At 43.9% G+C, this 115,678-nt stretch overlaps 1 protein-coding gene across 1 annotated transcript; it reads left to right on the plus strand.

Annotated features, from left to right (window-relative positions):
- The first annotated feature begins 14,345 nt into the window (after positions 1 to 14,345).
- Positions 14,346 to 67,099, plus strand: LOC138663807 (zinc finger protein 420-like). The gene is made up of 13 exons (XM_069750147.1): positions 14,346 to 14,396; positions 19,014 to 19,163; positions 19,293 to 19,472; positions 19,554 to 19,677; positions 19,761 to 19,858; positions 19,989 to 20,079; positions 44,205 to 44,341; positions 46,298 to 46,432; positions 46,562 to 46,738; positions 46,822 to 46,945; positions 47,026 to 47,123; positions 47,322 to 47,412; positions 63,118 to 67,099. The coding sequence occupies exons 1-13, from the start codon at positions 14,370 to 14,372 to the stop codon at positions 65,307 to 65,309; spliced, it is 3,624 nt and encodes a 1,207-aa protein (XP_069606248.1). The 5' UTR covers positions 14,346 to 14,369; the 3' UTR covers positions 65,310 to 67,099.
- Positions 67,100 to 115,678: the final 48,579 nt, after the last annotated feature.

Raw genomic sequence — 115,678 nt, forward strand, 5'->3', positions numbered from 1 at the left:
AAAAAAGCCACCTTCTGCCTCACTAAGGCTGCATTCTGGCTACCTAGGCATTCCTAGGAATACCAAACATAAGAGCCACCTTCACAGAATGCAGCCTTAGTGCTGCTGAAGGTGGCTCTTTTACCTTAATAGGCTCTGGGGGAAGTGACATGTTCCCTTTAAGCACTACAGACTGAATCTATCCTTCTCTGCTGACTTATCCTTTGGTACAAGAGTGCTGCAAGCTGTGGCCCCTCCCTAAGATGTTTCAATTCTCCAAAAGTCTCTCAGGTGTGCTGTCATGGGTGAAGGGAAAACACCAAGGTTACTTACCGGTAGCCAGTTTTTCCAGAACCCATGACAGCACCCGTATATTCCCCCTCCTTTCTCACCATATGGGTATGCACTACAGTTTGGGTGTTTTACAATGTGGTATTGCTTATGTGTGTAAATTTACCTGGAGGTCCCTGTTTGTTAGGGAATTTCCACATGTTTTCAGGCTGTCCAGAAGCCGTAAATCATGCAGCTGAGGCAATGAAAACTAAATCTCTGAGCATATCAAAATACTCGGAGATCACCTGAGCGACAATGCTACTCGCTACTTCACTTCCTCAGATGTGCAGCACTCATACAGTGGCGGGAAAGGTTCTCATTAATGCTGGCCTTTGTATCTCCAAACTTTCCGATGGAAGATCTGGTTCTGAAAGACCAGAAGTCCTCAGAGAGGGATGTGTCAGCCATGTCACATCTCCTTAGTAGTAAACAGATTTCCCCTGGCTTCCAGTTGTAACTGAGGAAGTCAGAGCTTATCCAAGTTCTGCTGATAAGGCAGAATCTTGATAATCAGGGTGGAGAATTCCCAATAACAAGCCCTTATAGCTATTTGGGCTGACATTGAAAAGCTTACAGCTAGGACTGATACTAATGTGGGGATCACTAGTTCTCTTGCTGAAAGGTGTCTCCAGACTGGAGGAAGACATTTCCTTGTCTCAGACCCTTTTACAATCTCTTAAGGTACCGTCACACTGAACGATATCGCTAGCAATCCTGGCTAGCGATATCGTTCAGTTTGACAGGCAGCAGCGATCAGGATCCTGCTGTGATGTCGTTGGTCGCTGCAGAAAGTCCAGCACTTTATTTCGTCGCTGACTCCCGCAGACATCGCTGAATTGGCGTGTGTGACGCCGATTCAGCGATGTCATCACTGGTAACCAGGGTAAACATCGGGTTACTAAGCGCAGGGCCGTGCTTAGTAACCCGATGTTTACCCTGGTTACCAGCGTAAAAGTTAAAAAAACAAACACTACATACTTACCTTCCGCTGTCTGTCCCCGGCGCTGTGCTTCTCTGCACTGGCTGTGAGCGCCGGCCAGCCGGAAAGCACAGCGGTGACGTCACCGCTCTGCTTTCCGGCCGTTGTGCTCACAGTCAGTTCAGGAAAGCACAGCGCCGGGGACAGACAGCGGAAAGTAAGTATGTAGTGTTTGTTTTTTTTACTTTTACGATGGTAACCAGGGTAAACATCGGGTTACTAATCGCGGCCCTGCGCTTAGTAACCCGATGTTTACCCTGGTTACCGGCATCGTTGGTCGCTGGAGAGCTGTCTGTGTGACAGCTCTCCAGCGACCAAACATCGTTGTCGGTATCGCTGCAGCGTCGCTGAGTGTGAAGATACCTTAACTCTACTGGTTAATGACCTAGAAAACATAGGTAGACAACATATTTGTTTAAAGGGGATCTGCAAGATAACATATCAAATGGTGATCTCTTTATTCAGCACAGTGTCTCAAAGACCACTTAATCCTACTTTTGTTATTGATAGAGTACATTAGGTGGCCCATATGGGTCCCCTAGATGTATTTAACCCATGTGATGTTTTATGAAAGTTGCACATTTTAACTGAAAAGGAGGCTATCACCCGGTAGGCCTGGTCTAATGGACCCATGATGATTGAGAAGATGGAAATATGTTTATTCCTTATATTTCTACATGAGATGATTGCTTCAGCCATTTCTACTTAAAGGAAACCTGTCAGGTCCCCTGTGCCACCATGACGACCAGCAGTTGCATCTGCATATTTGTATACTCTGCCTTTATGTATATTACATTACATACATAAACAGATCTTTAGAAAAATTATTTCTAAAGTCTGGTTATGGTATGTAAATGAGGGCTTAGAAAAGTCAAGGGGGCATTAGTGTTCCCCTTAGCATGTTATCACGCCCCTGTGGGCATTATAACATAACTTGCAAGCTCGGCTTCTTCCCCTAGTCATTGATCCTCTGAAGGACCCTGGTTTCAGAGAGGCGCACTACGCATGACCTGAACTGCAGAGACTTGGGTCAGGGTGACCAAACATGTTCTATTAAAGATTAAAGGCATTTGTGCTTCATGTTGTTGGGTACAACTTAACATCTGATTGTAAAATGGGACAATGCATTCTTTTATTTGAGAACAATCAGAGGATCTGCATGGTCTGTTTTTGGGGATAGCACCTTTACACATCCCTACTGTAAAGGTACCTTCACACTAAACAATTTCACAACGATAACGATAGCGATCCGTGACGTTGCAGCGTCCTGGATAGCGATATCGTTCAGTTTGACACGCAGCAGCGATCAGGATCCTGCTGTGATGTCGTTGGTCGGAGCTAGAAGGCCAGAACTTTATTTCGTCGCTGGACTCCCTGCAGACATCGCTGAATCGGCATGTGTGTGACACCGATTCAGCGATGTCTTCACTGGTAACCAGGGTAAACATCGGGTTACTAAGCGCAGGGCCGCGCTTAGTAACCCGATGTTTACCCTGGTTACCATCGTAAAAGTAAAAAAAACAAACACTACATACTTACCTTCCGCTGTCTGTCCCCGGCGCTGTGCTTCTCTGCACTCCTCCTGCATCCTGTGTCAGCGCCGGTCAGCCGGAAAGCAGAGCGGTGACGTCACCGCTCTGCTTTCCGGCCGCTGTGCTCACAGTCAGTGCGAGAAGCAGAGCGCCGGGGACAGACAGCTGAAGGTAAGTATGTAGTGTTTGTTTTTTTTACTTTTATGATGGTAACCAGGGTAAACATCGGGTTACTAAGCGCGGCCCTGCGCTTAGTAACCCGATGTTTACCCTGGTTACCGGGGACCTCGGCATCGTTGTTCGCTGGAGAGCTGTCTGTGTGACAGCTCTCCAGCGACCAAACAGCGACGCTGCAGCGATCGACATCGTTGTCGGTATCGCTGCAGCGTCGCTTAGTGTGAAGGTACCTTAAGAGAAGAAAGCATATCTTAATCACATCTCACCTACCAATAATCTTGCTTGTTTCAACCTAGCAACCAGGCAGCCCCCCACATGTACTTATGCTGGCTAACAGATGTAAATAATTCAGCTGCGGCGAGAAAAACTAAATCTCCGAGCACAAAAAAATACTCGGAGGACCCTTGAGCATGCTCGAGAAATCTCGAGTAACGAATATATTCGCTCATCACTAGTCATTTTGAGACAAATGCACACTCAACAGTTCTTCGTGCCATGGTCAGTCTGTAATTAAAAATCCTTTTTGTGTGGTTCAAGTACCGGACTGGAGTATGGTTTCAGGAAGTTTCCACACATCTGAAAGGCCTCATCCCCAACCACAAGAAATGGCATTGGCGGACCTTGAGTGTTGGGAAGAGATTGTGGCAGGGGGAAATTAAAATGATTCCCATACAACCATTGGCTCATGTCCAAGTTTTTAAATGTCTGGGAGTCATTACCAAGGCCAAAAGATCCAATGTCCACGGTGACAAACCTACAGTCTGCAGCTGCAATCTCCATGAGCACTATGGAAAAATATTTTTTATAATTAAAGTACTCGGATCCAGTTCCAGCCGGTTTGTTAATCCTGATATGTTTTCCATCCACTGCTCCCAAACAGTTGGGGAAATCACAGACTTTAAAAAATTGGTCTGCAGTTTGCTGCCAGATTTCCGTGGTGGGTAGGGGAATAAATTCCGCATGGAGAACATCCCACAAAGACCGGCAGGTGTCTGTGATAATCCCAGAGAGTGTGGAAATTCCTATCTGGAACTGGAAATGGAGCGATGATAGGCTCTCTCCGGTAGCCAGGAATCTGCCAAAAAGAGAAAGAAAAATATAAATCAGAACAATAATTTTTATGACTTGGGGTTTTGCAAAAAAAATAAAGAAAGAAAAAAGAGAAAGAACATGGCTTTTAGAACAGTAATATTTAGGACAGTATTTAAGCTAAACTAAAAAGCAGGAAAATATTAAGTACATTGCAGAACAATAATAATTATGACATGCATTAATGTTTAAATATTACGTACCTTAGTGTCACCAGCAGACGTTCCTCAGCAGGAATTGCTCTACGGAGCTGGGTGTACTGCCTCTTGATGGCTCCTTGTACACGGTCCAGCAATTCCATAAAGCTGTCTTGAGACATCCTCGTGTACTCAAAATATTTCTTTGGGTTTTCACGGAGCTCACTGAATAAGGAGTGGTAGGCTCCCCGACTCTCTTGTAGTTCAAGAATTGGGTGCTGCTAAAAGTGCCGATGCCGTCTTCTCTGTTTTTCTCTTTTCTGTTCTTGCTCACAAGCAAATACAAAGGAAGGAAACAAGTTGACATCAAAATCCCGATAGAAACTCTCCATGCGAAGATCCATCTTGACACAGGATACAGGAGCAAAATCTGAGGATTCCATCTGTACAAGGGTTTATAGAGAGAAATTCCAGGAGCCATGCCCATTTGGCATGGCTTGTTTCAAGGAAATTCATCTTGAAACAATTTTTCCTATCAAACGCATGTGCATAAAAAACAAACGCATGCAAAAACGCATGCAACATTTTTATCCGTCATGCATAAGTTGATGCGGAAAAAAAAGCAGCGTTATCATGCCTTTGCATTGCGTTTGCGGACGAGACGCTGCGGGCTCAACCGCAAATGTGAACTTAGCCTTAGGTAGGTAGTGACAGCTGGGGAGAAGGACTGGAGGAAATGTGAGGGAACAGAATCACTTGTGCAGGTTGTATGGCGAAAAAGAACAAGGATCCCGGTCACTTCTTCTGTGACAGGCTCCAAAATGGAAAGTGAGCTTGAGGTGCGGTAGGGAAGGGAATCCAGGCTCTGAGGGAATTGTGCAAAAATGTCCCGACTGATTTGAAAATATTGCACATGTGCCACAGAAAACATGCTCTCCCTCAGCCAAATCTGAAAATATCGGAAGTGTCTGCTGGGATGTAGGACCAATTTATCTTGTGGAATAATTGGCAAGGTACTATTGTGGAATAAGCAATTGGCAAGGTACTACAGCAGACATTACTATTAGTGATGAGCGAATATACTCATTACTCGAGATTTCCCGAGCACGCTCGAGTGTCCTCCAAGTATTTTTTAGTGCTCAGAGATTTCGTTTTTTTTCGCCGCAGCTGGATGATTTACAGCTACTAGCCAGCTTGATTACATGTGGGCAGAGGCGTAGCTAGGGTTTTGGTCCAGGGGGGGCGAACCTCAGCAGATGACCGCACTGTTACTGAAGATAATCTCTATATAACGACCAACATGGATATTACCGCCATATGGTCAGTGGTAAATACCAGCCCTACAGAGCATATAAGAGATCACAGCACAGTTATTGATAATGTCTTACCATTGACGTTCTTTATGATGGAATCGTCACTTTTCCCGTCTTTTCCATCTAGCCCAGACCGACATGACAGCTTCTTCCAGCTACAACTTGTCTGCAGAGAAAACAACAAAGACACGTTTCACTTCTCACATTCCAGCCATCACCATCTATTCTCAACCTGCACAAACCCCTAATCCTGCTGATACCCTAATACTGAGCCACTGCTGCCATATATTTCCCTATTACTACACCTGATACCCCAATACTGAGCCGCTGCTGCCCTATGTGTCCCTATTACTGCCCGATACCCCAATACTGAGGCAGCACCATATGTGTCCCTATTACTGCACCTGATACCCCAATACTGAGCCGCTGCTGCCGTATGTGTCCCTATTACTGCCCCTGATATCCCAATACTGAGCCGCTGCTGCCGTATGTGTCCCTATTACTGCCCCTGATACCCCAATACTGAGCCGCTGCTGCCGAATGTGTCCCTATTACTGCCCCTGATACCCCAATACTGAGCCGCTGCTGCCGTATGTGTCCCTATTACTACCCCTGATACCCCAATACTGAGCCGCTGCTGCCGTATGTTCCCCTATTACTGCACCTGATACCCCAATACTGAGCCGCTGCTGCCATATGTGACCCTACTATTACTGCACCTACTCTGTGGTTCTCTGTACCCTCTAAATTCTAAAGCACCCCTCTATAATATAGTAATGCTGGGTGCAAGTGCCCTAGAAAAGAGCCCACATTTTGCCCCTAGAAAGTAATAATGCCCTCTGTGTGCCCCTTTGATAGTCACAGTAACCTGAGTTCCCCTATTTCAATAAGTGCCCACTTTACATTTAATAATGTCCCGAGTCTCCCCCCCGTACAGCTCCCCTATACACAGTATAATGCCCCCTAACTGTATAGTACCACCCACACAGTATACTGACCCCTTAGTAGCCTTCAAACTGTTTGATGGCTCCAACACTGTAATCCCCATACTGTATGATGGCCCCATAGATAAACGCCATATAGTATAATGTGCCAGATAGTCCTCAATATAGCACAAGGCAGCACCCCTATAGGCAGACCCTGTAGTATAAGGCAGCACCCCCCCATAGACAGATCCTATTAATAAGGCAGCACCCCCCCCGATAGACAGATCCTATTAATAAGGCAGCACCCCCCCCCCCCAAATAGACAGATCCTATTAATAAGGCAGCACCCCCCCCCAAATAGACAGATCCTATTAATAAGGCAGCACCCCCCCCCCCATAGACAGATCCTATTAATAAGGCAGCACCCCCCCCCGATAGACAGATCCTATTAATAAGGCAGCACCCCCCCCAAATAGACAGATCCTATTAATAAGGCAGCACCCCCCCCCATAGACAGATCCTATTAATAAGGCAGCACCCCCCCCCCAATAGACAGATCCTATTAATAAGGCAGCACCCCCCCCCCCCAATAGACAGATCCTATTAATAAATACTCACCTCTCTTCCTCCTTGTTCTTCCAGCGGCGCTCCCTGCTCCCGCTCACATCTACACTGACTGCGGGCGCCGGACAGTGACGTCATCGCGCCCGCTGTCAGTGTGGGGGATGATAGGAGAAGGAGCGCAGCGCAGCGCTCCTTCCCTCATCACTGCGGTGAGCTGTACAGCTCACATTGCGATAGTGGGCGGGGGGCCCACTGCTGGCACCGGGCCCCCCCGCCTGCTCAGGGGCCCTATAGCGGCAGAGCAGGGAGATCAATTCTCCCTGCCCTGTTACAGAATGTAACTGCATCGGCGCGCTGCACGCGCCGATGCAGTTGCATTAGCGTAGCTCCGGGTGGGCCCCCTCAGAGAACGGGGCCCGGGGCGATGGCCCCCTCTGCCCCCCCGGTAGCTACGCTACTGCATGTGGGGATTCCCTAGCAACCAGGCAACCCCCACATGTACTTAGCCTGGATAACAGCTGTAAATCATTCAGCTGAGGCGATGAAAACTAAATCTCCGAGCACTAAAAAATACTCGGAGGACACCCGAGCGTCCTCGGGAAATCTCGAGTAATGAGTATATTCGCTCATCACTAATTACTATGCAAGATACACTAACACCCATACTGGGAAGAAAAAGACCATAAAACATAAAGTGAAAGAGAAAAACTTTGAAAATTTAGAAGCAAAGACAGGAACAATTAGTGCATAACAAACCTGAAATGTTGTGAAAGCAAGAGATGTTCACACTTGAGAGATGCAACATAAGCAGAATAGTGAATAATACCTGCTGGTCACTTTTGGGACATTTCTGGTATATTTCTAATGTGCACGTGATAGATGCACTCCAAGGTGGTTCTAATAATAGAGATAATATAGACCGTTCTGATTTGGGTACAACTTGTCGCAGTGGGATTTTTTTTTTTTTTTTATAAAATTAAAAACAATGTTTACTAAGTACCCTATGTTATTTCTAGGCACTATTACTTACAGCAGGGTATTTAATGGCCAGTGTGAACATGCTGCTACACGTTGCATGTATGCCAAATCATACTCCAGTTCATTTTTTCTTGTTTTGCTTATTGACCTAACGAACATAAGTGTCTCCATTAATACTAAGTTGTAGTCTCTGCATGTGACTCGTGTACACAGCGAGTACATTGTGTGCGTGACATTAGTACTTATGGAAGCAGGTGAACGGATGCAGTAACGCAGGGAAAGCAAAACAAGGTTTAACAGTGCAGGGAGATCACAGGTAATTAACAGTAGAATTACAGTATAAGGCCGGCTTCACACTTGCGAGTTTTACGGACGTAAGAGCGCAGAAACTACGTCCGTAAAACTCGCAAAACATACAACACAATTATTCTCTATGCCCCTGCTCCTATCTGCCGTATTAAACTGATCAGTATTATACAGCTTTCTACGGCCGTAGAAAATCGCAGCATGCTGCGTTTGTCACCGTATTGCGCAAATAAAACGTCAATGAAAGTCTATGGAAGCCCCAAAAATACGGATCACACACGGACCAGCAGTGTGACTTGCGAGAAATACGCAGCGGTGTTAGCGAGAAAAGCCGGTAATTCATTGCGGTGCACAGTAAAATCACACTGACAGCTGACATTAGAATAGGTAGAATAAATGTGTACACATAGAATAGGTATATATATATATATATATATATATATATGTCAGTGAGACACATATATATATATATATATATATATATACAGTGGGGCAAAAAAGTATTTAGTCAGTCAGCAATAGTGCAAGTTCCACCACTTAAAAAGATGAGAGGCGTCTGTAATTTACATCATAGGTAGACCTCAACTATGGGAGACAAACTGAGAAAAAAAATCCAGCAAATCACATTGTCTGTTTTTTATCATTTTTTTTTTGCATATTATGGTGGAAAATAAGTATTTGGTCAGAAACAAGCAATCAAGATTTCTGGCTCTCACAGACCTGTAACTTCTTCTTTAAGAGTCTCCTCTTTCGTCCACTCATTACCTGTAGTAATGGCACCTGTTTAAACTTGTTATCAGTATAAAAAGACACCTGTGCACACCCTCAAACAGTCTGACTCCAAACTCCACTATGGTAAAGACCAAAGAGCTGTCAAAGGACACCAGAAACAAAATTGTAGCCCTGCACCAGGCTGGGAAGACTGAATCTGCAATAGCGAACCAGCTTGGAGTGAAGAAATCAACAGTGGGAGCAATAATTAGAAAATAGAAGACATACAAGACCACTGATAATCTCCCTCGATCTGGGGCTCCACGCAAAATCCCACCCCGTGGGGTCAGAATGATCACAAGAACGGTGAGCAAAAATCCCAGAACCACGCGAGGGGACCTAGTGAATGAACTGCAGAGAGCTGCGACCAATGTAACAAGCCCTACCATAAGTAACACACTACGCCACCATGGACTCAGATCCTGCAGTGCCAGACGTGTCCCACTGCTTAAGCCAGTACATGTCCGGGCCCATCTGAAGTTTGCTAGAGAGCATTTGGATGATCCAGAGGAGTTTTGGGAGAATGTCCTATGGTCTGATGAAACCAAACTGGAACTGTTTGGTAGAAACACAACTTGCCGTGTTTGGAGGAAAAAGAATACTGAGTTGCATCCATCAAACACCATACCTACTGTAAAGCATGGTGGTGGAAACATCATGCTTTGGGGCTGTTTCTCTGCAAAGGGGCCAGGACAACTGATCCGGGTACATGAAAGAATGAATGGGGCCATGTATCGTGAGATTTTGAGTGCAAACCTCCTTCCATCAGCAAGGGCATTGAAGATGAAACGTGGCTGGGTCTTTCAACATGACAATGATCCAAAGCACACCACCAGGGCAACGAAGGAGTGGCTTCGTAAGAAGCATTTCAAGGTCCTGGAGTGGCCTAGCCAGTCTCCAGATCTCAACCCTATAGAAAACCTTTGGAGGGAGTTGAAAGTCCGTGTTGCCAAGCGAAAAGCCAAAAACATCACTGCTCTAGAGGAGATCTGCATGGAGGAATGGGCCAACATACCAACAACAGTGTGTGGCAACCTTGTGAAGACTTACAGAAAACGTTTGACCTCTGTCATTGTCAACAAAGGATATATTACAAAGTATTGAGATGAAATTTTGTTTCTGACCAAATACTTATTTTCCACCATAATATGCAAATAAAATGTTAAAAAAACAGAAAATGTGATTTTCTGGATTTTTTTTTCTCAGTTTGTCTCCCATAGTTGAGGTCTACCTATGATGTAAATTACAGACGCCTCTCATCTTTTTAAGTGGTGGAACTTGCACTATTGCTGACTGACTAAATACTTTTTTTCCCCACTGTATATATATATATATATATATATATATTAATATTTCTTCCAGCGCTAGACAGCTTTAAAGCCGGTAATTCAATTACCGGCTTTTGCTTTCTCCTTCCTAAACCCGTCATGATATGAGACCTGGTTTACATACAGTAAACCATCTCATATCACCATTTTTTTGCATATTCCACACTACTAATGTTAGTAGTGTGTTTATGCAAAATTTGGCCGTTCTAGCTAGTAAATTAAGGGGTTAAATGGTGGAAAAAATTGGCGTGGGCTCTCAATGACCTATATTTACCTTCATTTGCGGTGAGGCGCCCTCTGCTGGTTGTCCTCATATGAACTCGAGCCTAGGAGCTTTCTAGGAAAGTTCCCACGATCTAGGGACAACCAGCAGAGGGCGCCTCACCGCAAATGCAGGTAAATATAGGTCAATGACCTACTTTACCTACATTCTCCGGGGCTTTGCAGACATCAGCAACGTTGCATTAGCAAAGCTCGTGGCTGCAAAATATTTTAACCCCTTCAGATGGATTTACATCGTTGGACTTTACAGATCTGCGGAAGGTAAGGATATTGTTGGTTTATTATGTTTTTTTTGTTACAGAACGAGGGTCTTCAGTGATTGGATTGGGCGTTCAATAAAATATTACAACAACCTTTGTTTTTATTTCATTAAAATTATTTTTAATAATGTGTTTGTGTGTTTTTTAACCCTTTACTAGTATTGGATTAATAATGGATAGGTGTCATAATTGACGCCTCTCCATTATTAATCTGGCTTAATGTCACCTTACAATAGCAAGGTGGCATTAACCCTTCATTACCCCATATCCCACCGCTACACGGGAGTGGGAAGAGAGTGGCCAAGTGCCAGAATAGGCGCATCTTCCAGATGTGCCTTTTCTGGGGTGGCTGGGGGCAGGTGTTTTTAGCCAGGGGGGAAGGGGCAATAACCATGGACCCTCTCCAGGCTATTAATATCTGCCCTCAGTCACTGGCTTTACCACTCTGGCGGAGAAAATTGTGCGGGAGCCCACGCCAATTTTTTCCGCCATTTAACCCCTTAATTTACTAGCTAGAACGGCCAAATTTTGCATAGACACACTACTAACATTAGTAGTGTGGAATATGCAAAAAAATGGTGATATGAGATGGTTTACTGTATGTAATCCAGGTCTCATATCATGTCGGGTTTAGGAAGGAGAAAGCAAAAGCCGGTAATTGAATTACCGGCTTTCTGCTATATCGTGCTGGATGAAATATTTATATATATATACATATATGTGTCTACTGAAATATATATATATATATATATATATAGACAGTATATATGTTTTTTTTTTTTTTTTTACACATGGATCCCTTGTATAGCCGTATGTCGGTTTGGCAAGCCTGCGATAAAAACACGCAGTACGGATGCCATATGGATTACATACGGAGGATGCCATGCGCAAAAAACGCTGAAACACCCTGCCTACGGAGGAGCTACGGACCACTATTTTCGGGACTTTTCAGCGTATTACGGCCGTAATATACGGACCGTATTTTCATACGCTGAGTGTGAAGCCGGCCTAACACAACAGTCTTGTGACCGCTTGCAGTCCAATGGGAGTTGGAATACCAGCAGTGGACGGCACGGCATCTTCAGGCGCAGCCTGCCAACTAACGGTCCAGCTTCTGGCGGCAACAGACGGTCACTGGTTTTACCCATTGAGCCCCTAGTCCATCAATCTTTAACATCAGGGTGGAAAGTGCAGTAGATGTCTCTGCCCGGTACGTGCTCCACTGCACACTTGCTAAGGACGGGGAACACACCTCACGATCCGGCACCCGCTTCTCAATGCGAGCACCGCACACTGGTTGGCTGAGTGCCCGACACTCTGCACGCTCACTGACTCTTGGGGGCCCTCACGTAACCTGTGCCGGGGAGCAGCTCCGCTCTCTCTTTCGCTGCGGAGCGCGGTACACCACTGCTTCCTCTCTCTGCCAGCGGGAAACTCTGCTCTTTTCCCAGCATTGCAGTTCCTCCTTAGGCCGGGTTCACATTGCGTTAACAGCAGCCCATTCAACACATACGTTAACGGGCTGCTGTTAACGTAAGTGCCGGTATGGCAGCGCGCTAGCGCAGATAGAGCATCTGCTAGCTCTATCTGCGCTGTGACGGACCCAGAAACGCTGCAGCCCGCGTCTCAGGGTCCGTCACTCAATGACGGCACATCGCTAGCGCACTCCCATTGGATTCAATGGCAGCGTTAATGGACTGTGTTAAACTGCGTTAACACAATGTGAACCCAGCCTTATACTTAGGCCGGAGTAACACTACAGCGAGATACGGCAGAGTCTCGCTGGTTAAAAACAAGCTCTGGCACCGGCACTCCAGAGCGGAGCGTGCAGCTCCATGTATTGCTATGCGGCTGCACGCTCCGCTCCTGAGTGCCGGTGCCAGATCTTGTTTTTAACCAGCGAGACTCGGCCGTATCTCGCTGTGTGTGATCCCGGCCTCAAAGCACTTTCTGTAACTGGTGGCAGCATTGAGTGTCTTGGGTGTGTAGGCTGGTTAAAGGCATGTTCTCTGTGTAGCCTGAGGGACGGGAGAGTGTGAGATTAAAAGCTGTAGAATGCTCTGGACCCCAAACAGTAAGGCCGGCGTCACACTAGCAGTATGTGGTCAGTATTTTACATCAGTATTTGTAAGCCAAAACCAGGAGTGGAACAATTAGAGGAAAAGTGTAATAGAAACATATGCACCACTTCTGCATTTATCACCCACTCCTGGTGTTGGCTGAGAAATACTGATGTAAAATACTGAATGTGTGACGGCAGCCTTAACCTCACGTCATGGGTCTGAGTGGGTGAGGACCTGACTGTGACAAATTAGTACTCCCTACACACACAGCTCCACTTAGTACACCTCGTACACACGCGGCCCCACTCCGTACACCTCGTACACACACGGCCCCACTCCGTACACCTCGTACACATGCGGCTCCACTCCGTACACCTTGTACACATGCGGCTCCGCTCCGTACACACGCGGCTCCGCTCATCTCATACACACTGCTCTGCTCCGTACACCTTGTACACACGCGGCTCCGCTCCGTACACCTCATACACATGCGGCTCTGCTACGCACACCTCATACACACACGGCTCCGCTCCGTACACCTCATACACACACGGCTCCACTCTGTACACACACGGCTCTGCTCTGTACACCTCATACACACACGGCTCTGCTCCGTACACCTCGCACACACATGGCTCCGCTCCGTACACATGCGGCTCCGCTCCGTGCACACAAGGCTCCGCTCCGTACACCTCGTACACACGCGGCTCCGCTCCGTACACCTCGTACACACGCGGCTCCGCTCCGTACACACGCGGCTCCGCTCATCTCATACACACTGCTCTGCTCCGTACACCTTGTACACACGCGGCTCCGCTCCGTACACCTCATACACATGCGGCTCTGCTACGCACACCTCATACACACACGGCTCCGCTCCGTACACCTCATACACACACGGCTCCACTCCGTACACACAGGCTCCTCTCCGTACACCTCGTACACACACGGCTCTGCTCTGTACACCTCATACACACACGGCTCTGCTCCGTACACCTGGCACACACATGGCTCCGCTCCGTACACATGCGGCTCCGCTCCGTGCACACGAGGCTCCGCTCCGTACACCTCGTACACACACGGCTCCGCTCCGTACACCTCGTACACACGCGGCTCTGCTCCGTACACCTCGTACACACACGGCTCCCCTCCTTACACCCCGTACACACACGGCTCTGCTACATCCACCCTGTAAACCCCTCCTGACCCCACACATAATCTTCCCCTCATCCAGCACCATGACAACCAGCACAGCAGAGTCCTGCATACACTGAGGCCCCTGATCATGTGACCCCTGACTCCTCCCCTCCTGTGACCTCATCACAGGTCCTGTGCGCACAGAGCAGCCATATATGTGGTGTGCGGCTCTGCAGGTGGAGGTAGGTGCTGGAGATTCCCCATTACTGGGCACAGGGGGCAGTAACCCCTTCAGTGCTGACACCACTGTGCCCTCTGCCTCCCTTATCTCTAGTGCTGGGACCTTTCTCCCATTTCTCTGTATGGCCTCTTTCACATTTCCGTCGTTTGGCAAACGTCGCAATGCGTCGTTTTGGAGAAAAAACGCATCCTGCAAAGTTGCCCACAGGATGCATTTTTCCTCCATTGACTTGCATTAGCGACGCATTGCGACACGTCGCATCCGTCGTTCAACGGATGCGTCGTGATTTTGCAGCCCGTCGTGACGAAAAAAACGTTCAATGTAACGTTTTTTCATCCATCAGAACCGCCATTTCCAACTGCGCATGCGCGGCCGCAACTCCGCCCCCTCCTCCTCGGAACTTATAATGGGTAGCGGATGCATCTGAAAACTGCATCCGCTGCCCACGTTGTGCACTATTTGCACAACGTCCGTCGGGCCGACTGTTTGCGACGGCCCCGTACCGACTGAAATGTGAAAGAGGCCTATTTTGTCGCCATTTTCGGCTCCATATAATGTAACTGATTGGCTTCTCTTCATATATTTGGTGAGCAGGGGACAGACGGCCGCTCCTCTATTATCTCAGTGTTAAATGTACAATTACTTTTGTAACAATTATTATTATTGTTTAGCGGCCTTCAGCTCGATCTGGAGCCTTGATGACTTGTTGGATGAACGATATGTAGGAAGAGGAGAGGGGGATATTGAGCTCACCGCACCTTGCAGTCCATTGCTGGACGTTGAAATCTGTGTGGAAAGTGCCGTTCCGTTGGTGAAGTTCAGCCAAGTAATGAAAGTGTGCGGAGGAAAGAAATCTGCACATCAATCCAACAATAGACAATATATCAAAAGTTTAGTGTGAAATCTTTAAAAACATGGATTCCAAAGATATAAAAAAAAAGACCTGGATGACCTGTGATTGTCATACCGCTCAATCAGGGCCAGGGCGTGCGGGGTTTCCTCTACCCTGTTCAGAGTGATTACTTGCCTATTTAGCTGGCTCTCTGCCTCCAATTACAACCAGTTGTAGTTTATGCTCCGTGGAGTCTGCTTGCCCTGTGTTCCTTTGCTTAGTCTTAGTTATATTGTTACTAGTGATGAGCGAATATACTCGTTACTCGAGATTTGTCGAGCCCGCTCGGGGGTCCTCCGAGTATTTAGTTTTTCTTGCCGCAGCTGAATGATTTACATCTGTTAGCCAGCATAAGTACATGTGGGGGTTGCCTGGTTGCTAGGGAAAATACTCGGAGGACCCCCGAGCATGCTCGACAAATCTCGAATAACGAGTATATTCGCTCATCACTAAGGCTAGGGTCACATTGCGTTAGCAGCAGCCCGTTCAGCACATACGTTAACGGGCTGCTGCTAACGCAAGTTCCGGCGCTACATCACGCTAGCGCAGATGGAGCTTCTGCTAGCTCCATCTGCGCTCTAGCAGTGACGGACACCGAAACGTGCAGCCAGCGTCTCGGGTCCGTCACTCAATGACGGCGCATCACTAGCGCACGCCCATTGTGGGCGTGCGCTAGGCGATGCGTCCGGCATTGCATTCAATGGCGGTGTTAACGGAGTACATTACACCGCGTTATGCCGCGGTGTAACGTACTCCGTTTAACGTTGCCCCTGAACGCAATGTGAACCAAGCCTAATTGTTACCCTACCTGGGACCTTGCTTCTGACCATATGTTTGTCTAGCCCCTCTGTCTTCATTCTCTATCTTCCTGAAATCCTGACCGTGACCTGACTACGCCTTTGTCTTGCCCCTTTGTTTATGACGAGCTTTATTAGTATCTAATCCCGAACCTCTCAACCATCTAGCCTCCAAGCCTTGCCTGTGAGCAGTGACTAGCTGCATGCATATGTAATATATTTATTATAGCTTTCCACGTACAGTAGGGCAGCCTAATGTCCAGCTGTTGAAATGAGAAATGCAGAAAAAAACTGAGTAAACCATTGCACTACTTAACCCATCGCGCTGCACTAAAAAAATGTAGATGGACACGTTAGGTCCAGCTTTCAAACCGATAATGGCTAGAGTAACGATGGCTACATCTGGGCAACCAACTTTAAGCTTTCCATTACTATTTTATGAATGTAGATTATAAAATATAGAGAGCACGGCTAAATTATTCTGTAGCATTGATGTAACCTTCAGTTATACATAGAATTTGTTGAAGGCTTGCTTGTTTAGATGATGGTTTATAGTCCGGCTGCAACCTGAACTAACAGAAGTAGGCTCATCATCATTGCCGTCAGTCTTTTTATATGAGATGAAATTTGGCTCATCATTTTCAAAATTGTATCCACTGCTGTCTTCTTGGCCTCTCCTAAAATAGAAAAGAATTCTGTAATGCCTCTATCATCGAATTAAATCAAATTACTCAATTTCTTTACATCAGCCCACTTTCAACGACTGACTCCTCATCTTCAGCAGGAGACGATTGTGTGCTGTTATCACTCATTCTTCGTCTCTTCCTGTGTTATCATGCACCGACGCACGCTGCTCTACTTTACACAACCTAATTAGGTGGTATGTCCCGTCTTCATAGCTCCTCCCCTTGGCTACTCCTGTCTGGCGCTACTAATGAGATTGCCTCTGGCTCCCTGCACATACTTCCAGCCTGTGAAGAACAGTGTCTGCTCACTCAGGGAATATTATAAGGAATATTCGTTCTACGAATTTCCAACAAAAATATCACATTACTTGGGAAGAAATATCACTTTTATGACATCAATCTCAAAGTACCAGAACATTTGTAGAGTCTGTAAGGGAAACCACCAGGGTGGATTTGATTTAAATCTAACTGATTTAAATCACGATTTAAATCACGATTTAAATCACTAGTCAGTAAGGCTTGATTTAAATTAGTGATTTAAATCAAAGTTTCTACCTAACTGAATTTGACTCCGCAGAGGTCCCAGCCTCTTCTTCACGGCAAAAATGTTACAACATGAACAGAGTTGAGAAAAAGACCTTAATCCTATTGTTCTACAAACCTATGAATACAGAATCAACCCCTTCAGTGCCAAGTCCAAGAAGTTAGACAATATGTTTCTGATTGTTTGGAGTGGAATAGATCTGCACAACACAAGAAGAATGTGAATCTAAGTGTGAGGAGGAGGAAGGGCAAGCAGACAAGAAAATGAAAGTGAAACTTTGAGCACAATACTGCAGCATAGTCACAGACAGACAAGTCTGGATCTGTTTGTGTGTACGATCTGAGGTTTATTACATTCTTTCCTTATAATGGCAGCAGGCCGTAAAAGACCCAGTTTGGGAATATTTTAATTAAGCTGGGTCTCTTTTACGGCCTGCTGCCATTATAAGGAAAGAATGTAATAAACCTCAGATCGTACACACAAACAGATCCAGACTTGTCTGTCTGTGGCTATGCTGCAGTATTGTGCTCAAAGTTTCACTTTCATTTTCTTGTCTGCTTGCCCTTCCTCCTCCTCCTCACACTTAGATTCACATTCTTCTTGTGTTGTGCAGATCTATTCCACTCCAAACAATCAGAAACATATTGTCTAACTTCTTGGACTTGGCACTGAAGGGGTTGATTCTGTATTCATAGGTTTGTAGAACAATAGGATTAAGGTCTTTTTCTCAACTCTGTTCATGTTGTAACATTTTTGCCGTGAAGAAGAGGCTGGGACCTCTGCGGAGTCAAATTCAGTTTTGAGAACTGCTTAAGTAAAGCGAGCGTCTGTGATAATATAGGAGAGAAACTGCCCACTAATCCTTCAGAAACCTCTGGAAGAGCATGGCATTGTGAATGTTACACATATACAGCCTTTATTCTACTGAGTTAAACAACTCAGCTTTATCTCATGATGGAAGAACCTTTGGATGGTAAAATATTTTCCTCAAAAAGCAGTTTATTGAAAAAAATCCGATTTTAAATAAAAAAAATCTTATTTTTTTTATTTAAAAAAAAAAAACATTGATTTTTATCCACCCTGGAAACCACCGACTCCGTCTCTGACTCCTCAATTTCCCTGACTTCCAGCTCCGACTCCATAACTTCGACTCCGACTTCATAGCACTGCCTCACAAGTGAGCATGTACATAAAGTGCAGCACAGATTCATGTCAACTAAAATCCGAGATCCTTAGATCAGGAATAGAACATACATTTATAGGACATTTTATAGGATATTTTAGTTTATTGAACTACTGAACCCAATTTATTCTATATTTTTGGAGTCGGTCCATTTGATTCTGACTCCCACAAAATGAACACTAACTTCACGATTCTGACTTCACCTCAGACTCAACAGTGCTGCCATGGTAGTTAGCAGGAATCCGCACCCTGTAATCACCTAGGTGAGACGGTCGCTATTGAACACAGTATTGTAGGACTTAAACAACCCGTGCAATTAGTATTATGTAATAGAATGTGACAGTGAGAAAACTGCCTCTGCATCGTGATGTACAGTAACAGTAAAGTGATTTTCCAACCAATCGTAAATACAACATTTTCACTATATCTCTTTTTATTTTTTCCTTATTAGTTTCAGTAATTGTATTATTGCACAGGATTCTTTATGATGCTACATCGGCTCATCTTCTCATTCAGATTCCTACAATATTGGATCCTCTCAGTGGAGATCTTCTACATAAAAGAATTTTTCTGATTTACCAATCAAGGATGGATAGGGACAGGGACAAGATGGCGGAGAAGATATTACACCTCACCCTAGAGATCCTCTTCCGGCTTACTGGAGAGGTGAGAGATTCTGATGACCTCACATTACATTATTCTTATCTATGGGAATAACAGATGGACAGAACTGGAGAGGTGAGGACTCTGGAAATGTCTGTAGTGAGATTTATTAATGTGTCTCTCCATTACCAGGATTATACAGTAGTGAAGAAGACCTCTAGTGAGAGCTGTCAGGAACCTGTGTCTGAGGGATGGGGAAGACCCCTGAGCCCAATTATGGGTCCTCCACCTCACCCCCAGATCCATGAGGACATCAATAACCAGCAGTTCCTAAAACTCACTTACAAGATGATTGAGCTGCTGACTGGAGAGGTGACACTGCTGGGAATGCTGGGACATTATACAGTAATGTTATGAAGGGATCGGGGATGACAGTATCATTTTATGTGTCAGGTTCCTGTAAGGTGTCAGGATGTCACTGTCTATTTCTCCATGGAGGAGTTTGAGTATTTAGAAGGACACAAAGATCTGTACAAGGACGTCATGATGGAGGTTCCCCAGCCCTTCACATCATCAGGTAATAGACAGGACTAAATACACACAGCCTATAATTATCTGTATGTAAAGAATGAATTCAGTCCCTGTATGTGTTTCCTCCAGTTTTATCTATTAAGAGGACAACACCAGAGAGATGTCTCCGTCCTCTTCTTCCACAGGACTGTAAAAAAGAAAATCCAGCTGTTCCTCAGGATCATCAGGTAGATGGAGAGAAGGGTCATGAGATCTCCCCTATGATGTGTGGACGGCTGTAAAAGTCTTGTACTAAGTTTTTTATTTTATCCACCAGTTTTTTTTCTCTATCAGTGACTTTTACAATTTTTGTTTCAGGATGAAGAAATTGCAAATATTAATAATACAGATCCATATGTGAGGTGTGATAAACAGTGTAAAGAGGAGATTCCTACATACGACTACCCAGGTGAGTAGTAACCACTAAATGCAGAGAACTCACAGATACTTTTCAGTCAATGGCTGTTATGATACTGGTGGAGCACGGCTGCAATCCAATGGCCGGAGAAGCATGAGTGGGGAACAGCAAGTGGTAGTGGAAGTTCTTGGAATTAGCACTAGGAATTGTAGGAGCAGGATAGTAAAGAAGTGTTGAAAGTCTGGGTAAGACATTTATCAGCAGCAGGAGACTGGAAATTAGACTAAAGGCTAGACACATTATTCAAGCAAAGAGTGTAAGCTCCATGTAGCTATAAGTAAGCCCACAAAGGAAGCAAGATGGTTTCCATAGGTCTAACATCGGCTTAGTTAGTAAAGGGAGATGATAGAACCACAATAGACGCCTCTATTTCTGAGGAGTGGAAAAGCAGCTCAATAATGAAAGTGAATAATAACAGCCACTAAGGGTCAATTTGCAGTAAGGGAACAGAATCCTGACATTGGCTGTGTCTCCTTTATCAGCGGTATAACCGGCCATATCCCAATCAAGTCATGACCATTCTGCCTCCAGACTACAACATTCTTACTCACCCAAAACTCTTCAAATTACTTTGGGCATTAAACCCCCTTCCATAGAGTTTACAATCTGGAGGATCCTCCTTCCGCCTAGAATCAGATGATCCTGACCCTTACCTGCCCAGATCTGTAAACTACAAAGCCAAATCACAGCGCACATGGAATGTGGCCAAAAGTTAGAAAATCTGTTGAAGGAAAATATTATTCGTATGGTGGACCTCTAACAGAAATCAAACAGTAGTGATGCTGTTACCTTCTTAGAAAACTGGCATCATATAGGATGAATCTTCCTTCCCTCCCCCTTGTGCTTCTGAGTGTGCTCACATGGTCCCTAAAAGACCAGGTACAGTCTTTCTGGCCAAACTTTACTTTTATGATCAACAATTAAATATACAGTTAGAACCAAGTGTAAATTTCTGTACAATAACAACAGAGTTTCCCTGTATACCAACTTTTCAGTTTCTATTAAAAATGTATAACTTCAAAGAGAATTGCAATAAACTACCCAAAAAACATTACACTTGTGTCATGACATAGTTCTAAGCTGTGCCTGACTGCTGGCTCTGACATACATTTGCTCACATCTGCAGGAGATGTGTTGACATGGCTCGAGCCCTGGTTTCATGGCATCATATTTTTAATTCGACTAATTCAGATTACTGCACCATCATTCCTGAAATGGGAAGCACTAATAGTTTCTCTATGTCATGGCTTTGGGATTTGGGATTCGATCCAATGACCTTTTGCTGCCTGGTTGGTTTCCTTTTCTGCTGGGCTACAGTCCTTTTTGGCTCTGTCCAAATGCTGATGGTTTTTTTTTTGCTTTTTTTTATTGGTTGGTTTCTCTCCAGATGTTTTCCATTTTACCTTTTGGCTATGTCCTATCACATTTGGAATGGGCTATATATGTTCACCTTTCACTTACCTCACTTGCTGACTATACTTCTATGTAGACTCGTGTTTGGAGATCCAGCTCCACTGCTGGGTGTTTTCTTTGTCAGGTAAGCCCCAGTTATTTTTCCTGCTGCAAATCTGTGAGTCTTCCTCCCCAGCTCCTTTCCCTTCTTCTCTATGTTTGGAGGTCTGGAAGGTTTCATTTATTCCGTTTGTTTGTTTTTATGTTCTCCTTATTTATCCCTTCCTATCCCTTGTGGACGTGTTGATAGTTTCTTACCCTGGGTTGTCGTATCTCCCTGCATGATTTCCTCTACGTTTGTTGTATTTGTTTGCGGCCTCCCCTTGTGTTCATCAGGAGGTACAGGAGACCCATCGATGGTCTTTTAGGGAGCCCGGTCTGAGGAGGTGTATTTAGTTATGCGACTAGGGCCTTTCTTAGCCTGCACAGGGACTACTTGGGTACAGATGCAGTTTCTATGGTAGTCGGTAGTTCTTTCCCTCTTTTGTTACGTGTGTGTGTGTGTGTGTGATCAAACACTCTACAAATCCGGTTTAGTGTTAGAACTCTTCCCCCTAAACATATGTTCTGGATGGTGATGTATCTTTTTTTGTCCAATGTTTTTTTTTTTTTTTTTTCACAGATTCATTCTTTATTTGATTGTGGTAGGATTTCCCTACCCCACACTTATGATTCTGGAACTCCTTGATAGTCTTTAAAAAAGGTCGTCCTTGCCTATACCAGATGCCCAACATCTAAATTTAAGACACCTCAGCTCTATTTTAGTATGTTCTCTTTAAATTTCTAATATTTCTTCAAGAGAAACTCACCTGACAAAAATATTACTACAAGGATAGTTTGGAGTACCAAATCGCATTACTCCAGAGATGGTTCTCTACTATTTTTTTTACTTATGAAAACTGTGGAGTTTGATCATGTCAGTAGATCTTTTATTGTCTATAGCAACTTTTTTTTTAATACTGTAGTTAGTTCCCAAAAATGCTCTGATTTAATCACTTCCAGCAGCCAGTTTTATGTTCCTCCATTTTCATATCTGACGCGTCACTTTGTGGTGATAACTTTGGATGCTTCTTCTGATTGCAATGATTCTGAAATACTTTTTCCGTGACACATTGTACAATAATATTTACAGAACTATTTTTTAACCCTTTCACCCCAAGGCCTATTTTCATCTTCCTGACCAGCCCAATATTTACAGTTCTGACCACTATCAGTTTACGAGGTCATAACTCTGGAACGATTAAATGGATCCCACTGATTCATGTTTGGAGAGCCCCTGATGTGCCTAAACAGTAGAAACCCGCTAACAAGTGACACCATTTTGGAAACTAGACCCCTTTGGGAACTTACCTAGATGTGTATTGAACACCTTGAACCCCCAGGTGTTTCAAAGAAGTTTATAATGTAGAACTGTGAAAATGAAAAAAAAAATCAAATTTTTCCCTCAAAGATCTCTTTTAGCTCCAAATTTTGTATTTTCATAAGGGTAAAACAAGAAATTGCTCCATACAATTTGTTGTGCAATTTATCCTTTTTTTTTTTTTTTTTTTTTTTTTTTTTTATCAATTAGTGTTTATTGAAGATTTCCAAAACAATACAGTGCAGTCAAACAGTAATAACAGTAACAGAGGTCAACTAAAAATGACCAGAAATAAGTAAGGAGAAAAACCAAACCAATCAGAAAGGAAGAAGTAGGGGAGAGAGGCGGGGGGAGGGATAGGTACGGTAGGGGGAATAGGAAGGGAGGAAAGGAGTATAGGCATTCACAAGACATTATTTAGCAATTCAGTTATAGACAAGGGGTCCTGGCAAACTATGGCAGAATAAGAATATTACAAACACAAAAACAGACATGTCAATTATGCTTACTTATTCCCACTCAAGTAAACGATCAAACAAGGTGGTGCGGGTCAATAGAGGAATGACCACTATGTAACCAAGGGTGCCAAATATTTTGTCTTTTGGTTTTGGCAGTCATGGAGTGAGCCAAAGCGAGTTCATATTGGCAGTGGACATTAAGTTTATTAATTAATTCACTAATATTGGGAGGATTAGTGTCTTTCCATCTTGAGGCGACCTCGAAGTATGTGTGGAGTGTCCTCCAGGCCGATGTGAAGAATGGCCTGCCTAGGTGACAGTCAGCTGGATCCCCAACACCTGTGCAATTAAAAGGTCCGTATCTCTCCACCAGGGCTGAAGAGCTGAAGAATTGGACACGACCACCAGGTGTGTTCCAGAGTTCCCCTGTGATCGCACCCCCTCCAGCATTTGTCCGACCCGGCAGGGTCATAGTGAGCCACCTGAACCGGATATTGATACCATCTAAGGTGTACTTTTTTCAATTGTTCGAGATGATTGACGCAAGCAGATACCCGTAATACTTCACCCAGTCCCTCCTCCCAATCTATCGGGTCCGATAGGAAGTCCAGATCCTGTTCCCACTTGATCATATATGGCAGTTTAACATCTTCTGCTGGGTCGTTTAAGGCTTTATATAATATTGAAATTCCCTTCGGGCCAGAGTCAGGCAACAAGAAATAACCATTAACCCTGTTATTTAAATGGGAGTTGAAGAAAGGCGAGTTTGGGAAATTATGAAGTAGATGACGTATCTGCAAATATTGATAGAAATATCTCCGGACATTCGGGAAGTTGGAGGCCAAGCGGTCAAAGGGGACAAGGCCAGCGGCATCCAATATCTGCCCTAATGTTACAATTCCAGCATCAACCCAAGGCTGGAGATTAATAAATGGGATGTGTGTCTCAAGGGCTTTTAAGGATAGGGAGTCATGAGATAATTTAATCAAGGAGGGGACCAGTGTCCTCCAATAGTGGAGCTCGATTTTTATGGTTGGTAAAGGAGGGGAATAATCAGTGATTGCAATAGATTCAGCCTCAAGAATCGTGCGGGTAGATCTAGTTTTGGCATAGTAGTTTTCTATTTGGAGCCATCTATGGTCTTTGTCCGCCTGCCACCAGTCTCTAAGTCCAGTTAGTATGGCCGCTCTATGGTACAGCATGAGGTTCGGCATTCCCAGCCGTGCAATTTATCCTGAGTGTGCAGATACCCAATATGTGGAGGAAAACAACTGTTTTAGTGCACGACAGGGCTTGGAAGGGAAGGAGCAGCATTTGACTTTTTGAATGTAAAATTTCCTGGAATAATTAGAGGTTGCCATGTCAGGTATGGAGAGCCCCTGATGTGCCTAAACAGTGGAATCCACCAACAAGTGACAACGTTTTGGAAACTAGACCCCTTTGGGAACTTATCTAGATGTGTGGTGAACACCTTGAACCCCCAGGTGCTTCACAGAAGTTAAGCTGTGAAAATAAAAAAAAAAAAATTTCCTGCCCATTTTTTAGCTCCAAATTTTGTATTTTCACAACTGTAATAGGAGAAAATGGACTCCAAAAAATTGTTTTGCAATTTCTCCTGAGTTCACCGAGACCCCATATGTGGTCAAAAACTACTTTTGAGGCTCAGTGCAAAGCTCAGAAGGGAAGTGCCATATTAGAGTGCAGATTTTGCTGCACTGGTTTAAGGGTACCATGTCACATTGGCAGAACCCCTGAGGTGCCAGAACAGCAGAAACCCCCCATAAGTGACCCCGTTTTACAAACTAAACCTCTCAATTAATTAATCAAGGGTTGCAGAGATTATTTTGACACCAAAGGTGTGTCACAGGATTTTATACCATTGGGCAGTGAAGAAAAAATAATTTACATGCTTACCACCAAAATTGTGTTACCCCCCAAATTTTACATTTTCATACTGGGAGAACGGTAAAAATGTCACCAAAATTTGTCCCATAATTTCTGCTGAATGCAGAAATACCCCATATGTGGCTATACAATACTGTTTAGCCATACGGAAAGACTCGCAAAGGATTGAAAGCTATTTTCCTCCTGGAGCGCAGATTTTCCTAGAATAGTTTGCAGACTCCATGTACAGAGTTCGTAAGTACTAGAAAAGCAGACTCCCCCCCCTCAAGTGACCACTGTCATACCGGCCTCCTCTGACGCTGCGGCCGCTTCTCCTATCAGTCCCACTCTCTCCATTTTCTTCAGTCCTCTTCCTGCTGCTCGGGGATTTCGGTGTGGGGTGCGCGCTCCTCTTCCCTCCCGTCCTGTACCTGCTCCACACATGCGCCTTAGGACGCGGGCGTGCACTTCTTCCTCCAGTTAACCATTTCGGACCCTCCCTGCTCCTGTCTCCTCCAATCAGGTACTTCTTTGGGCTATATCAGGCCTCGCCTCCATAATGGAGGTGCCTGATTGTTCTGTGCAGTTTGTACCTTCGTTTGGCCCTGTCTGGTTCAGATCCTTTTCTGCTCCAGTCTGGTCCGTTTGCTCAGGCTCATTCTCCTCCTGTCTTCCCTCCGTTTTCCCAGCCTGTCTCCCTTGGTTCGTCCCTTCCTCCCCTCTCCCTTTTACTTTCATTCCCAGGATTTCTCCTCCACTTCCGTCCTTCCCTTCTGTCCTTTCCAGAGCCGTCCCTCTTGGTGCCAGCTGTTGCGGTATTGTTCCCCTCGGGCCTGCTCCCCAACTATCCCTGTATAGGGGTTGTCATCTCGGGTTCGCTCGCCCTTGGGTGTATCAGTACCGTGACCCAGAGGGTCCACTCTCTGTCCGAGTCTTCCGTCCTCACGGTCACTATAGGACTGCGCTCAGATTTCATCAGAGTGCAGTCAGATTGTCTCAGTCTTCCGTCCTCACGGTCACTATTGGACTGCGCTCAGATTACATCAGAGTGCAGTCAGATTGTCACAACCACATTTTGAAATTTTTACCACTTTGGGAACTTATCTACAGATGTAGTGATGATTTTGATTCCAAGGTGTTTTCCATAAACAAGTAGCAGTGGATGTTGCTGAGTGGAAATTGGAAACTGTCGTTGTAGTGACCAGTACGTTGCAGTCACCAGTACATTATGCCCAGCCTGTGCTTCTGGAGGCATTCACCTGTAAGTTAGGTGGGCTGTCATCACTACAGAAATGCCGAACATGTGGGCGCTAAATGTGGTGTAGGCACACGGGGGCTCAGAAGGGAGGAGGGCATTTGGATTTGGGAGCGAAGAATTTACTGAATTTCTTTTGGCGAGCGAGGAGCCATTTTGCTTTTCCAGAGCCTTTGTGCTACCAGTAACGTGGAAGCCCCTATATTTCCGTTAACAGATGACAGGTCTGAGTGGGGGCTTGCTTTTTTGTGGATTGCGTTGAAGTTTTTATTGGGAACATTGTCCGTAACATTTATCTGGCGCTCTACGCTGAGCAATTATATTGGGGTTTCCATCTAAATCTCTTGTGTGGCGTGACAGCAGATGAAACCCCAATGGATCCATTCACTATAATGAGACAACAGACTTACTCTGGAATCCATCTGGCCTCTGTTCAGCGGTGTGCCAACGACACATTTGTGCAACCCTTAAAAGACGGACACCGCCGGATCACAGGTCACACGGCGTCCACAATGCTTCCAGAGTCATGTGAGGTCTTGTTTTTAGCGGGACGAGCTGATGTTTTTATTGGTACCATTTTGGGGCACATGACATATTTTGATCGCATTCTATTCCGATTTTTGTGAGACAGAATGAACAAAAACCAGCAATTCAGGAATTGCTTTTTTTATTTATTTATTTTTTATACAGATCCGCTTGTGGTAAAATTGGTAAGACAGCTTTATTCTTTGGGTAATAGTTTTAGCGCTTTTTCACAATAAAAGCTATTTTATAGAAAAAAATAATTATTTTTGCATTGCTAATCTGGTATGCCCTTAATCTGGTAGACTGGGACAATATCCTCAGAACCTACTAAAAGAACCACAGTCAAAAAGTCCATGTGGGGGACTGTTATGTACTCCACTATACTAGTTTTGCTAATATCCTCAGAAATAAGAATACAGATATTAAATGGAAAATGTTTAAGAACATTCTAAATAGGCACTGTAAGCGGTTTATACCTTGTGGGAATAAAAGGACTAGAAATAGGAAAAACCCAATGTGGCTAAACAAAGAAGTAAGACAGGCAGTTAACAGTAAAAAGAAAGCATTTGCACTACTAAAGCAGGATGGCACCATTGAAGCTCTAAAAAACTATAGGGAGAAAAATACTTTATCTAAAAAACTAATTAAAGCTGCCAAAAAGGAAACAGAGAAGCACATTGCTAAGGAGAGTAAAACTAATCCCAAACTGTTCTTCAACTGTATCAATAGTAAAAGAATAAAAACTGAAAATGTAGGCCCCTTAAAAAATAGTGAGGAAAGAATGGTTGTAGATGACGAGGAAAAAGCTAACATATAAAACACCTTCTTCTCCACGGTATTCACGGTGGAAAATGAAATGCTAGGTGAAATCCCAAGAAACAATGAAAACCCTATATTAAGGGTCACCAATCTAACCCAAGAAGAGGTGCGAAACCGGCTAAATAAGATTAAAATAGATAAATCTCCGGGTCCGGATGGCATACACCCACGAGTACTAAGAGAACTAAGTAATGTAATAGATAAACCATTATTTCTTATTTTTAGGGACTCTATAGCGACGGGGTCTGTTCCACAGGACTGGCGCATAGCAAATGTGGTGCCAATATTCAAAAAGGGCTCTAAAAGTGAACCTGGAAATTATAGGCCAGTAAGTCTAACCTCTATTGTTGGTAAAATATTTGAAGGGTTTCTGAGGGATGTTATTCTGGATTATCTCAATGAGAATAACTGTTTAACTCCATATCAGCATGGGTTTATGAGGATTTGCTCCTGTCAAACCAATCTAATCAGTTTTTATGAAGAGGTAAGCTATAGGCTGGACCACGGTGAGTCATTGGACGTGGTATATCTCGATTTTTCCAAAGCGTTTGATACCGTGCCGCACAAGAGGTTGGTACACAAAATGAGAATGCTTGGTCTGGGGGAAAATGTGTGTAAATGGGTTAGTAACTGGCTTAGTGATAGAAAGCAGAGGGTGGTTATAAATGGTATAGTCTCTAACTGGGTCTCTGTGACCAGTGGGGTACCGCAGGGTCGGTATTGGGACCTGTTTTCTTCAACATATTCATTAATGATCTGGTAGAAGGTTTACACAGTAAAATATCGATATTTGCAGATAATACAAAACTATGTAAAGCAGTTAATACAAGAGAAGATAGTATTCTGCTACAGGTGGATCTGGATAGGTTGGAATCTTGGGCTGAAAGGTGGCAGATGAGGTTTAACAATGATAAATGTAAGGTTATACACATGGGAAGAAGGAATCAATATCACCATTACACACTGAACGGGAAACCACTGGGTAAATCTGACAGGGAGAAGGACTTGGGGATCCTAGTTAATGATAAACTTACCTGGAGCAGCCAGTGCCAGGCAGCAGCTGCCAAGGCAAACAGGATCATGGGGTGCATTAAAAGAGGTCTGGATACACATGATGAGAGCATTATACTGCCTCTGCACAAATCCCTAGTTAGACCGCACATGGAGTACTGTGTCCAGTTTTGGGCACCGGTGCTCAGGAAGGATATAATGGAACTAGAGAGAGTACAAAGGAGGGCAACAAAATTAATAAAGGGGATGGGAGAACTACAATACCTAGATAGATTAGCGAAATTAGGATTATTTAGTCTAGAAAAAAGACGACTGAGGGGCGATCTAATAACCATGTATAAGTATATAAGGGGACAATACAAATATCTCGCTGAGGATTTGTTTATACCAAGGAAGGTGATGGGCACAAGGGGGCATTCTTTGCGTCTGGAGGAGAAAAGGTTTTTCCACCAACATAGAAGAGGATTCTTTACTGTTAGGGCAGTGAGAATCTGGAATTGCTTGCCTGAGGAGGTGGTGATGGCAAACTCAGTCGAGGGGTTCAAGAGAGGCCTGGATGTCTTCCTGGAGCAGAACAATATTGTATCATACAATTATTAGGTTCTGTAGAAGGACATAAATCTGGGGATTTATTATGATGGAATATAGGCTGAACTGGATGGACAAATGTCTTTTTTCGGCCTTACTATCTTATTCTGAGAGCTATAACTTTTTTTTTCTCTGCTGATGGAGCTGTATGATGGCTTGTTTTTTGCGGGATAAGATGACGTTTTCAGCTGTACCATTTTTAGTTGCATTTGTCTTTTTTGATCGCGTTTTATTGCACTTTTTGTTCGGCGGTATGACGATAAAGCATTGTTTTTTGCCTCGTTTTTAAATTTTTTTTACGGTGTTTACTGAAAGGGTTAACTAGATGGACCGTTTTATAGAGCTGGTTGTTACGGACGCGGCGATACAAAATATGTGTACTTTTTATTGTTTTTATTTATTTATATAAATGTATTTATTGGAAGAATTTTTTTTCTTTATTTGAGGATTTTGTAAAAAATATTTTAACACTTTTTAAAAAAATTTTTTTTACATTATCCCATCCTTGGACATCACTGTATTACAACAGATCTGTGATCTAATGTTCTGCCATGCATCTGCACTGCAGAACATCGGAGCAGCGACTGACAGTCAGAGGGAGGAGGTGCCTCAGGTCCTGCCGTCTGCAAGCACAGGGAAGCCACCTTCCCTGCAGGACTTGGAAGGACCCTGTGGCCATTGTGGGGCTGGGGCGTCTCCATGGAGAACATCAGGACAACGCGATCGCATCAAGTTGTCCTGATGGAAGCGCACAGGGAGTGGGCTCATCTATGCTGTCACTACTGACAGCGACATCAGATGGGTTAAATGCCCGCGATCGGTGCTTGGACTGATTGTGGGCGTTGCTGCGGGGTGTCAGCTCCCACACAGAGCTGACACCCGCATACGATCGCCGCGGCGCTCAGCATGAGGCTGTGCGATTGTGCCGCCGTACATGTACTGCTCTTTACAGCTCCCGCAGAACAGTACATGTACTGCACATGTCGGGAAGGGGTTAAAGTAAGAAACTACTTTTGAAAATACTTTGAGGGGCTAAGATTTTAGAATACTGCACTCTTCATAGTATCAAAAACCACATTGAGAAATTAACACAAAGTGGAATGCAAAATATTTTTTTTTTCACATAAATGTTGATTTAGCCCCAATTGTTTCATTTTCACAAAGGATAATAGGAAACAATTATACCTTACTAATTATTTTCCAATTTTTTAATATGGCAATACTCTGTATACGGTTATACACTACTGTCCGGGCACCTGTCAGGGCACATGGCATTTAGCTTTTGGAAGTCAGTTATTCCTGGAATAAATTTCAGGCCCAATATAACGGGGGCAACTCAAAAAATGGCTACCAAAAACAGGCATGGTGCTAGCAACTTTATTTTACAGTTCTCAGGGATTGTCCCGCTTGTCACCTTTTAACCCCTGTAACCCCTATACATAGAACTGAACTAATACTGGTACCCGTAAGCTGGGGCCATGGTGTTAGCTGCTGTTCTGTGGTGCGAGATGGCAAGGAGAAAAGTCAGGTAGTTGGGTCAGGATTAGGAGGGCAGACAAAAAACAAAATCAGCTGTGCAGTCGGAATCATGGAGTCGTCATCGACTTTGGTGGAGTTGGTATAAATTGAACTGACTCCTAAAATATATAATAAATTGGGTACAGTAGTTCAATGCAGGATGTGACGTACTTTTTTTTATAATAATTTGGGAAAGTTCTGAGATGTCCTATAAATGTCTGTTACTGATTTAGGCTTTTAGTTGGTATGAATTTGTTCTGCACTTTATGTATTTGCTCCGTTGTCGAGTTGGAGTCAGGGAAATTGAGGACTCTGAGTCGGAGGTTTGTCTTATTGATTCCACAGCCTTGTTGCACACACTCATACTGCCAGACTGGATGATATTACAGGTCCCTGCGACGTCTATCTTTTGTCTCAAAGGACTGCTATTCTTGCCCTTACTCTCTTTTTTTTCAAACCCATGAAGATGTTACATCTGTGAAGCTATAAAATATATCCATGGATCTGGAATCGCCAAACCTTCCTCAGTTTTGTCCCTTTTGAAGTGACGCCAATTTTATCCTTGCATTTCACTTGCATCATATCATTTCACTGAACAATGACTGCACCTTCCGGAATATGGGAGGAGGGATCCAACATGGGGAATTGTGAAGAGAATACAACAATTGTGACATCAAAATCACTTTAATGAGATTCTCCCGACCTATTACAGACAGAGGCAATTTGCACCACGCGTTTTTTTTTTTAAATCTCAATCTAGTAAAGGGTTAATGTTCAACGCTGTATAGTCTTTAATATTTGAACCGACTACCACACCTAGATATTTAACCTCTTAGTGACCACCAATATGTCTTTTTTAATGACCTGAGATATGAGGCTAGCATTCCCCAATGGGTGACAATCCAGCAGCTGTTGGCTGTCCACTATAGTTGACAACGTGCTGCATCAGCCACGATCAGTGTTGATACCAACTATAGTAGTCAGAGGCGTAGCTAGGGTTTTGGTCCAGGGGGGGCGAAGCTTCTGAGTGGGCCCTTAACCAGGTAACCTTGATTACAACTCGGTGACGCGCCCTAATACTGGAGGAGAACCTCAGCAGATGACCGCACTGTTACTGAAGATAATCTCTATATAAACATCAATATGGATATTACTGCCATATGGTCATTGGTAGATACCAGTCCTACAGAACATAGATCACAGCACAGTTATAGATAATGTCTTACTGCTGACGTCCTTTCTGATGGAATTGTTCATTTTTCTCGTCTTTTCCATCTAGCCCAGACCGACATGACAACTTCTTCCAGCCAGGACTCGTCTGCAGAGAATACAACAAAGACACGTTTCACTTCTCATATTCCAGCCCTATCAACATTTATTACCAACCTGCACAAACTCCTCATCCTACTGATAAGCCCAATACTGAGCCGCTGTAGGTGTCCCTATTACTGCACCTGATACCCCAATACTGAGCCGCTGCTGCCGTATGTGTCCCTATTACTGCACCTGCTGTGTGGTTCTCTGTGCCTTCTAAATTCTAAAGCACCCCTCTACAATATAGTAATGCCAGGTGCAAGTGCCCTAGAAAACAGTGCCCATATTTTGTCCCAAGAAAGTAATAATGCCCTGTGTGCCCCTTTGATGGCCACAGTAACTTGAGTTCCCCTATAACAATAAGTGCCCACTTTACATTTAATAAAGTCCCGAGTCTCCCCCTGTACAGCTCCCCTATACACAGTATGATGCTCTCTTATACACAGTATACTGACCCCTTAGTAGCCCCCAAACTTTTTGATGGCTCCAACAATGTATAATAATAATAATAATAATAATTTTATTTATATAGCGCCAACATATTCCGCAGCGCTTTACAAATTATAGAGGGGACTTGTACAGACAATAGACATTACAGCATAACAGAAATACAGTTCAAAACAGATACCAGGAGGAGTGAGGGCCCTGCTCGCAAGCTTACAAACTATGGGGAAAAGGGGAGACACGAGAGGTGGATGGTAACAATTGCTTTAGTTATTCGGACCAGCTATAGTGTAAGGCTCAGGTGTTCATGTAAAGCTGCATGAACCAGTTACCTGCCTAAGTATGTAGCAGTACAGACACAGAGGGCTAATACTGCATAAAGTGTATGAGAACATGATGCGAGGAACCTTTTTCTTTTTTTTTTTTTTTTAATAGGCCACACAGGGATCGTTAGGTTAATGCATTGAGGCGGTAGGCCAGTCTGAACAAATGAGTTTTTAGGGCACGCTTAAAACTGTGGGGATTGGGGATTAATCGTATTAACCTAGGTAGTGCATTCCAAAGAATCGGCGCAGCACGTGTAAAGTCTTGGAGACGGGAGTGGGAGGTTCTGATTATTGAGGATGCTAACCTGAGGTCATTAGCGGAGCGGAGGGCACGGGTAGGGTGGTAGACTGATACCAGGGAGGAGATGTAGGGTGGTGCTGAGCCATGGAGTGCTTTGTGGATGAGGGTAGTAGTTTTCTACTGGATTCTGGAGTGGATGGGTAGCCAGTGTAATGACTGGCACAGGGTAGAGGCATCGGTGTAACGGTTGGTGAGGAATATGATCCTGGCTGCAGCATTCAGGACAGATTGGAGCGGGGAGAGTTTTGCAAGAGGGAGACCGATTAGTAGAGAGTTACAATAGTCCAGACGAGAATGAATAAGTGAAACAGTCAGAGTTTTTGCAGAGTCGAAATTAAGAAAAGGGCGAATTCTAGAAATGTTTTTGAGATGCAGGTAAGAAGAGCGAGCCAGTGATCGGATGTAGGGGGTGAATGAAAGGTCAGAATCAAGGATGACCCCAAGGCAGCGGGCATGTTGCTTTGGAGTAATGGTGGAACCGCACACGGAGATGGCAATGTCAGGCAAAGGTAGGTTAGTAGAGAGAGAGAACACGAGGAGTTCAGTTTTTGACAGGTTTAGTTTCAGATAGAGGGAGGACATGATGTTAGAGACAGCGGTAAGACAATCACTGGTGTTTTCTAAAAAGGTCGGTGTGATATCGGGAGCAGAAGTGTATAATTGGGTGTCGTCAGCATAGAGATGGTACTGGAAACCAAATCTACTGATTGTTTGTCCAATAGGGGCAGTATACAACGAGAAGAGTAGGGGGCCTAGGACTGATCCTTGAGGAACCCCAACAGTAAGGGGAAGGTGAGAGGAGGAGGAACCAGCAAAACATACAGTGAAGGATCGGTCAGAAAGATAGGAGGAGAACCAGGAGAGAACGGTGTCCTTGAGGCCGATGGAGCGGAGCATAGTGAGGAGGAGCTGATGATCCACAGTGTCGAATGCTGCAGAGAGATCCAAGAGAATTAGCATGGAGTAGTGACCATTAGATTTAGCTGTTAGTAGGTCATTAGAGACTTTAATGAGGGCAGTTTCAGTAGAGTGTAAAGAGCGGAAGCCAGATTGAAGAGGGTCGAGAAGAGAGTTATCTGAGAGATAGCGGGTAAGACGGGAGTGGACCAGGCGTTCGAGGAGTTTAGAGATGAAGGGAAGATTAGAGACAGGTCTATAATTAGCGGCACAGTTTTGATCGAGGGATGGTTTTTTAAGTAATGGATGTATGATGGCATGCTTAAATGAGGAGGGAAAAATACCGGAAGTGAGGGAAAGGTTGAATATTTTTGTTAGGTGAGAGGTGATAGCCGGGGAAAGGGACTGGAGGAGATGTGATGGAATGGGGTCACTGGTGCAAGTGGTCGGGTGAGAAGATGCAAGGAGCCTGCTTACTTCTTCTTCTGTAACTGCTTCAAAGTCAGAGAGTGAATTAGATGCAGTGGGGGAGGGAGGACAGTGCATGGTATGAAGAGATTGGGAGATGATTTCCTGTCGAATGTGGTCAATTTTTTCTTTGAAGTAATTGGCCAGATCGTCAGCACGGAGATCCGTGGTTGGGGCCTGCTCTCTTGGGTTGAGTAGGGACTGGAACGTGTCAAAGAGACGTTTAGGGTTATTGGACAGGGAGGTGATGAGGGTGTTGAAGTAGGTTTGTTTGGAGAGGTGAAGGGCAGAATTGTATGTCTTTAGCATGAACTTATAATGGATGAAATCTTCGGGTAGATTAGATTTTCTCCACAGACGTTCTGCGCACCTGGAGCACCGCTGCAGGAAACGTGTTTGCAGCGTGTGCCACGGTTGTTGCCGTCTGTGCCGAGTTGTTTTATGTATAGGAGGAGCAGCTTCATCCAGAGCACTTTGCAGGGTTTCATTGTAATGCTTCAATGCAGAATCAGGACATGAGATGGAGGAAATAGGGGCCAATGAGGACTGCAAGTTCATCATAAGTTTCTGGGTGTTAATGGCCTGTATGTTTCTATAGGTGTGGAAAGTGGGGGTGACCTGAGCGGGATGGCAGTTCTTGATAGAGAATGAAAGAAGGTTGTGGTCAGAGAGCGGGAGAGGGGAGTTTGTGAAGTCATCCACTGAGCAAAGTCGGGAGAAGACCAAGTCAAGGGAGTTTCCATCTTCATGTGTTGGAGAGTTAGTATGCTGCGAGAGGCCAAAAGAGGAGGATAGAGATAAAAGGTGAGAAGCAGATGGGGAGAGGGGAGAGGCAATGGGGATGTTGAAATCACCCATGATAAGGGTGGGGGTGTCACAGGAGAGAAAGTGTGGAAGCCAGGTGGCAAAGTGATCCAGGAACTGATGAGAGGGGCCGGGAGGACGATACACCACCGCCACTCGCATGGAGAAGGGGACGTAGAGTCTGACCACATGGACCTCAAAGGAAGGGAAGACAAGTGAGGGTACTTGGGGGATAACTTGGAAAGTACATTTGGGTGAAAGGAGCAGACCAACGCCTCCACCTGCTCTGTTGTCTGATCTTGGGGTATGAGAAAAGTGTAGTCCACCATATGAAAGAGCAGCAGCAGCGGTGGTGTCTGACTGCTGGATCCAGGTTTCAGTAAGAGCCAGGAGATTAAGAGAATTAGAAAGGAAGAAGTCATGAATGAAGGAGAGTTTATTACACACAGAGCGAGAATTCCAAAGGGCACAATTGAAAGAGACAGCAGGCATGCAGGGAATATTAATAAGGTTAGAGGGGTTTCTGGGTGTAGCAATTGGGAGGTTTGACTGGCTATAACATGGGGGGCCGGGGTTTGGAGATATGTCTCCAGCGACTAGGAGAAGGAGGATCGAAAGAGTGAGCAGATGGTTAAGTGATTTGTGAGAGCGTCTCTTGTGTTGGATGTTGGGACTGAATGGATCTGTGCTGTTAAGCAATGTGAATAGAGCATGAGTGCTATACATAGGAGAGGCAAGGATAGAGGGGCCGATATGGATGGAGTGTAGAGAGTTAATGCGAGGGCGGTGAATGTGAGTGAATGCAGCAGCCAGAATATAGATTATACAAATAAATATGGTGAGTATTTGTGCTGTTTCAAGTGAATATGGATTAGATTTAGTTTTTCTTACCTGTCTCCTGCCCTGTCTAACTGCCATGTTATAACTGCCGAGTACTTAGAAAAAAAAGTACTTTGAATAAAAAATACACGAATAACAGTGCACGAATGCATCCCCAAGCTACATCTACATTTATAGAAGGCTAGCCCTTAGATCTCTTTTTTTTTTTTTTTTGTGTTAAAGCTCGTTAGCAATCAATCTAACTCAGTTGAGACAACAGGACACAATAAATGTAGTGATCAGATAAACAAATGTCCAGGTCTACATGGATCATAAAGCACTTTGAAACAGTTATGTGATCTCTCTGAGTAAGGACATGCAAAGTGAATTAAATATCTATAAACACAAACAAACGCATAATAGGATGACTAACATATATAGATACATGCAGGATTCAATGCCGAAGATAGAATGACTCAGATACCATCCAAGCTGCTTGCTGTCAGGGACTGGAGCAATAGACATGCAGGATATTTCAGCTCAGAGAATGAATGATATGTTTACCATCCAAGCTGCTTGCTGTCAGGGACTGGAGCAATAGACATGCAGGATATTTCAGCTCAGAGAATGAATGATATGTTTACCATCCAAGCTGCTTGCTGTCAGGGACTGGAGCAATAGACATGCAGGATATTTCAGCTCAGAGAATGAATGATATGTTTACCATCCAAGCTGCTTGCTGTCAGGGACTGGAGCAATAGACATGCAGGATATTTCAGCTCAGAGAATGAATGATATGTTTACCATCCAAGCTGCTTGCTGTCAGGGACTGGAGCAATAGACATGCAGGATATTTCAGCTCAGAGAATGAATGATATGTTTACCATCCAAGCTGCTTGCTGTCAGGGACTGGAGCAATAGACATGCAGGATATTTCAGCTCAGAGAATGAATGATATGTTTACCATCCAAGCTGCTTGCTGTCAGGGACTGGAGCAATAGACATGCAGGATATTTCAGCTCAGAGAATGAATGATATGTTTACCATCCAAGCTGCTTGCTGTCAGGGACTGGAGCAATAGACATGCAGGATATTTCAGCTCAGAGAATGAATGATATGTTTACCATCCAAGCTGCTTGCTGTCAGGGACTGGAGCAATAGACATGCAGGATATTTCAGCTCAGAGAATGAATGATATGTTTACCATCCAAGCTGCTTGCTGTCAGGGACTGGAGCAATAGACATGCAGGATATTTCAGCTCAGAGAATGAATGATATGTTTACCATCCAAGCTGCTTGCTGTCAGGGACTGGAGCAATAGACATGCAGGATATTTCAGCTCAGAGAATGAATGATATGTTTACCTGTATGAAGAGAGAAGAGATGCTTGATTATATTCTGCCATGTTATAACTGCCGAGTACTTAGAAAAAAAAGTACTTTGAATAAAAAATACACGAATAACAATGCACGAATGCACCCCTGCATAATGACCCCCACACTGTAATCTCCATACTGTATGATGGCCCCTAAGATAGCCTCCATATACCATAGCATAAAGCACCAAATAGTCCACAATATAGTATAATGCACTCCCCATAGGCAGACTCTATAGCTTATGGCAGCTCCCATAGGCAGACACTGTAATAAGGCAGCACCCCTATAGTCAGACCTTGTAATAAGGCAGCCCCCTTAGTCAGACCCTGTAATAAGACAGCCCCCCCATAGGCAGACCCTGTCATAAGGCAGCACCCCTATAGGCAGACCTTGTAATAAGGCAGCACTCCCATAGGCAGACCCTGTAATAAGGCCGCACCCCCATAGGCAGACCCTGTAATAAGGCAGCCCCCCATAGGCAGACCCTGTAATAGGGCAGCACCCCTATAGGCAGACCCCGTTATAAGGCAGCACCCCAATAGGCAGACCCTGTAATAAGGCAGCACCCCTATAGGCAGACCCTGTAATAAGGCAGCCCCCATAGACCCTGTAATAAGGCAGCCCCCCCCCATAGGCAGAACCTGTAATAAGGCAGCAACACCCATAAAAAAAAATACTCACCTCTCTTCATTCTGGTTCCTGCGCTGCTCCCGCTGATCTCCTGACAGCGGGCTCCGGGCAGTGACGTCATTGCGCCCGCTGTCAGTGTCGGCAACGTCAGACGCCGACACATACAGGGGGATGATGGGGGAAGGAGCGCAGCGCTCGTTCCCTCATCATTGCGGTCAGATGTATCGGCTAAATGCCGGTACAGCTGACACCCTGCGATCACAGGCGGGGGGCCCACTGCTGGCACCGGGTCCCCCACCTGCTCAAGGGTTCCATAGCGGCAGAGCAGGGAGATCGATTCTCCCTGCTCTGGCGCAGAATGTAACTGTATCGGCGCGCTGCTCTCGCCGATACAGTTACAGTAGCGTAGCTCCGGGTGGGCCCCCTCAGAGCTCTGGGCCCGGGGCGCCCGCACCCTCTGCTCCCCCGGTAGCTACGCTACTGATTAGTAGTTTAACCCCTTAAATGCTGCTGTAAAAAATGACTACAGCATCTAGATAGTTAATCGGCACCCTGAGATCTTGATCATGTGGTCCTGATGTTTGCCATGGCATTTCATGGCCAAATAGTGGCCTTAGAGTCTGACGGCTATAGCAGCCTGTTCAGAAGTTATCAACACTTAGGTGGTAAAAATAAACTTCATTCATGTTATGCCATTTTGCATTAATTACTGAAAAGCCCTTGAAGGGTTAGTGAACTACCTGAAAGCAATTTTGAATACGCTGATATACGCTGTATTTAAAATGGTATAATTTTTGGGGGGTTTCCAATAAATAGGACCCACAAAGTCACTTCAAACTTGGATAGGTTCCTAAAAAAAAAATACGTTTTGTAAATTCCTTGAAAACATGAAAAATTACTGCTACATTGTTAAACCTTCTAAAATGATAACAAAATAAAAGAACATTTCACAAATCAGCACGATGTAAAGCAAACAGGAGGAAAATGTTATTACCGTAATGTTTTTTTCTAGTGTGACTATTTGGATAAAAGGAATAATCATTCAAAGTTTGATCATTGCAAATTTTTGTAATTTTTTTTTATATATTATAAACAAATTTCAGAAAATATCGACTTAAATTTCCGACTATCATAAAATGCAATATGTCAAGAAAAAACAGCCTCCAAATCAATGGGACATGTTGAAGCGTTCCAGAGTTATTACCACATAAATTAATACTGGTCAAATTTCAGAAATTTGGCTCCGTCACTAAGGGTATGTGTCCACGTTCAGGATTGCATCAGGATTTGGTCAGGATTTTTCATCAGTATTTGTAAGCCAAAACCAGGAGTGGAACAATTAGAGGAAAAGTATATTAGAAACATATGCACCACTTCTGCATTTATCACCCACTCCTGGTTTTGGCTTACAAATACTGATGAAAAATCCTGACCAAATCCTGATGCAAGCCTGAACGTGGACACATACCCTTAGGGATAAAACTGTTCCACCACTTGTATCTGAACTTATGCAATTGCTTCCATATGTGGGAGAGGATCCAGTGTTAATGTAGATGACATGCCAATTGATTTCTAGGTTTGATCTATGACCAAACGCCTTTTATATCAGTGATTATTTGTCCAAAAGATTACTCTACAGCTCTGGCAAAAATTAAGAGACCACCACATCAAAACCCTGTCATGGGCAGCCCAATCTCCAGCCCTGACGAAAACCTCTGGAATGTAATCAAGAGGATGATGGCTAGTCACAAGCCATCAAACAGAGAAGAACTGCTTACATTTTTGTGCCAGAAGCAGTGTGAAAGACTGTTGGAAAGCATGCCAAGACGCATGAAAGCTGTGATTAAAAATCATGGTTATTCCACAAAATATTGATTTCTGAACTCTTCCTGAGTTAAAACATTAGTATTGTTGTTTCTAAATGATTATCAACTTGTTTTCTTTGCATTATTTGAGGTCTGAAAGCACTGTTCTAATTTGGACCATTTCTCCTTTTCAGAAAAAAGAAAGCAACAAAATTTATTGCTTGGAAATTCGGAGACATGTTGTCAAAAGTTTATAGAATAAAAGAACAATTTACATTTTACTCAAAAATATAACTAGAAAAATCAGACAAACTGAACATTTTGCAGTGGTCTCTTCATTTTTGCCAGAGCTGTATATCGCCCACGTAAAATAGCATGTCATCGGCATACAGACTCAACTTTTCTATTATATTATTACACTTAAAACCAATGAAGTCCTTTGAATCTGTCAGTTTACATGCCAGCGACGCACTAGCTAATGCAAACCGGAAAGGAGCTGGAACCCGTCTTGTACCCCTCCCCAACTGAAATGGCCTTGACAATCGACCATGTACTCTCAATCTTGCAGACGATGACCCATTGAGAATTTTGACCCAATTTATGAACCTATGACCAAATCCAATTTTGCCTAATACTTTCCATAAATCATTCCACTCAACACTGTCAAAAGCTTTCGCAGCGTTGAGGGATATTATTGCTCTGTTTCCAGACTCGTTATCACTCATTTGTATTTTAAGATATAACCATCTAATGTTGATAGATTTGCCGTAGATTTGTTAGGCATAAATCATGTTTGCTCTTCATAGATCACTTCCGTTATCATTTTATTTAACCTATTGGCAAGAACTTTGACTAATATTTTTATATTTAAAGGGAGTAGGGATATTGGATGATACAATTCTGGGTACTCTGTTTTTTTTCCGTTTCAAGATTAGGACAATAATTGCTTTAATTAGATGTGGGCAATATTCCTACTGATTCGGCCTCCTCAAAAACTCCCAATAATTTTGGTAACAATATCTCCCCATATTCTTTATGGAATTCTCTTAGACCCCTGGCCTTCTTAATGTTGGAGTTTACTCTCTGCCTCCTCCATCCCTTCTACTGTTAATGGCCTGTCCAAGCATACTAGAATCTACAGTCAGTTTAGGTAGCTTTATACTGTCTAAGTATAGAGATCTATCATCTTCTTACGCTATCTATATTTCTCTTTAGTATGTCCTTAATGTGGACAAGACATGTGAAGTGTCTGTAATTATTTCCCCTTCTGCTGATACTAGTTTAATTATGTAAAGACCCTTCTTGTGCCAGGAAATGTCCCGCACTTTTCCCATCAATAAAATATTTTTGTTTGGTGAACATACGCCTCTGGGATGCAAACTCCATTAGATGATCTGTCATGTCCCTCTGAGATGACTCCCACTGCTGCCTATTCGGTTCCGATGGATTTTCTATATAGTTTGCTTCTCGCATTACGACCTCATGCTGCAGTTCCTGTGATTTCATGTTTTGAATTCTATTTAGCTGATTTCACTAATACAAATGCCTCGAATGAAAGCTTTCATCGCATTCCCACACTACATTCCCCCCGGCTGTCCCTCATTGTAACCGAAGTATTCCAAAATACTAGTTGGGAGGGATCCTTTTATGATCTGCAGCCAATAAGGATGTAGACGCCAAATAGACCTTCCCAAGGACCTGCTTCCACCACCATTAACCGTACCATCAGTGGTGAGTGATCAGATACCGTATATTCCTAGGCAGGAATTCTATGGATTTAATGTAATCCAAAATGCTAGTATTACTTAGCACCAAATCTATGCTGGACAGTAACATATGTGATGAGGTGTAACATGCGTATTGTTTAATTCTTGGGAGAGCTAGATGCCAAAGGTCCGCTATTCCCATTTCCTTTAGTAAATAGTATAGAGATGTGGGTCTGACCTTTTGAGAGAAAGACCTGAATTATGCTTGTTCCAATAGGGATTTGTATAGGCATTAAACTCCGCCACCACAATTACTGGGGGTTCCGGAAAATTCCCTGCAAAGGAAAATATTATCTTTAAAATGTAAGGAGTATGCAGGCGGGGATATTCAATACCGCAATAATTATTTTAGCACTGTATATAGCCATTCCCTTTTATTTTTCTGATTTTCCTGGAAGTTTCGATGGAGTTTTTAGATTTTCTGGAATATATTCCCCATTTATCTAACAATACAAACATAATACAACATATAACAAAACCTATACCTCCAAACCAGAGGAGGGTAGGGCTGTTAATTAGCCTGAGTTTAGCACCAATAGATTGTTATTTCTTTTTCTAGGTTTTGGTTTATAAAATAAATTCTTTAAATTTGTCTCCAGATCTTACTCCCCCTAGTACTAGTGGGTTACAACCATCAGACCAGCGTGGACATATCCCGTCCTTAACCTCTACGGGAAAAACAAAGGAAGAATTCCCCCGTAGAAAAGAGAGAGGAAGGAAAATTAGTTATATATAGTATCACCGGTATACTTCAGGAAATGCTCCTTCCTCCATTTACAGGGCGCAAGGTCCGTTCGTTAATGTCCATCCAGATCATCGCCTCTTTTGGGTTATCAAACATCTGTATGTTTCCCACCACAACCACTCTCAAATGTACGGGTACAGCATGGAGTATGGCACCTGTTTCGCAAGCAGTCTTCTCTTTAAGTCCATGAATTGCGCTTTTCTACTCTGTACTTCTACTAAGAAATCCAGATATATGGATACCTAGTACCATTGATGGATAAATCTTGATGGTCTCTAGCTTTGCGCAGGATTATGTCTTAATAATAGGAAAGGGTGGTGCACCTGGTGGTCCTGAATGAGTGGGTACCCTGTGTGCTCGTTCTATGGCAAAAAACAATGTCAGGGCTTCCTTTGCTGAAAATCTCTAGCAGCCAGGATTCAAAGAATACGACAGAATCTGGACCTTCTTCCTTTTCTGGAACCTCCACAATATCTAAATTATTTCTTCTTGACTTATTCTCCAAGTCATCCACTTTGTTAAGAACCGTATTAACGTTTTGTTTATTTTAACATCTTTCTGTATACCACACTCACTCTTTTCTTCACCTCCCCCTCCCTTTCATTAGATTGTGCATGTCCTACTTTATTCATTTAATGTCCTCTTGGATATCTCCCACTTGCTGCCCGAGGCCATCTAAGACAGAGCTGCAGCCATTTATAGCTGTGTAGACATCTTTTGAGAGTTGGCTCTTTATAGTCTTGTATTTGTAGTTGTATGCAATTGATCCTTCAAGTGGTCTGACTCGGCCTCTCTTATTTGCAGCTGAGGGAGCAACTTGTTATGCTCCTCTGTGTCTTCTCATTACTCTCCCCATCATCCATCTCCTCCAGTACCTGCCCAGGCATGTGTTTCACAGGATGTCTGGGAGAGTCATCCACTGCTCTTGCAAATCTCCCCAGCTTGATTGTTGCCATCTCTGCTGCTCTGTCACTGCCAAAGGTTTTGTGAGGAGGTGCCATCTTGGAGATCTCACTATCACGATCTCTCTCTTTCTGGCTCCTGCTTCGAGTCATCTCAACTTCTAGCTTGTACATACTGCTTCCCCTTTGGTTCTGGACACCTTCACACAGGTCCAGGACCAGTTCTGAGAAGGTATGCTGGGTCAATGCTGTTACTTGGCCTGGATGCTCAGCTCCAGATTTCTGCTTCACATGGCTGTCAGGACACGCCCCCTGACATTTTGCTTTTCAAGAGCTTTTGAGTTACTAATAATGTGGTAACTTCTGTATTTCCACTGACAGATGATGGACCTGAGTGGGAACTATTTTTTTGCGGGATGAGTAGAAGTTTTTATTTGTATCATTTTTTGGTGGCTTTTTATTCTAATATTTGGGGGCACTTTGAAAAAAATAGTTAAACACCATGCTCCACTGGTTCATGAGGCCTATTAGACTGTGATCTGTCATTGTCTTAGTGAATAATTCAATGGACATTTTAATTAGAAATGTTCAAAAAATATACATTTCAAGGATATTTTATTCAAAAATAATTGGTTTTATTTGTTGGCAGATGACGGTGCCAGGACATCAGAGGGACAGCTGACATCTTCAGTTTTTAAATCAGATGTCCCCGAGATTACACAGGATATAGCTGAAGTGAATGTCATTACTCACAGCAAAGATCAATCATCTGTTCCTGTGAAACAGGTCCTATCTTCTGATTCATTACAGACTACTAAGAAATATAAAAGTCACCAAAGAGGCATTAAAAAGCAAACTGCTCTTCAAGCAGAGAAGATATTTTCACATTCAGAACATGGAAATAGTTTTCCCCTCAAAACATCTTTAGTTGAACGTCAAAAAATTCAGAGAGAAGAGATTTTCTTGTTCCAACTGTGGGCGATATTTTAACTGGAAATCAGCTTTTATTAGGCATGAAAGAATTCACATTTGCGAGAAGCCATATTCATGTTCATAATGTAGAAAATGTTTTTTTTTTTTTAAAGAAATCAGATCTTGTTAATTAACTGTGATATCACACTTGTATTCACATCTTATCTTGCATCACAGAACTCTCACAGAGGAGAAACTATATTTATTTTCAGAATGTGGGAAATATTTTGACTGGAAATCGACTTTTGTTGAGCACCAGAAAATTCACACAGGGGGGAAGCCAGTTTCAAGTTCATAATGTGGGAGATCTTTTATCTGGAAATCTGTTCTTGTTTAGCACCTAAGAACTCACACAGGGGAGAAGCCTTTTTCATGTTCATATTGTGGCAAAGTTTTAAGCAAAGTTGATACCTTCTTAAATATCAAAAATCCCACTTGTGGAGAAAGCGTTATCATACCTAGAATATGACTTTCAGGGGGGGCAATTATGTATTTTGACAAATTGTACAAAAAACATATTACACTAAATAAGAAAGGGATTTTACTTTAGAACTTGCTATATTGCAGTTCCCAAGCTCCTGAAGCCAAGAAAAAGTCAAGGAAATTCTGAGCTGGCAATCCTCAATGTTATGTAGACTTTTGTAGATGAAGCATCTTCTGTCTCAGCTCTTTGGCTATGTGCACACGTAGGAAATGTGGTGCAGAATTTTCTGCACTAAATCTGCATCTGCAGATTTGATGCAGTTTCTGTGCAGTTTCTGTGCAGTTTCTATGCAGTTTCTGCGCAGTTTCTATGCAGTTTGTGCAGTTTCTGTGCAGTTTTTGTGCAGTTTCTATGCAGTTTCTATGCAGATTCTATGCAGTTTCTGTGCAGTTTCTGTGCAGTACAATGTAAATCAATGAGAAAAGAAAAAAGCTGTGCACATGGTGCAGAAAAATCTGCGCAGAAACGCTGCAGAACTGCACAAAAGAAGCGACGTGCACTTCTTTGAAATCTGCAGCGTTTCTGCGCAGATTTTTCTGCACCATGTGCACAGCTTTTTTCTTTTCTCATTGATTTACATTGTACTGTAAATCATAGTGCAGTTCTGCAGCGTTTCTGCAGCAGAAAAATCTGCTGCAGTTCTGCACCAATTCTGCACTAAATCTGCATCGTGTGCACATACCCTTAATGTCTTTGAACACATTTTCTATGATTTTAAATGCTTTTTCTTTTGAATCCAAACTGATATTTGAGAGCACAAATAAAATGGTGGGAAAGTGAGACACTTTTTTTTTCAATCAGATATTTTTTATCATGTTTTTTTGCAAAAGGAAATTACACTAAAATGTCTCTAATCACCTATTCTCTTCTCCCAAAGCAAAATGGGGGGATAAAATTATATATACATCTAAACAGAGACCTCATTACTCAAGAAGAAGATTCGCCTTTGTGTCATCAATCTTCAAGTACCAGAATGTTTGTTATTTTTCCTAACTACCATAGCAACAATCGGCACCCTGCGATCACATAGCGAGATGCTAATGCAACATTTAACCACCTTGTTGAGATGGTCGCTATTGGACACAGTATCATAGGACTTAAACAACCCATGCAATTAGTATTATGTAATAGTATGTGACAGTCAGAAAACTGCCTCCGCATCATAATTTTCCAACAAATAATAAATACAAAATCTTCACTATGTTTCTTTCTATGTTTTTCCTTTGTCCATTAATTGCGTTATTACACAGGATCCATTATGATGTTACATTTTTCTTCCCATTCAGATTCCTACAGTTTCGGATCTTCTATACAAAAACATTTTTCTGATTTACCCATCAAGGATGGATATAGACAAGAACAAAATGCAGGAGAGGATATTAAACTTCACCCTAGAGATCCTCTCCTGGCTTACTGGAGAGGTGAGAGATTCATATGACATCACATTACTGCATTCTTATCTATGGGAATAACAGATGGACAGATCTGGAGAAGTGAGGATTCTGGAAATGTCTGTAGTGAGATTTATTAATGTGTCTCTCCATAACCAGGATTACACAGTAGTGAAGAAGATCTCTAGTGAGCCCGGTCAGACCCCTGTGTCTCACGGATGGGGAAGATCCCTGAGCCCAATCATGGGGCCTCCACCTCACCCCCTGATACATGACGTCAATGATCAGAAGATCCTAGAACTCACCTACAAGATGATTGAGCTGCTGACTGAAGAGGTGATGCTGTTGGGAGTGCTGGGACGTAATAAAGTAATGCTATAAAAGGATAGAGGGGATGACGGTGTCATTGTATGTGTCAGGTTCCTATAAGATGTCAGGACGTCACCGTCTATTTCTCTATGGAGGAGTGGGAGTATTTAGAAGGACACAAAGATCTGTACAAGGACGTCATGATGGAGGTTCCCCAGCCCCTCACATCACCAGGTAATAAGGGCTAAATACAGATCGCCTATAATTATCTGTATGTAAAGAATGAATTCAGTCCCTGTATGTGTTTCCTCCAGTTCTGTCCAGTAAGAGGACAACACCAGAGAGATGTCCCCATCCTCTTCTCTCACATGACTGTAAACAAGAAGATTCCCGTGTTCCTCAGGATTATCAGGTAGATGGAGAGAAGGTGTCATGAAATCTCCCCTATGATGTGTAGACTGCTGTGAAGGTCTTGTGCTCAGTCTTGTTTTATCCACCAGTATTATATGTTTTAAACTTAAATAATAAGAACTGTGGAGATGGCAGTATTAGAGCTGACCATAGATGTGACTTCTACATCTGTCTGTGACTTCAAGAATATTTGTTTCAGGGTGAAGATCTGACTCATATTAATACTACAGAGACATTTGTTATGGGTGATGAGTGGTGTAAAGAGGAGATTCCAACATATGACTCCCCAGGTGAGTAGTAACCATTAAATGCAGAGTTTCCAGATTCTTCTGAGTCACTGGCTGTGGCTGCTTTATCAGTAGTGTTGTCTGGCCATATCACAGTCGTGGCCAAGCCATCTTGCCTCTAGACCACTACATGCTGTTTCACCCAAAACTGTTCTAGTTACTTTGGGCATTGGAGGTTCTTCGTCAGTTCTCCAAACTACAAATTCAGTTGACAGAATGTGCTGACAACTTAGAAATTCATGGGAAAAAATATTATTCATGTAATGTGCCTCTAAGATAAAGCAGAGGATAATGATACTGTTACTTTCCTAGAATCCAGGCGTCCTATACCTACCTTCTTCCCTTCTGTGCTGCTTAATGAGCTCGTAGGGTTGCTACAAGACCAGTTTGAATCTTTGTGGTCAAAGTTTGGTGATATGACCAAGACATCATCCCATTTGCAGTGAGGGCCAATTTTTGTACAATAACAACAAAGTATCCCTTTATACTGACTTTTCAGTCTCCTTTAAAAATAACCAACTAACCTTAAAAAGGATTACTCTAAATTAAAGAAAAAAAGTCAGACTTATCCCATGATATATCTCTAAGCTGTGTAGTTGAGGGCTCTACTGACTCTGTCATGAATTTCATGTTTTTTTTTATCCGAAGGAATTAAAATTACTGCACAATCTTGGCAGAACTAATATTTTCTCTACTTTTCTGGTCAGGACTCAAAGTAGCTCCAATATTTATTTATTTTTATTTTTTTATACAGACCTCATTTTTTAAATCTGACGTGCCTCTTAAGGGTGATATGGTGACAACCACGGAATATTTCTTCAGATCCCAGTTTTTCTGAAATTGTCATTTTCTGTGACGTATTGCACACTAAGTTACTGGTAAGGGTAGGCTGATATATTTTACGTCTATATATAAAAATATCTGAAATTTGCCAAACATTTTAAAATATAAAAATTTTTCAAAATTATTAATATGTATGCCCTTAACGACCGCCCATACGCATTAAAACGGCGGCCGCTAAGGGGCCTTATTCCGTCATTGCCGTTTAAAAGGGCGATTGGGAATAAGGCTATAGCGCTCCACAGAGTCGGAAAATATCTGGGGTCTTGGCTACCGGGCATAGCTGAGACCCCTGAGAATATGATCACGGCCTAAGGATAAAATCATTTCTCTCTCTTCTGACATGATAAACATGACAGAGGAGAGAGAAATGATGCCACCCCGAAACACACTACACTGGTACTATGAAAGACCTTTTCACAGTGATCAAAAGAAAAAAAAAGTAAGTAAAATCCCCCTTTGTCACCCCCTTAGTTAGATTAATATTATAAAATAATTTTTTTTCTATTCTTTGGGGTTGAGTTAGGGTTATATTAGGGTGTGGGTTGGGGGTTAGGGTTGGAGTTAGAATAGTTTTTTTTTCAAAAGTAAAAAAAAAATGATGACAATATGATGGCTAGTGTTAAATGCAAGTGCATTGGATGCTCGGGTATGTACAAAGTATCGTGGATCCCCATTTTTTTGGGTGTTGCAAAACATGCAGGGTAGGGACTCAAGCATGCCACTTCGGTGCATACCCGAGTGAACCAGAGTAGAGAGCGCTTGCGCTCTACAGTATTGATGATGTATTCAATTTGATAATCTATTGTTATCAAATTGTGTGTCATACCTGTGGATTAAAAATACTCACTGTACCTCTGAATAAAATAAAAAATGGGGTCACTTGTGGGGGGGTTTCCACTGGTTAGGCACATCAGGGGCTCTCCAAACACGACATGGCGTTCACTAATGATTCCAGTAAATTTTACAGTCAAATGGCGCTTCTTTCCTTCTGAGCCCTGCCATGCGCCCCAACAGTAGATTTCCTGTTATGATCTGGTGGCCTTGGAGCCGCATGGGACTTTCTCTGGAGTTGTGGAAACTATACTGACCGCAAATCCTGAACTTAACACTGCAACTAGAAGTAGCCGTGGGGTGTGCCTAACAAATCCTAGACACCTCGACACAGCCCGAGGACTAAATACCCCTATAGAAAGAAGTAGGAATACTCTCTTGCCTCAGAGCAGAAACCCAAAGGATAGGCACACAAATATTGACTGTGAGTAAAGAGGAAAGACACACGTAGGCAGGAAACAGGATTTAGCAAAAGAGGCCACTTCTAACTAAATAGGGAAAGATAGGACAGAATACTAAGCGGTCAGCATTAAAACCTTTCCAAAAATATCCACAGCAGATGATACAAAAAATTCCACCATCTAACTAAAGATGTGGAGCGTATATCTGCAACTCCAGAGAATCCAACCAGACTGAGAATGTACAGACACAATCTAAGCTGGACAAAAAATAAACAAACGAATAGCACTGAAATAATTTAGCACACGGCAAGTGTGCCACGGAAAAGAAAACCAGACACTTATCTTTGCAGATTAGGCAGCAAGGCAGGAGGAACAGAGAGAGATCCAAAACCTCCAAAAACCATGGACAACTGGCAAGGACTCCAGCACACCTAAATACCCCAGTCAGAACTGCAATTAGCAGAAACGCCTGACCAGGACTGCGACTCATGGACAACTGCATTACCACCAACAACCACCGGAGGGAGCCCAGAAGCAGAATTCACAACAATTTTCCCCCACAAATGGGGTATCAGCGTACTCCGGAGAAATTGCACAACAAAATTTGTGGTCCACTTTCTCCTGTTGCTCTTGTGAAAATAAAAAGTTTGGGTCTATAGTAAATTTTTTGTGAAAAAAAAAAGTTAATTTTTTCCTTCCACATTGCTTCAGTTCCTGAGAAGTAACTGAAGGGTTAATAAATTTCTTTAATATGGTTTTGAGCACTTTGAAGGGTGCAGTCTTTAGAATAGGGTCACTATTGGGTATTTCCTGTCATATAGACCCCCTCAAAGTCACTTCAAATGTGGTCCCTAAAAAAAATGATTTTGTAAATTTTGTTGTAAAAATGAGAAATCGCTGGTCAAATTTTTGACCTTTCTAACTTCCTAACAAAATAAAATTGTTTCAAAAATTGTGCTGATGTAAAGTAGACACACCCGACCACATTCTAGGAGAAGTTTATTAACCCTTAGGTGCTTCACAGGAATTTTTGAAATGTGGAAAAAAAATTAACATTTAACTTTTTTTTCTCAAAAAAATTACTTCAGACCCCATTTTTTTTATTTTTGACAAGAGTAACAGGGAAAAAATGGACCCTAAAATTTCTTGTGCAATTTCTCCTGAGCATATCGACAACCCATATGATGGAGAAAACCACTGTTTGGGTGCACAGCAGAGCTCGGAAGGGAAGGAGCACCATTTGACTTTTTGAATGCAAAATTTGCTGGAACAATTGGCTTGAATTGAAAGCAGATGCCACGTCCCGTTTGACGAGCCTCCGATGTGCCTAGCCAATGGAAAAGCCACAAAACTGACCCCATTTTGGAAACTAGACATCTCAAGGAACTTGTCCAAATGCTTCACAGAAATTTATAACGCTGAGCCATGAAAACAAAAATGTTCTTTTTACCACTACAATGTTGTTTTAACCCCAAGTTTATAATTTTATAAAGGGCTAATAGAAATTTTTTTTTTACAACAAACAGAAGTCCATTTTTTTCAGTGTGCGCCAATACCCTATATGTAATAAAGAAATATTTTTCAAGCACTGTACAAAGCTCAGAAGGCATGGAGCGCCAGACTTGACTCTTTATTGTTTGCATGTGCAATCACCTACTAGGAGAGCCCATAAGTTGCCAGGACAGCAGAGCTCCCCATAAGTGACTCATTTTACAAACTACACCTGTCAATGAATTCATCTAGGGGTGCAATGATCATATTGACACCACGGGTGCGGCACAGAATTTTTTACCATTGGGCAGTGAAAAAACTACATTTTTACGACCAATATTTAGTTTTAGCCCTAGATTTTACATTTTCACACAAGAAATGGGTAAAAATAGCACCACGACTTGTCCCACAATTTCTGCTGAACGTGGCAATACCTCATATGTGACTGTACAGTACTGCTTAGCCATATGGAGAGACTCGGAAGGAACGGAGCGCTATTTGTACCTGGAGTGCAGATTTTCCTAGAACAGTTTGCAGGCTCCATATACCAAGCCCCTAATTGCTAGAAGAGCAGAATCCCTCCTCAAGTGACCCCATTATGGAAATTATACCCCTTTGTGAATTTATCTACAGGTGTAGTGACGATTTTGACTCCATGGCTGTTTTCCAGAAACAGGCAGCAGTAGATGTTGCAGAATGAAAATTGCAAACTGCCATTGTACTGACCAGTACATTGTAGTGACCAGTACGTTGCAGTCACCAGGACGTTATCCCCAGCTTGTGCTTTTGGAGAAATATGTTGTTTAGGTACACTGTGGGGCTCAGAAGGGAGGGGGGCATTTGGATTTCGGAGCTCAGAATTTACAACATTTCTTTAGAAAGGAGAGGAGTCATTTCGCTTTTCCAGTGCATTTGTAATCAGAGGCATATCTAGAGGGGAAGCCAGGGCATGTGCCCCGGGAGCAGCCGGCAGGAGGGCTGCCTAATGTGGCAATCCGCAGTGTTTCCTTCGGTGGCTGCATTCTGCCACCCACAGACTGGTATTCCCTTGTCCACTTTGCCGGCTGTCAAGCTGGCAGCCGGCACAGAGAAGATGCAGCACACCAGTGTTCAATATTACTTACGTCTAACAGATGCGAGTACAATTGAAGCTCTGACCGCCGGTTGAGAGTGATGCCATCAGTGTGATCAGGTCATGTGATCATGCTGCTGATGTTACTGGCCCGCGTTGCAGAGGTGAACACTGGTGGTAAGTGCTCCAGTGGAGCTGAAGACACCGAAGATTAAGTGCACGGGGGATTTAGTGTGGGGATGGGGGTATTTGGAGTGGGGGTGGAGGGATCTAATTTGTGTGGGGAGATTTGGAGTGGTGATGCGGGGATTTATTGTGTGTGGGGGAGATTTGGACTGGGGATGGGTAGATTTAATGTGTGGGGGAAGATTTGGATTGGAGATGGGGGATTTAGGGCATGTATGAAGAAACAGTATAGGGGGCATGTATGAAGAAACAGTATGGGGGATTGGTGCAGACACAGTATGGTGAGTGGGGGGATGGGTGCAGACTATGGGGTTGAATGCTTGCGGACACATTATGAGTAGTCATGGGAAAAATGTATTTGGACACAGTATGGAGAGTGAGGGTGAAGTGATGTGTGCAAACACAGTATGTGGAGTCGGGGGTATGTGTGAGCAGACAGTATAGAGAGTGAGCGGGTAAATATATGAGGAGACAGTATGGTAAACGGGGGATGTGAGAGGAGACAGTATTAGGAGGGAGGGAAATAGTGTGAGGAGACAGTATTGGGTAGAAAAGTGAGTGGGCACAGAATAGAGACTGAGTATTGGGGGATTAGCATGGGGGGACAGTGCAAGGGTACAGCCAGTAGGAAAGAGTATACCAAGGGGTGGGGAGTGTGATGAAAGGGTACAGTATAGAGACTGGGCCCTATAGGGAGGACACAGTGTGAGAGGACAGTATGAAGAGGGGTCCCAGTATGGAAAGCAGAGGTCACTATGGAGAGCATGTACTATACGAAGGACAGTGTGTGGCTCATATTTTGTGTAGGGAATATAGTGAGGGGTAATTATTTATTCACGACTCAGCGTAGGGCAGATATTTTTATTCAGGAGCATTATAATGACACTGCTATCTTTAAGGGCATCATATGGAGATTTGCAGCAGAAGATGGAGAAGTCTGCAGAAGCGGCTGTGGATGAGAAAACCCTTATATTAACAAATGACAGACCTGAGTGGGGACTTGTTTTTTTGTGGATTGAGTTGAAGTTTTTATTGGGAACATTTTACATAACGTATAGGATCACATTTATCCCGCGCTCTACGCTAAACACTTACTTTAAGTAAGGTTTCCATCTAATTCTGTGTGTTTTAATTCAGATGAAACCTGAGGGATTAATAATAATAGTAATCTTTATTTTTTTAGATAGCGCTAACATATTCCTTGGCACTTTACAGTTTGCACACATTATTATCGCTGTCCCCAATGGAGCTCACAATCTAGAATCCCTATCAGTATGTCTTTGGAATTTGGGAGGAAACCGGAGAACCCGGAGGAAACCCACGCATACACGGGGAGGACATACAAACTCCTTGCAGATGTTGTCCTTGGTGGGATTTGAACCCAGGGCTGCAGTGCTAACCATTGAGCCACCGTGATTTATTCACTATAATGAGGCAACAGAGTTACTCTGGACTCCGTCTGGCCTCTGTTCAGCTGTGTCCTTCTTTTTGGAAGTGGACAAAACTGTGTCCAATGGCACTTTTAATGCAATCATAAAAAGACGGACGCTACCGGATGGTGTCCACAGTGCCTCCATCTGCCTCATTATAGGAAACCTTCTGGACGTTCCGTCTGAATCACGTATTTCAGAGATTTACATCGGAAACCCTGGTGTAAGCGCTCAGCATAGAGTGCAGGATTAATGTGCACTGAAGCAGAATTAACCCCTTTCTACCATTGGACGTACTATTCCGTCCATGTGGGGTGGGCCCTACTTCCCAAGGACGGAATAGTACGTCCAGAACGATCACGGTGGGAGAGCGGCCGGGTGTCTGCTGACTATCGCAGCTGACATCCGGCACTATGTGCCAGGAGCAGTCACGGACCGCCCCCGGCACATTAACCCCCGGCACATTGCGATCAAACATGATAGCAGTGTCCCGGCAGTATAGGGAAGCATTGTGCAGGGAGGGGGCTCCCTGCGTACTTCCCTGAGACCCTTGGAGCAACGCGATGTGATCGCGTTGCTGCGACGGCCTCTTACCTCCTCCTCCCTGCAGGCCTGGATCCAAAATGGCCGCGGGGCTGCATCCGGGTCCTGCAGGGAGGTGGCTTACCAGCGCCTACTCAGAGCAAGCGCTGGTAAGCGTTCCTGCTGTGCCTGTGTGATCGCTGATCTGACACAGTGCACAGCAAAGTGTCAGATCAGCGATCTGTCAATAAAATGTGATGCCCTTCCTGGGGCAAAGTAAAAAAGTTAAAAATAATTTTTTTACATGTGTGAAAAAAAAATAAAATTCCTAAATAAATAATAAAAAAAAAAATATTGTTCCAATAAATACATTCCTTTATCTAAATTTAAAAAAAAAAAACAATAAAAGTACACATTTAGTATCTCCGCGTCCGTAACGACCAGACCTATAAAACTGTCCCACTAGTTGACCCCTTCAGTGAACACCGTTAAAAAAAGAAAAAAAAAACCAAGGCAAAAAACAACACTTTATTATCATACCGCCAAACAAAAAGTGGAATAACACGCAATCAAAAAGACAGGTACTGTATAAATAACCATGGTACCGCTGAAAACGTCATCTTGTCCCGCAAAAAACGAGCCGCAATACAGCATCATCAGCGAAAAAATAAAAAAGTTATAGTCCTCAGAATAAAGCGATGCAAAAATAATTATTTTTTCTCTAAAATAGTTTTTATCGTATAAAAGTGCCAAAACATTAAAAAAAGATATAAATGAGGTATCGCTGTAATCGTACTGACCCGAAGAATAAAACTGCTTTATCCATTTTCCCAAACGCGGAATGGTATAAACGCCCCCCCCCAAAAAAAAGAAATTCATGAATAGCTGGTTTTTGGTCATTCTGCCTCACAAAAATCGGAATAAAAAGCGGTCAAAAAAGTCACGTGCCCGAAAATGTTATCAATAAAAACATCAACTCGTCCCGCAAAAAACAAGACCTCACATAACTCTGTGGACCAAAATATGGAAAGAATTATAGCTCTCAAAATGTGGCAACACAAAAATATTTTTTGCAATAAAAAGTGTCTTTTAGTGTGTGACGGCTGCCAGTCATAAAAATCCGATAAAAAACCCGCTATAAATGGTAAATCAAACTCCCCTTCATCACCCCCATAGTTAGGGAAAAATTAAAAAAATGTATTTATTTCCATTTTCCCATTAGGGTTAGGGCTAAGGTTAGGGTTGGGGCTAGGGTTAGGGCTACAGTTAGGGTTGGGGCTAAAGTTAGGATTGGGGCTAAAGTTAGGGTTAGGGTTTGGATTACATTTACGGTTCGGAATAGGGTTGGGATTAGGGTTAGGGGTGTGTCGGGGTTAGGGGTGTGGTTAGGGTTACCGTTGAGATTAGGGTTAGGGGTGTGTTTGGATTAGGGTTTCAGTTATAATTGGGGGGGTTTCCACTGTTTAGGCACATCAGGGGTTCTCCAAATGCGGCATGGCGTCCGATCTCCAGCCAATTCTGCATTGAAAAAGTAAAACAGTGCTCCTTCCCTTCCCAGCTCTCCCGTGCACCCAAACAGGAGTTTACCCCAACATATGGGGTATCAGCGTACTCAGGACACATTGGACAACAACTTTTGGGGTCCAATTTCTCCTGTTACCCTTGGGAAAATACAAAACTGGGGGCTAAAAAATAATTTTTGTGGAAAAAAAAGGATTTTTTATTTTCACGGCTCTGCGTTATAAACTGTAGTGAAACACTTGGGGGTTCAAAGTTCTCACAACACATCTAGATAAGTTCCTTGGGGGTCTAGTTTCCAATATGGGGTCACTTGTGGGGGGTTTCTACTGTTTAGTTACATGAGGGGCTCTGCAAACGCAATGTGACGCCTGCAGACCAATCCATCTAAGTCTGCATTCCAAATGGCGCTCCTTCCCTTCCGTGCTCTGCTATGCGCCCAAACGGTGGTTCCCCCCCACATATGGGGTATCAGCGTACTCATGACAAATTGGACAACAACTTTTGGGGTTCAATTTCAACTGTTACCCTTGGAAAAATACAAAACTGGGGGCTATAAAATAATTTTTGTGGAAAAAAAAAGATTTTTTAATTTTCACGGCCATGCGTTATAAACTGTAGTGAAACACTTGGGGGTTCAAAGTTCTCACAACACATCTAGATAAGTTCCTTGGGGGGTCTACGTTCCAAAATGGTGTCACTTGTGGGGGGTTTCAATGTTTAGGCACATCAGTGGCTCTCCAAACGCAACATGGCGTCCCATCTCAATTCCTGTCAATTTTGCATTGAAAAGTCAAATGGCGCTCCTTCCCTTCCGAGCTCTGCCATGCGCCCAAACAGTGGTTTACCCCCACATATGGGGTCTCAGCGTACTCAGGACAAATTTTACAACAACTTTTGGGGTCCAATTTCTTCTCTTACATTTGCAAAAATAAAAATTGGGGGCGAAAAGATCATTTTTGTGAAAAAATATGATTTTTTATTTTTACGGCTCTGCATTATAAACTTCTGTGAAGCACTTGGTGGATCAAAGTGCTCACCACACATCTAGATAAGTTCCTTAGGGGGTCTACTTTCCAAAATGGTGTCACTTGTGGGGGGTTTCAATGTTTAGGCACATCAGTGTCTCTCCAAACACAACATGGCGTCCCATCTCAATTCCTGTCAAACGGCGCTCCTTCCCTTCCGAACTCTCCCTTGCGCCCAAACAGTGGTTTACCCCCACATATGGGGTATCAGCGTACTCAGGACAAATTGTACAACAACTTTTGGGGTCCATTTTCTCCTGTTACCCTTGTTAAAATAAAACAAATTGGAGCTGAAGTAAATTTTTTGTGAAAAAAAAGTTAAATGTTCATTTTTATTTAAACATTCCAAAAATTCCTGTGAAACACCTGAAGGGTTAATAAACTTCTTGAATCTGGTTTTGAGCACCTTGAGGGGTGCAGTTTTTAGAATGGTGTCACACTTGGTTATTTACTTTCATACAGACCCCTAAAAATGACTTCAAATGAGATGTGGTCCCTAAAAAAAAATGGTGTTGTAAGGCCGGCGTCACACTACCGTGTTTTATGGACGTAAGAGAGGTGCTGAAAATACGGGTTGCATACGGTACAATGCTTCTCTATGCCCCAGCTCCTATCAGCCGTATTTTACTGATCCCTATTATACGGTCTTCTACGGCCATAGAAAACTGCAGCATGCTGCGTTTGTCACCGTATTGCGCAAAAAATACGCCAACGAAAGTCTATGGGGGCTAAAAAAATACGGATTACACACGGACCATGCGTGTGACTTGCGAGAAATACACAGCGGTGTTAGAGAGAAAAGCCGGCAATTCAGTGCAGTGTACAGTAAAATCACACTGACAGCTTACAATAGAATAGGTAGAATAAATGTGTACACATAGAATAGGTGTGTGTATATATATATATATATATATGTATATATATATATATATATATATATATATATATATTCATATATATATATATATATATATATATATATATATATATATATATATATATATATATATATATATATATATATATATATATATATATATATATATATATATATTCATCCAGCGCGAGATAGCTTAAAAGCCGGTAATTCGATTGCCGGCTTTGCTATCTCCTTCCTAAACCCGACATGATATGAGACATGGTTACATACAGTAAACCATGTCATATCCCCATTTTTTTGCATAATCCACACTACTAATGTTAGTAGTGTGTATGTGCAAAATTTGGGCTGTCTAGCTATTAAATTAAAGGGTTAAATGGCGGAAAAAATTGGCGTGGGCTCCCGTGCAATTTTCTCCGCCAGAATGGTAAAGCCAGAAGGGCAGATATTAACCCCTTCCCGACCTGTGACACAGCGTATGCGTCATGAAAGTTGGTGCCAATCCGACCTGGGACGCATATGCTGTGTCACAGAATGATCGCGTCCCTCCAGATCGGGTGAAAGGGTTAACTCCAATTTCACCCGAACTGCAGGGACAGGGGGAGTGGTAGTACAGCCCAGGGGGGGTGGCTACACCCCCCGTGGCTACGATCGCTCTGATTGGCAGTTTCACTTTCAACAGCCAATCAGAGCGATTTGTAATATTTCACCTATTAAAACTGGTGAAATATTAGAATCCAGCCATGGCCGATGCTGCAATAAACACTGGTCTGCCCCCCCCCTCCCCACCACCACAGATCCTACCCCCCCCCCCCCCACCAATCCCCCCCCAGTCCTCCGATCAGTCCCGTGCTCTTGTCCGCTCCCCGTGCTCCAATCCACCCCCCCGCACTCCGATCCACCCCCCCGCGCTCCGATCCACCCCCCCCCCCCCGCGCTCCGATCCACCGCCCCGTGCTCCCCCCGCCGCATCATACTTACCGAGCCTCCCGGGGTCCGTCCGTCATCTTCATGGGCGCTGCCATCTTCCAAAATGGCGGGCGCATGCGCAGTGCGCCCGCCGAATCTGCCAGCAGGCAGATTCGTTCCAATGTGCATTTTGATCACTGTGATAGGCTTTATCACAGTGATCAAAATAAAAAAAATAGTAAATGACCCCCCCCCCCCTCTTTGTCACCCCCATAGGTAGGGACAATAATAAAATAATGAAATGTTTTATTTTTTTTCCACTAAGGTTGGGGTAAGAACTAGGGTTAGGGTTAGGGTATGTGCAACATAGAACAAAGTCCAGATCACCATGGTCGACATCCTTGGAGACTGGGAGCACGGAACCGCTGTGTCAGGGCGTAGGAAATCAAAGAAGAAATGAGGAATCCAGCTCAACGAGGTAGTGAAAAAAACTTCTTTCTTTATTCACTTGGAAATATATTCAGTGGAGGATAAAAACATCAGCAGTTACAAAAAATAAAAAGCGATATCAACGCGTTTCTGGTGACCAAGCACCCTTAATCATGAAGAATCTCATGATTAAGGGTGCTTGGTCACCAGAAACGCGTTGATATCGCTTTTTATTTTTTGTAACTGCTGATGTTTTTATCCTCCACTGAATATATTTCCAAGTGAATAAAGAAAGAAGTTTTTTTCACTACCTCGTTGAGCTGGATTCCTTATTTCTTCTTAGGCTACTTTCACACTAGCATTTTCTGCAGTCCGTCACAATGCGTCGTTTTGCAGAAAAAACGCATCCTGCAAAAGTGCTTGCAGGATGCGTTTTTTCCCCATAGACTTATATTGACGACGCATTTGCGACGGATTGCCACACGTCGCATCCGTCGAGCGACAGATGCGTCGTGCTTCTGCGGACCGTCGGGAGCAGAAAACGCTACATGTAACGCATGCGCGGCCAGAACTCCGCCCCCACTTGCCCGCACCTTACAATGGGGCAGCGGATGCGCCGGAGAAATGCATCCGCTGCCTCCATTGTGCAATGCGCTAAACGCTGGCGTCGGAATCTCTCCCCGACGCATTGCGACGGGGAGATTCCGACGCTAGTGTGAAAGTAGCCTAAGGGTATGTGCACACGTATTCTGGTCCTCTGCGGATTTTTCTGCAGCGGATTTGATAAATCCGCAGTGCTAAACCGCTGCGGATTTATCGCGGTTTTTCTGCGCATTTCACTACGGTATTACAACTGCGATTTTCTATTGGAGCAGTTGTAAAACCGCTGCGGAATCCGCAGAAAGAAGTGACATGCTGCGGAATGTAAACCGCTGCGTTTCCGTGCAGTTTTTCTGCAGCATGTGTACAGCGATTTTTGTTTCCCATAGGTTTACATTGAAATGTAAACTCATGGGAAACTGCTGCGGATCCGCAGCGTTTTCCGCAGCGTGTGCACATACCTTTAGAATTAGGCTACCTTTCCTATCCTCTGTCTGTTCAGTAAGTCGGGCCTCACTTTACTAAATCTATTTCATTTCTGTGTTTGTAATTTTCATCTTTACTCACAGTCATTATATGTGAGGGGCTGCCTTTTCCTTTGGGGAATTTCTCTGAGGCAAGGTAGGCTTATTTTTCTATCTTTAGGGCTAGCTAGTTCCTTAGGCTGTGTCGAGTTGCATAGGGAGCGTTAGGAGCAATCCACGGCTATTTCTAGTGTGTGTGATAGGATTAGTGTTATGAACTGGTGATTGAGAACCACAATGGACCTAGTGGTTAAGAGCACACAAAGTGACCTGATAGTTACTATTAACATAGGACGAGCTCTGAGACGTGGGAACTCTGCTGACCGCAATCCCTAATCCTATCATACCACACTAGAGGTAGCCGTGGAGCGCTCCTGACCAGACCTAGGCGCCTCGGGCACAGCCTGAGAAACTAGCTAGCCCTGAAGATAGAAAAATAAGCCTACCTTGCCTCAGAGAAATTCCCCAAAGGAAAAGGCAGCCCCCCACATATAATGACTGTGAGTAACGATGAAAATACAAACACAGAGATGAAATAGATTTTAGCAAAGTGAGGCCCGACTTACTGAATAGACCGAGGATAGGAAAGATAGCTTTGCGGTCAGCACAAAAACCTACAAACAACCACGCAGAGGGCGCAAAAAGACCCTCCGCACCGACTAACGGTACGGAGGTGCTCCCTCTGCGTTTCAGAGCTTCCAGCAAGCAAGAAAAACCAATATAGCAAGCTGGACAGGAAAAATAGCAAACAAAAGTAACACCAGCAAAACTTAGCTTATGCAGGGCAGACAGGCCACAAGAACGATCCAGGAGAGAGCAAGACCAATACTGGAACATTGACTGGAGGCCAGGAACAAAGAACTAGGTGGAGTTAAATAGAGCAGCACCTAACGACTTAACCTCGTCACCTGAGGAAGGAAACTCAGAAGCCGCAGCCCCACTCACATCCACCAAAGGAAGCTCAAGGACAGAACCAGCCGAAGTACCACTCATGACCACATGAGGGAGCTTGACTACAGAATTCACAACAGATTAGGGATTGCGGTCAGCAGAGTTCCCACGTCTCAGAGCTCGTCCTATATTATCAGTAACTATCAGGTCATTCCGTGTGCTCTTAACCACCAGGTCCATTATTGTCCTGACCACCAGGTCATAACAGGGGTCTAGTTTCCAAAATGGGGTCACTTGTGGGGGAGCTCCAAGGTTTAGGCACACAGGGTCTCTCCAAACGCGACATGGTGTCCGCTAACGATGGAGATAATTTTTCATTCAAAAAGTCAAATGGCGCTCCTTCCCTTCCGAGCCTTACCATGTGCCCAAGCAGTGGTTTACCCCCACATGTGAGGTATCGGTGTACTCAGGAGAAATTGCCCAACAAATTTTAGGATCCATTTTATCCTGTTGCCCATGTGAAAATGAAAAAATTGAGGCTAAAAGAATTTTTTTGTTAAAAAAAAAAGTACTTTTTCATTTTTACGGATCAATTTGTGAAGCACCTGGGGGTTTAAAGTGCTCACTATGCATCTAGATAAGTTCCTTGGGGCGTTTAGTTTCCAAAATGGGGTCACATGTGGGGGAGCTCCAATGTTTAGGCACACAGATGCTCTCCAAACGTGACATGGTGTCCGCTAAAGAGTGGAGCCAATTTTTCATTCAAAAAGTCAAATGGCGCTCCTTCCCTTCCAAGCCCTGCCGTGCGCCCAAACAGTGGTTTACCCCCACATATGAGGTATCGGCGTACTCAGGACAAATTGGACAACAACTTTCGCGGTTCAGTTTCTCCTTTTACCATTGGAAACATAAATAAATTGTTGCTAAAAGATCATTTTTGTGACTAAAAAGTTAAATGTTCATTTTTTCCTTCCATGTTGCTTCTGCTGCTGTGAAGCACCTGAAGGGTTAATAAACTTCTTGAATGTGGTCTTGTGCACCTTGAGGGGTGCAGTTTTTAGAATGGTGTCACTTTTGGGTATTTTCAGCCATATAGACCCCTCAAACTGACTTCAAATGTGAGGTGGTCCCTAAAAAAAATGGTTTCGTAAATTTCGTTGTAAAAATGAGAAATCGCTGGTCAAATGTTAACCCTTATAACTTCCTAGCAAAAAAAAATGTTGTTTCCGAAATAGTGCTGATGTAAAGTAGACATGTGGGAAGTGTTATTTATTAACTATTTTGTGTCACATAACTCTCTGGTTTAACAGAATAAAAATTCAAAATGTGAAAATTGCGAAATTTTCAAAATTTTCACCAAATTTCCGTTTTTATCACAAATAAACGCAGAATTTATTGACCTAAATTTACCACTAACATGAAGCCCAATATGTCACGAAAAAACAATCTCAGAATCGCTAGGATCTGTTGAAGCGTTCCTGAGTTATTACCTCATAAAGGGACACTGGTCAGAATTGCAAAAAACGGCCAGGTCATTGAGGTCAAATTAGGCTGGGTCATGAAGGGGTTAATAGCCTAGAGAGGGTCCACGGTTATTGGCCCTCCCTGGCTAATTACATCTGCCCCCAGCCACCCCAGAAAAGGCACATCTGGAAGATGCGCCTATTCTGGCACTTGGCCACTCTCTTCCCACTCTCGTGTAGCGGTGGGATATGGGATAATGAAGGGTTAATGTCACCTTGCTATTGTAAGGTGACATTAAGCGAGATTATTAATGGAGAGGCGTCAATTATGACACCTATCAATTATTAATCCAATAGCATGAAATGGTTAAAAAAAACACACACACAATATTGCAAATTATTTTAATTAAATAAACACACAGGTTGTTGTAATATTTTATTCCACTCTCAATCCACCTGAAGACCCTCGACCTGTAACAAATTAAAAATATTTGGAGGCAGAATTAACATAGAGGGTTCCTGGTCTAAGAGTTACTATTAGATTGTGAACTGTTTTTGTATTGGTCGGAAAAAAAATATTTTGTAACATAACATGGAATTTTTATAAATATTTTATATACAAATAAAAAAATATATAATTTTAAGGATATTTTATTCAAAATTAGTAATTGTTTTTTTTATTATTGACAGATTACTGTACCAGGAGATCAGAGGAACAACTGACATCTTCAATTTTTAAATCAGATGACCTTGAGATCACACAGGATACAATTGAAGTGAATGCCATTTCTCCAGATATACCTTCATCCCTTCACAGAAAAGATCTATCATCTGATAATTTGAAACAGGTCCTATCTTCTGATCCATCAAAGGCTATTAAGGAAAATCAAACTGACAAATGGGGAGTAAAAAATCAAAATACTCTTGCAACAAAGAAGCTATTTTCATGTTCAGAGTATGAAAAAAGTTCTCTCAAATTGTTTTCTGTTGCACAACAAACAATTAGCACAGAGGATACTAGATTTTCTTGTTCTAAGTATGGAAAATTTGTTAGCCAGAAATCAAATCTTGATAAGCATGAGGTAATTCACACAGAAGAGAAACCATATTCATGTTTAGATTGTGGGACTTGTTTTGGATATCAATCACATCTTATTAGACATCAGAGAAATCACACAGGGGAGAAGCCATATTCATGTTCAGAATGTGGGAAATGTTTTACAAATAAATCACATCTTGTAAAACATCAGAGAAGTCACACAGGGGAGAAACCATATTCATGTTCAGAATGTGGGAAATCTTTTGCACAAAAATCACATATTCTTAGACATCAGAAATGTCACACAGGGAAGAAACCATATTCATGTTCACAATGTGGGAAAGGTTTTGCAAATAAATCACATCTTGTTAAACACCAGAAATTTCACACAGGGGAAAGGCCTTTTTCATGCTCAGACTGTGAGAGATGTTTTACAGAAAAATCAACTCTTATTAGACATCAAAGAACTCACACAGGGGAGAAACCATATTCATGTTCAGAATGTGGGAAATATTTTAACCTAAAATCGTCTCTTGTAATTCACAAGAGAACTCACACTGGAGAGAAGCCTTATTCATGCTCAGAATGCGGAAAATGTTGTGCAGATAAATCAAATCTTTTGAAACACAAGAAAATTCATACTGGGCAAAAGCCCTTTTCATGTTCAGAATGTGGAAAATGTTTGGTAGACAAACAAAGGCTCTTGAAACACCAGAGAATTCACACAGGGGAGAAGCCATTTTTGTGTGTTCAATGTGGAAAATGTTGGGCAGATAAATCAAGTCTGGTTTCACATCAGAAAATACACACAGGGGAGAAGCCATATTCATGTTCAGAATGTGGGAAATGTTTTACAAATAAATCACATCTTGTAAGACATCAGAGAAGTCACACAGGGGAGAAACCATATTCATGTTTAGAATGTGGGAAAAGTTTCGCAGATAAAACATATCTTGTTACACATCAGAGAAGTCACACAGGGGAGAAACCATATTCATGTTTAGAATGTGGGAAAAGTTTTGCAAAAAAAACATATCTTTTTACACACCAGCGAAGTCATACAGGGGAAAGACCATACTCCTGTTCAGAATGTGGGAAATCTTTTGCACAAAAATCACATATTCTTAGACATCAGATATGTCACACAGGGAAGAAACCATATTCATGTTCACAATGTTGGAAAGGTTTTGCAAATAAATCACATCTTGTTAAACACCAGAAATTTCACACAGGGGAAAGGGCTTTTTCATGCTCAGACTGTGAGAGATGTTTTACAGAAAAATCAACTCTTATTAGACATGAAAGAACTCACACAGGGGAGAAACCATATTCATGTTCAGAATGTGGGAAATATTTTAACCAAAAATCGTCTCTTGTAATTCACAAGAGAACGCACACTGGAGAGAAGCCTTATTCATGCTCAGAATGCGGAAAATGTTGTGCAAAGAAATCAAATCTTTTGAAACACAAGAAAATTCATACTGGGCAAAAGCCCTTTTCATGTTCAGAATGTGGAAAATGTTTGGTAGACAAACAAAGTCTCTTGAAACACCAGAGAATTCACACAGGGGAGAAGCCATTTTTGTGTGTTCAATGTGGAAAATGTTGGGCAGATAAATCAAGTCTGGTTTCACATCAGAAAATACACACAGGGGAGAAGCCATTTTCATGTTCAGAATGTGGGATTTGTTTTCTACGTAAATCACATCTTGTTAGACATCAGAGAATTCACACAGGGGAAAAGCCGTATTCATGTTCAGAATGTGGCAAATGTTTTACCCAAATATCGCACCTTTTTAGACATCAAAAAATCCACATAGGAAGAAGCCTTTATCATACCTAGAAGGTGAGAAATATTTACTGGAAAATAATATTTTTGACCATAAAAAAAAAAATCAGACAGAAATCACTAGATTGTACAAGAAGGCATATGAGACAGTCGTATAAGTACACAAGAAAGAGAAAATTATTTAAAACTTACAGTGGGGAAAAAAGTATTTAGTTAGCCACCAATTGTGCAAGTTCTCCCACTTAAAAAGTTGAGAGAGGCCTGTAATTGACCTCAAAGGTAGACCACAACAATGAAAGTCAAAATGAGAAAACAAATCCAGAAAATAACCTTGTCTGATTTATATTGCAATTTATGGTGGAAAATAAGTATTTGGTCACCTAAAAACATGCAAGATTTCTGGCTCTCACAGACCTGTAACTTCCTTAAGAGGCTCCTCTGTCCTCCACTCATTACCTATAGTAATGGCACCTGTTTGAACTTATCAGTATAAAAGACACCTGTTCACAACCTCAAACAGTCACAATCCAAACTCCACTATGGTGAATACCACAGAGCTGTCGAAGGACACCAGAAACAAAATCATAGCCCTGCACCAGGCTGGGAAGACTGAATCTGCAATATGCAAGCAGCTTGGTGTGATGAAATCAACTGTGGGAGCAATATTAAGAAAATGGAAGACATACAAGACCACTGATAATCTTTCTTGATCTGGGGCTCCACACAAGATGTCACCTCATGGGGTCAAAATGATCACAAGAACAGTGAGCAAAAATCCCAGAACCACATGGGGGGACTTAGTGAATGAGCTGCATAGAGCTGTGATCACCGTAACAAAGGCTACCTTCAGTAGCACACTACTTCGCCAGGGACTCAGATCCTGCAGTGCCAGACGTGTCCCCCTGCTTAAGCCAGTACATCTGAAGTTTGCTAGAGAGCATTTGGATTATCCAGAAGAGTATTGGGAGAATGTCATATGGTGTGATGAAACCAAAGTAGAACTGTTTGGTAGAAACAAAACTTGTTGTCTTTGGAGGAGACATAATTCTGAGTTGCATCCAAAGAACACCATACCTACTGTGAAGCATGGGGGTGGCAATATCATGTTTTAGGGCTGTTTCTCTGCAGTGGGACCCGGGCGACTGATCCGTGTACATGAAAGAATGAATGGGGCCATGTATCGTGAGATTTTGAGTGCAAACCTCCTTCTATCAGCAAGGGCATTGAAGATGAAACGTGGATGGGTCTTTCAGCATGATAATGACCCAAAGCACACCACCGGGGCAACGACGGAGTGACTTCGTAAGAAGCATATGAAGGTCCTGGAGTGGCCTAGCCAGTCTCCAGATCTCTACCCCATAGAAAACCTTTGGAGGGAGATGAAAGTTCGTGTTGCCCAGTGACAGGCCCAAAACATCACTGCTCCAGAGGAGATCTGCATGGAGAAATGGGCCAACATACCACCAACAGTGTGTGCCAACCTTGTGAAGACTTACAAAAAAAGTTTGACCTCTGTCATTGCCAGCAAAGGATATATACCACAATATTGAGATGAAATTTTGTTAAAGACCAAATACTTATTTTCCACCATAATTTGCAAAATAAATCTTGCCAAATCAAACAAGGTGATTTTCTGGATTTGTTTTCTCATTTTGACTCTCATGCTTTAGTTGTGATCTACCTATGATGTCAATTACAGGCCTCTCTCATCTTTTTAAGTGGGAGAACTTGCACAATTGGTGGCTGACTAAATACTTTTTTCCCCACTGTATACTAGAATTGAAAATATATGCAGTTACTAATATGTCATTCAAAAAGCAAATAAAAATTAACGTTGAATATGCATTAAATATCTCATATTCTCATTTATTTATGTATATGCTATTACATCAACATAAGTGTTGCAATAGTTTTTAAGCCTCTCAAAAATAAATATCCAATATTTACTCCTCCCTCTTCCGCCATAAGCCATTCATTATTTCCAATGCACAATCTCCCTGTCTGAACAGTCTTTAACTTATAAACCTTACACTTCTAAACATGTTCATGTTACAACTTATATTTTACATGTGCGATCCATTCCTTCTTTGTAGGAACATCAGGTGTGATCCATTTTTTATTTAACCCCTTAATGTAAAATCGCCTACGGGGATGCAGTACCTTACCACAGTTCATCGTACTTGTAAATGATTTATTTAAATTGTAACCGCATGAAATCGCACAGTGATACCTGAGCAATGCAGATAACTTGCCCTAGACCAGGGGTCCCCAACCTGTAGCTCGGGAGCCACATGTGGCTCATAGTCCCATGAATTGTGGCTTGCGGCTGTCTGACAGCTTGTTGCATTAGCTCCAGATTTACTAAACTGGTATGAAGAGCACATCTCAAAATGGTGAACTTTGTGAGTAGCCCTGCAGAGAAGAGCAGATCTGGGTACACATCTACTGGTCTTGGGGGTTTAGACATAATTTAAGTATGGTATGCTGGAGACAGGATGATACTAACGGTCAGAGTTGGTGCTTGAAGCTGGATGTGACTGTGTTGGGAGTGCCTGATGGGAGAATGCTGAATGGGGGTTTGGTGGGAACCCCAGGATCTTGGTATTGATAGGGAAATCAGGGACCACCTTAATGTATTCTCATAATTCATACATATGTCTCTGAATATGTCCAGGCATGTTTCACCTGGCTGAGACTGATTCTGCTGACTATTGACTAAAGTTGTTTACGGGGTGAGGCCAATCTAGATGGGACTTAGGACCTCCAACACTACATGTCTATCCATAGTCCACTTCTTATGTAAGGATCACCTGATGAATTAAGGATGATTTCATATGTAATAAACAGCTGATTGGCGCTCGGACATAATGTATACGCCTACTCAAAAGTGTATATAATTGAATGTCCTTCCTGGAATAAACTTATGGCTTGATACAGATCTCCATCTGTCCCGGTCCGTCATTTCTCTGGAGAAACTCACACATTTTGAAGCCATCCAATATCCCTGAGGGTCTGACTTGCAGACCGCCCTAACAGTATAGTGCTTCAGGGTGATTTGTGTGGAAATCTTTGATTATCATTATACCCTTAATAATTGATTTGGTTGCCACTACTGTGAGGTGGGACAGGAGCAGGATGTGGCTCACAACCCTCTTGCTGAGCTGAATGTGGCTCTCAAGGTCAGAAATGTTGGGGACCACTGCCCTAGACCAATTAGCTTTGGGCATGGCTGACAATCTCAGACCAATCACAGTGAAGGATGCTGGTTTATCCAGTTTATTGACTCTGATCTTCTCAGGAATGTCACAGAGAAGATTGGAGATGACTGTCAATGTGTGTAACAACCTGACAGCCTGCAACAAAGATTTTCCCCTTAGATGCCACAGTCAATAGCAGCAATGGCATCTAAATGGTTAACAGAGGAAGATACTGCAGTGTATCAGACTAGCAATCCACGTAACAAAATATTCAAGTAAGGAAAAAAATGAGGGTTAAAAGCTTCATAACTGCAAATACAGGTTTTATGTAAAAATGAGAACTAAAAAAAAAGTTTACATCTGGTATCACCATGTATGGAACAACTCAAAGTATAAATCTGCCATGTTATTTATCCCATATGGTGAACACTGTAAACAAAATAAAGAAAAAATGTCCAAAGACTATACCCCATTTAACCATACTGAAAAACAAATTAGAAAGAAAAGTGATGAAAAAGTCATAAATACAAAAATTTTCAACACTACAGATGTTAACTTGTCCCACAAATAATAAGCCATCATACGACTTTTTTCAGAAAAATAAAAGTACAGCTCTCAGCATATGATGATGCAGCAATACAATTTTTTTTTTAGCAAAAGTTGAAAATCATAGCCGATATAAATGGGGCATTGCTGTAATCGTTTTGACCCAAAGAATAGAATCTGAAAAATTTGAATAAAAAACAATTAAAATTTTATGTACCCCAAAATAGTACTAATCTAAACTTCAACGTATCGCACCAATAATAATCCCCCACTCAGTTCTGGCATCTGTCAGCCGAAAAATAGTGGGTTTCTATGTATATATGCACTACGATGACCTGACCGACGGCATTTAAAAGCTAATTCTTCTTATTATTTATTTATATAGCACCATTGATTCCATGGTGCTGTACATGATAAGGGGTTACATACAAGTTACAGATATCACTTACAGTAAACAAACTAACAATGACAGACTGATACAGAGGGGCGAGGACCCTGCCCTTGCGTGCTTACATTCTACAGGATTATGGGGAAGGAGACAGTAGGTTTAGGGTTGCAGGAGCTCCGGTGTTGATCAGGCGGTAGCTTCGGTAGTGATGAGGAGGCAGCGGGGTCAGTGCAGGCTTGTAGGCTTTCCTGAAGAGATGGGTTTTCAGGTTCCGACTGAAGGATCCGAATGTGGCTGATTGTCGGACGTGTTGGGGCAAAGAAATCCAGAGGATGGGGGATATTCGGGAGAAATCTTGGAAGCGATTGGATGAGGAGCGAATAAGTGTGGAGGAGAGAAGGAGGTCTTGGGAGGACCGGAGATTACGTGAGGGAAGATATCGGGAGATTAGTTCAGAGATATATGGAGGAGACAGGTTATGGATGGCTTTGTAGGTCAGTATTAGTAATTTGAACTGGATACGCTGAGGGAATGGGAGCCAGTGAAGAGAATTGAAGAGGGGGGAAGCAGAGGAGTAGCGAGGAGAGAGATGTATTAGTCGGGCAGCAGAGTTAAGGATGGACTGGAGAGGTGCAAGGGTCTTAGCAGGGAGGCCGCAGAAAAGTATGTTGCAGTAGTCAAGGCAGGAGATGATGAGGGCATGCACAAGCATTTTAGTAGATTGACAGTTGAGGAAAGGACAGATTCTGGAGATATTTTTGAGCTGGAGGTGACAGGAGGTGGAGAGAGCTTGGATGTGCGGTTTGAAGGACAGGGCAGAGTCGAAGGTTACTCTGAGGCAGGGGACTTCCGGTACAGGGGAAAGCATGATGTCATTGATTGCGATAGATAGGTCAGGTAAGGAAGATCTATGGAATGGAGGAAAGATGATGAGTTCAGATTTGTCTACATTGAGTTTGAGGAAGCGAGAGGAGAAGAAGGAAGATAGAGCTGATAGACACTCCGGGATTCTGGACAGCAGAGCGGTGACGTCTGGGCCAGAGAGGTGAATCTGAGTGTCATCACCATAGAGGTGGTACTGGAATCCATGGGACTTTATGAGTTGTCCCAAGCCAAGTGTATAGATTGAGAAGAGTAGGGGTCCTAGAACAGAGCCTTGGGGGACTCCAACAGAGAGAGGGTGGGATGAGGAGGTAGTGTGGGAGTGGGAGGCGCTGAATGTGCGGTTGGAAAGGTACGAGGAGATCCAGGATAGGGCGAGGTCTTGATGTCAAAGGAGGAGAGGATCTGTAGTAGGATGCAGTGGTCAACTGTGTCAAAAGCAGAGGACAGGTCTAGAAGGAGGAGTACAGAGTATTGTCCATTAGCTTTGGCGGTAAGTAGGTCGTTAGTGATTTTGGTCAGGGCGGTCTCAGTTGAGTGATGGGGGTGGAAACCAGATTGTAGATTGTCAAAGAGCAAGTTAGATGAGAGGTGGGAGGAAAGTTCAGAGTGGACGTGCTGCTCCAGGAGTTTGGAAGCGAATGGGAGCAGTGATATTGGGCGATAGCTGGACATAGCAGTTGGATCGAGGGTTGGCTTTTTAAGGATAGGTGTGATTGTGGCATGTTTGAAAGCAGAAGGGAAGGTGCCAGAAGATAGTGATAGGTTGAAGAGGTGGCTTGGGATGGGATAAGTGTGGTGGTGAGGTTGGGGAGGAGGTGGGATGGGATGGGGTCGAGCGCACAGGTGGTGAGCTGCGATTTGGAGAGGAGACAATTAAGCCCCCGTTCAGTGATGTTGGATAGGGAGGTTATGGGTTTGGGCATTGGTCTGGTATACAAAGGGGTTGTGGTGGTTGAACAATGAAGACTTGCCTTGTCTGGTCAATCTTATTTTTAAAGTGTGTGGCAAAGTCCTCAGCAGAGATGAGGGAGGTTGGAGGGGGCAGTGGGGGGCGGAGGAGGGAGTTAAAGGTTTTGAATTACTGGGGTTGTAGGATAGGGAAGATACGAGGGTTGTGAAGTAGGCCTGTTTAGCAGAGGTGAGAGCAGATTTAAAAGCGAGTATTGCATGTTTGAATGCAGTGAAGTCGTTTTGCAAGTGTGTTTTCTTTCAACGCCGCTCCGCAACCCTGGACACTTGCCAGAGCTTTTTAGTGGTGTTATTGTGCCAGGGTTGTCTATTGATACGTCGCACTCTGCCATGGACGAGAAGGGCAACTGTGTCAATAGCTGATGCAAGAGTGGCATTGTAGAAAGCAGTGGCACTGTTTGTGTCATGGAGTGAGGATATGGATGCAACTGGTAGGATAGAGTCAGAGTGTGTGGGTGTCTAGGTGTGCAAGGTTTCTGCGGGGGTGCGCTTTTTGCTGGACATGGATGACCGGTGAGGAGGACAGGGATGAGAAGGTGAGCAGATGGTGGTCGGATAGAGGGAGAGGGGAGGTGGTGAATACCAGGTCTAATGTATGTCCGTCTGTGTGGGTGGCTGTGGAGGACCACTGAGTAAGTCCAAAGGATGATGAGAGGTTTGGAGGCTGTTCACTGAAGAATATCAATGGGGATGTTGAAGTCACCCATGATGATGGTGGGAATGTCAGCAGAGAGAAAGTGAAGAAGCCAGGTGGAGAATTGGTCAATAAAGGCAATGGCCGGGCCTGGAGGTCGGTATATGACGGCCACTTGGGTCAATTCTTAGGTACATATACATAGTTACATACGTTGAAAAAAGATCTAGGTCCATCAAGTTCAACCTTTCTCCACCAACTATATATTTTGTCCCTAAATTATCTATAATACACAATGTTATGAGCTCCAAATGCCCCCTCTGAGCCCCACAGTGTGCCTAAAACCACTGTTAGCATCCACATGTATAGCACTGGTGGAGTGAGAAGAACCCGTCTAACAAGTTACTTGGAAAGTGTCTTCAGAAGAACAAGCTGGGCACAATGTAATGGGCACAACAATGGCATATTCTCACTCTGCAACATCTAGTCTGTTTTTTTTTTCTGGAAAACCAAGTAAGACCAAAGTAGTTGCTGACTTGTAGGCGTTTTATGTGGAGGTGTGTAATTTGCTAAATTCGGTCACTTATTGGGGATTTCTGCTGTTATAGTACTTCAGGGGCTCTGCAAATGCAACATGGCATCCGCAATCTATCACAGCCCACTTGCCCTCCAAAACTAAAATTGTGCTCTTTCCGAGCCCTTCCATATGCCCAATCATTGGCTTTTAACAGCATTTGGGGTATCATCACGTTTTTGAGAAATTGTGAAACAAATTATGGGGTCCATTTTTTTTCCTGTTATCTCTTGTAACAATTTCAAACTGCTGGCCAAAATAGTAACATAGTAACATAGTAAGGCCGAAAAAAGACATTTGTCCATCCAGTTCAGCCTATATTCCATCATAATAAATCCCCAGATCTACGTCCTTCTACAGAACCTAATTGTATGATACAATATTGTTCTGCTCCAGGAAGACATCCAGGCCTCTCTTGAACCCCTCGACTGAGTTCGCCATCACCACCTCCTCAGGCAAGCAATTCCAGATTCTCACTGCCCTAACAGTAAAGAATCCTCTTCTATGTTGGTGAAAAAACCTTCTCTCCTCCAGACGCAAAGAATGCCCCCTTGTGCCCGTCACCTTCCTTGGTATAAACAGATCCTCAGCGAGATATTTGTATTGTCCCCTTATATACTTATACATGGTTATTAGATCGCCCCTCAGTCGTCTTTTTTCTAGACTAAATAATCCTAATTGTTATTTTACTGGGAAAAAAATAATGTTCTATTTACTTCCAAATATTATAAAGTTCTTTGATGCACCTATGGGTACATAATTGTCAAAACACACCTAGATGAATTCCTTGAGAGGAACATTTTCCAAAATATTGTCACTTGTGGAGGTTTTCTGCTGTTTTTGTATCTTAGGGTCTCGTGATTTCTGCAATCTATTCCAGAGAAGTCCATGCTCCAAAAGTCAAATATCACTTCTTCACTTCCGAGTTTTCCCGTGTACACAAAAAGCAGTTTTTGACCATGCGGTACTGCCACGTTCAGGAGAAATTGTGCAATAAATTTTGGGGTCTATTTTCTCCTATTACCTTTTGTGAAAATGAAACGTTTTTAGCTAAAGCATTATTTTAGTGGACAAAATGTAATCTTTAATTTTTTAATTCCACTTTGCCTTAATTCCTGTGTAGAACCTAAACGGTTAACACATTTTATGACAGAAGTTTAGAATTACTTGAGGGGTGCAGTTTTTTTTCTAAATGGTATCACCTCTGGGGCTTTTCCAATATATAGGTCCCTCAATGTCACTTCAAAACTAAATAGGTCCGTAAAAAGTTGGGTTTCTAAATTTCTTAAAAAATGAAATAATCCTGCTAAATTCTTCTAACTTCCTAAAAAAATAAAAAGACGTTCGAAAAATGATGCAGATATCAAGTAGACCTATGGTAAATGCTACTTATTCACTATTTTGAGTGGTATGAATGTCTGGTTTAAGGCTATAAGCAATCAAAGTTTGAAAATTGGATTTTTGTTTTTTTTTTAATTTCATCAAATTTCAGATATATTCATTAAAAAAAGCAAAACTTATCAACCTAACTTTACCAGTAATATAAAGTTCAATGCATCATGAAAATACAGTCTTAGAATCACAGGGATATGTAAGAGCTCCCCCATTATTACCACATAAAGTGAAACTGGTCAGAATTGAAAAATGAGGCTTGGTCATTAAGCTCAAAAATGGTTTGGTCCTTTAAAAGAGTTACGGTATATTCCTTTTTGTGTTAGGTATAGTTTGTATTTTCCATCATTGGGAACTGATTCCCTTTTCTGTTCCCCAATTTACATACTATTTGGTATATTGGGACCTCTATTTTAAATACATACCGTACTCCGTGGTCTCAATAACCTGACCCTTAACATTCACACTTTAAAGTAAAGAAAAAAATATGTTCTGAAAAGTACCATTCCCTAGTAAAATCTAGTATTTCTTATATTCGCTGCTTTTCATACTCCACCAAATCATATTTAACAGTTTAATGTTGGGTTTTCAGTAATGAGTTTTATTCCAAGTCTTTAGTTTCCCAAAATTTTTACTCCATTATAAATGACCAAGCATGGAACCGGATGAGTCACCCATTTCATCCAAACCAGTAGATTTTATACGTTTCTAAGCTCCATGACAAAGACAAGAAAATTCGGAGTTGTCAATTGTCTCTTTTTGTAGAGTTTTGGAGATAAAGCAACACTAGCCTCAGAGCAAATACAAAATGTTAGGAAGAAGAATCATTTTTTCTTTCAGATTTTATTTATTTATGGAAAATTACAATAAAATGACCCTCTCCCATTTTGCCCAGTCAGGAATTACGAGGCATGTAGATCAGCTAAGGTCCACATATTCAGGCAGTTTCTATTATTCTCAATTGCTTTTCATTATGAACAAGATTAGTGAGTCTCATTATACTGAGTAGAGAAGGTCGCACTAACATGCTGGAGGCCCGGAGTATCCAGCCACGGGGCCCGGATTCTCTCATTTTTGGCTCTAGCTTTTCTTGTAGAATAAATCACTTTCTCATACAGTCCTGTAGTAATGACTTTATCATGTTTTGTTGGAGGATTCGTCTGAATCCATCTAAATGTTATCAATTTATATGCAAGAAGCCATAAATGTCCTACCGAAGTTTTACCATGAGTGTTCAGTGTCAGTTCTTCTACATTCTATAACCAAACCTTGGTGTCTCTGTCCAAACCTGCTGATTATGATTATACAATTGTAATAACTTTATTCAAAAAAGTTTTTATAATCCCGCAACATGCGATTAAGATCAGCAGGTTCTGCTAAACCATTTGGACCTTTGACCTCTGTACTTATGCCAAGCTTGTGGAGAAACAGAGGGGTTATACATCTCCTATAGATAATATATAGTGTGACATTCTGCCACATTCCCCTAAGGATATAGATTTGACTATGGGTCCAGATGGGGCCTTCGAGCATGAGCTGGCGTGGGCAGTACAGATGATTAGGCGGTGCATGTCTGGATCCGCTGCGCCACTCGCCGCTTCCATTTTCCCGCTTGACTCCGTGGTGAGTTGCGCTTCCGAGGGCACACTCTGCTGACATCACAGACAAGGCACGCTGGGAATGGGCGTGCCCAAGTGACATCGGAGGGGGCACGCCAGAAGCAAGATGGTGGTGCCCTGGGCGATAATGTCAGCCGGGACGCGTGGGGACTCAGCGCGTCCTGGTTGAGGTGGTGTGGAGGAGGGTGGGGTGTTTTTGGGACCGAGGAGAGCATTTTGGATGACCACGGAATAGCGCTTGTGTACAGCTCACTCCATTATGGAGGATTTGAGAAGACTGCAGCAGCCATCGCAGCAGCAACAGCAGAATCCACCACTACTATTGCCAGCTCACCAGCATGGGCATAATAAAGAGAGCAGCCGCTCAAGCGGCAGCCATTCCAGTCAAAGGAATGGAAGGTCGCAAGACTCCTCAGTATTCAGGAGGGATGTCGTATGTACCCCGTGAACAGTCTCCGAATATTGATCTTTGTGAATGTCACCATTTTTAATAGGGCCAATTTCTTGCTTAAATCACTAGAAGCCTAGGAAAGCTAGCACAAAGAATAATAGAGCGTGTTCCCTAGATAAGATCCAGTTAGCAGTGCACTGGCAGAAGAGTCTCCGCTCAGACTACATCCCGAAAACTATCATGGATGAACCCTCAGACTTTGCCACATGCCTTAAGTCCGTGATCACGGCTGAGGTGGAAGGTTCCCTAAAGACCCTGTTAAATAAGGGAAAAGTCTCGGGTGTGTCAGGTGTGACAGACAGTCATCCTGGATCCGGCTGTAGAAGGTCATTGCAATTAGCTCTACAAGCACCATTTTGATTTTTGCATCTCTGTCATGAAGTGATATCCTTCTCCCTCTAGGATCCAACAGTTAATTCCTCCTTCTGCTGCTAATTAACACATCCTTGCTGAAGGTTTAAATACCTTCAGTCTCTTCAGCAAGGTGCTGGTGTTAGCTCAATTTCCCTCTGGTTGGAAGTACTAGCAGTCGGCTAATGTCTTCTTGAAGTACTCTTGGTGGATTGCTGGCATGATATCTCGGTGGTCTTCTTAAGCTAAGTGTATCCCCTTGTTTGTCCACCCTCTCTGTCTTTAGTTGCAGTGGGGCTGAGAAGCGTTCACCCATTCCCCTCCATATCCAGGACCTATCGCTAGGGTCAGGCAAGGATTAGGTTCCTGCTTGGCGATAGGTGCAGAACCTATTTAGGGACGTCAGGCAAGACAAGGTGTTGCTAGATCTGCCTAGGGGTCTCCAATCGCCCCCTTCCCTAGTGTTTGGACTTCCCTCCCCTCTCCCCGTTATTGCTTCAACCTCACCCAGCATGACAGGAAAGAAAAGTGCTAAGGAGGTCTCTACTGAGTCAGACAATTCTCCATGGTCGGAGAGAGAATACATAGTAACATAGTTTTTAAGGTTGAAGTAAGACTTTAAGTCCTTCTAGTTCAACCCATAGCCAAACCTAACATGCCCTAACATGTTGATCCAGAGGAAGGCAAAAAAAAACCATGTGGCAAAGAGTAAGCTCCACATTGGGGAAAACAATTCCTTCCCGACTCCACATACGGCAATCAGACTAGTTCCCTGGATTGACACCCTAACAAGGAATCTAGTATATATATCCTGTAAATGAAAAGGAATTCCAGCTCAACGAGGCAGTGAAAAGTAAAAACTTGGTACTTTATTCACTTCATATAGGTTCTCTCACGCCTTGACACAGCGTTTCCGTGCTTCGAGCCTCCTGGGATCTTCACTATGGTGAGCTGGATTTCTCTTTTTGTTACTATATATATCCTGTAACATTATACTTTTCAAGAAAGGCATCCAGTCCCCTCTTAAATTTAAGTAATGAATCACTCATTACAACATCATATGGCAGAGAGTCCCAAAGTCTCACTGGTCTTACAGTAAAGAATCCACATCTGTTATTATGCTTAAACCTTCTTTCCTCCAGACGTCGAGGATGCCCCCTTGTTGCTGTCTCAGGTCTATGATTAAAAAGATCATCAGAAAGGTCTTTGTACTGTCCCCTCATATATTTATACATTAACATAAGATCACCCCTTAGCCTTCGTTTTTCCAAACTAAATATCCCCAAGTGTAATAACCTATCTTGGTATTGCAGACCCCCCAGTCCTCTAATAACCTTGGTCGCTCTTCTCTGCACCCGCTCCAGTTCAGCTATGTCTTTCTTATACACCGGAGACCAGAACTGTACACAGTATTCTAAGTGTGGTCAAACTAGTGACTTGTATAGAGGTAAAATTATGTTCTCCTCATGAGCATCTATGCCTCTTTTAACGCATCCCATTATTTTATTTGCCTTTGTAGTAGCTGCCTGACACTGGCCACTAAGGGTATGTGCACACGTCAGGATTTCTTGCAGAAATTTTCCTGACAAAAAACGGACATTTCTGCCAGAAATCCGCATGCATTTTTTTTGCGTTTTTTGTGCGTTTGTTCCCAAATGCATAGAATTGCGGGAAAAGCACAGAAAATCCGCAAAAATAATGAACATGCTCATTTTTTTACCGCAATGCGTTTTTTCGCGGATAAAAATGCATCCATGTGCACAAAGCATTCAGAATGCATTCTAAATGATAGAATGCATAATGTATGCGTTTTTAATGAGTTTTTATTGCGTTTTTAGCGCAAAAAAACCTGAACGTGTGCACATGGCCTAATTAAATGTGAGTTTGTCATCCACGCATACTCCCAGGTGTTTTTCATTGACGGTTTTGCCCAAAGTTTTAGAATTAAGCACATAGTTATACATCTTATTACTTCTACCCAAGTGCATGACCTTACATTTATCCCCATTAAAGCTCATTTGCCATTTATCAGCCCAAGCTTCTAGTTTACATAAATCATCCTGTAATATAAAATTGCCCTCTTCTGTATTGATTACCCTGCAGAGTTTAGTGTCATCTGCAAATATTGAAATTCTACTCTGAATGCCCCCTACAAGATCATTAATAAATATGTCCCCTGTGGTACCCCACTGCTAACCGCGACCCAGTCCGAGTGTGCTCCATTAATAACCACCCTTTGTTTCCTATCCCTGAGCCAGCTCTTAACCCACTTACACATATTTTCCCCTATCCCCATTATTCTCATTTTATGTATCAACCTTTTGTGTTGCACCGTATCAAAAGCTTTTGAAAAGTCCATATACACTACGTCCATTGGGTTCCCTTGGTCCAGTCCGTAACTTACCTCTTCATAGAAATTGATGAGATAAGTCTGACAGGAACGGTCCCTAGTAAGCCAATGTTGGTATTGGGTCATGAGGTTATTCCTCTTCAGGTACTCCAGTATAGCATCCCTTAGAATGCCCTCCAGGATTCTACCCACAGTAGAGGTTAAGCTTACAGGCCTATAATTTCTGAGTTCAGTTTTTGTCCCCTTTTTGAATATTGGCACCACATTTGCTATACACCAGTCCTGTGGATTCAGACCCTGTTATTATGGACTCTTTAAAGATTAAAAATAATGGTCTATCAATGACTGTACTTAAGGTACCTTCACACTCAGCAACTTTACAACGAGAACGACAACGATCCGTGACGTTGCAGCGTCCTGGATAGCGATCTCGTTGTGTTTGACACGCAGCAGCGATCTGAATCCTGCTGTGCCATCGCTGGTCGGAGCTAGAAGTCCAGAACTTTATTTCGTCGTCAGGTCGGCGTGTATCGTCATGTTTGACAGCAAAAGCAACGATGTCAGCAATGTTTTTACATGGAGCTAACAACCAGAGAGAACGATATGTCAGTCGCCGTTACGTCACTGGATCGCTCCTGCATCGTTCTGGAGTTGCTGTGTTTGACGTCTCTACAGCGACCTAAACAGCGACACTCCAGCGATCGGCTCGTTGTCTATATCGCTGCAGCATCGCTGATTGTGACGGTACCTTTAGTTCCTGCAGTACTCGGGGGTGTATCCCATCCGGGCCCGGAGCTTTGTCAATTTTATTGATTTTTAGATGCTGACGTACTTCCTCCTGGGTTAAGCAGGTGACATTTAATGGGGAATTTTTGTTATCACTGATCATATTGTCTGCCATGGAATTTTCTTGTGTAAATACTGATGAAAAAAAGTCATTTAGCATATTGGCTTTTTCCTCATCCTCATCCACCATTTCACCCAGACTATTTTTAAGGGGGCCAACACCATCATTTTTTAGTTTCTTACTGTTTACGTAGTTAAAGAATATTTTGGGATTATTTTTACTCTCTCTGGCAATGAGTCTATATGTCTCAATCTTAGCTGAATTGATTTGCTTTTTACAGAATTTATTTAATTTTCTGTATTTATTTAATGCCTCCTCACTACCTACTTCCTTTAATTCTCTAAATGCTTTCTTTTTGTCACTTATTGCACCCCTTACAGCTCTATTTAGCCATATTGGTTTCCTCCTATTTCTAGTATGTTTATTCCCATACGGTATATACTGTGCACAGGTCCTATCCAGGATGCTAATAAACGTCTCCCATTTTCTTTGTGTATTTTTTATGTCTCAGGATATCGTTCCAGTTAATTGCACTAAGATCATCTCTCATCCGTTGGAAATTTGCCCTCCTGAAGTTTAGTGTCCTTGTAACCCCTCTACTACACATCTTATTAAAGGATACATGAAAACTTATTATTTTGTGTTTACTATTCCCCAAGTGACCCCCAACCCTTATATTTGCTATGCGGTCTGGCCTGTTGGTTAATATTAGGTCTAGCAGTGCCCCCCTTCTTGTTGGGTCCTGAACCAGTTGTGAAAGGTAATTGTCTCTCATAGTTGTCAAAAACCGATTACCTTTGCTGGAACTGCAGATTTCCGTTCCCCAGTCTATTTCAGGGTAGTTGAAGTCCCCCATAATAATGACTTCTTGAGTCGCAGCTTCATCTATTTGCTTTATGAGGATATTTTCCGTTGCTTCCATTATTTTTGGAGACTTATAACAAACCCCTATCAGTAATTTATTATTTTATCTTTCATATCAGTCATATCTGACTGCATGTCACAATTTTTTAATCCTGTTTTGTGCAAAAAGTGTCAGATCTGAATATTGGTAAAAACTAGTGATGAGCGAGTATACTTGTTGTTTGGGTCTCCCCGAGCATGCTCGGGTGATCTCCGAGTATTTGGAAGTGCTCGGAGAATTAGTTTTCCTGGCTTCAGCTGCATGATTTATGGCCGCAAGACAGGCTGAATACATGTGAGGAATGCCTGTTTGTTAGGGAATTCCCACATGTTTTCAGGCTGCCCAGAAGCCGTAAATCATGCAGCTGAGGCGATGAAAATTAAATCTCCGAGCACATCAAAATACTCGGAGATCACCTGAGCGACAATGCTACTCGCTCATCACTAGTAAAAACCTCTATGAGGGAGGTTCAATTCCTCTTGTAATTGCTGAGATGAACAGAAAGAATTATTGGACAGTAGACAGCTAAAGGTACCTTCACATTAAGCGACGCTGCAGCGATATAGACAACGATGCCGATCGCTGCAGCGTCGCTGTTTAGTCGCTGTGTGGTCGCTGGAGAGCTGTCACACAGACAGCTCTCCAGCGACCAACAATGCCGAAGTCCCCGGATAACCAGGGTAAACATCGGGTTACTAAGCGCAGGGCCACGCTTAGTAACCCGATGTTTACCCTGGTTACCATTGTAAATGTAAAAAAAAAAAAACACTACATACTTACATTCCGGTGTCTGTCGCGTCCCCCGGCGTTCTGCTTCCCTGCACTGTGTAAGCGCCGGCCGTAAAGCAGAGCAGTGACGTCACCGCTGTAATCTGCTTTACGGCCGGCCGGCGCTGACACAGGGCAGGGAAGCAGAACGCCGGGGGACACGACAGACACCGGAATGTAAGTATGTAGTGTTTTGGTTTTTTTACATTTACAATGGTAACCAGGGTAAACATCGGGTTACTAAGCGCGGCCCTGCGCTTAGTAACCTGATGTTTACCCTGGTTACAAGTGAAGACATCGCCGGATCGGCGTCACACACGCCGATTCAGCGATGTCAGCGGGAGATCCAGCGACGAAATAAAGTTCTGGCCTTCTAGCTCCGACCAGCGATGTCACAGCAGGATCCAGATCGCTGCTGCATGTCAAACACAATGATATCGCTATCCAGGACGCTGCAACGTCACGGATCGCTATCGTTATCGTTCTAAAGTCGCTCAGTGTGAAGGTACCTTAAGTCTTGCAAAACCTGGGGGCATGGCTTAGCCATGGTGGCATGAAAAGGCAGATTGCTGGAGCTTCGTGGGCACCAAATATAGTTATAACTGTTATTGAGCATTTATGATGTTGAGTAAGAGTGAGGATACCGGCAAACACTCCTCAAAAAATCCTCGCGGCAGCACCTGCAATTCTAACCTGGCTCGTTTCTTTGGTAACAAAGTGGAGTTTGTTTCTTTGGTGTCTTGTGAAATGGTGACTGACCCTTCTTTACTTCCTCAGATGTGCAGCACTCATACAGTGGCGGGAAAGTTTCTCATTAATGCGGGCCTGCGTATCTCCAAACTTTCCGATGGAAGATCTGCTTCTGAAAGACCATGAGAGTCCTTAGAGAGGGATGTGTCAGCCATGTCACATCACGGTCACCTTAGTAGTAAACAGATTTCCCCTGGCTTCCAGTTGTAACTGAGGAAGTCAGAGCTTATCCAAGTCCTGCTGATAAGGCAGAATCTTGATAATCAGGGTGGAGAATTCCCAATAACAAGCCCTTATAGCTATTTGGGCTGACATTGAAAAGCTTACAGCTAGGATACTAATGTGGAGATCACTAGTTCACTTGCTGAAAGGTGTCTCCAGACTGGAGGAAAACATTTCCTTGTCTCAGACCCTTTTACAATCTCTTAGGCTATGTGCACACGTTCAGGTTTTTTTCACGGTTAAAACGCAGTAAAAACTCATTAAAAAGCATACATTATGCATCCTATCATTTAGAATGCATTCTGCATGTTTTGTGCACATGATGTGTTTTTTTCAGCGAAAAAAAAGGCATCGCGGTAAAAAAGAGCAGCATGTTCATTAATTTTGTGGATTTTCTGCGTTTTTCCCGCTATTCTATGTATTTGGGAAAAAACGCACAAAAACGCATCAAAAACGCGTCAAAAACGCATGAAAAAAAGCACAAAAAAAACACATGCGCATTTCTGGAAGAAATGTCCGGTTTTTGTCAGGAAAATTTCTGCAAGAAATCCTGACGTGAGAAGATGGAAATATGTTTATTCCTTATATTTCTACATGAGATGATTGCTTCAGCCATTTCTACTTAAAGGAAACCTGTCAGGTCCCCCGTGCCACCATAACGACCAGCAGTTGCATCTGCATATTTATATACTCTGCCTAACAGTCCCTATATTACATTACATACATAAACAGATCTTTAGAAAAATTATTTCTAAAGTCTGGTTATGGTATGTAAATGAGGGCTTAGAAAAGTCAAAGGGGCATTAGTGTTCCCCTTAGCATGTTATCACGCCCCTGTGGGCATTATAACATAACTTGCAAGTGCGGCTTCTTCCCCTAGTCATTGATCCTCTGAAGGGCCCTGGTTTCAGAGAGGCGCACTAAGCATGACCAGAACTGCAGAGACTTGGGTCAGGGGGACCAAACATGTTCTATTAAAGATTAAATGCATTTGTGCTTCATGTTGTTGGGTACATTTTTCCATCTGATTGTAAAATGGGACAATGCATTCTTTTATTTGAGAACAATCAGAGGATCTGCATGGTCTGTTTTTGGAGATAGCACCTTTACACATCCCTACTCTTATGACCTGGTGGTCAGGACAATAATGGACCTGGTGGTTAAGAGCACACGGAATGACCTGATAGTTACTGATAATATAGGACGAGCTCTGAGACGTGGGAACTCTGCTGACCGCAATCCCTAATCCTATCACACACACTAGAAATAGCCGTGGATTACTCCTAACGCTCCCTATGCAACTCGACACAGCCTAAGGAACTAGCTAGCCCTAAAGATAGAAAAATAAAGCCTACCTTGCCTCAGAGAAATTCCCCAAAGGAAAAGGCAGCCCCCCACATATAATGACTGTGAGTAAAGATGAAAATTACAAACACAGAGATGAAATAGATTTAGCAAAGTGAGGCCCGACTTACTGAACAGACAGAGGATAGGAAAGGTAGCTTTGTGGTCAGCACAAAAAACTACAAAAAGACCACGCAGAGGGCGCAAAAAGACCCTCCGCACCGACTCACGGTGCGGAGGCGCTCCCTCTGCGTCCCAGAGCTTCCAGCAAGCAAGACAACAATCAAAATAGCAAGCTGGACAGAAAAATAGCAAACCAGAGAAAAACAAGCAGGAACTTAGCTTCTGCTGGGAAGACAGGTCACAAGAACGATCCAGGAGTGAACTAGACCAATACTGGAACATTGACAGGTGGCATGGAGCAATGATCTAGGTGGAGTTAAATAGAGCAGCCAACTAACGAATTAACCTCGTCACCTGTGGAAGGAACCTCAGAAGCCGCAGCTCCACTCACCACCACCAGAGGAAGCCCATGGACAGAACCAGCCGAAGTACCATTCATGACCACTGGAGGGAGCTTGACAACAGAATTCACAACAGTCCCCCCCCCTTGAGGAGGGGTCACCGAACCCTCACCAGAGCCCCCAGGCCGACCAGGACGAGCGAAATGAAAGACACGAACCAGATCGGCAGCATGAACATCGGAGGCAAAGACCCAGGAATTATCTTCCTGACCATAACCCTTCCATTTGACCAGGTACTGGAGTTTCCGTCTCGAAATACGAGAATCCAAAATCTTCTCCACCACATACTCCAACTCCCCCTCAACCAACACCGGGGCAGGAGGATCAACGGATGGAACCACAGGCGCCACGTATCTCCGTAACAATGACCTATGGAATACATTATGGATGGCAAAAGAAGCTGGAAGGGTCAAACGAAACGACACAGGATTGAGAACCTCAGAAATCTTGTACGGACCAATGAAACGAGGCTTAAACTTAGGAGAGGAAACCTTTATAGGAACATAACGAGACGACAACCAAACCAAATCCCCAACACGAAGTCGGGGACCCACACAGCGCCGGCGGTTAGTGAAACGTTGAGCCTTCTCCTGGGACAATGTCAAATTGTCCACCACATGAGTCCAAATCTGCTGCAACCTATCCACCACAGTATCTACACCAGGACAGTCTGAAGACTCAACCTGCCCTGAAGAGAAACAAGGATGGAAACCAGAATTGCAGAAAAACGGCGAAACCAAAGTAGCCGAGCTGGCCCGATTATTAAGGGCGAACTCAGCCAAAGGCAAAAAGGACACCCAATCATCCTGATCAGCAGAAACAAAGCATCTCAGATATGTTTCCAAAGTCTGATTAGTTCGTTCGGTTTGGCCATTTGTCTGAGGATGGAAAGCCGAGGAAAAAGACAAATCAATGCCCATCCTAGCACAAAAGGCTCGCCAAAACCTCGAAACAAATTGGGAACCTCTGTCCGAAACGATGTTCTCCGGAATGCCATGTAAACGAACCACATGCTGGAAAAACAATGGCACCAAATCAGAGGAGGAAGGCAATTTAGACAAGGGTACCAAATGGACCATCTTAGAGAAGAGATCACAAACCACCCAAATGACCGACATCTTTTGAGAGACAGGGAGATCCGAAATAAAATCCATAGAGATATGCGTCCAGGGCCTCTTCGGGACCGGCAAGGGCAAAAGCAACCCACTGGCACGAGAGCAGCAGGGCTTAGCCCGAGCACAAGTCCCACAGGACTGCACAAAAGAACGCACATCCCGCGACAAAGACGGCCACCAAAAGGATCTAGCCACCAAATCTCTGGTACCAAAGATTCCCGGATGACCAGCCAACACCGAACAATGAACCTCAGAGATAACTCTACTAGTCCATTTATCAGGGACAAACAGTTTCTCTGCTGGGCAACGGTCATGTCTATCAGCCTGAAATTTTTGCAGCACCCGCCGCAAATCAGGGGAGATGGCAGACAAAATTATCCCTTCTTTGAGAATACCCGCCGGCTCAGGAACACCCGGAGAGTCGGGCACAAAACTCCTTGACAGGGCATCAGCCTTCACATTCTTAGAGCCTGGAAGGTACGAAACCACAAAATCAAAACGGGAGAAAAATAGCGACCAACGAGCCTGTCTAGGATTCAACCGTTTGGCAGACTCGAGATAAGTCAAATTCTTGTGATCCGTCAAGACCACCATGCGATGCTTGGCTCCTTCAAGCCAATGACGCCACTCCTCGAATGCCCACTTCATGGCCAACAACTCTCGATTGCCAACATCATAATTGCGCTCAGCAGGCGAAAACTTTCTAGAAAAGAAGGCACATGGTTTCATCACCAAGCCATCAGAACTTCTTTGCGACAAAACAGCTCCTGCTCCAATCTCAGAAGCATCAACCTCGACCTGAAACGGAAGTAAAACATCTGGCTGGCACAACACAGGGTCAGAAGAAAAACGACGCTTCAACTCCTGAAAAGCTTCCACAGCCGCAGAAGACCAATTGACCACATCAGCACCCTTCTTGGTCAAATCAGTCAACGGTTTAGCAACACTAGAAAAATTACTGATGAAGCGACGATAAAAATTAGCAAAGCCCAGGAACTTTTGCAGACTCTTCACAGATGTCGGCTGAGTCCAATCATAAATGGCCTGGACTTTAACAGGGTCCATCTCGATAGTAGAAGGGGAAAAAATGAAACCCCAAAATGAAACCTTCTGAACTCCAAAGAGACACTTTGACCCCTTCACAAACAAAGAATTCGCACGAAGGACCTGGAACACCATTCTGACCTGCTTCACGTGAGACTCCCAATCATCCAAGAAGACCAAAATATCATCCAAATATACAATCAGGAATTTATCCAGGTACTCTCGGAAGATGTCATGCATAAAGGACTGAAATACTGATGGAGCATTGGAAAGCCCGAATGGCATAACCAGGTACTCAAAATGGCCCTCGGGCATATTAAATGCTGTTTTCCATTCATCGCCCTGTTTAATACGCACAAGATTATACGCACCACGAAGATCTATCTTGGTGAACCAACTAGCCCCCTTAATCCGAGCAAATAAATCAGACAGCAGCGGCAAAGGGTACTGAAATTTGACTGTGATCTTATTAAGAAGGCGGTAATCAATACAAGGTCTCAAAGAACCATCCTTCTTGGCCACAAAAAAGAACCCTGCTCCCAATGGTGATGACGACAGGAGAATATGACCCTTCTCCAAGGATTCCTTTACATAACTCCGCATAGCGGCGTGCTCTGGCACAGATAAATTGAACCGTCGGCCCTTAGGAAACTTACTACCAGGAATCAAATTGATAGCACAATCGCAATCCCTATGAGGAGGTAGGGCACTGGATTTGGGCTCATCAAATACATCTCGGTAATCCGACAAAAACTCCGGGACTTCAGAAGGGGTGGATGACGAAATAGACAAAAATGGAACATCACCATGTACTCCCTGACAACCCCAGCTGGACACAGACATAGATTTCCAATCCAATACTGGATTATGGACCTGTAGCCATGCAACCCCAAAACGACCACATCATGCAGATTATGCAACACCAAAAAGCGAATATCCTCCTGATGTGCAGGAGCCATGCACATGGTCAATTGGGTCCAGTACTGAGGCTTATTCTTGGCCAAAGGCGTAGCATCAATTCCTCTCAATGGAATAGGATACTGCAAGGGCTCCAAGAAAAAACCACAGCGCCTAGCATACTCCAAGTCCATCAAATTCAGGGCAGCGCCTGAATCCACAAATGCCATAACAGAATAGGATGACAAAGAGCAGATCAGAGTAATGGACAAAAGAAATTTCGACTGTACCGTACCAATGGTGGCAGACCTAGCGAAACGCTTAGTGCGCTTAGGACAATCGGAGATAGCATGAGTGGAATCACCACAGTAAAAACACAGCCCATTCCGACGTCTGTGTTCTTGCCGTTCAGCTCTGGTCAAAGTCCTATCACATTGCATAGGCTCTGGTCTATGCTCAGATAATACCGCCAAATGGTGCACAGCTTTACGTTCACGTAAGCGTCGATCGATCTGAATGGCCAAAGACATAGACTCATTCAGACCAGCAGGCATGGGAAATCCCACCATGACATCCTTAAGGGCTTCAGAGAGACCGTTTCTGAAAATTGCTGCCAGGGCACATTCATTCCACTGAGTGAGTACAGACCACTTCCTAAACTTCTGACAATATATCTCTACCTCATCCTTACCCTGACACAGAGCCAGCAAGATTTTCTCTGCCTGATCAACTGAATTAGGTTCATCATAAAGTAATCCGAGCGCCAGAAAAAACGCATCAACATCACGCAATGCCGGATCTCCTGGCACAAGGGAAAATGCCCAGTCTTGAGGGTCACCACGCAACAAAGAAATAATGATTTTTACTTGTTGAACGGGGTCACCTGAGGAGCGAGGTTTCAAAGCAAGAAACAATTTACAATTATTTTTGAAATTCAGAAACTTAGATCTATCCCCAAAAAACAAATCAGGAATAGGAATCCTAGGCTCTAACATTGGATTCTGAACCACAAAATCTTGAATGTTTTGTACCCTTGCAGTGAGATTATCCATACAAGAGGACAGACCTTGAATGTCCATATCTACACCTGTATCCTGAACCACCCGGAGGTAAAGGGGAAAAGAGAGACAAAACACACTGCAAAGAAAAAAAATTGGTCTCAGAACTTCTCTTATCCCTCTATTGAGATGCATTAGTACTTTGGGCCACCTGTACTGTTATGACCTGGTGGTCAGGACAATAATGGGCCTGGTGGTTAAGAGCACACGGAATGACCTGATAGTTACTGATAATATAGGACGAGCTCTGAGACGTGGGAACTCTGCTGACCGCAATCTCTAATCCTATCACACACACTAGAAATAGCCGTGGATTACTCCTAACGCTCCATATGCAACTTGACACAGCCTAAGGAACTAGCTAGCCCTAAAGATAGAAAAATAAAGCCTACCTTGCCTCAGAGAAATTCCCCAAAGGAAAAGGCAGCCCCCCACATATAATGACTGTGAGTAAAGATGAAAATTACAAACACAGAGATGAAATAGATTTAGCAAAGTGAGGCCCGACTTACTGAACAGACAGAGGATAGGAAAGGTAGCTTTGCAGTCAGCACAAAAAACTACAAAAAGACCACGCAGAGGGCGCAAAAAGACCCTCCGCACAGACTCACGGTGCGGAGGCGCTCCCTCTGCGTCCCAGAGCTTTCAGCAAGCAAGACAACAATCAAAATAGCAAGCTGGACAGAAAAATAGCAAACCAGAGAAAAACAAGCAGGAACTTAGCTTCTGCTGGGAAGACAGGTCACAAGAACGATCCAGGAGTGAACTAGACCAATACTGGAACATTGACAGGTGGCATGGAGCAATGATGTAGGTGGAGTTAAATAGAGCAGCCAGCTAACGAATTAACCTCGTCACCTGTGGAAGGAAACTCAGAAGCCGCAGCCCCACTCACCACCACCAGAGGAAGCCCATGGACAGAACCAGCCGAAGTACCATTCATGACCACAGGAGGGAGCTTGACAACAGAATTCACAACACCATACTGTAAGAGAAGAGAGCACATCTTAATCACATCTCAGCTACAAATAATCTTGCTTGTTTCAACCTAGCAACCAGGCAACCCCGCACATGTACTTATGCTGGCTAACAGATGTAAATCATTCAGCTGCGGTGAGAAAAACTAAATCTCCGAGCACTAAAAAATACTCGGAGGACCCATGAGCATGCTCGAGAAATCTCGAGTAACGAATATATTCGCTCATCACTAGTCATTTTGAGACAAGGATACCAAAGGCACACTCAACAGTTCTTCGTGCCATGGTCAATCTGTAATTAAAAATCCTTTTTGTGTGGTTCAAGTCCCGGACTGGAGTATGGTTTCAGGAAGTTTCCACACATCTGAAAGGCCTCATCCCCAACCACAAGAAATGGCATTGGCGGGCCTTGAGTGTTGGGAAGAGATTGTGGCAGGGGGAAATTAAAATGATTCCCATACAACCGTTGGCTCATGTCCAAGTTTTTAAATGTCTGGGAGTCATTACCAAGGCCAAAAGATTCAATGTCCACGGCGACAAACCTACAGTCTGCAGCTGCAATCACCATGAGCACTATGGAAAAATATTTTTTATAATTAAAGTACTCGGATCCAGTTCCAGCCGGTTTGGTAATCTTGATATGTTTTCCATCCACTGCTCCCAAACAGTTGGGGAAATCATAGACTTAAAAAAATTGGTCTGCAGTTTGCTGCCAGATTTCCGTGGTGGGTAAGGGAATAAATTCCGCACGGAGAACATCCAACAAAGACCGGCAGGTGTCTGCGATAATCCCAGAGAGTGTGGAAATTCCTATCCGGAACTGGAAATAGAGCGATGATAGGCTCTCTCCGGTAGCCAGGAATCTGCCAAAAAGAGAAAGAAAAATATAAATCAGAAGAATAATTTTTATGACTTGGGGTTTTGCAAAAAAAAGAAAGAAAGAAAAAAAAAAAAAAAGAGAAAGAACATGGCTTTTAGAACAATAATATTTGGGACAGTATTTAAGCTAAACAAAAAAACAGGAAAATATTAAGTACATTGCAGAACAATAATAATTATGACATGCAATAATGTTTAAATATTACATACCTTAGTGTCACCAGCAGACGTTCCTCAGCAGGAATTGCTCTATGGAGCAGGGGGTCCTGCCTCTTGATGGCTCCTTGTACACGGTCCAGAAATTCCATAAAGCTGTCTTGAGACATCCTTGTGTACTCTAAATATTTCTGTGGGTTTTCACGGAGCTCACTGAATAAGGAGTGGTAGGCTCCACGGCTCTCTCGTAGTTCAAGAATCGGGTGCTGCGAAAAGCGCCGACGCCGTCTTCTCTGTTTTTCTCTTTTCTGTTCTTGCTTACAAGCAAATACAAAGGAAGGAAACAAGTTGACATCAAAATCCCGATAGAAACTCTCCATGCGAACATCCATCTTGAAAAAGGATACAGGAGCAAAATCTGAGGATTCCATCTGTGCAAGGGTTTATAGAGAGAAATTCCAGGAGCCACGCCCATTTGGCATGGCTTGTTTCAAGGAAATTAATCTTGAAACAATTTTTCCTATCAAACGCATGTGCATAAAAAACGAACGCATGCAAAATCGCATGCAAACGTTTTTTATCCGTCATGCATAAGTTGATGCAGAAAAAAAAGCAGCGTTATCATGCCTTTGCATTGCGTTTGCAGATGAGACGCTGGGGACTCAACCGCAAATGTGAACCTAGCCTTAGGTAGGCAGTGACAGCTGGGGAGAAGGACTGGAGGAAATGTGAGGGAACAGAATCACTTGTGCAGGTTGTATGGCGAAAGTGAACAAGGATCCTGGTCACTTCTTCTGTGACAGGCTCAAAAATGGAAAGTGAGCTTGAGGTGCGGTAGGGAAGGGAATCCAGGCTCTGAGGGGATTGTAACAATGTTTAACAACTAGAAAAAACCCACATAAAAAGATATATACTTTATTAAATGACCAAAAATAGAAAAAGTAAGTATAAAAACCTACAAAAAACCCCTATCTAATACATACAGTCCTCAAAAGGAAAGGACTATAATCCCCTACAAATAACAGTTATTTGTAGGGGATTATAGTCCTTTCCTTTTGAGGACTGTATGTATTAGATAGGGGTTTTTTGTAGGTTTTTATACTTACTTTTTCTATTTTTGGTCATTTAATAAAGTATATATCTTTTTATGGGGGGTTTTTCTAGTTGTTAAACATTGTTACTTTCCCTTAGTGTATCTGTTAGTTTAGTAAGTCGTTTCTGAGGGGATTGTGCAAAAATGTCCCGACTGATTTGAAAATATTGCACATGTGCCACAGAAAACATGCTCTCCCTCAGCCAAATCTGAAAATATCGGAAGTGTCTGCTGGGATGTAGGACCAATTTATCTTGTGGAATAATTAAGCAATTGGCAAGGTACTACAGCAGACATTACTATTAGTGATCAGCGAATATACTTGTTACTCGAGATTTCCCGAGCATGCTCGAGTGTCCTTCAAGTATTTTTTAGATTTCAGAGATTTCGTTTTTTTTCGCCGCAGCTGGATGATTTACAGCTACTAGCCAGCTTGATTACATGTGGGGATTCCCTAGCAACCAGGCAACCCCCACATGTACTTAGCCTGGCTAACAGCTGTAAATCATTCAGCTGAGGCGATGAAAACTAAATCTCCCAGCACTAAAAAATACTCGGAGGACACCCGAGCGTCCTCGTAAATCTCGAGTAATGAGTATATTCGCTCATCACTAATTACTATCCAAGATACACTAACACCCATACTGGGAAGAAAAAGACCATAAAACATAAAGTGAAAGAGAAAAACTTTGAAAATTTATAAGCAAAGACAGGAACAATTAGTGCATAACAAACCTGAAATGTTGTGAAAGCAAGAGATGTTCACACTTGAGAGATGCAACATAAGCAGAATAGTGAATAATACCTGCTGGTCACTTTTGGGACATTTCTGGTATATTTCTAATGTGCACGTGATAGATGCACTCCAAGGTGGTTCTAATAATAGAGATAATATAGATCGTTCTGATTTGGGTACAACTTGTCGCAGTGGGATGGTTTTTTATGTTTTTTTTTATAAAATTAAAAACAATGTTTACTAAGTACCCTATGTTATTTCTAGGCACAATTACTTACAGCAGGGTATTTAATGGCCAGTGTGAACATGCTGCTACACGTTGCATGTATGCCAAATGATACTCCAGTTCATTTTTTCTTGTTTTGCTTGTTGACCTAACGAACATAAGTGTCTCCATTAATACTAAGTTGTAGTTTCTGCATGTGACTCGTGTACACAGTGAGTACATTGTGTGCGTGACATTAGTACTTATGGAAGCAGGTGAACGGATGCAGTAACGCAGGGAAAGCAAAACAAGGTTTAACAGTGCAGGGAGATCACAGGTAATTAACAGTAGAATTACAGTATAACACAACAGTCTTGTGACCGCTTGCAGTCCAATGGGAGTTGGAATACCGGCAGTGGCCGGCATGGCATCTTCAGGCGCAGCCTGCCAACAAACGGTCCAGCTTCTGGCGGCAACGGACGGTCACTGGTTTTGCCCATTGAGCCCCTAGTCCATCAATCTTTAACATCAAGGTGGAAAGTACAACCCAAAACAACTATTCAGCACATTTAACTCCCTCCTCCGCCCACCACTGCCACCTCCAGCTCCCCTCATCTCCTCCGAGGACTTTGCCACCTACTTCAAAAACAAGATTGACCAAACATGGCAAACCTTTACTGTTCCATCACCCCACTCCATATACCAGACCTCTGCCCTTCCCTAATAACCTCCCTCTCCAACATCACTGAAGGAGAGCTTACTCGCCTCTTCTCCAAATCGCACCTCACCACCTGTGCACTTGACCCCATCCCCTCCCACCTGCACCTCAACGTTACTAACATGCTCATTCCAGCCTTAACCCATCTCTTCAACCTATCGCTATCTTCTGGAACCTTCCCCTCGGCCTTCAAACATGCCACCATCACACCCATCCTCAAAAAAACTAACCTTGACCCAACTGCTATGCCCTGCTACCGCCCCATATCACTGCTCCCGTTTGCTTCAAAACTCCTTGAGCAGCATGTCCATGCTCAAATTTCCTCCCTCCTCTCATCTAACTCTCTACTTGACAACCTCCAATCTGGCTTCCACTCCACCGAAACTGCCCTGACAAAAATTACTAATGACTTACTCACAGCCAAAGCTAACAGACAGTTCTCCATCCTCCTCCTTCTTGACCTGTCCTCTGCTTTCGACACAGTCGATCACTGCCTACTGCTACAGATTCTTTCTTCCCTTGGCATCAAAGACCCTGTCCTGGACTGCCTCATACCTTTCCAACCGCACATTTAGCGTTTCCCACTCCCACACCACCTCCTCATCCCGCCCTCTCTCTGTTGGAGTCCCTCAGGGCTCTGTCCTAGGGCCCCTACTTTTTTCCATCTATACTCTTGGCCTAGGACAACTCATAAAGTCCCACGGCTTCCAGTACCACCTGTATGCGGACGACACTCAGATCTACCTCTCTGGCCCAGATGTCACCTCTCTGCTGTCCAGAATTCCGAAGTGTCTGTCAGCCATATCCTCCTTCTTCACCTCTCGCTTCCTAAAACTCAATTTAGACAAAACCGAACTCATCATCTTTCCCCCATCTCACGTATCTCCCCTACCTGACCTATCTATTATGGTAAACGGCATCATGCTCTCTCCCGCACCTGAAATCCGCTGCCTCGGGGTAACTCTCGACTCTGCCCTGACCTTCAAACCGCACGTCCAAACTCTTGCCACCTCCTGTCGCCTCCAACTCAAAAATATTGCCAGAATCCGTTCCTTCCTCAGCCCACAATCTACCAAAACTCTTGTGCATGCCCTCATCATCTCCCGCCTCGACTACTGCAACACCCTCCTCTGTGGCCTCCCCGCTATCTCTCTTGCACCACTCCAGTCTGTCCTCAACTCTGCTGCCCGGCTAATCCACCTCTCTCCTCACTACTCCCCTGTTTCTCCCCTCTGCAAATCCCTCCAATGGCTCCCAATTCCTCAACAAATCCAGTTCAAACTACTACCACTAATCTACAAAGCCATCCACAACCTGTCCCCTCCCTATATCTCTGAACTAATCTCCCAATATCTTCCCTCACGTAATCTCCGATCCTCCCAAGACCTCCTACTCTCCTCCACACTTATTCGTTCCTCACACAACCGCCTCCAAGACTTCTCCTGAATATCCCCCATCCTCTGGAATTCCATGCCTCAACACGTCCGACTATCCACCACCCTCGGCTCCTTCAGACGGAACCTGAAAACCCATCTCTTCAAGAAAGCCTACAGCCTGCAATAACCATTCTGCCGCCTCGCCATCGCCAGAGCCGCCGCCTCGCCCCTACCTTCTGTCTCTTCCCCACTATCCCATAGAATGTAAGTCCGCAAGGACAGGGTCCTCTCCCCTCTGTACCAGTCTGTCACTGTAAATTTGTTTACTGTAAACGATATATATAACTCTATATGTAACCCCTTTCTCATGTACAGCACCATGGAATTAATGGTGCTATATAAATAAATAATAATAATAATAATAAAGTGCAGTAGCAGTCTCTGCCCGGTACGTGCTCCGCTGCACACTTGCTAAGGATGGGGAACACACCTCACGATCCGGCATCCGCTTCTCAATGCGAGTACCGCACACTGGTTGGCTGAGTGCCCGACACTCTGCACGCTCACTGACTCTTGGGGGCCCTCACATAACCTGTGCCGGGGAGCAGCTCCGCTCTCTCTTTCGCTGCGGAGCGCGGTACACCACTGCTTCCTCTCTCTGCCAGCGGGAAACTCTGCTCTTTTCCCAACATTGCAGTTCCTCCTTAGGCCGGGTTCACATTGCGTTAACAGCAGCCCGTTCAACACATACGTTAACAGGCTGCTGTTAACGTAAGTGCCGGTATGGCAGTGCGCTAGCGCAGATAGAGCATCTGCTAGCTCTATCTGCGCTAGCGGTGACGGACCCGGAAACGCTGCAGCCCGCGTCTCCAGGTCCGTCACTCAATGACGGCACATCGCTAGCGCACGCCCATTGGATTCAATGGCGGCGTTAACGGACTGCGTTACATTGCGTTAACGCAATGTGAACCCAGCCTTACACTTAGGCCGGAGTCACACTACAGCGAGAAACGGCCGAGTCTCGCTGGTTAAAACCAAGCTCTGGCACCGGCACTCCAGAGCGGAGCGTGCAGCTCCATGTATTGCTATGCGGCTGCATGCTCCGCTCCGGAGTGCCGGTGCTAGAGCTTGTTTTTAACCAGCGAGACTCGGCTGTATCTCGCTGTGTGTGATCCCGGCCTTTACAGCATTTTCGGTAAGTGGTGGCAGCATTGAGTGCCTTGGGTGTGTAGGCTGGTTGAAGGCATGTTCTATGTGTAGCCTGAGGGACAGAGAGTTTGAGATTAAATGCTGTAGAATGCTCTGGACCCCAAACAGTAAAGGTACCTTCACACATAATGATATCGTTAACGATATCGTTGCTTTTTGTGACGTAGCAACGATATCGTTAACGAAATCGTATGTGTGACAGCGAAAAACGATTAGGCCCCTGCTGGGAGATCGTTGGTCGCTAGGGAAAGTCCAGAACTTTATTTCGTCGCTGGATCTCCCGCTGACATCGCTGAATCACCGTGTGTGACGCCGATTCAGCGATGTCTTCACTGGTAACCAGGGTAAACATCGGGTTACTAAGCGCAGGGCCGCGCTTAGTAACCCGATGTTTACCCTGGTTACCAGCGTAAAAGTTAAAAAAAAAAAAACACTACATACTTACCTTCTGCTGTCTGTCCTCCGCTGTGCTTCTCTGCACTGTGTAAGCACAGCGGCCGGAAAGCAGAGCACAGCGGTGACGTCACCGCTCTGCTTTCCGGCCGCTGTGCTTACACAGGGCAGAGAAGCAGAACGCCGGGGGACAGACAGCGGAAGGTAAGTATGAAGTGGTTTTTTTTTTTTACTTTTACGCTGGTAACCAGGGTAAACATCGGGTTACTAAGCGCGGCCCTGCGCTTAGTAACCCGATGTTTACCCTGGTTACCGGCATCGTTGGTCGCTGGAGAGCTGTCTGTGTGACAGCTCTCCAGCGACCAAACAGCGACGCTGCAGCGATCCGGATCGTTGTCTGGATCGCTGCAGCGTCGCTGAGTGTGACGGTACCTTTAGGCTGCCGTCACACTAGCAGTATTTGGTCAGTATCTTACATCAGTATTTGTAAGCCAAAACCAGGAGTGGAACAATTAGAGGAAAAGTATAATAGAAACATATGCACCACTTCTGGTTTTGGCTTACAAATACTGATGTAAAATACTGACCAAATACTGCTAGTGTGACGGCAGCCTAAACCTCACGTTATGGGTCTGAGTGGGTGAGGACCTGACTGTGACAAATTAGTACTCCCTACACACACAGCTCCGCTCAGTACACACCCTACACACACGGCTCTGCTCCGTACACACACGGCTCCAATCCGTGCACCTCGTACACTCACGGCTCCACTCCGTACACCTCGTACACATGCAGCTCTGCTCCGTACACACGCGGCTCCGCACCGCACACCTCATACTCACGGCTCCACTCCGTACACCTCGTACACACACGGCTCCGCTCCGTACACCTCGTAGACACACAGCTCTGCTCCATACACCTCGTACACACACGGCTCCGCTCCGTACACCTCGTACACACACAGCTCTGCTCCGTACACCTTGTACACACACGGCTCCGCTCCGCACACCCCATGCTCACGGCTACACTCCGTACACCTCGTACACACACGGCTCCGCTCCGTACACCTCGTACACACACAGCTCCGCACACCTCGTACACACACGGCTCCGCTCCATACACCTCGTACACACATCGCTCTGCTCCGTACACCTCGTACACACGAGGGAGTCTTGAGAACATTGATTCTGTTAACAATGTAGCACGCAAGGCAGCCCACAACCAGACTGGCCCTTCTGGCATTTGCCAGAATTAAAAACGTGTATAAATGTATATCTAATACCCAAATTAAAAAGAGTAAAAACAAGGAAAAGTACGGTATAATAAAATGCCTTTATTAAAATTAATATATAATTATATATATATATACAGGGCAACAATGGGCAATCACAAAAGTGTGCCTGTAACTGGAGGACAGAATGTATGCAAAAAAATGAAGAGCAGCAAAAAATAGCAAAATATAACAAATACTGTAACGGACACAAAGAGGACTGGGTGTATGTAAAAAAAAATTTTAAATAAAAAATATTTTTTTTTATATATATATATATATATATTATTATTAAAGACACTATAAATATAAATATGTGCACAACTTGCAATAAGGTGCAATGAAAGTGCAAGAATAAAGTAATAATCCAAACTAGTGTGAGCAGTGATTGAGAAGGACTACTGAACAATCGAGCATAGGTATACACACAACGTGTAAAAATAGTGCAGGGTGAGCCCCAGATCACAAGACTGCTGAGTGCAGAGTAGATAATGCGGCAAAAATAAATAAATAAATACCTCTTCCTACTAAGTGTCCGGTCCTCCAGGTACAGCGCACCCCGATGCGCGTTTCGGACTGTGTCCTTCGTCAGGGGGTGGCGTACCGGAGGAACCGGGGGTCTATATATATGTGGAGGGACATACCGCCGATAAAAGAGGCAGACGCTAGGACGGCGCATGCGTCACCCGAAGGACCCGGAAGTGCGCGGAGCCCTTGTCACGCGACCCGGCACAGAAGGTTGCCATGGCAGCGGAGACGCAGGACGCGCAACAAGAGGGACCCGAGCGGCGCATGCGCACAGCGACGGCCCCAAACCATCGGAGGGGAACGTATACTGGCTGTTGATGAGGGAGCAGAAGCAGAGCGGCGCATGCGTCATCAGGAGGACCCAGGGATGTGCGGTACCTAAGACCTGGAACCGGCAGCAAAAGGCCACCAAAGTAACCGGAACCCGGGACGCACAAACAATGGGACACAGACAGCGCATGCGTACAGCAACGGCCACCAATCATGGGCAGGAAAAAATGAACGTAAGTCTAGTACAAAGATAATAAAAGGTGCTACAGATAAAAAAATGCTGATAGAAATGTGCCATAAAGTATGGGACGAGGGGATAGAAGGCCAATGGGGAAGAACGGAAGAAAAATAAATAAAAAATATTAATAAAGAAAAAAAAAAAAGGGGGCGTGTCCGAATGCCGAGCTGAGCAGACGTGTGGTGAGGGAGCTCCTGCCATCTTCCAGCTATAAATAGCATAATATCACCCTGCATCACCGGGTTCCACAGTCAGCATGGGGCCCAGGAAACCTAGAAACACACAGCAACCAGCGGTGGACCAGCCAGCGCAGCGGACAGCTCTGGACACCTTCCTGGGCCTTGAACAGGTCCAGGGAGATACTCAGGCACCATTTTTACAGAGGCAGGTCGGTGAGGAGGGGGTTTCCCGGCGTGACACTCTGCATCAGGACAGCATTCAGGAGGCAGATGGCTGCGGGGAGGAGGAGGAGATCTCCCCCTCTACATCGGGGGGAAGAGCCGTGCACAGAAGGAGCTGAACTTCATGGAGACCAGACCAGCACCGCTGCTGACAGCAGCCACGAGGTGAGGGGGAGGGGGGATGTGGGGCCCCCCTTCCTACACCCGTCTTATCAGCTCACACAAACAAACAGCTCCTCTTCACATCAGGAGGCCCATGGACGGAATATTACACAGGACACTGCCTATATCCAACCCCATCAGGGACACTACTCCTCTCATCATCCACATTCTTCAGTTAACTATCCTCCTAACTCACAGCCTGTTGGCAGCTTCAGGGGCCCCCCCCCCTCCCTCCCAAGACTGGCAGTCTATTCTGGCATCCCTACCATCTAAAGAGGACTTTAAGATCCTTATCAGTGAGGTCAAAGACATATGCAGGGCAGAAATAGCCAATGTAAGACAAGATTTACAACACTTAAATGGGAGGATAGAAGCCCTGGAAGAGGAACATGACTCCACAAGAAAACACATGACAGAAATTCACCAGCTAGTGTCCTCACAACAAAAAGTGATGGAGGAAATGCAGTCCCACTTAGAGGATTTGGACAATAGAGGACGCAGATGCAACATTCGTGTGAGAGGAGTGCCTGAGGTAGAGGACTCTGAATCTCCTGATCTGATCCTGCAGGACATCTTTAATAACATTCTGGGTGCACCTTCAACCAATATAACTAAGTTGGACAGAGCACATAGGGCGCTACAGCCTAAGAACATGTCTACTCAACCCCGAGATATTATATGCTGTGTTCACGACTTTACTACTAAAGAATTGATCATGTCCAAAGCCAGGACCCGGAACCAGATCCCCTCATTTCGGGGAACAGAGGTTCAGCTCTTTCCAGATCTCTCCCGTATTACCCTGCAGAAGCGGAGACACCTCAGGCCCCTGTTGTTAATACTCCAGGAACACCAAATTAAATATAGATGGGGGTTCCCATTTGCCCTGACAGCCAGGAAGGATGGAAAGTCTGCGTCTCTGCGCACCCCTGCTGATGTGACATCCTTCTGTACAACCCTAGAGATCCCAGCGGTTGACATTCCGCCATGGGTCCTGCATGTCCCTGGGGCTCCCCCTCCGCCGGTGTGGACCAAGATGGGGAGAGGAAGGCGCGGGGCGCGTGGGGGAGGTGGGGGGAGGGGTGGCTGCGCCCCGTCTTCCCCCCGTGCCCGTTGACTTGACTCTTAGTTTAGGCTTGTTTAGAACGGGCCGCGTACTCTCTTTTTCCCTAAGTCCCCCTTTCTGATTGGCCCCTCTGCTTTTTGGCCTGCGATGCTGGAAATGGGACATCCAAACCCCGCCGAGGGATGGATACAGTGCTGCCCCTGTGTGTCTGGAGCCGCATCATTTACTGAAACAATTGAAGCAGGTCACCCGGGAAGGCGGGTGGCGGGGGCTCCACCAGGGCCACTTCGGTTGCTTCTCAGTTGCCCCTTTCTTCACGTTGGAGGGGCGGCTGGCTGGTGATGGACTGGCTCTCTCGGATTCGGAGACTTCCACCTATCCTAGGGCTTCCCTGGGATTGATATTGAGACCTACTATTTCTACCACTCTGGCCCTCCGAGCCAAGAGTGGGTTTCCTCAGGGGATCCCTCTCCGGATTAAACCCCGGGTATTGTTCTCAATTGTTCTTCTATGTTTTTTCACTTTTTGGATATGTAATTTACTAACTGAGTGTCTATGTCTTCCCTTTTCCCTGCTGTTTTTATCCTACCCAACCATCCAAATTTCGTTTTCACCCTTGGTTCGATCCTTGACAGCCTTCATCTGGTCGACCAGCCGCGCTGAGATAACCTCTATGTTAACCTACACCTTCAAAGGTAACGGTCCCGACACCTGCACTACATTCCACTCAATACAACTAAGATGACACGTATTGTATCTATTAACGTGCGGGGTCTTAATTCTCCCCGCAAGAGGAAATTGCTGTTACAGGAGCTGCGCTCCACTAGGGCAGATGTGGCCTTTATCCAAGAGACCCACTTTGACTCTACAGGCTCATTTAAGTTTGCCGCCCACTTATTTCCCCAACAATACCTAGCAAGCACGAATTCTAAAAAAGGGGGGGTTGCAATCCTGATTGCAAAAAACTGCCCCATACAAGTCACTGGAAATCACTCTGACCCTAAGGGACATTACGTGATCCTAGAGGCAAAGGTGGGGGGCTCTCCTCATATTCTCGCTAACATTTATGCCCTGAATGAGGGACAGATTCGCTTTTTGAGGGGGGTATTCTCACTAGTGGGGGGCTTCCCCGCGCGGCAACGATAGTGGGTGGGGATTTCAATCTTCCATTCTCTGAAACATTTGACAGGCTCTCTCTCGGGGGGTTGCCGCCCTCTGACTCTGTAAAGAAGCTGTCTTTGGGCTTCCGGAGGATTATAAGATCTGAGGCTCTCTTTGACGCATGGAGGGTGGCACACCCTGGAGAGGGGGCCTTCACCTTCTTTTCGCATCCACACCGGACCCATACCAGGATCGATTACTTCTTTGTAAACTCTGCTATTCTTAAGAGGCTGGGGGGGGGGGTGGAACTGGGCTCCATTACTTGGTCAGATCATGCTCCTGTGATCATGGAACTTGAGGGAACCCACTCACGACCTAGATTTGGCCACTGGCACTTAAATGAATCTCTACTCAAGGACCCGGAAGTTAGGGCCTCACTGCATAAGCAACTGGAGGAATTCTTCCAGCTCAATACGGGCTCGGTCTCCTCCCTGGGAGTTCTGTGGGAAGCACATAAGGCGGTGATGAGGGGCCATTGTATTAGTGAGGGCGCCAGGGCCAAGAGATCCGCAGGGGTCCAGAGGGCACATTTGACTTCTCAATTAAAGCTTCATGAGAGGAAACTCGCTGAATCTCCCTCTCTGGCCGCTTTGAAAGAGGTGGTCAGACTAAGGGAAAAATTAAAAGATCTGGCGATGGCGGGGGCGGAGAAGCTGCTAACTTTCTCTAGACAGAAATTCTATGAAAGGGGCAATAAGGCACATACCCTCCTGGCACGCCAGCTGAAGGAACGCTGCGCGGCTTCATGTCCTCAGGCCTTACGGGACGCTGCAGGGGTGACGCACTATCACCCTGATGCCATAGCTGACATTTTTTATAATTTCTACAAAAAACTGTACAATCTCGGTCCCCCATCGGCTGATGGTTCCCAGGGTTCAGGGGCTATTGGAGACTATCTTGCTACCTTAGATCTCCCCTCACTACCTAGTGAGGCGATTGAATCTTTAAATAGCGCAGTATCCCCCGAAGAGGTAGAGGAGGTTTTGGAGTCCCTACCCATGGGAAAATCACCTGGCCCTGATGGTCTGACGTATTTTTACTATAAGACATTCGCCAAAACACTTCTTCCTCACATGACCTCGGTATTTAACTCCTTCTTGCAAGGCGACCCAATCCCGTCCACAATGCTACATTCCCACCTCATCCTCCTTCCAAAGCCGCCTAGGGACCCCTTGGACTGTGCAAACTATAGGCCAATAGCCCTTTTGAATTCGGATTTGAAGGTGTTCACCAAGTTGCTGGCCTCCAGACTTAATAAATGGCTACCCTCGATTATTCATAAAGACCAAGTGGGCTTTATTCCATGCCGTCAGGGGGGTGATAACACTAGGAGGGTTGTCGACTTGGTGGACATCTCGAACCGAAAGAAATTGCAAACATTAGTACTGAGCCTCGACGCCGAGAAGGCTTTCGATCGCCTCTCCTGGCCATTCCTTTTTAGTACGATGCGGGTCTTTGGCATTTCTGGGGGATTTTTGTCCGCGCTGAGATCCCTATATAACCACCCTACAGCGGCCATAAAACTTCCTCTCTGTACATCTAAACCATTCACTATATCGAATGGCACCAGGCAGGGGTGCCCTTTGTCGCCTCTTCTGTTTGCCCTTTGCATAGAGCCCCTGGCAGCGTCCATACGACGGGACCCCAATATCTCTGGGGTGATGGTTGGGAGTAAATCTTTTAAGATCGCACTATTTGCGGATGATGTTCTATTGACGCTTACTAATCTCCACGTGTCCCTTCCGAACCTCATGAGGGCTTTGAGGAGATACGGGGACCTATCTGGATATAAAATCAATTCCAGCAAAACGGAGGCTATGCCACTGAACATCCCCCCTGAGGTATGGGACCATCTACGCCTGAATTTTAAATTCAGGTGGAAACAGGATGCTGTGAAATATTTGGGGGTGAATATTACGTCCTCATATGAGACCCTCTACAAACTAAATTTCCCCTCCCTCTTTAAAGAATCAAAAGCCCGCCTAACTAAATGGCAATCACTTTCTCTCTCGTGGATGGGTCGGATAGCGGCGGTAAAAATGAGTCTTTTACCCAGATTGATCTACGCCTTTGAGACCCTCCCAGTTGGAGTTCCGGTCTCGGAACTGAAGTCCCTTCAGGCGGCTATTATTAGGTTCATATGGCAACAAAAGCGCCATAGAGTGGCTAAGGAGGTTCTCACAGCTCATAAGACCAGGGTAGGGCTTTCTGTGCCAAATATTCTTAAATACTACTGGGCTACACACCTGAGGAGAATCCCCTGCTGGACGTCCCTATGGGCCTACAGCAGGTGGAATGAAATAGAGAAATTATGGCTTGCCCCAATACACCCTAACTCTCTTTTATGGTCGCCAGCACAATGTAAGTCCTTTCCACCCCTTCTAGGCCCCATGCAGTCCACTCGTGACATTTGGAACACCTGCACACGGAGATTCGCCCTCATGTCACCTTGCTCCCCCCTGGTGTCCTTCATCTATCATCCACAGCTCCCAGGCAGTTTAGAATCTCCTATGGTTCACCCTTGGCTGAAAGCAGGCCTATTTAGATTTGCGGACATTATAGACGGGGAGACCATGGAGATTCACTCCTTTGATTATCTTAAGCAACATTTCTCGATTTCCAACAGGGAATTCTTTCAATACCTACAAATTAGAGATTTTGCTAACTCCCTATATGGTAAAGCGGGAGCTTCTATCCCCACGGATTTCGAGAAAATTTGCAGGAGAGGTGTGAACACCAGGGGTCTGATTTCAGAAATTTACAACATTTTATCGGATCCACAGGATGGGTCTGGTGAATCTTTTCTATATATGCGCAAGTGGGAGGCCGCCTTGGAGCGGCGTATTTCTCCCCGAGAGTGGTCTGTCATTTGGAGGAATGCCGCAAAATCATCAGTGTGTACTCTCTACAGAGAAAATATCTATAAGATACTAATGCACTGGTATCACACTCCAGAGTTTCTGCATGGACTGAATCCCTCTATCCCTCCCTCCTGTTGGAGATGTGGGGGAAGCACTGGGTCTCTTGTCCACATATTTTGGTCATGCCCAAAAATTGTGCCCTTTTGGGGTCAGGTTAAGTCCCTCATAGATAAGGTATTGCATGCAGACATAGAACTAAACCCGCTAGTGCTTCTCCTGGGTCACGGGGCGCCGGGTATGGGCAAACTTTCCAATAGATTATTGCAACATATCCTTACGGCGGCCAGATGCCTGATTGCGCGTCTTTGGAGACAGCCGAGTCCCCCTTCGCTTCAGATCCTCCTTGGACGGATCATGGATGTCAGAAGGATGGAACACCTTACAGCCTTACTAAATGACTCGGTGGTGCGCTTCCAGGCTAGATGGTCCCCGTGGGATTATTATGCAGCGGGATCCGACTTGTAGTGCGACTGAGTTCGGATTTGATTAATCGATTTAACTGAGGTTTTTCCCTTTTTTTTTTTCCCCTCTCTCTTTCCTCCCTTCCCTCTACCCCTTATTGTCTTGTCTTTGTCATTTACGTCTTTGTAGAATTAGGCCGCCGTCACACATGCGAGTTTTACGGACGTAAGAGCGCAGAATCTACGTCCGTAAAACTCGCAAAAAATACGGCACAATTATTCTCTATGCCCCTGCTCCTATTTGCCGTATTTTACTGATCAGTATTATACGGCTTTCTACGGCCGTACAAAATCGCAGCATGCTGCGTTTGTCACCGTACTGCGCAAGAAATACGCCAATGAAAGTCTATGGAAGCGTGAAAAATACGGATTACACACGGACAAGCAGTGTGACTTGCGAGAAATACGCAGCGCTGTTAGATAGAAAAGCCGGTAATTCAGTGCGGTGTACAGTAAAATCACACTGACAGCTTACAGTAGAATAGGTAGAATAAATGTGTACACATAGAATAGGTATATATATATATATATGTCAGTGAGACACATATATGTATATATATTAATATTTATTCCAGCGCTATACAGCTTGAAAGCCTGTAATTCAATTACCGGCTTTTTCTTTCTCCTTCCTAAAACCCGACATGATTTGAGACATGGTTTACATACAGTAAACCATGTCTTCTCTCCATTTTTTTTGCAGATTCCACACTACTAATGTCAGTAGTGTGTATCTGCAAAATTTGGCCGTTCTAGCTCTTAAAATAAAGGGTTAAATGGCGGAAAAAATTGGCGTGGGCTCCCGCGCAATTTTCTCCGCCAGAGTAGTAAAGCCAGTGACTGAGGGCAGATATTAATAGCCTGGAGAGGGTCCATGGTTATTGGCCCCCCCCTGGCTAAAAATATCTGCCCCCAGCCACCCCAGAAAAAGCACATCTGGAAGATGCGCCTATTCTGGCACTTGGCCACTCTCTTCCCATTCCCGTGTAGCGGTGGGATATGGGGTAATGAAGGGTTAATGCCACCTTGCTATTGTAAGGTGACATTAAGCCTAATTAATAATGGAGAGGCGTCAATTATGACACCTATCCATTATTAATCCAATTGTAGTGAAGGGTTAAATAAAACACAAACACATTATTTAAAATTATTTTAATGAAATAAAAACAATGGTTGTTGGAGTATTTTATTCAACGCCCAATCCAGTCACTCCAGGGAGCTTTCTAGGTAATTTCCCACGATCTATGAACAGCCAGCAGAGGGCGCCTCACCGCAAATGAAGCTAAATATAGATCATTGATCTATTTTTAGCCTCATTCCCTGGGGTTTTGCAGCGAGGAGCAGCCTGCATTAGCACAGCTCCTTTCTGCAAAATGTTTTAACCCCTTCAGAAGGATTTACATCGTTGGACGTTACAGATCTGCGGAGGGTAAGTATATTGTTGGTTTATTATGTTTTTTTACTCACAGAACGAGGGTCTTCAGTGACTGGATTGGGCGTTGAATAAAATACTCCAACAACCATTGTTTTTATTTCATTAAAATAATTTTAAATAATGTGTTTGTGTTTTATTTAACCCTTCACTACAATTGGATTAATAATGGAGAGGTGTCATAATTGACGCCTCTCCATTATTAATTAGGCTTAATGTCACCTTACAATAGCAAGGTGGCATTAACCCTTCATTACCCCATATCCCACCGCTACACGGGAATGGGAAGAGAGTGGCCAAGTGCCAGAATAGGCGCATCTTCCAGATGTGCTTTTTCTGGGGTGGCTGGGGGCAGATATTTTTAGCCAGGGGGGGGCCAATAACCATGGACCCTCTCCAGGCTATTAATATCTGCCCTCAGTCACTGGCTTTACTACTCTGGCGGAGAAAATTGCGCGGGAGCCCACGCCAATTTTTTCCGCCATTTAACCCTTTATTTTAAGAGCTAGAACGGCCAAATTTTGCAGATACACACTGCAAAAAAAATGGAGAGAAGACATGGTTTACTGTATGTAAACCATGTCTCAAATCATGTCGGGTTTTAGGAAGGAGAAAGAAAAAGCCGGTAATTGAATTACCGGCTTTCAAGCTGTATAGCGCTGGAATAAATATGAATATATATACATATATGTGTCTACTGACATATATATATATATATATATATATATATATATATAGACAGTATATATATATTTTCTTTTCTTTTTGGGACACATGGATCACTTCTATAGCGGTATGTTGGTTTTGCTAGCCTGCGAGAAAACCACGCAGTACGGATGCCATACGGATTACATACGGAGGATGCCATGCGCAAAAAACGCTGACACACCCTGCCTACGGAGGAGCTACCGACCACTTTTTTCGGGACTTTTCAGCGTATTACGGCCGTAATATACGGACCGTATTGTTTTACGCTGTGTGTGACGCCGGCCTTAAGGTCATTGATGGCCTTATATCGTCTATATTGTTTATATCGTTTACTGTTCATGCATTCTATACAGAAACTAAATGCTTGTAAGACCCTGTTTTGTTCTAAAATGTTTAATAAAATAAAAATTTTATGGTTAAAAAAAAAAAAAGAAAAAAGGGGAATAGTAAATAAAGTAGAGATAAGAATATGTAATAAATATAAGGACATAAATATATGTGCCTAGAGAAAGTACAAAATATGCATACAGGTGTACAGAATGAATGTGTGTGTACAAGTAAGCATTAGTACAGGCATATACAAAAAGTTAATAAAGACTTGTGCAACCACTTGGTGGAGAAGGAGAAATTGCCATCAGTGTAGGTACCTATATATGTATGTGCACAGAAAAAAAGGGGGGGGGGAGTGGTAAAATAAAAATGATAATAATAAACAAGACAATAAAATATAATACAATAGAATACAGGAAGCTGTGACAACAAAATGGTCCTGGAAACGATGGAGGTATAAGCCAGAAAACGTCGGATGGGCTGATAGCCATATTGGCGTAGATGCACCAGAAGGTTCAGGATGAACATCGTGATGCCAGATAGGAAAATAGTCAAAGAGTCACCATACGATAAACTAGACAAACAATATAAAGAGATAAATATCAACATAACAACCATAAATATCAATTTGCAAGAACATATATATATAAATAAATAGTATATATATATATATAAAATACATATAAAATACATATATGCATGTGAGCAAAAAAAGGATAGAAAATAATACCATCCAAAAATATATAATAATAGATAAAAAGAGTAACTAGAAAGTACTAAAATAATATTATTAAAATGAAGGCTGGATATGTATATAGATATTCGTAAACACATGCACATATGTATATACACAGAAAAATACATAATGAAAAACTAAAAGACCTAACCGGTTCTATTAAAAAAGTTGGATAAAAGGTTCACAAAAAAGATGCAAAATTAAAATTCTCATTAAGGCCTAATGGAGAAACTGTTTTGAGGGTCCAAATCCATTTGGATTCTAGTCTCGCCAATGGTATACTTACCTTGCCTCCTCTCAAAGTGGGTTTGATGACATCAATACCCATAATCTGTAGTAACGATGCATCGGATTGGTGGTGTATTCTGAAATGTTTAGGAAGCGTTTTGAGTGTGGATAGGTCTTCGACTCCCTTCGCAGCAATGATCCCTAGGACATGTTCGCGAACTCGAACCTTGAGTTGGCGAGTAGTTAAACCAATGTAAATAAGAGAGCAGAGGCAAGTAGCATAATATATCACTGCCCTCGTAGTACAAGTAATCGATGACATGATTTTGAAGGTATTACGGCCATCGGAGCTAGTGAAATTGTGTGCCCTCACTACGTTTGGGCATGCTACGCATTTGCCGCATGGGCGGCATCCTACAGAGGGTTTAAAATCGGATAAAAAAGAGTGGGATTCATTCACATAGTGACTTTTGACAAGTTTGTCTGTTGTGAATTCTGTGGCAGAGCTCCCTCCTGTGGTCACAAGTGGTACTTCGGCTGATTCTCTCTGGGAGCTTCCGTTTGTGGAGGAAACTGGTACTGCTGCTTCCGAGTTTCCTTCCTCAGGTGATCTGGTGAGGTCGTTAGGTGCTTCTCTACTTAACCCCACCTAATGCTTTGATTCATGCTTCCTGTCAATGTTCCAGTGTTGGACTTGTGTTTCTCTGGATCATTCCTGTGGCCTGCTGCTCTGCATAGCTAAGTGCTTCTTTGCTATTTGTTGCTATTTTTTCTGTCCAGCTTGTCTATTTGTTTTGCTGGAAGCTCTGGGACGCAAAGGGTGTACCTCCGTGCCGTTAGTTCGGTACGGAGGGTCTTTTTGCCCCTTTGCGTGGTTTTCTTTAGGGTTTTGTGTAGACCGCAAAGTTATCTTTCCTATCCTCGTTCTGTCTAGAATATCGGGCCTCGCTTTGCTGAATCTGTTTCATCCCTACGTTTGTCTTTTCATCTTACTCACAGTCATTATATGTGGGGGGCTGCCTTTTCCTTTGGGGTATTTCTCTGAGGCAAGGTAGGCTTATTTTTTCTATCTTCAGGCTAGTTAGTTTCTCAGGCTGTGCCGAGTTGCATAGGTAGCGTTAGGCGCAATCCCCGGCTGCCTCTAGTTGTGTTTGAAGAGGATCAGGGATTGCGGTCTGCAGAGTTCCCACGTCTCAGAGCTCGTTCTATTATTTTGGGTTATTGTCAGATCACTGTATGTGCTCTGACCTCCATGTCCATTGTGATACTGAATTGCCTCTCATAACAGTACAGGAAGCCAAAAGTACTAATGATTCTCAATAGAGGGAAAAAAGAAGTTCTGAGACCATTTTTTTTTCTTGGCTTTGTGTTTTGTCTTTTTTTCCCCCTAGACATTTGGGTGGTTCAGTACACAGGTGTAGCGATGGACATTAGAAGTCTGTCTTCATTTGTGGATCAGCTCTCGGCAAGAGTACAAAAGATTCAAGACACTATTGATCAGAAATCTATGTTAGAACCAAGAATTCCTATTCCTGATTTGTTTTTTGGAGATAGAACTAAGTTTCTGAGTTTCAAAAATAATTGTAAGTTATTTCTGGCCTTGAAACCTCGTTCCTCTGGTGATCCAGTTCAACAGGTTTTGATTATTATTTCTTTTTTGCGCGGCGACCCTCAGGACTGGGCATTTTCTCTTGCGCCAGGAGATCCTGCATTGAGTAATATCAATGCGTTTTTCCTGGCGCTCGGATTGCTGTACGATGAGCCTAATTCAGTGGATCAGGCAGAAAAGAATTTGCTGGCTCTTTGTCAGGGTCAGGATGAGATAGAGGTATATTGCCAGAAATTTCGAAAATGGTCAGTGCTCACTCAATGGAATGAATCTGCGCTGGCAGCTATGTTCAGAAAGGGTCTCTCTGAAGCCCTTAAGGATGTCATGGTGGGATTTCCTATGCCTGCTGGTTTGAATGAGTCTATGTCTTTGGCTATTCAGATCGGTCGACGCTTGCGTGAGCGTAAATCTGTGCACCATTTGGCGGTATTACCTGAGCTTAAACCTGAGCCTATGCAGTGCGATAGGACTTTGACCAGAGTTGAACGGCAAGAACACAGACGTCTGAATGGGCTGTGATTCTACTGTGGTGATTCCACTCATGCCATCTCTGATTGTCCTAAGCGCACTAAGCGGTTCGCTAGGTCTGCCACCATTGGTACGGTACAGTCAAAATTTCTTCTGTCCGTTACCTTGATCTGCTCTTTGTCATCATATTCTGTCATGGCGTTTGTGGATTCAGGCGCTGCTCTGAATTTGATGGACTTGGAATATGCTAAGCGTTGTGGGTTTTTCTTGGAGCCCTTGCAGTGTCCTATTCCATTGAGAGGTATTGATGCTACGCCTTTGGCCAAGAATAAGCCTCAATACTGGACCCAGCTGACCATGTGCATGGCTCCTGCACATCAGGAGGATATTCGCTTTCTGGTGTTGCATAATCTGCATGATGTGGTCGTGTTGGGGTTGCCATGGCTACAAGCCCATAATCCAGTATTGGTTTGGAAATCCATGTCGGTGTCCAGCTGGGGTTGTCAGGGGGTACATGGTGATGTTCCATTTTTGTCAATTTCGTCATCCACCCCTTCTGAGGTTCCAGAGTTCTTGTCTGATTACCGGGATGTATTTGATGAGCCCAAGTCCGATGCCCTACCTCCGCATAGGGATTGTGATTGTGCTATCAATTTGATTCCTGGTGGTAAATTCCCAAAAGGTCGACTGTTTAATTTATCCGTGCCTGAGCACACCGCTATGCGCAGTTATGTGAAGGAATCCCTGGAGAAGGGGCATATTCGCCCGTCATCGTCGCCATTAGGAGCAGGGTTCTTTTTTGTAGCCAAAAAGGATGGTTCGCTGAGACCTTGTATAGATTATCGCCTTCTTAATAAGATCACTGTTAAATTTCAGTACCCCTTGCCTTTGTTATCTGATTTGTTTGCTCGGATTAAGGGGGCTAGTTGGTTCACCAAGATTGATCTTCGTGGTGCGTATAATCTGGTGCGAATCAGGCGAGGCGATGAATGGAAAACTGCATTTAATACGCCCGAGGGTCATTTTGAGTATCTAGTGATGCCATTCGGACTTGCCAATGCTCCATCAGTGTTTCAGTCCTTTATGCATGACATCTTCCGAGAGTACCTGGATAAATTCCTGATTGTGTACTTGGATGACATTTTGATCTTCTTGGATGATTGGGAGTCTCATGTGAAACAGGTCAGAACGGTTTTTCAGGTCCTGCGTGCTAACTCTTTGTTTGTGAAGGGATCAAAGTGTCTCTTTGGTGTGCAGAAGGTTTCATTTTTGGGGTTCATCTTTTCCCCTTCTACTATCGAGATGGATCCTGTTAAGGTCCAAGCCATCCATGATTGGACTCAGCCGACATCTCTGAAAAGTCTGCAAAAGTTCCTGGGCTTTGCTAATTTTTATCGTCGCTTCATCTGCAATTTTTCTAGTATTGCCAAACCATTGACCGATTTGACCAAGAAGGGTGCTGATTTGGTCAATTGGTCTTCTGCTGCTGTGGAAGCTTTTCAAGAGTTGAAGCGTCGTTTTTCTTCTGCCCCTGTGTTGTGTCAACCTGATGTTTCTCTTCCGTTCCAGGTCAAGGTTGATGCCTCTGAGATTGGAGCAGGGGCTGTTTTGTCGCAGAGAGGTTCTGATTGTTCGGTGATGAAACCATGCGCTTTTTTTTCCAGGAAGTTTTCGCCTGCTGAGCGGAATTATGATGTGGGCAACCGAGAGTTGCTGGCCATGAAGTGGGCATTTGAGGAGTGGCGTCATTGGCTTGAAGGAGCTAAGCATCGCGTGGTGGTATTGACTGATCATAAGAACCTGACTTATCTCGAGTCTGCTAAGCGTTTGAATCCTAGACAGGCTCGTTGGTCGCTGTTTTTCGCCCGTTTTGACTTTGTGATTTCGTACCTTCCGGGCTCTAAAAATGTGAAGGCGGATGCTCTGTCTAGGAGTTTTGTGCCTGACTCTCCGGGTTTATCTGAGCCGGCGGGTATCCTCAAGGAAGGAGTAATTGTGTCTGCCATCTCCCCTGATTTGCGGCGGGTGCTGCAAAAATTTCAGGCTAATAAACCTGATCGTTGTCCAGCGGAGAAACTGTTTGTTGTTCGGTGTTGGCTGGTCATCCTGGAATCTTTGGTACCAGAGAGTTAGTGGCTAGATCCTTTTGGTGGCCGTCTCTGTCGCGGGATGTGCGTTCTTTTGTGCAGTCCTGCGGGATTTGTGCTCGGGCTAAGCCCTGCTGTTCTCGTGCCAGTGGGTTGCTTTTGCCCTTGCCGGTCCCAAAGAGACCTTGGACACATATCTCTATGGATTTTATTTCAGATCTTCCCGTCATTTGGGTGGTCTGTGATCGCTTTTCTAAGATGGTCCATCTGGTACCCTTGTCCAAGTTGCCTTCCTCCTCTGATTTGGTGCCATTGTTCTTCCAGCATGTGGTTCGTTTGCATGGCATTCCAGAGAATATCGTTTCTGACAGAGGTTCCCAGTTTGTTTCGAGGTTTTGGCGAGCCTTTTGTGGTAGGATGGGCATTGACTTGTCTTTTTCCTCGGCTTTTCATCCTCAGACTAATGGCCAGACCGAACGAACCAATCAGACCTTGGAAACCTATCTGAGATGCTTTGTTTCTGCCGATCAGGATGACTGGGTGTCCTTTTTGCCTTTGGCTGAGTTCGCCCTTAATAATCGGGCCAGCTCGGCTACCTTGGTTTCGCCATTTTTCTGCAATTCTGGTTTCCATCCTCGTTTCTCTTCAGGACAGGTTGAGTCTTCGGACTGTCCTGGTGTGGATACTGTGGTGGACAGGTTGCAGCAGATTTGGACTCATGTAGTGGACAATTTGACCTTGTCCCAGGAGAAGGCTCAACGTTTCGCTAATCGCAGACGCCGTGTGGGTCCCCGACTTCGTGTTGGGGATCTGGTTTGGTTATCTTCTCGTCATATTCCTATGAAGGTTTCCTCTCCGAAGTTTAAGCCTCGTTTCATTGGTCCTTATAGGATTTCTGAGGTTATTAATCCTGTGTCTTTTCGTCTGACCCTCCCAGATTCTTTTTTCATACATAACGTCTTCCATAGGTCATTGTTGCGGAGATACGTGGCACCTATGGTTCCATCTGTTGACCCTCCTGCCCCGGTTTTGGTGGAGGGGGAATTGGAGTATATTGTGGAGAAGATTTTGGATTCTCGTGTTTCAAGACGGAAACTCCAGTATCTGGTTAAATGGAAGGGTTATGCTCAGGAGGATAATTCCTGGGTTTTTGCCTCTGATGTCCATGCTCCCGATCTTGTTCGTGCCTTTCATGTGGCTCATCCTGGTCGGCCTGGGGGCTCTGGTGAGGGTTCGGTACCCCTCCTCAAGGGGGGGATACTGTTGTGAATTCTGTGGCAGAGCTCCCTCCTGTGGTCACAAGTGGTACTTCGGCTGATTCTCTCTGGGAGCTTCCGTTTGTGGAGGAAACTGGTACTGCTGCTTCTGAGTTTCCTTCCTCAAGTGATCTGGTGAGGTCGTTAGGTGCTTCTCTACTTAGCCCCACCTAATGCTTTGATTCATGCTTCCTGTCAATGTTCCAGTGTTGGACTTGTGTTTCTCTGGATCATTCCTGTGGCCTGCTGCTCTGCATAGCTAAGTGCTTCTTTGCTATTTGTTGCTATTTTTTCTGTCCAGCTTGTCTATTTGTTTTGCTGGAAGCTCTGGGACGCAAGGGGTGTACCTCCGTGCCGTTAGTTCGGTACGGAGGGTCTTTTTGCCCCTTTGCGTGATTTTCTTTAGGGTTTTGTGTAGACCGCAAAGTTATCTTTCCTATCCTCGTTCTGTCTAGAATATCGGGCCTCGCTTTGCTGAATCTGTTTCATCCCTACGTTTGTCTTTTCATCTTACTCACAGTCATTATATGTGGGGGGCTGCCTTTTCCTTTGGGGTATTTCTCTGAGGAAAGGTAGGCTTATTTTTTCTATCTTCAGGCTAGTTAGTTTCTCAGGCTGTGCCGAGTTGCATAGGTAGCGTTAGGCGCAATCCACGGCTGCCTCTAGTTGTGTTTGGAGAGGATCAGGGATTGCGGTCTGCAGAGTTCCCACGTCTCAGAGCTCGTTCTATTATTTTGGGTTATTGTCAGATCACTGTATGTGCTCTGACCTCCATGTCCATTGTGATACTGAATTGCCTCTCATAACATTTGTCACCCAGATTGGTGGCTCTTTTAAAAGTCATGCTGGGTTTGGATCCAATGTACTGCGATATAATTGGATCAGCTTGAAGGATAGGCCATGATTTCTGTCTGTTGTATTGTGTAATATATCGGACCAATTGGTTAGAAGTAGTAGGTCTTGCAGAATACAGAGCCTCGGGTCCCTCTTGTTGCGCGTCCTACGTCTCCGCTGCCATGGCAACCTTCTGTGCCGGGTCGCGTGACGAGGGCTCCGCGCACTTCCGGGTCCTTCTGGTGACGCATGCGCCGTCCTAGCGTCTGCCTCTTTCATCGGCGGTATGTCCCTCCACATATATATAGACCCCCGGTTCCTCCGGTACGCCACCCCCTGACGAAGGACACAGTCCGAAACGCGCGTCGGGGTGCGCTGTACCTGGAGGACCGGACACTTAGTAGGAAGAGGTATTTATTTATTTATTTTTGCCGCATTATCTACTCTGCACTCAGCAGTCTTGTGATCTGGAGCTCACCCTGCACTATTTTTACACGTTGTGTGTATACCTATGCTCGATTGTTCAGTAGTCCTTCTCAATCACTGCTCACACTAGTTTGGATTATTACTTTTTTCTTGCACTTTCATTGCACCTTATTGCAAGTTGTGCACATATTTATATTTATAGTGTCTTTAATAATTTACACATTTTTATATAGAACACCTTTTATATTGTTTATGTAGCCCTCACTTGGCTTGCTGAGTTTTTTCCCCCTCCCCCCCCCCCTTTTTTTTCCGGCTATTTTATGACATCCACACATATAAATATTTATATTGACATCTATAAACAGAGTATATATATATATATATATATATAAAAAATATATATTTTTTATTTAAAATATTTTTTTACATACACCCAGTCCTCTTTGTGTCCGTTACAGTATTTGTTATATTTTGCTATTTTTTGCTGCTCTTCATTTTTTTGCATACATTCTGTCCTCCAGTTACAGGCACACTTTTGTGATTGCCCATTGTTGCCCTGTATATATATATAATCATATATTAATTTTAATAAAGGCATTTTATTATACCGTACTTTTCCTTGTTTTTACTCTTTTTAATTTGGGTATTAGATATACATTTATACACGTTTTTATCATAGACATTGATCTCCATACTTTAGGTTCTTTGTTTCATTATTATACCGAATGGTCTGCCATTCATGTACTAAGTGGTGGTCTTTTGGTACTTGCGCACTTGCACAATCTCTTTATTATTACTATTTCAGCCCAGTTGTGGTTATAATATTATTAGTTATTCCCTTGACCGCCACTTTTGTTCTATTTGCCTGAATTGCCAAATGGCAATCCGGCCCTGCACACACGGTTCCGCTCCGCACACCTCTTACACACACGGCTCTGCTCCGTACACCTCGTACACACGGCTCCGCTCCGTACACCTCATACACACACGGCTCCGCTCCATACACCTCGTACACACACGGCTCTGCTCCGTACACCTCGTACACACGGCTCTGCTCCGTACACCTCGTACACACGGCTCCGCTCCATACACCTCGCACACACACGGCTCCTCTCCGTACACCTTGTACACACACGGCTCTGCTCCGTACACCTCGTACACACGGCTCCGCTCCGTACACCTCGTACACACACGGCTCCGCTCCGTACACCTCGTACACACACGGCTCTGCTCCGTACACACGGCTCCGCTCCGTACACCTCGTAC

Source organism: Ranitomeya imitator, chromosome 2 (genome assembly GCF_032444005.1).
Source record: "Ranitomeya imitator isolate aRanImi1 chromosome 2, aRanImi1.pri, whole genome shotgun sequence".
Lineage (NCBI taxonomy): Eukaryota > Metazoa > Chordata > Amphibia > Anura > Dendrobatidae > Ranitomeya > Ranitomeya imitator.

Coding starts and splice junctions, on each gene's coding strand:
- LOC138663807 (XM_069750147.1), top strand. CDS start 14,370: ATGTGGTGTGCGGCTCTGCAGGTGGAG. Junction 20,080..44,204: donor TCCTACATACGACTACCCAG/GTGAGTAGTAAC, acceptor ATTTGTTGGCAG/ATGACGGTGCCAGGACATCA. Junction 44,342..46,297: donor CATCTGTTCCTGTGAAACAG/GTCCTATCTTCT, acceptor CTTCCCATTCAG/ATTCCTACAGTTTCGGATCT.